The sequence below is a fragment of the Tetrao urogallus genome (assembly GCF_951394365.1).
Source record: "Tetrao urogallus genome assembly, chromosome: 2".
Lineage (NCBI taxonomy): Eukaryota > Metazoa > Chordata > Aves > Galliformes > Phasianidae > Tetrao > Tetrao urogallus.
In genome coordinates, this window is record NC_136814.1 from 47,414,778 (window position 1) to 47,554,358 (window position 139,581).

The 139,581-nt window shown below is 41.2% G+C and overlaps 4 protein-coding genes across 7 annotated transcripts; 1 reads left to right on the plus strand and 3 right to left on the minus strand.

The window, feature by feature from the left end:
* Window positions 1-2,262: 2,262 nt before the first annotated feature.
* LATS1 (large tumor suppressor kinase 1) lies at window positions 2,263-17,165 on the minus strand (the record flags this gene model as incomplete). Of its 2 annotated transcripts, none has more annotated exons than XM_079550686.1 (7): window positions 2,263-2,769; window positions 3,733-3,839; window positions 4,087-4,269; window positions 5,195-5,777; window positions 10,532-12,057; window positions 12,793-12,943; window positions 16,815-17,165. In XM_079550686.1, the coding sequence occupies 7 exons, from the start codon at window positions 17,163-17,165 to the stop codon at window positions 2,263-2,265; spliced, it is 3,408 nt and encodes a 1,135-aa protein (XP_079406812.1). The 2 variants fall into 2 exon arrangements, with proteins under 2 accessions (XP_079406812.1, XP_079406811.1); XM_079550685.1 differs by having other exon boundaries at window positions 10,532-12,060.
* A 5,414-nt stretch (window positions 17,166-22,579) lies between these two features.
* NUP43 (nucleoporin 43) lies at window positions 22,580-30,767 on the minus strand (the record flags this gene model as incomplete). Its single annotated transcript, XM_079532990.1, has 8 exons — window positions 22,580-22,794; window positions 23,420-23,542; window positions 25,157-25,308; window positions 26,133-26,268; window positions 29,214-29,391; window positions 30,124-30,201; window positions 30,416-30,538; window positions 30,648-30,767. 8 exons carry the CDS (start codon window positions 30,765-30,767, stop codon window positions 22,580-22,582), a joined length of 1,125 nt encoding a protein of 374 aa, XP_079389116.1.
* Window positions 30,768-35,466: 4,699 nt separating this feature from the next.
* Window positions 35,467-64,436, plus strand: PCMT1 (protein-L-isoaspartate (D-aspartate) O-methyltransferase; the record flags this gene model as incomplete). 3 transcript variants are annotated; one of them, XM_079532960.1, is made up of 7 exons in its annotated part: window positions 35,467-35,734; window positions 49,609-49,713; window positions 50,810-50,841; window positions 53,266-53,370; window positions 57,114-57,234; window positions 63,114-63,199; window positions 64,257-64,436. In XM_079532960.1, the coding sequence occupies 7 exons, from the start codon at window positions 35,467-35,469 to the stop codon at window positions 64,434-64,436; spliced, it is 897 nt and encodes a 298-aa protein (XP_079389086.1). The 3 variants fall into 3 exon arrangements, with proteins under 3 accessions (XP_079389086.1, XP_079389087.1, XP_079389088.1); XM_079532961.1 differs by lacking the exon at window positions 53,266-53,370 and having other exon boundaries at window positions 35,599-35,734; XM_079532962.1 differs by lacking the exon at window positions 49,609-49,713 and having other exon boundaries at window positions 35,599-35,734.
* A 10,832-nt stretch (window positions 64,437-75,268) lies between these two features.
* On the minus strand, window positions 75,269-92,909 carry LRP11 (LDL receptor related protein 11; the record flags this gene model as incomplete). The annotated part of the gene is made up of 7 exons (XM_079532521.1): window positions 75,269-75,423; window positions 75,699-75,800; window positions 81,158-81,370; window positions 82,048-82,173; window positions 84,130-84,271; window positions 86,612-86,775; window positions 92,354-92,909. 7 exons carry the CDS (start codon window positions 92,907-92,909, stop codon window positions 75,269-75,271), a joined length of 1,458 nt encoding a protein of 485 aa, XP_079388647.1.
* Window positions 92,910-139,581: the final 46,672 nt, after the last annotated feature.

The following is a 139,581-nucleotide window of genomic DNA, read 5'->3' on the forward strand; positions in this document are numbered from 1 at the left end:
CAATATATTATACTTTACTCCAAGCAAAGTAGACCAGTTTTACTGGGATACTTACTATGAAAGAGGATAATCTTTTAAAGTTTATTTACATTGAAAACCATCTTTTTTACATAAAATGGAGTAGCTATACACTGCAACCATTTTATAATATTCAAACTAAATGAAATTAATCTTAAAAGCTGTTTTGTTTCAACATCTGTAGATCAGCTGGACAGAACATGAATTATTTTATCAAGCTACAGCCCATTTTCACTGTAGAAAATATCTACCTGGTTATGAAAAGCACTGCCTTTTTTTTGTTTGTTGTTTTTTTTTTTTTTTTTTTTTTTTTAAAGCATCACCTAATTCCAGACACTTCTAAGGAGAAAGGTGAATTAAAAAAACCCTCTTGTGACAAAGTCTGCTTATGAAGTTTCCACACTTTTTACTCACCACAATTCACTCCTCCCTCAGTTATGCCAACATAAGCCATTTTTTGGACCACACTGGTTCACTTCAATGAACACGCACTACAACAACCGTCCAGATGCTAAAGACCATTTTTCACACCGAGCCAATAATTAGCATTGTAAATGGTTGCACTGGCACAAAAACAGGTATTGAGCACAGAAAGGCAACAAACAGCTGAAAGTGCACAAGAATTTCTTAGACCAGTTTAGTGAGAAAACTGAATTAGTAACTGAAGTTTGCTGCAAGAATAGATACAAGGACAATGCAGAGGTACCAAATAATAACTTAAGAAAGCACTAATACTATAAAGTTAAAACATTACTACAATAAATTTGGAATTGTCTATTGGAATTCAATTCCAAGAAGGATGGATTTTAAAAGGAATGAAGTTTACTAAAAATAGTGCATTTTATTTACTGCTCTGTTGAATTCACAGAATAGAGCAAGATGGAGAGAAATAAAAGTGTAATTCTTTCCGCCTCTCACCTGAAACTCCTGGTGTTCTCTCAGGGAATTTTTTTCACAGGTTTGCCTTGCTTCCTGCTCCTGGCAACCTCAGCAGGCTCATCGCCCTCCCACCATGAGACCAAAGAATCACCTGTTCACCTGATGTGGGAAGTTGTGAAACAGGAATGCAGAATATGCAGCAGACAGACGCAGGTTACTAGTTCTGTTCTGAACTGGGCTGTGAAAGATGAACCACTGAAAATGTATGAAGGAAAACTAACAGATCAGATTGGGTGCATGACATTTCTCACACACTGTCACTAGGAGGAAACTCATTAAAAGCAAGGGAAACTAGACCCTAAAAGAAGTCTCAAAAGCCATAATTTCTGCTCTTTCTCATCATTACTTCAAACATATAATAAAGAAACTATTCTAAAATTTTGCTTTCAAACTAGAAATTCCAACTGAAGTCATATTTTTTAAAATGCACTTTACAGTTCTGTTGTAGTTGGAAAATTAAACTGGATTTCAAAAAGTACTTTTCCTTAAGCTTGCTTTCTCTCAAAAGCATAAGAGAGCTGATGACAGGAGACAATCAAGTTGTTTCTGAGCGAGGACCCCTGCTCACATACTACAGCATTACTAATGTCAAATTCAATTATGTATTTTAAAGACCATTTCTAACGCTTTATCACTTCACAATGACAGTACAGCCAAGACGCTTTCCTGTTTGAAAGCTGAGAACTATGCCATTACTGCAGCAGCTGGAAACGTTTCACCAGATAAGATGGCTCAGTTTTCCCCAACACTGAATAAATATACTAAATACAGTGAGCAGTGAGGGTATGGGGAAGGGGAGGAAGAGGCTGCCAAACTTATCACATAGCTTCATTAGTGTAAATTTAGTTTTATATTTGGTCAATGCAAAGGAAGAACTGTCATTAAAAAAATCTGAAGCAAAGACTTGTTTTTTTAAAATTATTTAGTATATGTACAAATAGAAATCAGGCATCACTTCAGGGTGAAAAAAATAAATCACTATTTCCTATTTTAAGTACTTAGAGTACAGAGATCAATGATAAAATTCAAGTGATAATTTTTTCACCTAACATCGAATCTCTTCTAAATTAAATAATTGACAATGTTGGAATAAATTAATTTTTGAAAAGGAATTTCCTGGATTTTGGAAATGTATTTTGGAAAAATGTACAGAGATGGAAAGCAAAGACAACTTAGTGTTTAAAATAACAATAAAGAACGTGCATATATTCACCCTAGCAATCTTCTCTCAATTCTGTTCAGAGAAAACACTTTTCAAAAATGTCAGCTGCAAAATAAACTGTTTATTTAGTGTTTACTCCTCTACTAAACATAAACTAGGTCACGATTCTGAACCCCTCTACCTGCTTGTTCTTCATCATCAGACTGCTGGTCTGAGTTCTGGGAACTGCTATACTCATACTCAATGGGCTTTGGGTTGTTGTATGGGTAGCCATTGTCATCAAAAAACCTTCGGAACGTGAACTCATAAAAGGCATGTTCAGGATGTTTTCCATTTTTGTACCACCCATTAAGCGTGTCATTTACGTTTCCTTCCTTATCATCATCACTCCACAATTTATCTGGATCGACCGGATCGAAGTTCGACGTGTCCGTAGGATGAGCGATTTTGGGAATGTAGAAAGCTGACTGCCGCCGCAGATCGCTTGAAAAATCAATAGTCTTAAAAAAGGGATGAGCTTTTATTTCATCTGCACCATTTTTGCCTAAACGATCTTCTGGCCCTCGGCATAGTTTAATAATAAGGTCAGAGGCCTCTGGAGTCAGCTTAGCTTGAGGTGGAATATGAAGGGAAGTCTGCCAGTTGATAACCTTTAAAGCAAGAATATATGTTATTTTATTTACAACTTCACGAAAAAGAAAATCCCCTGTGAAAATTAAGAAGATCACTCAACAGAAGTAACGTTTTCAGACTGATGAGGGCAAATATGAAGCTGTTTTTTCAAAAACAGAACACTTTCTGTGAAAATCTGTCAAAATTTAGATCAAGTTTATTCACAGCCCAGATCTAAACTAGAATCTGGCATGGAATATACCTGCCATAAACCCACAAGATATCACAAAAAACAGTGCCTAACAGGGCTCACAATCTTAAAAGAAGGTGAGATGAATGAATTTTTAATTATTTAATTTATTGGAAAGGTGAACAAATTTAAAATTAGACATCAATGCAGAAGTACATTTGGGCCTATTAATATCTTGGGAGTTGAATGCTCTTTTGTAAAAATGGTGCAGCAGAAGACTGCAGAAGCCTTGTAGTCTCTCTGAACCAGGTGAGGTCAGGGAAGGGAGAGACCAACAGCTCTGAGTTGCCAGCAACCCTAAGCAGACACACTAAACTGCTCTTCCTCCCTCCCCACATGCTGAGCACCTGCAGACACTGCAAAAAGGAATCTTCTGCAGATAAGTGAGCATGGAACCCAAGGGGTAGCAGAACACCACTCAGATTGCTGGAAAATGAGAAGAAAGTGGAATTAATAACTTCTTGCACTCACTTCTAGTTATAGAGGATGGCTAAAATCTGAACTGTGATTTGACTTGGTACAACTGCAACATAACCAGATAAAATGCATGAATGTGATTCTTAAAGTCCCCTTACAAAATGAGCAACCATCACTGTAACAATTACAATACTGTCAGTTCCTAACATCCTCCAATAGAGCAGCACTCTCAAAAAATCACCTTTGATTTTATTATAAATTAGAAAGACCATGTCCATTTCAACCCTCTTTTTTCAGCTTTTTCTACCTGTAACCATGAGATCTTTAAAATTACCTTCATTTGTGTTTCCAGAGGTGTTTGTGCCAGGAAAGGAGGCTGGCCCACTAACATTTCAAAGAGAATTACTCCAACACTCCACCAGTCACACAACTGTGTGTAACCTGGAAGAAAAAAAAAAAAAAAAAAAAAAAAAAAAAAAAAAAAAAAAAAAAAAAGAGTCAAAGCCTCAGTATATATTTAATCCTGCAAGTTCCCAAGGTATTTCTATTCGATACAGAAATCTTAAATGCATTAATAGCTGTTTTTAATCAAGATATATACCTGGGGGAAGCAGTAAGAAAGGTGAAGCTGCTACTGGAATGCCAGTTAAGTTGCAGCAAGATTACGATAAAAAAATAAATGCATTACCTGTTCGCAGCAATACTTCTGGTGCAATATAATTAGGCGTGCCAACAAGGGAATGGGCCAGACAGCGCTGGTGCTGACGTGCAGCCCTACGTTCGAGTGGCTTCAGCCGATCTCCACATCTGCAATTCGCTGGATCACCCCACTCATTGCTGAAATCCATGCTGTCCTGACGGGCATGATCACCTGCAACGGCGTGAGAAAAATGCCAAAACTGAGACGGGCCATTTCAGAGCGTAACTAGAATTAAATTCTCTTCATTTATTACATTTTCATCACAGAATAGAAACTATTTCACAACTCTAGGAAAAATAACTGAAAAGTCTTAAAACATCAGGATTTTGACTTTTTGCTTATGATACAAATTACATCTGAGAAGTTAATTTTTGGAGTAATTATGAGAAAGTTTGATTTCTCTCAAGTTTTTTCTTAACGTAACAACTATATAGTGACTATATAGTGTGTATATTGTTCATGCTGTTATTCAAAGAGAGAAAACCAAAATTTAAAGCACCAATTGATGCTAATTACCAAAATAAAAATCAATGAGTTTTTATTTATGCCTTCCAAGCAATCAGTTTCAATCTCTTATCTGGAATAACGCAAACCCTGGCTTTCTCTTGAAAGACTCCAAATTAGCCTGGTCTAACAGTAATTCAGAAATTCTTTTCTAAAATAAAAACAAGCCTCTAAGAATTAAAAAGTCATCATTTAGAGTTTTAAAAGAAATCAACAGTTACAAGGATGCTTGGTGAAAGATTTTCAAGAACGATCAATCTAAAACAGCAGTCTTATCTTCAGAGTAGAATTAAAGTTGTTATCTACATAATTATGCCACTACAGCTTTTCTCTCCAAGTTACAGAAGATACTAATGGGATAAACTTTCAGCATCATAGTTTATTTCTTCCCTCTTAAGCAATCAATGCCTACCTACACTCAGAAACGCTTCCTAAATGTTGTCTTCTGTAATTTGAATGGCGTGCAGAAACGCTGCCAGATGCTTTAATGTTCATGAAGGCAACGCTACAGTCAATCTTTTGACTCATTATTTAGTTTCTTCGAAAGAATAACATACCAATCAACAAGAAAAAAGTTTTATATTTCTCTTACCACTCTGGTAGTATTTTGAATCATGGGTCCATCGAAAACCTGTACAGAGTCCGAAGTCAGTCAATTTAATGTGACCATCGCGGTCTATCAAAATATTATCAGGTTTAATATCTCTGTGGATGAAGCCCATTTTATGAACGCTTTCAACTGCACAGGTCAGTTCTGCTGTGTAGAACCGTGCCAGATTTTCTGGAAAGACACCCATTCTAATTAGGAGACTCATCATATCACCTCCAGGAATGTAGTCCATTACAAAGTACAAATTGTCCTTATCTTGGAATGAATAGTACAGACGAACCACCCATTCGTTATCAGCTTCCGCAAGGATATCCCGCTCAGCTTTAACATGAGCAACTTGATTTCTAAGCAACACATCTTTTTTTCTTAGAGTTTTTGTTGCATATAAAGCCTTGGTATCCACTTTTCTTGCTAGGCAAACTTCTCCAAATGCGCCAACTCCCAGGGTCTTAATTTTTACAAACATGGACTTGTCCATTTTAGCTCTTCTTAACCGAATGTAATTAGACTCTTTCTGGCACAACATTTTCCTCATTTGATCTCGGGCTTCTGGTGACAATCCAACCTGTGCAGCAAAAGAGAATTCCATTTGAAGAGTGAATAGTACTCTCAGTTCTAAGTGATCTTCTTAACATTACAAAACTTAAGCAAAATAAACAAAATACTTATATATGAGAGACTAAGAAGATCCTGTTAATCTTACTTCATATCTTTGTTTCTTAGCTTCTCTTCCTAAAAAATAAGAATAGTTATTTTCTTTGTGAAATGTTTTACAAAATACTGTTGTATGGGAACTGCTGAGTCACGGCCTGAACCTCTGATTAATCACCTGAGGCGAGCCATGAGTCAGCCAGAGGAGCACAGGTGAAGGCAATTCACCTGTGCTGCCGGAAGGGGTGGAGCCAGGCTCCACCCCTCCTAGACCTATTTAAGAGCTGGCTACCAGAGGGGAAGGATCTCTTCTGGAGATCCCTTCTCTTGGTGTCTTCTGGTGAGCTCAGCCGAAGGGTAAGCTCTTCCGCTTATTCTCTTTGTGATCATTGTCTACCTTGCTTGATTCTCTCGATTATATTGTGATTACAACATCTTGATATCTGTTGATTAAACAACTATATTGCAATTATAGCATCTTGATTATACAACTGTTAACTACTACCTGCCCTGTTTTTTATTAATCAGAATAACAGTGTGCATTAACTGTCTCCCTGATGCTTCATGCAGAGCAAAAACCAGCCAAGACATGCAGAGGAGCTGCAGTGGGAAAGGCTTCTACACTACCCTAGCTGAAGCAGTGTTACTAATCGTCCTGGCCACATCAGTGTAATCTCAGTTACAAGAGGGGATACAATGCTCCCACGCTCATGTCTATCTACACCAGGCAGAACTTTAAACCTTGGCACTGTTTCCTATTGCCCGCCCAACCCCAGGGCACACCTCCACCACAAGCCCAGGCCCAGTCTTCCCTCCTACCACAAGTTCCACCTCTGCCTAACAGGGCCTCGGTCACGTTCTCTCTGCTGCTCTCCATGTACCGGTAAGCTGGACGGAGCAGCTTCTTGGAAGTGGCTCACTCCTCCACCCACTATCATTTCTCACCAAGTATCGCTATCTTGAATGAACATACCTGGCGCCTGATCAATACCACTAGCACTCTGACAGCTGAAATACTCACAAGCCACGTGAAACTCACAGCCTAAAGCACAGAAACTCTTATCTACTATAACCACGCTAAGCATTCTCATCGTATTCCAACCCCGGTTCCTCCTACTGGTTGTTTTTCTGGCTTCAATTCCTTTAAAGCATTCCAGTAGCATCTACCAAGGAGAATTTCAGGCGCTGGTACCAGGATATCCCTTCATTTTAGTTTTAACATGAGAAATTTTTTTCTTCAGAACTGTTATTTCCTTTGTGATGTTCCTACCACAGGGCTTTATGTTCATTCCTTCTTTTGTTTTCTGTAAACATTTTCAATCCTTTTCAATTGTTTTTCTGCCCATCTGGCTTGTTGAAACTGCTAGCCAACAGCACTGATTTGCCAGTGCAACCTACAGAATACTTTTTCCCTTTTTTTTTTTTTCTTTTTTCCTGGACACTCCAACCATAAAATGGAACATAAATGAATAAATGAAACCCTGTAGACATAACAACAGTTGCTCAGCACAAGTTTCCAATTTCTTATTGTCACAGTATTTTACTGATGCTTGATACCAGATGGTGCAACTTCTGTCCCCGAACACTGCAATGCTTAAGATACTATCTGCATAATACTACCCCAGGACCATCACCGGGATTAGATAATCACTAGCTGAGGTGTGTATAAACTGCCTGTTAACAGATGACTCCTACGCTTTGCCCAACTTAAAATTTAACTTGTGACAAAACATAATATGTGATTGAGAAAAAAAGGAGTGATTGAAAGACCAATTGGGTGTCACTCAGTATCTTACACATGCCTTCAGTATACCATATATCAATCACAAAAACAAAACAAAAAAACCCACACTGTTAGAGAATCAGAGAGATTTTCTTACAAGCATAAAAAAAAAAAGACTACAAAAAATTTACAATGAATAGCAATAAGATTTAAATAGAGAAAGCTGGCTCAAATCTGAGACAAATTTTTTCATCAAAGTCAGAAAAGCAGCAGTTAGGTAGAGCTAGCTTCAGATTAGATTTGGGAAATACATTCAACTCGCTACCTCAAGTACAGCCAATGTGTGCAACTGACCTCCATGTTACTGTAGGAATACCAAGGCAGTGCCCTTGAAAAGAGAGATACAGTGGAAAGCACCTTAAGTTTTCTGTGGATGAAGTGCTTAAGGTACAGTTCAATGCAGAAGAAGGCATTTCTGAAGAACTCAAAAGATCAAGAAGACATTTTTTAAACTTCAGACAACAGAGCATCTCTCAAATGCCCCCTGCACCATTAAGTCTGCTTCAGGGCAGTGCCAGTTGCACACTGACAGAATCCCACCTGTTAGATAACTAGCAAAGAAAATGGTAACAAAACACTAGGAGGGAGTTAATCACAGCAAGATATACAAAATACAGCCTCCAAAATTCCTGTTGCTTTCTCATTGTTGCATTCTAACAATTTTGTTGTAAAATCCAAATTACATAGCCTAATTTGGCATCTATTCACCCAAATGCAGTCTTCACTTTTTCCTATGCCATTCATTAAAGTAAACGTTTGTCACAAACTGACCTCTTCCCACACTGCAGTAATTTGCCACAAGTCTTCTCAGCAATGGAATTTACCAAAAATTTACTATTTTTGTCAGGTGCATAAACACGTAGGTACTCACATCTCTTATAACTTCTATTCAGCAGCAGGCACAAGTTTCCTGAATTGCTATCTACTATCGCACCATTTACCCTCATTTTACTTTCTTCTCATCTGTTCCTTTGATCATGACTACTGAAGTTTCGATTTGTGATAGAGATATCTAGCATAACACTTGGGCACGAGTGTAAAGGAAATAAATTCACACATTTAAATTAAATATTTCTGACACTTCCACTTAGTTCCCTAAAAGGCCCAAAAGAATACAAATCCATCACCTATCCAAGAAATAGCATCTGCTGACGATAGGTACTTCTGCTGGGATACATTCTGTGTTCTTTTTTGATTTTCAAAATTCCTACCAAGGAGGAGAAAAGAGGGGGATCGATACCCGTTTAATCCTCTTAACCTTCCTAACAGCATGCAGTGAACCAGTTACCCCTACTCCTTATCATGAAGGCCTCAAATATACTACACTATTGTGGGAATTCTGTCCTACAACCTGATGAAAGAGGTTTGTGGCAGTGTAATACTGCATTTCCCCTGCTTCAGTATGCAATTGAACATCCCAGCTTTTAATCTAGCATAAATATTATAAAATGTATTTCATATAAAAAAAGACATTCACTTAAGTGTTTTAAATGTACAAAGAAAACATTCAAGAAAGCTTACAATCAGTGTCTTTGCTTAAGTAAGACATGATTCTGATACTATGGAACAACACAGGAAGAAGGGAAAGTGAAGTTTGCAAATCAACATGAGTTACAATCTTACTTTTCAGTACTAAAAAATAGTCAAAATAAAATTCATGCTTAATTTTGATGCAGGATTGCATGCAAAGACCTCTAAAAAGGGATCATGCTACTCTTTAATAAAAAAATACTGTTGCTCCAAAAATCTTACTTGCCTACACAGGAATGGAGGCTACAGAGTTCAGGAAAGCTTCCCACACCTTAACAGTTTAAATCAGCTGTTAGTGGAAGTGAAAAGGAAAGAGAGAAAACTAAGAATAAAGATCTAGAAAGAATTTCAGGAAATCTTGCTAACATTTACATATCTTATGATTAACCAAACATAAAACACTATAGCTTACAGTAGGAATTTTCAAAGAGTAAAAAACATGGATTTTAAAAGCAGTGTTTCAAAGAAAGTGGCATTAGCCAAGTATATTTATAAAAGGCACATCACAGTTATGTCCAATTTTCAACTACAGCTGCTAAGAATACATAAAATGCATCTCAAATCTTCATTTCTGTAAGTCTTAATAATCTACTTCTCCTGATTTTCACTTTTGAAATTACACATAAACATATCACTTGCTTTTTTAACCTTTTAGATTGTTTCACAAACATGAAATCTCAGGAACAGACCACTGACTTGAGGTATGCACAAAGAAATTGCTTCTATATATTCTTGCAGGTGTTTGTTATCATCCCATTCAGTTACACCTTGTTTGAACAGACACCCTTAGAGTCTGGGTTATAAAATACTTTGCCAAGAAGTACATCACTCTCATTTTAGAAATATAAAATTAAACGCTGTTTTTTAAGGTATGAACTTCAAAAACCCTCTTACTAGTGAAAACAAACTGGAAAAGATACCATTGTTTAGGTGACTATATAAAAGATGCACCAACTCGTCCCTGCAGTGTTTGCTTATACACACCTACACATACCATTAAAACACTGCATAGAGCTCACTCAAAAGAAAAATCAGGATTAAATAGAATCCTGAAAATAAACTATAAGCCAAGTAGTTAAATCTCAGTTCATACAGAAATACTGCTGCTTCTGCCTTACCAATTATAAGCCATATGAGCTGTGTTTAGACACAGAAACCTTACTTCACATAACTAATTTTTAAGAAGACAATGAAGTACATAAGCAAAGTAATGGAGAAACGGCCACATCTGAAATACAAAAAACTAAGCACAGCCCTCAACACCATGCTGTACCACAGTGTTCTTTCTATGTACCTCTACTATTTGTCCTACCATTAAGGCAATTCTAGTCAAAGACTTAGGAGAAAGAGTTTACCCGCATCATTTCATTCTCCAGTTGTTTCTTCCGATGTAAACGTTGCTGATGTGACTTGAGTATATTCTCCACATGCTGCTCCATGAAGAACTTAAAAGCCTGAGGGGAATAGCTTTGAATACGAGACTCTCGCCGTTCTTCATCTTTCTTGTTTTTTCTGACAGGAACAGGCGATGTTGTAATTTGTTTCTTTTCTTTGTCTGCTGAATCAACACATTCATAATTCTTCTCGTTCTCTTCCTCCTTAGATGAAACGGGTGGTTCCTCCTTGCTAAGCTTGGGTCCAGTTTCATAAGGATGGACAGATGGACTCTGGTGTAACAAGTGTTTGGGGTAAGGTGGGGGTGGACCCTGGTAATTCGGAGCCTCTGCAACAGGTGGCATAACAGCCATGTTTGTAGATGGACCCTCGGAGAAGGGAATGGGCTGAATGGTTTGTACTGGTTGCGGCATCCAGGAAGGGTGAGATGGTGCTAAGGCAGTCTGCAGCTCTGGCTTTAACACACGCATACTTTTCACTGGCTGCTGAATAGGAGCTGGTGTTATAGCCGTTACTGTAGTGGCTGAAGGCTGAGAGCTGCTAGGGTGACTCTGTCTACTTCCGTGGTGGTTGTTGAAGGAATTTGACCGTGCTGGAAGGTTGGGTTGCCATGCAGGGATTTCGTGCCCATTGCCGGGTGATGACTGCGGCTGCACAGGTGGAGGCTGTGACCAGGATGCAGGTATTCCAGCCACGTTTGTATTATAAAGTTCCATGTTGTGACTATTTCTATTTGGCACCAACATTGTTGGAGGAAGATTCCCATTGGTGTATGCTGAAGGGGGAGCAGATCCCCCTGCCTGCATTTGTAGTGCTGTAGGACTCTGCCTATTAGTTGAGTTCATTGGATATGGAGGTGGCTGGCGAGTAACCGAGTTCCCAGACACAACATTCTGGTGAACTATGAACTCTGCCTGACAATTACCATTTTGCATTCCAGCCCTTCCTGAGGGAAAGCTAAACTTGCTGTTGGCAGAACTCTGCATGATTATTGGTTGCCTTCCAATGGGGACAGCACTCATGCCTCTCTGACCCTGAGTAGAAGAATTCATGGGTGGTGGATTCATCGGTGGAGGTGGATAACCGTCCTGCCACGCACCTGGTGGCACTGGAGAAATACGGGTGATCACATACTCCATGTTCCCAGAGTAACGCTTTGTCTGAGCATTTGGTTCCCAGGAAGGTGGCGGTGGCGTGGTTCCTCTGGGAGGGGGCGTCTGCCCTCGAGGAGGTGGAGGAGGCGGCGTGACGCTCCTTATCTGGGGGAGCGGTGGGGGATTCACTCTCTGTCCATTGCCAGGGTGAGCCTGAGCAAATGCTGCAATGCCAGATCCAGATAGTGGCCTTCCCACATCAGGCTGAGAGCTGGGACTTTCTGAGCGATAAACTACTCCATCTGCCAGGGAAGGGCCGTGCCTCTGAGGAACCAAGGATTCCTTAGAACCCTTCCAGCTCTGCTTGCGGTTAACCGACTGCTGTACAGTCCCTGCTTTTACAAAAAGATGACAGAGCATTGCTATCATTTCAGTAAAAGAGCATGCTAACTATGATAACTTTGCAAGTAATAATGAAAATTACAGCTCAATGGTAGCATTTAACTAGCTGCTTCATACAAGCTCCAACTACATACAAGTTCTGCTTCAGAGGCTAACTGAAAATAAACGCTGTATATTGCTACTCTTGACTATCATTTTTTCCTCACATCTATATTGTGGATTTAAAACAACTTTAAAGAGATGACTGTTGAGTATTCAATTTTAAGTCAAACAAAAGTTTACTGATTTCTGAATGGCACGACTGAGAAAAAATACAAGCATCACAACAACCAGGGGCAAAAATGACTGAGATCTGAGTATCATTCCTTGAATATAATACAAGGATGTTGTTTAGGTGTTGTCCTGAGGGACATGGTTCAGTGGGAAATATTGGTGATGGGTGGACTGCATTATCTTGGAAGTCTTTCCCAACCTTGGCAATTCTATGATTCTGTGATTCTTAGACAAAATGCTAACAACAAGCAGATATTAAAGTCTTAAATGGACATCAAAGATACTGATGTTTCAAAAGAATTCTACTATACACTTCACAAATAATCTTCAAAGCAAAACCCTGTATCTCAGCACCTCCACTCTTCTACTCTGAGCACATGACAGAGTATGCCATTTTGTATTTTTCACCAGTAAGAACAGTTAATGAGTTGAAGTGCCATGAATATACCTACCTGGTGGTTTCATACCTGCGTTTACAGGTCTTGCTGCAGCAGCAACCATCTGTTCCCGACGAGGATCCTGGTAGCTCATTTTACTGATAAATTCGATGGCTGCTTCTATACTACGGTTGTTAGTTTGTCTAAGGGCTTGTATAACCATATCCTAAAGGGAAAATTAAATACAAAAAGTTACTAAAAATGGCAAGAATAATAAAAATCATGAGAAATTAGCCAAATATCCTCCAGTAATTTTACCAAAGTACATAATGATTTCTCTCAATCAACTTAAAAATCAAACAAGGTCTTCTCCAGAACAGATCCTCCAAAAAATTAATAGTCTGGATCTTCCAAAAAACAACTATATTTTGATATTAACTGTGTCAGCGTGCTATTCTTACAGTTTGTCTATTCTAGGTGTTTATTAGTTGTAAGCATTACTCAGATAACAGATAGAGGTCCGATCTAACTTAACTTATTCTATAAAAGATATCCAAATGTGACATTCAGTTCTATTGCATTTGCTCATTTTTCCTCAACCTGAAATGTCAACAAATATCCGTTAGCTTCTCCTCAAGTATTTTTTTACTAGTAAACATAACAACACTAGCAGAAATTCCGTTATTTTTGTGGTGGGGATTTGCTGTGTTCTTAGAGATCCAAAGAGAAGCTTTGATCAGATGACCAATCCCAGGTTTGTCAATGAAAAATGCATTATGGATCAGTGGTGTTTCTCTGGACTTGAATGAGACTGAAGTCAAGAGGTGATTAAAAAAGTCAGGCATTCCTCTCCCATTTTTATTGAATGTTACCGTGCAGTTGACTCAGAATTTTAAAAAAATATATATACAGAGTGACTCCCTTTAATTAACCACACTGCCTTCCAGTGATCTGTTATGGCCGTACTTTGTCATATCAACGCCATCATTTCAGTTCACATTATTTTTGAACAAGTCACCAAGTTACAGCAGTATATGGCAGGAGGGCTGGAACTGGATGATCATTACGGTCCCTCCCACCCAACCCAAGCCATTCTATGATTCATCTACCAGCAAAACCAATGGGAAGTCCAAGAGGGCTCAGAAGGGAAGAGGTCAGTATCAATTCCAAATTCAAACCCACATTTATACTTTCACTACATCTGTATGTTTTTGACATTGTGAATGCATGAAATATGCACAGCCTTCAGAAACAATAATAAAATGGACAAAACAGAGCAAGTACATACATACAGAAAACAAGATAGCCTTGATGTTTACAGAGCAGGTGATGTTGCTGGATCAAAAGTTACAGCATTTGATCTCATGATTTTTTCATGAGACAGTTACACCTGCAACATTTCAACTATTACAGGCAAAGAAGTACGTTTCCAGCATCAGTATGCTACTGGATCATTGTGCAAACAGAAGGTTAGACTGTCTGTAGCATTACATTTCCAATGTGAAAATGTTTTTTTTACAGGGCTCATCATTCATTTCTACCTAACTACTCTAATTCTCTTCGTTTCAAAAACAGATTCACCAGCTTTTCAGCAAAATTAGTCTACAATATGCAAACATAAAGTAACAAGTTCACATCATCAAGCTATAAAGTTAAATATAAACTTAAAGTACAGAATGAGCAATATTTTAGATTAAATTTAAATTCCATGTCCACTGATCAGAGAACATGAGGAAGAGCCAGCCAAAAGGTCTCTCCTAATGAAGAATATTTTATGGTCACCTATGTCAGACGAAGCATTAGACATCTTGGAAAGTATCCCCTTACATAGAACACATTTGAACTGAACTTCAATCTCAATAAGACAGATTTCCTGTAAACAATTTAGGATGTCTTTTTTTAAATGAGTAGAATGAACTACATTCTTCCGTTTTGTTCTTTTTACAATATTCTATTTAATAGTATAGTGTACTATACTTTCTATATAAATGCTCTCATTTTACCACTACATATACAGACACACATACACACAAGCATATGATTTCAGCTTTAACCCTGAATACTACAGACTATTAGAAAAGGTGACTGGAGGAAATGACCAAAACTTCTGTGATACAATCAATACATACAGAATGAAAAAGGTGGGAATGAACTTACCATGTTCCCAAAGCTCAAGTGATTACTGAGCCTGCAATACAGCTAAGACCTTGCTCTGATTTAAAATAAGCTTTTATTGTTACTTCAAATCCATTTTGAACACGCTAATAAAATCCCACTAAAACTTAATATAGGTTCTGACCAGAGCTAAGCAAAACAGAAAATGAAGTTGGCATCCACTAGTTAGTTTGCTTCTACTGTAAATACAGCAGATTAGAAAATCTCTGGCAATGCACCAGAGATCAAGAAAGTAACGTCCATGTAATCTGCTAAAGCAAAAACATACCTAACATAAATTAGAAACAGCCCAATCTGGCCAAACCATAAGCAGCTAATGCACTCAACTACAATCCTGTTCAGAATACCCAGCTCAAAATACCCCCTTATTCCCTACTTGTCTCAACCCCCTCACTCTGAAAAATGCTATCAGTTGTATCTGTTCCCTGGTGGTGTCTGCAGGCCACTCCTATATGGACTATTGTGGAAACACAGCCATGGGTTATCATGTGGCACAAACTGCTCACGCTGTCTCTGTGTCTGATGAAGAGATCCATGTAATCCCAAGTGCCCTGTGAATTCTTGGTTGTGTCCAAGAACAAAGGGCAGAAGACCAAAAGGTTTCAAGACACAGAGGCCTCCAACAGAAATACCAACTTGAGATGCTTTCCTAGTTTACCATCCAGCCACAAACCATTCCACAGCTTGGGAAAGTGACTGGAAACTCGTTCTGTAAAAATGGATATGAGAGCTAAGCCATTTAAGAAAGCGAAACTACTCCAGCAGCAAACCACAGATAAGGAACAAATCATTACAAAATCATTTATCACCATAAAATCCTTCCATTCTTACTGAAAATCAAGCTTGGTCTTTGCATTCAGGCAAGCCAAAGGAAAGTGCTTTTTTTTTCCACAATCAGCACCTCATTTTGTGACATTATTGAGGAAATACCAATTTAGAGAAATTTGCTCCTCTTAACCTCCCTGTGAATACCAAAGCATCGCAGAACTTATGAGCTGGCTGCTAGGGCAGTGAGCACGCTCCTGGAAAGGGAGCCCCAGGGTGGCAGAGTGGTTTGCTAGTTTGTGTTTTGTTTTTATCTGCTTTTCAGGTTTACAGAGAAGGAATGAGAATAAGCATAACTTACGTAGATGTGCAATTTCCAATAAAGACACAGGAGCTCTAAGTATATTCATTTTATATTCCTAGAAACCGTATTTCAAACTTCTTTCACATACTGAATGAATGGAAGTAAGTTTAGTGCGTACTTGTCTAATGTTCTTGGGTTTTTGGTGGCTTTTTTTTGTTTGTTTTATAACAATGATAGCAGAATAGTGACTTATACCCATGATTTTCAAGTGCTGTGATCTTAACATTTTTGTCTTCAGAACATAACTTCAGAGAAGATAACCTGAAATTGCTTTTATAGTATACCTTGTTAAATATATTTGTCAGGGGAAAAAAAAAAGAAAAAAAAAAAAAGCTATAACATTTTTTCTTCACTGACTTTCCACTAACAACAGATGTGAAAAGATCATTAAAATTTAATCCTGAAATATGTGGTGCTGCCTTTCACTTTGGAATGGCCATACGTTATCAACACATTTTAGTTGTGCACAATCTAAAATTCCGGTGAGTATCAAAGACAAAATCCATGTTCTGAAGTGTCCAGTTCTCTCTGTCTAAAATGGTTTATAGAATTAAAACAATCCCTACCACACATACTGCAAATGGTGCAAAAAATGAAAAATAGCCAAATCTCTCTAAATCTGTTTCCCTTCTTCATTCCACCTTCACCAAGTTCTGATCAGAACTCCACCAGATTTTACAGCTATTTTGCTTATCATATGCTGTTTAAACATTCCATGACCAACACCTCCTCCAATACACTCTGATAGTTTATAGTTAGCAAAACATTAAAACTTGAATATAAAATATTTCACCTCATCAAAGCCAGCAGCTTGTAAGTCTTGCAGCATTTGTCGATTAACTTCTGATGTTCCTTTGACAGCTGAAGTAGTCTCATTTGCAAAGGGCAGCAGTGAGTTTCTTATCTCCTGCAAAACTTTATGATATGTTACGAATTTGGGGGGATTTCGACCTTGTCGAGGATCTTCAGATGACATCTTCCCCATGCTGAGATCAGCTTTAGCAGCATCTGAGGGTTTTGGTAAATTCCTGAGGCTCTCTCGTATTTCCTGTAGCATTTGCTGGCTGCTGCCAGTATAGTTACTGGCAGGAAAAGTCTTAGGCCTCATTTGTCTATAACCTTCTGGCTTCTCAGTTCTCTTCATGAAAACATGTATATATGCAACCTTCACCAAGGACTCGCGCTAATGCAAGACTCCAGAAAGGCTGGCTGGTAGTTTCAGAACACGTGAAGGCAGCGACTGTTTGCTGCTAAACTGTGATTCTTGTAGTGCTGCAAAGCAGCTCTCCTGTTAAGAAAACAAACCAAAAGTCCCATTACACATCACAAGTAAAACATTGACATGCAGCGACGCCTTCGCAGTTAGTACAGGTATGCTACCCAAATTCTTCAGGGAGTCTTTACATAACGCAAACCAGGAACTTTGCTGGGCTCCTAACACTCCTTTAAGGAATGTCATAGACGCCTCAAGTTTGAACAGACAGGAACTCAGGGTGAGGTTCAAAGCCTAAGGAGCAGACACGACTGCTAAGCGCGCTTCCCCCACACAGCCCCATCGCTGGCTCTCTGCCTTCCCTGTCTGCTGTTCCCATTCTGTCGCCCACATTCTCTCCATCACCACTCTGGAAAGCTGAAGGTGCCTGCTCCACTTGCCAGGCAGTCAGCTACAGCATGGACCAACATGCTGGCTGTTCAAAAGCCCTGGCACCAAGCTCCATGAGCAGGTGGAAGCACAAAGTATGTATATAACTACTGTGATTTACCCATTCTCCACCAGCCATAAAAAAATGGCCAATCTCATCACAAGCAACTTTATGATTTCTAGCACCATCTTCCACCTAATCTTGTTTAAGGTCTCAGTTTTCTAAGGCTATCACAGTCTCTCAGCTTGAGCCTTCTGGATCCAGTTGTATTTTGTTAGTAGTTATATATTTTTTTAATATAAAGAAAGATGGGTGCAGGAGGATAAAATAAAATCAAAACTTACTGCAATATCGTTTAACTGAGAACATAACTGTGACATTTGGTAAGGAAAACAGAAAATTCTGCCAAAAACAAATAACTTCTGCATTTTGAATGGCCTGACTCATCAGGGAAAGAACTCTGTGCTCTAAAATTTCTGCCTTTGTGCTGTGCATTAGCATGTACTGTAACCAGTATAGCAAAGCTATAGAGACTAAGGTGATACACTGAGAGGTTACAGAGCCTCCACCTCTTCAGAGCATCCTGGAATAAACCTTCTGCAGTCCACAGAGGCAGATCATACACTGAAGGCAGTACAAGACACAAAAGTTACATGTTTTAGCACTGTCTTCAGAGGCAACTAGAGAATGATAAAGCTTAACTCACACTGCTTCTTTACCACAGCTCAACACCCAACAGATTCATGCGCTCAAATTTTGCCTTCCCCGTTTTCTGAAGGATTCTTTCTGAGGATCCAGATGCTTGTAAGCATCATTTGTCTCTTGAAGTACTGCGTGTTTCTCACGACGGACATTAATTAAACACGTCTAAGGAGTTTCAAACAGCCCACATAGGAGCCACTTTTTACCTTGGTTTCACTTCCACAATATCTGCACTGCCATAAACCAATTAGTGATTCAACAACTGAGGAAGAATGTGACACGCAGCTAATAGGAAAAAGAACCTTCTGACACCCATACACATTATACAGGTGGCATACACACGCTACCCATACATGAATGAAATTGGAAAGCTTAAAGAAGACTTAACCAGGCTTGCAAGAAGGAACACAAAGGACCACCGCCCAATGCCATTCACCTTGGCAAATCACTTCATACTGTATTTCTTGAATGGAACTCCTTAAATCTTTGGTGCTGTAACTGCACCCACACTTTCCTTGCTCTGTGGTAGGTGCAGAACTTTAAACAAAGATAGTTTGCTACTGATACTAAAGCTTTTTCCTGCAGTCTGGTAGCATACAGTTTCTCAGTACTCGCTGAATAAGGAGAAGATCATCAAGCATCTAAGTGAGTTTTAATAATAAACAGCGAGGTTTTGTCCAAAGTATTAAGAAATCTTGATTCAGCAGAAAGCATGTCATGAGAGCAATTAAAAGATAATTTAGTTTTGCCCACTTTCAAGATCATTTTCAGAACACGATGTTTAAGACTGCATTCAAAAACACTTGGCTAAAAATGCTTTTTCCAAAGAAAAGGGAGAAATTCTACTAGAAAATACTTTCGCTTGGCATGTTCCTTTTTCTTCCAAGAGACCTGCTTCAGAACATAAACTGGACTCACAAGCGCAAGGACGCATGCTAACAGTGTCTGAAGGAATCCTCTCCTCCAGAAAAGCAAAATCTCTATGTGAGTTCATTCAACAGTATTTAATGACACAGCTCAGTAATTTCAGTGCAAATTCAGCCAAAATTAAGAGCGATTATTAGTTCACCATTGGCAGGGTTATCCAGCTAAAGCTCTGCCAGCATGAAGCAGCCATCCTGCTTACCTGCCACCGCTCACCTGGGCCGGTGCAACTGCATGTAAGGCTGCACAGTGCAAATCAGGCTGGGGCAACTTACCCAGATAACAGTCACTTTTTGGCAGGTCTTTTCTTTTGACAGCAGGATTGAGCAATAACTGTTAGATGCCTATGTGAAACAGCAGTCTTAATCGCTTAGAAAGCCATTTAAACCTGCCTCTCAGTTTAACAAAATCAGAGAAAGCAAGCATTACATTGGCTACAGCTAACAATGCTTTACGGCTAAACTTCAAAATTCAGGACACCTCCTCCTGAAGACATTTGTACACACTGTAAAACAAGAACATTTTAACTGCTCAGTAAGAGATCGACCAGAGTCGTTCACCTCTATCCACAAAGAGCTGACTGCACCCAAGGGAAATGACACGTACCTATAGAATCACAGAACTACAGTGGTTGGAAGGGACCTCCAGACACTGTCAAGTACAACCCCCTGCTAAAGCAGGTTCCCTACAGCAGCTATTCCCACTCACTCTCGTGTGTCCTTAAACCTAAGCGATATATCTGTTTGTCACTAGTACTTTCACTAATGAAGCTCCCCAATTCCCTAAATTAAACAAAAATTAAGAAAAAAAAAAAAATCATTTCACCCTGAAACTTTGAAATGAAAAGTATTTTCTACTCTGAGTCAAACTGTAAGAAAAACAACAAACACTTGTCTTTACACAGACAACCATGAAAGGCTGGGCTTCAGAACTGGCAGCTGCATGAAAGCACAGCACAGTTGCATGCAACCGTCAGCACCTTCCAACTTTTTTCTGAGGGAAAAGAAAAGCAACACGCGGCTTTCCAGCAAACTTGTAACATTTTATATCTAAATAACTTTGAACACATTTAAATATTCCTATTCTCCCACTGACCATTGAGCACCATGTTGTAAGCTGTCTTCGGTTCCACTTCCATACCCATTGCAGTAGTTTATTTCTGATCTCAAGACTTCATCACTAGGAAAACCAAAGCAAACCGACACAAGAATTTGGGAGCCATCAACTTAAGTTTGCAGGCGCTCGATTCAAACTAAGGAGAGGCAGAAATTCTTTCCAGCACTTACAGCCACCGAGCTGCCTGCCAAAGGACGCGCTGCCAGCGCCGACTGCCTCCAGAGGAGGACGAAAGCACGGCGCAGAAGGGCGCACTCGGCGCGGCAATGAGCGCGGCTCGGGGTGCACGGGCACACGGCGCTCTCAGCCCGCCCCGTTATCTCCCGCGGCGGGACGCGGTTCTTCCCACGGACGGACGCTCCCCGTCCGCTCCCGGCGGCGGCAGGCCCACGCGCTGGGAAGGGCGGCGGTCGCCCCGCCGCCCCCCGGGGAACGCGGGGAAAGAGCGGCCGAGCGGACCCGCGGGGCGGCAGGATCCGGACTCGGCTCGCATTCCCCGGCGGAGAGCTCGCGGCCGTCCCCGCGCCGAAGCCAGGCCTCGGCTTCCCGCTCCCTCCGTCACCGACCTACCTGCGGCGAGAGGGCGGCGGCGGCAGCGCCCCGGCCCCGCCCGCGCGGCGACGACCGCCGCGGCCCTCCGCGCTGCCCGCCGCGGCCGCTCGCTCCCTCCGCCACGGCCCGCCGCCGCCGCCACGGAGCTCTCAGTTCGGCGCCGCCATTTTGTCGGTGTCTCCGCCGCGGAGGGCTTCCCGGATATGGGCAGCTCCCGGCCGCCCTTGCGCGCCCGGCGCTCCCCCCGCTCCCTCGGCCCGGGCGGGGAAGGGAAGGCGAGGCGAGGCGGGGCCCGGCCCGGCCCGGCCCCTGCCGCGGGCTGTCCGATGGTTGGCCCCGGGCGCTGCACTTCTCGGCAGTACGCTGCGCACAACTCGGGAAGAAAAATTGAAGACCAACAGCCCTCTTGGCAACAAGCCCCGCTGTCCAACGGGGTGCACAAGAAATTCAGATCAGCACATTCTTACAACGTTACGTCGAGTGCCTCTGCAGACAACTTGAAAGTAACATAAAGCTCGTTTGATGGACAACGTCTCTTAACACCCGGTCACATCATCTGCAGCTGCCCCAATACCGGCACTGCCCTCCATAACCCAGATCCCACTCAGAATCGATCCCAGTTACTCATTTACCTTCCTGTGCAGATGGCTACAGGTACATCTATTTGAACTAATGTACAAAGTCACACCACCGTCCTTCTGTAGAATATTTATTAAAAAGAGAAACTGTTCTCTGCAACAAAAGGGAGGAATGACATTATTCATAAAATCAACCTTCCAAAGATTACAAAAGACCAGATGTGGAAGGTTGGTTGACAGGATAAGTCCAAAGTTGAGTAAGTCTCAGTCTCACACCCAAAAACACAGCCAACAAGTCTCTCACTTCTTGAATCATATAACTACATAAACAGTCTTCTGTTGAGAATAAATGACAGGTTATAATGATCAAGTTTTAACATGAGACATTTTAACATTTGGGTTTTAAGATCCATGACAAAGCTGTAAGTAACCTGAAATAATGCTCTTAAAATGTTAAGATTCTGACAGGACCTTTCATATTTCAGAGCTTTAACAGCTTTCCTCTCTAGTTCTCAAGGCCTAGGATAAAAAGTTATGTTCCCAAAACACATTAAAAAAACCCTCACATTAAAAAAAATCTTATCTGTCTCAAATAACATAAAAAGAATTCCAAAGAAACCCATAGTTTGGCCTTGAATTAATACTTGAAAAAAAAGTCTTAATGTTTAAAAAAAAAAAAAAAAAAAAAAAACAAGAAGCTTGTGTTGCCTTTACTTCACCTTGGGTGTATTACGGAAATAATTTTACAACGTGTATTTTTGCCCTAGCAACTACCATGTCTGCTTAGCAAAAGCAGGCATCAGGGAAGAAATCAGAGCAAGCTGACATGTAAATGTACTTGGCTACTCATGCTGAAGCATCAGTAATGAGTGAGAGCTTTCAGAATCTGGGATAACTTGTATTCCTTCTGCAATGGCAGGCCAACTGAAAGCCTCTCCTCCACATGCTGATAACACTCAGTGTAGTTAAGAAGTCAAATCAAACGGACAACATTTCTCTGTAGTTAAAGGTGATCAGCACTTCAAAGGGATACTGGAAGAAGTTCATGCAAAAAGTTGTCTGTTGACATAAATAGCCTCTGCATCAGTACCGTACACTAGACATGGTCCCAAAACATCTAAAGTATTCACAGACAAAGTCTGATTTGGAATTAGGTTGGTGATTTCCATTCGGTCCTTGGTTGGATCGTTGCTTAGCCAGGCACTTACTACAGACTGGTTAATGGTGCTGTGGGAAATATAGGCAGTACTTCTTCCTCCTAGAAGAAAAAGAACAGGGAAGATAGGGAAATCAGTTTATAAAAAAGGGGAACATTCTCTACTGTTTACAATTTGAAGTTACAAACAATCAAGCAGTCTTTATGATCGTGATGTGATGTAAAACCTTTCTATTAAGTCAGTATCATATGATCAATTAAAATCCTGCACAACATGAAGAGATCAAGTTTCATTCAGGAACAATCTAGTTATGACTTTGATAAGTTTACGTATGAGCAAATTCACAATTCCACTATCTTAACTTACCATTTATTTCGGTATAATAAAGTGTTGCACATCTCCCTCAGAGACTAAGGTCATTTGGCCTGCCTTCATGTCTTTTCTGTGTATGTATGAGTTTCAACTGGGCTTGAAATACCAGATGTGCCTCTTTATGTACAGGACAGAGTATGGCAAGGACAAATTAAAAACAGAAGAACCCCACTCAAGTGCTTGCTTTTAAGCAGTTTTTCTGAAGCCTATCAGTCTTTTCTTTCTAAGAACATAAAACATTTTAATTTTCTGAATTAGGACTGTATTATAATTGGATTATACAAATAAGCACAATGGCTTTAATTATGCTGTCATCTGACAAATCAAATGCAATCTAACTTCAGACATTCTTACCTTGATGAAGAAAAGATGGTTTTTCAGATACGTCTGTGGAAGTATCCCAGTGCCAAAGAGATCCATCTTCAGAACATGTAAATAAGTGATCGGGGTTGGAGGGGTGGAAGTGAACTTCCCACACTACAAATATTAAAAACCAAAAAAGAAAAAGAAAATTTACTTAAAAAGCATAATCATGCTCCTAAATATTTTACATTGCAGTGATCCTAAAAACAGTTCAGTTCCTCCATTACTGAAAACCAATTAGTGATTATGAAACCCTAAGAGCTCACTTTTGTCTTAAAATATCTGAAGTATTATTAATGAGACAGATAGCTTTGCAACTGTAAATCAGGATGGCTTCTTTCAGTAACGATAGTGCTATGGATAATAAAGTCACCACAATTTCCAGCCATTTCAAATGTAAGTATTTCACTTATCCATCCAGTCTGGAAGAGCACTACGTGCCTCAAAGGCCAGTGTGGTCCTACTGTTGCCACAGCATTGTAGGATATATCATTTAGCACAGTGTTTGCACAAATAAAAAGGAGTGTACTTAATAGTAAACATACATCAGTGGGAGCACCATTATTTAGCTTGGCCATATGCAGAATGGAGTCACTCAGCAAGAGCCTCCTACAGGTCTGCTTGTGAGAAGGGTGATAAGAAAGAGCTGTCAGCTCCAGTAAATGAAAAGAGAACTTCAACTAAACAGAGGAATGCTACTGCTTTCCAAGAAGGAAACACTTTAAAAAAAAAAAAAAAAAAAAAAAAAAAAAAAACTTTATGGACCAGTAAAGACAGCCTGGATCCTCAGGGTCTGGAAAAGAACAAAACCATTTCAAAAGTATCAGATACAAAGCTCAATGTCTTCTTGTTAAATACGACATGGACATGCACTCAGGCTTCCACCAAAAGCTTCCATTCTCAACTGGTGTGGTGAGTAGGTGGGAAGAAAGCCTCCAAACCCCACCTTTAGTTATTACTACAGTTTTCCCTTCACAGGAGAGAAAAAAAAAAGAAATCAAATGCCCCATATTCAATACTGTGCATGCCACTAGAGGTTACAATCTTCTCTAAATTCAGGCATTCTGAATAATTTCTTATGCCACCTTCTCTACTATCAGTTTAAATCTGCACACAACACACACACTCCTTCCCAGCATGCACGTTATTCAACTGTGTCTAAATACCACAACTGAGAAAAATATTTGATAGTAAAACTTAACTCAAAGCTTATTTCTTAATCCTTAAATAAAATTACAGCAGTCAAGATGTTCAGCACAAATGTTCAGCACAAAATGAATTACTATTATTCATATAAAATAAAAGTGAGCCATTTCAGCACTGTGAAATCACCAAATGCATGTGTACTATCTTCATTTCTCCCTCCTTTGTTTTTAAGTTTATTCCCACCTTACTGCTTTATGCTGTATACTGCAGCATCGGTTTCTATAAGTAGAAACTATTAATATACCCACTTCATAAGAAATTATTTTCTGCTTAAATGTCTCTAATGGCTAACAAAGAACTGCTTACTAATTCTAGTTTTAATTTAAACAGAGTTGTCTTTTAGATGAGAACAATTTCATATGCAGAGAGGAAACACAACAAAACCAATTGGATAAAGGCACTTTATGTAGCAAATACGATTGATCGCTTTCTACTCCTGCTAAACATATCCAAGTTTTTTATCCAGGATTTACAGAACCTTTTTCTAAAACACCTTCTGTCTTCCTTAACTTGGATACTCACTTTCTGCTTCATGAGCATTTAGCAGGGACACTGGCATAGTACCCTGCCTGATGTCCCAGATACTCAGCATCCCATCCTGGCCCCCTGTGGCCACAATGTGTTGCTGACTGGGGTGTCTGTCCACACAGTGCAGTGGAACTCTGTCACCCGTCCTGTAAAAGAGAAGAAAAATAAATATATACATCAATCCTTCATTCAATTTACATTTTCTCTTACACTGGATGAATGTTGACCGACAGGGCAACTGTATCAACTGTAGCCACATGACACCTAATGGAGTTAAGACCTATAGTAGTAACAGGCTGCTAGGGCTGGAGAGGCAGGAAGTTCTGGCCCTTGGGCATACAGGCACCTACACAACATGCAACAGCTTTACAAGAGTGTACAAAAATTTCAAATATACCTACAAGAAGGTTACTCTGATATTCAAGTTATAATTACAGTTGCAACATATACAGCCAGTTACAGAGGGAGATCTGAGTTACAGGGAAGATGAGGCGCTAACCAGGTACCAAACCCTAAGCCTATTAATGGCAACAGGAACTATTCCACAAACAACAGGGTATGAATCTAGCTCTGTGGTTGTTTTCTCACAATATCTTAAAAGGCATAAAGTTATCATTCAGAAACATTTCAAATGTCAGCAATTTTTTTACAGACCTTTTGGGAAAAAAACATGTATAATTAATCAGCTAAATAGGAAGAAGTGCTTTGCTTTTCTCTTAAAGAACAAATGTGCAGATACAATAGTCTTTCAGAGTTAGATCACAAAACAGACCATTACAGTGCTGACTCACAACAGTAATTAAGCAGACTCTGCTTCTGGTACTGAAATACCAAAGCAGTAGAAATATTTTGGGGAAAAAAAGGTTATTTATCATCCCATTGCCAAGAATGCAGTGGCATCAGGAAAGACTAAAATCAGACATAAAGTAGCACGTGCTTCTCAGGAAGTAGACAAAAATTAAGGTCTTACAAAGAAAATATTTGAGCTGGCTCATTTCTTTGCTGTCTCAAGTCCCATATTTTCAACTGTCCAATTGAATTTACCGTCAAGATCTCAGTTGTGCGAAGGAAAGTCACAGCATGGAGTGTACTGCTATCCGCATTGTCTGCAAGAGAGGTTAGCAAAGCATTAAACTACAAATTCAGGTAAACCTACTGGATGTTTATCTTTATTTAATAAACACAAAACAGCTCTTCTAAAATCAGACCACATTTTCAGGGTCAGAGATGGCCCAGCGCCACGGGAAATTTTAAGTGTTGCAAGAATAACCTTGCTTCTATAGAAATATTATCTAGACAAATCTTTAAGAAACTGTATTTAATTAGATTCAGTGCTTAATGACCCACTTGCTGATGCATAAGGTTTCTTTCTGGAGTACCTAAGAAGAATCAATTTAGCCAAGCCTGTGACTTTCCTGAGAGTTTTTTTCTACAAGCTCTGCATCCGCAAATGCAAGAAGGGCCATGGAATTTTTCAGAATGTTCTTTTCCTTTCTGTTTCTCCTACAAGAAACCGAAACTCTTGCTCAGAACACAAAACAGTGGTACACAGAAGCACTTATTTCAGCAATCAGTGTTTATAACACTTTCTTTAGGCATTTTCCAAAAGCAGCCATCAGTATTATACTCATCCTTAAAGACTAACAGAGACAATGCTTTGTCTGTTAATCTTAACTAATGGAAAAGCCATTTTCCAGGTCCTTTTCCACAGTGCTCCTTCTGATCACGGTTTTCTACAAATGTCAAAAACAGCTCACAGCACTGACTTGAAGCTTTACGAGGGGCTTTAGGAGAGACTAAAACAAGCAATGCATACATTTAGAATCGCTCTGTTGTATATAAATCTTTCATCTCAATTATGATGGGGTAACATTAAGTCTACTTTGACTCCAACATTTTAAAAATGAATTAAAATCAAAGGAGATTTCTTTGGTTGCATAATAGGAATACCTTTCCTGGTGTTGAGACAAAATTTACATTACTGCCAGGTTACAGACATTTGAGTGAAGGATTTTTTTTCTGCTTAATATTTGAATGAAAGCTTCAGTACAGTTAGAAAAAATGCTAAATGACTGAACACTTAAGTTGTGGTGGATTTACAATCTCCTGGCAAAATAACAGTAAGTGATTTAGCAATGACACATACTTTAGTCCCCAAAAGATTCCTACTTCATCTCTAACTTTTGAGATTTTTTCCACAGCAGTTGAGTATAAGCCTATCAATTTTATATTATACTCTTAAATCCATTAAACGGTAGTAGAAATGTCAAGGTACCTCTGTATGAATATTTCACAGGGTGTGTGAATTCCATTAGTGTGTTTGAAAAAAAAAAAAGAGAGAGGGAGCTCAGTGCCTGGGAAACAATGAGGTGTCACTGACCTGCAAATCTACACTCAGGATTGCTTACAATACTGAACTCCATCCTAGGTAACTTTGAAGCATCTTCCAAGACGCCCTCTTCTCACCCACTCCAACTTTTAAAATTAGCTCTAATCAATGAGTTTCTGTTAGTCCTTTCCACTTAAAGTCCAAGCAAGATCCACTTACCAGGTCATACACTTGACTGAATTATTTATGGTTCATTTATATTTCATTATTTCTGTTTCCAAAAGGATATTTCTCAGTTAATTCACATACGATTTCTTTTATGCATATACTCCTGCTGAGCTCAGTCCTCAGTGCAATCTCAGTTTATGTTACCTCCACAATGCAAACCTTTTTACGTAATTCCATCAAGTGAGCACTAAGAAAATTAATGACTTGCATCCTGCACATTATTAAATCTGAATACAATCATTTGAGCAACTGCTCAAAGAAAAATAAAGATTTGTGTAGACCTCTCCTTCTTGAGTCAGCAAAACATTCTATTTCATTAAACTTGTGCCAAAACATTCTGTTACTGTTTATAAATGAAAACTTGAAATTAAAATAAACCTTTCTAGCTGATTACTTTTTTCCTCCCAACACTGAAGAATTAGTTTTTTGCGTGTTACTACTGAAACTCTGCCTTGTGCAACTTCTGTGTTTCTTCCTGTGTTCTAAAATGACTTCCTGCAGTTCTCAAGGAGCTTCAGTAAAGAACTGTATGCAATTAATAGGATTTGCCTTGTGTGCACATGTATACACATGCACACACAAGTACCCCTGTCTAGAAATCCCAGAGAGCTTCATTCCTTAATTGGCTTATCACTGTCTAAGTTCCTTCATCTGTTCAATCTGAGGCAAGATTTCACTTGAAGAGAAACACAGGCAATGTGTCAAACTGAGGTTTCAGGGAGAAAGTTCCATTATCAAGAATGCTGTTACTGTGCTTCAGATCATTTCTGCTTTTAAGTTGGATTTCCACCAGTTGCTACATACTATTCCATGAGACTAGCATGACGGAAATGCTGAGAATAAGTTTTGACACCTTCCACAGACATCTGTTTCTCTGTTAGATAAAGCTTACTCAAGGAAATATGAACCCATTTCACTAAGTGAGAGATGATGGCTGTAAGCCATGATATCTGGTAGAACAGAGGACAAATAGTAATTTCTGGCTGCTGGTGCTCCTTTCGAACATACAAATTCTTTTCCACACAAATTGATGGTTTTGAATATGGATAGCACAAGGGTTAATCTTACTACAAATAATGAATTGAAATGACAGTAGTAACTGACTCCTACTTATAAACAACGGGTGACACAATGCTTTTGGAAATGTAACCGTATTTCATGCATTCTATCACAGCATCTAGCTACGATTCCAGATCAAACAGAGCTTACTGAGAATGTTAAATCTTAAAATCTCCACCAGTTAAAACATAGCTTACAAACATTTGAACTATGAATGCATACTGAAACATATCTGAAATATACTTCAAATACTTGAAGTCTGGAGGAATATAGGAATGATCTGGAAGAAATACATTCACCTGGGAATATTTAATTCAATTCTCAATTGCTTTCCTTTCTGTCACACAACAGTGCTTTGGCAAAAATGAATATTCTGTTTTATTCACCAACCAAACTGTTCCAAACCAAAACATGCTAAGCATTTACTTGGCATACCTATAGTCCTCACCGCATCCTTTTGGTCAGCTCTGAAAAGATTAATTCTACCATCTTCTCCAACAGTGACAATTTCTGGGTTGTTGCAGATGACTCCGGTACACGCTGCTCCACCACAAGCTGTGTATTGATCTACATGATAATGGGCGTTCTCCCACCGGTGACTGGCAGATAGAGTCTAAGCAGTAACCAGACATGAAATTCTGCTGGTAAATAATGATCCTGATTGAGCAAAGCTTTCAGAGCACTCACAAATATTCATACAATTGGAAAGAAGCTTCAGGAAAGCCATATTGCCTCACTGGAATAGGAATCTTCAACATAAATAAGATCCAGAGATCTGAATTTCCCTGGACCCCTGTCAGTGAGGCACTGTCAGCTCTGAACCATCTTTTTCACACGAGACAGAACTCAGAATTAATAGTATCTATGTCTGAATGTGAAATGTCTCTCACTACACTTATGTCTCCAATCTTTCCCTAGGATAAAGAAAAAGGAGCTCAGGCCTTTACAAAATGTAAGGTCAGATTTAGATTCTGATTACAAAAAACTCAGTTTATCATAATTACCACATGAAGCTATTAACAGATATTAGTCTTTGTCATGCCGTTGCAAATAAATAAATGTGCAAGTTCCCACTCCCTGAAATTATTTATTCTCATAAATAACCGCATATAAACTCAAGTATGTTTTTAGTGAATGGACTACTTACAACATATTAACAGAACCCTATCTGTCTGGCTTTGGAATCTGATTTATGCTGTACGTGTGCAAGATGTTTTTCTCTCCTTTTCCCTTTTTCTAATATGCTTTGAACAAATTTATTCCTGAATACAGACGTCTCTTGCTTTAAATCTGAGAAATCTTATGCTGAGACCCAACTGAACAGACCACAGCTGAAGGTACCCACCTGGTTGTTCTGTTGATGACAGAATATAGTCACACTTCCTGTTGAGGAGGCAACAACAATTCTCTCTTGATCCAAAAACTGAAGAGATTAATAAGCATGTTATGAGTCGGTATCAACACTAAGATGATAATCTTCAATTCAAAGTATTCAGATGTGTCAGTAGTAGCAGTAAAACACCCACAAACCGATACCGATTGATTTTGCCATTCTTCATAATTTTCTCTTTCAAATCTCAGCTCATTATCAGCCCATTTGTCCCAGGTGACCAGCCCTTACAAAGCAGCTCCCTCACCTGCATGTCCATCACGTCGCCGTCGTGCCGAATGTCACACAGCAGCTGAGGCTCTCCTTGATATTCCCCATTGAGGCCCGCGCTTCCCGCATCTCCCACAGACCAAACGGAGACTCGGTTGTCCTGCAGGGAAACAACACACCCCTTTTACCCGGAGTTCGCGTAACGGGGCTCCCCGGCGGCTGCCCGCAGCGGCCGAGGAGACCGAGGCGGGGGAACCGCGCCGCGCTACCTCGTTGTCCCAGGAGCCGGTTGCGAAGAGGTCGGGGGGCTGCAGCGCGGCGGCGGGCAGGGGCCGCCATCGGGCCTTGCTGATCTTTTGCGACACGAACCGCGCGCACACCTCCTCCATGGCGCCGCACGGCTCCCGCGCTGCCACGCGCCGCCTGATTGGCTGCGAGGCGACGGCGAGCGCCGAGGGACAGCGCCGGGCGCGGCGGCGGAAGCGGCCGTGCGCGATGAGAGGCGCGGCGTGGCGGGCGTCTGCGCCCGCGGTCACAACGGTTTTTTTTCTTCTCCAAATACTGCACGGCCCCGCGCTTATGTGTCACGAGCGGACTCCCCAGGGCAGCAGTAACGGCCCCAATGCAGCGGGAGTTCAAGGAGCGTTGCACGACACGCACAGACATAGAGAGGGCAGGAATCTGGGTGGTGCTGGGCTCTGTGATCCCTTTGGGACCCTTCCAGTGACTATGATCGCCGGAGCCCTCAACAACTGCTGCACACAAGTTCAGAGGTCAGCTGTAAAGCGAGCTCCGGGCCGACAGGGCCGGGCTGTGGCCCCGGGATGGGACGGCGCTGCAGTTCAGCGAGGCCGTTCCCGCAGGCAACTTCTCAACCTTCCTACTCTGTCCGGCCTGATTTTTGCTGCGTTTTCTAACAGCTAGCACTGCCGGCTGCCTGGGACTCTGCCAGCTGTGTTTACCGGCAGCAGCAGCAATGTCTTGGTCAGACTTCCAACTCTGCTACTGCAGTTCTCTCTCTGCGTCCTTGGTCTCCTCTGCAGCATCAGAATTCTTTAGATGTGATACAAGATCAGTGACACTAGTCTGTGTGCTTTGTGCTTCAGCTTCCTTCGTGGCAACTTTTTTTTCATAATTACGTACAGCAGTACCAACACGGAACGTGTTCGAAAGGCAGATGCTACGGTAGTCTCCATGCTATGAACCTTGAGACACCTCTCCTGCTCCCTACAGTGACATTATTACTTTCCAGCAGCACCCTGTGCTGAGCTGCTAGCAGTGACCTTGCAAGTCACAGCCAGCTCCTCCAGTATTCCCTGCTCATTCTCCTAACACTTCTGAGAAGGGTCACTGGGGAGAGCATGGGGACTCAACATGGAAGAGATCATACTTCGACATTATTGACATGTTTTATTAGACAAATATCTTTGATGGTTACTTCATAATATTTGTGTTGGTTTTTTTTATTTCTTCTATGCTCTTGTCCTCTCTTTGCTCAGGAGTGCTTGGTTGAAAGGATTTGGGAAGTATTAAAGTGAGTAGGTGGGACACAGACTGTTTTCATTGGGAAGGAAAAAAGAATCCATTTTTCTTCCCTGTGTTGATTTTTTTTTTTTAGATTCTTTTGGCAGCATGCTCTGTGTTGGATTTAGGGCTGCTCTGTAGGCCTTTAAATATAATCTCTGCATTTGATCATTATGAAAGATGGGTACTGTGTTAGCATGTTGTTTCAGGATAATGTCAAATTTAATTAGACAAGTAAAAGAAGGAAACAAAGACCACAAGACAAAATGCCTCATCAAGTATTCCTGAGGTTGTCAAAAAGAACTTTAGTACTAGACAAAGCTGGCTCTGGGCACTGGGCCCAAACATATAGCAGAAGCAGAAATGAGTTTGTATGGGTTGGTCTCATTGTGACTAAAGTTAGGAGTGTGAGCAAGAGGGATGAGAAAGCATGTGTCTCCCTGTCAGAGGCTGCAGAACCTGGGAAGGCAGGCACCTGCCAGTCAGTGGGTGTGCAAAGGCAGGATGAAGCCAATTCTGAATTCTATTTGCCAGTAACCTGCTTTCCTCTAATTATTGCACAGCAATATTTTAAGAAAGTTATTTGAAGATTCTGTATTTATTGCTGGTCATAGCTCCTGGAGCTGTGCCCAGTTGAATCTCCTGAACAAGCACAATTGTCAGTGCAGGGCACTGCAGAGCAGATGTAAGAGCAGAGAGCTAGGGCCACAAGCACACTCATAGCCCTTGCTTGCCCTGACCTTAGATGCAAAGCTCTGAAATGGAAACATAAAATTAAAGCCGACTCGGAACAACAGGAAGAGAGAAATGATGAAGGAGAATGATTAAGTTAAAAAGAGAACAGAGGCAGAGAGAGGAGTGAGTGTAGGTGTAGAAGCCAATTAGTGTGTGGTTTGGGACATAGCTGCGGAAATGCTCAGCAGGAACATTTCATAAAGAAATTTCTGCTTGCCGTATGTATATGCAGAAGCAGATGGGTCCAGACAGTGACAAACAACTTTTCATATGCTTTTGAAATTCAAGGGCTTTCAAAATTCTAATGGGTGCATGAGGTGGGAGGAAAAGGATAAAACAGAAATAGTAGCATGGAGAGGTTTATATATAAATGTATAAGAGACTGAGATGTGGGTGAATGTGCACTAAAGGAGAGAGAACCAATGGGCTGCATGCTTAAAACTACTGGGATATCCATATCAGAGCAGTCACACGATCGCCCACTACTGGCCTTCCCTTGTCCCTTCCTTGGCAGGGCCTGGAGGGGCTGGAGAGTTGGTCGCACCTCTGGAAGGTGGAGGAGTCTGCAACTGACCGTGGACATCTGGGGACTGAGGTGCTCATGCTAGTTCAGACAAGTGAGGAGGAAGATGAAGGAGCCTTGAGTGTCAGAGCAGATGAAAATATGCTATAGACAGTAAACACTTTAAAAAATTATATATATATATATTTAATTATTATTCTGGCATAAAATGCAGGCATTCTTTCATGGGGTTTTATTGACAAGCATGCTCTTAATAGGTTTTAATAACTGACTCATGGCCTGGGGCTGTAGAGCGAAAAATGCAAATGACCTTCATGGCTGTTTGTTGCACAAAAGGGTTCATCCTGTTGCCACTGATGCACTGTAGTATCTCAGTGCCATTTGAACCCAGTTGGCTTGTCTTAAAGTTCCTGGAAATCTGCACAGCCAAACCATTTCCTTCACACATGCCTGTTACCACCCCAGATATCACTTACATTCTTGTCACTATCTGAGAAACCATGCCAAACACAGTGCCAATAAATGGCCAAGGTCAGCCTGAAAGCTGTAGTGTAGGTTTGTGTGTTTCTCTGAGATAAAGTTAGGCTCTTTCTCTATTCTCTGACAAGCATAAGCCTAATTCAAGCCTGGTGCTAGTAGGAACAGTCAGGCTGTATGAAAATGACTTCTCTGGTATTTCTGGTCTCCCAAGGGGGTAAGTATCCCTGGAATGCTTTTAAGCATGGGTCAGCTAGTTTGTTGCTAACAGTATCTGTATGTAAACGCAATGCAGTTTGCTTGCATCTGACAACAGAAAATGCCTTTTGCATTTAAAACAATGAAGTATTTTTGTTTGCGTGTTTTCACAATGTCTGTTTGTTCTTTGTACTTGCTGCCCTTTGGGAATTCTTGTAACTCCATGGCTTTTTTCCTTCCTTCCTGACCCACTGGACAGAACAAGGAGACCCTGCATGCTATGGGAGGGGCTGCAAAGCAGTTTCCAGATCGTGCCTGAGAGAAGATGGATGCAGAATACAAAATGAAGCAGCATATCCATCTCCAATATTACAAGAACCAGATGGGAAAGGTCTGGGGATTCAATGGACAGGACCCTGGTGTGCACACTGGGCAACTGCCAGCTTTGCCCTTAAGGGAATGCCAGCTAGAAAAGCAAATTTCTGCACTCACCTCACTTTCCTTACCTGAATTAATGATCATGGGATGGAGAGCAGTGTGATGTGGAGAAGGTGCTGCCTCATTGCTCCCAAGATGGATTTTTACACAAAAGGATGTTATCTGCATCTCTCGTGGTGGTATAACAGGCAGTGTGTGTCCTTCTGCCTGGACTGCTTCCAGAGAACAATATGGTATTTCAATTTATGACTGACACCTTATGTTCTCCAACGTTCATACTACACATTGCCGACAGACCTGGCAGCTCATGGTCTCACGTTTCCAAAGCAAAGAACTGCTGCCTCACTGTGCACGCACAGGGGCAGAGCAAAGCTGTATCGCAGCCTTGTGGTATTTATTACACTACAAGCCAGTGATTTTGTAAGCCGGACGCCTTCTAAAAGGAATTTTAAGCGTGCAGCCTTGCTCTGTAACACCACGGCGCGGCGGCAGACATGTGGCAAGGCTCAGCCGTCAGCGCAGCACTCGCCCCCGTCAGCCTGCAGCCGCAATGCCGCGGCCGCCTGACGCTGGCTCAGCGGATCTTCCCGCCCGGCCGCTGAGGCTCGCGCCAGCTGACCAATTGCAACCTTCGACACGTAGGCTCGGCCCTCACGGGATGGCTGCGACCAATAGGCGCACCTCATGCAAAACGCCGCGCAGCGAGGCGGTAGTCATTGGCTGACTCGTGAGGGCGGCGGGGAGCGCGGGCCAATAACGGCCGACACTGCCGGGCCGGGCGGTGTGAAGCGGGGGGCGCTTCACGAGAGTGGCCACAAAGGGTGAGGGAGGTTCAGTGAGCAGAGCTGCGCAGTTGCAGTACCTCTCTCGTTAACCCACCCCGTAGCGAGCGCTTGCCGTCTCCCCCGTGGGGCATATTGGTAATCAACCCCCGTTAACAGGGGAGGGCCGCAGCCTTCGTGTAAGGGCGCACGAGGCCGTTCCCCACACCGCAGCCGCGTCCGCCCACGCGCGCCGTGGCGGCGGGCACGTCCCGCGACCCCCCCCCGTCTTCCCCCCTTCGCACGGTGCGCAGCGCCCCACCCCGGCCGGGGGAGCTCCCCCTCCTCGAAGCCCCCGCGCAGCCCAGCGGCGGCGGGCGCGCATGCGCGGTCCGCGGCGCGGGGCGGCGGAGTGGCGGCACCGTCCGGAGCATGTCGGGCGCGCGGGGCGGTGGGCGCGTGGCCCCTCCCCCCGGCGGGCGCGCGGCAGCCGCAGCGGCGGCGGCGGGGGGAGGAGGAGGAGGAGGCGGCGAGGAGGCGGCGCCTGTGTCGGCGCTGGAGGTTGTGTCCTTCCTGGGGAAGCTGCTGTGCGCAGTCGCGGCGCTGAAGGCGGCTCTCTACCTGCTCCGCAGAGTGTGCCTCGCCATGGCCTGGAAGTCGGGCGGCGCCAGCCACTCCGAGCTCATCCACAACCTCCGCAGTGAGTCTGCGGGGAGGGCGGGGGGCCTCGGCGGCGGCGCGGCCGGGAACGGCTACGCTCGGCCGCACGCGCCCGGAGTTCCCGCGGCGCGCGCCCGGCTGCCAACTGTCAAGGAGCGGCGGCGGGGGGAGGAGGCGAGGGCGGCGCCCGGCCGGGGGGTGTGCGGCGCCGCGTCCCCGCGTTTCCCGCCCGCCGTGCCGGCCCGAGGGCGGCGGCCGCTGGAGCGGGGCGGGCCCGGGCCGTCGGTGCGGGAGGAGATGCGGCGGGGGGGTGCGGCGGTGGCGCTGGCGGCGGTCCCGGGGGGAGCGCCTCGGGGCCGCGGCTGTCGTCAGCCTCCCTCGGGTCCCCTCTCCCGCACTCTCGTGCGGAGCCGGGCGTTGTCCCGGGGCGGCGTCTCGCAGGACGCGGCGACCTCCCTTCCAGGGCCTCGGGGCGGTTCGAGGGGGAGCGGGCGCGTCCGTTGGGCGAAAGGTGCGTAACGGCGGCCCGCTGGGGAGGTTCCAAGAGCTGGCGTGGCCCCGACGCCCGGGCGGCTCTTCCCGAGGGTCAGCTGGGACCGCCGAGGGGTGCTGGGGGGGCAGAGCCGCTGCCTCGCCGTCCTGTTGCCGCTCCGTGCCTTTTGCGGTTCGTGCCGTCCCCGTGCTGAAGGCGGGCGGCGCTGTCAGGATGCTCCGCGCCGTTGGGCTCCCGTGAGCCGGGCGCTGCGGGGTCACGCGGGGAGATAACCGCGTCGTGTTGTCCTGCTCTTCGTCTTTGTTAGATACTCCTGTAGCGTCCCTCATCTTTACCCTCGCTCGTTGCCTTTCTGTCCTCAAATGCACAAATTCCAGGCGAGAAAGGATGTATCCAGACTTGGAGCCTGTGCTGTGGCAGCCGCCTTGTGTTTCAGTGCTGCCTTTATCTATCTAGCCTTCTTGTTTTGAGACAAGGGAGAACTATCCTTGATGTCTTCTCTAGCCTGCTTGTGATGGATGCTCTGATCCTGAGAGCTTTTCCAGCATTTTCTTTTGCCACTGTTGAGAAATCTTCCACTCAGCAGAGCAATACTTGCTGAAGTAATTTTTCAATTTGACATTAAAATTGCCACTTTAACAAATAGATAGCAAATCCTCTCGTTGTGAGTTTCAACGTTCTGCCCCTCATCTCTGTCTCTGAGGGACAGAAATACCGCCTTAATGAAATTCTGTCGTGAAGTCCCTTACATAGAATGTAGAATGGATGTCAGACTTCCAAATTATATCCAAAAAGTCATTGTTGCCAGAGTTGTTTACAGCTCTGAGAACCTGAAGGCAAAACTCATTTCGTTTCTGAAGAAAACAATGGCTGTTTCAACACATGGAAGCTGTTCAGGGCTTTGCAAATAATGCATTTTTTTTTTTCTTAAGTTAAAAGCCACTATGAGAATGCAACAACAGCAGCTTGTAAAGGAAGAGGAAAGTAAGCTGGAAGTTTAGCACTGCAATCTTAAAATTTTAAGTGACAGTAATTACCTGAAAAGTTGCATTCTGTCATTTTCCCTTCTGTTTTGCCTGTGTATCTCAAAATATTTTGAGTGATGTTAACACGGAGTGGAAATAAATCACTGCTGAAGCACGGGTGCTTTTGATCTTGCAGCAGGGTTGTGCTGCTGGCAGGTGCTTTGTTGGCTTCAGTGGGACTGCAGTGATGATGTAGATTCCAGGTGGCCAAGAAGGCCAGTGGCATCCTGGCTTTTATCAGGAATGGTGTGGTGAGCAGGACTAGGGAAGTCATCCTGCCCCTCTACTTGGTGCTGGTAAGGACTCACCCTGAGTGCTGTGTTCAGTTTGGGGTACAGAAAAGACATTGAGGTGCTGTAGCAGGTCCAAAGAAGGACAACAAGGCTTGTGAAGGGCTTGGAGAATATGCCCTACAAAGAGAGACCGAAAGAACTGGAGCTGTTTAGTCTGGGGAAAAGGAGGCTGAAGGGAGACCTTATTGCTCTCTTCCAGTATCTGAAAGGTGCTTGCAGCGAGAACGGGGTTGGTCTCTTCTCACTGGTGACAGGTGACAGGATGAGGGGAAATGGCCTCAAGTTACACCAGGGCAAGTTTAGGTTGGATATCAGGAAACACTTCTTTACAGAAAGGGTTGTGAAGCACTGGAATAGGCTCCCCAGGGAGGTGGTTGAGTCACCATCCCTGGATGTGTTTAAAAACCGTTTGGATGTGGTGCTCCAGGTAAGGTCATACATAACTTGTTGCTGAAAGTTGGGGAAAAGTTTAGAAGAAAATACCTTTTTGTGTGGTATGTACTTCTGTTAGGCATGTTATCAACGAGCTTAAAAATCATTGGTTACTGAAAGAGTGAAATGATCTAGAAAATTCTATTTGAATAATAGATCCCTCAGCATATTTTGCTATTTGCTCTAAAAGCAGCTGAGCAGTGTAGCATTTCTATGTAGAAATAGAAATCAGATGGTTAGCTTGATGTTCTTTAAGTGTGTGTGGTATCGTGTGTGTAAGTTAGTAACTGTGTAGTTTGCATACATTAAATAACTCCAGTTGCAGTGACACAGGATGTGTTCTTCTGCAGCAAAGGCTGAGTTGTTCTTGCTCCTGCCCTTATGCTGCTGGTTGTCTCCTACCCATGCCTATAGAGCCATGTGTGTAGGAGGATATGTACTAAGACTGGATCTTTCTTACCCTTTTGTAAGGGTGAGCTTTTGTGATGTTCTCTTCTGTGAGAGGGGAAAAAAAGAAAAAAAAAAAAAACCACCAGCAAAAACGTTTTAAACTCCTCAATGTCTGTAAGCTGCTGTACTGCTATGTTTAGAGAAGTAGTAAACTTTGCTGTGGGTGTGAGCGGGCTGGGGAAAGTGGGAAGCACTTGTTTTACTTCTGTGTAAAAGCATCAGTAATTTGTTAGTGATGGTTACTTATCTTCTATTTTGTGGCAAAAAAAAAAAAAAAAAAAAAAAAAGAGAAAAGGTCTCATTTAATGAAGATATATTAATATATATTCTTATTCCAGTGTTGCCTCAACTATGGAGTTGGATTGTTCTGTAGAGGTAACAAGAATTAAGTTAGAGCACTACTAAGTGGTTGGACTCGAGGATCCTTAAGGTCTTTTCCAACCTGAGCAGTGCTAAGTGCTTGTGGTATTTGCATGCAGATATAGGCAACTGTTCTTCACAAGCCTTATCTTTGTTTTCGTGTCTTAGAAGGAATAAACAAATGAAGAAGGCCCTGGAACTTGGAGTATTTTTTAGTGCATAGAGACAAGTGACTGAAGAATATTCCGTGGCTTTTTATTCTTTTGATTTTTTTTTTTTTTTTAGCTGCTTATTACATATTCTTGCTCTGTTGATTTGAGGCATTGGGGTGTACAATTTGTGCAATACACAAAATAAACCTGCTTAAAAAGCACTCTCCTGTCCAACAAGAGTGCTGCCCTTGAATTCGTCTCCTTGTTCTGTCAGGATGCTCAGCTACTTTGTTTTCAAGTGCTTTTTTCTTCCTGATCGTTTTGATTCTTCAAGCATTAAGAGTTGTTTGAAAAAGTGCTATTATTTAAATCCAGCTGAGAAGAAGCAAAGATATAATTGAGTGCATGTCTGCAAACGTCACCTCTAGAAATACTTAAACAAAGCGTAGGCAGCGCTTCTGGGGAGTTATCTAAAGGTAGATTGCTAGAGAGTTATAGATCATATTAAAGGTAGAAATAGTTGGCCGTCTTTAAGTTCACAGCTATAACCAAAGTTCCTTTTTGCTGTGAAGCTAGCACAAATGGATGCTGAAAATCAAGAAAAGACTCAGTAATGGATGGATGGCTAATTTACTGTTATATTACTTGGTTGAGAATCTTTGGGTTCTGAATCTCTTCTCTCTCTCTCCTCCCACACCCCCTTTATCTCCAGATAGCCACTGTTGTCTCGCCTCACTGTTATATCATTTTAATCCCCCTTTGTTTTTCATACATGGGCTCTTGCCAAGTCCTGTTACTTTGTGCACCAACATCTTAGAAACCAGCTTTTCTTTTCCACCTGCAGAACTCAAGGTTTGGTTCCTGTCCAACTCACCATCCATAAAGTTAATTAGGTTTCCTTATCACACCTTTATTTCTCTCCTCCAGACAATACGGTGTGCTGCCATATGACAGTCTTTCTCTGCTTGCTTTTCTGGTTGTGTTGTGCCAGTGGTGTTATAACAAGATATGTGTATTTTTGAATCCACATTTTTGGGCTTAAATATGAAGATGAATTAACTTGAACGTGATTAAGAGCTGCATAATGTTGTTAATCGTATTTGTGCTTGTTTCCTGCTTCATTCAGTTCTCTCTGTCATCCAACAGATCCGTAGTCTTGTTTCAGAAAAGTTAGAAGCTGTAATTTATGAGACACTGTGGATTCCACAGAGTTTGATAGCTTGTTTCAGGGAGGTGCCGTGAATGTGACAGCACTGTGTGTGGCCTTGCTGAGCCTAAGCTTGGTTCAGCGAGAACTGAGCATGGTTGTTCCTCAGGTTTGGGTTCTGTGGTTTTATTGGTTTGTTTGTTTATTTTCCCGCTGTGTCATTTCCTCTGGTTCATTCAAATCCTTTCCGCAACTGACTAATTTTGTGTACAGAAGGCTAATGTAACTGGGATGAGCACAGATCGGGAAAATAGCAAATGAAATGAAAATCAGCCAGTAAATGCAGCCCAAATTTAATACCCACGACCTACGAACAATTATGCTGCCTACTGTTTGTATTCAGCAAACAGTTTTCCCTTCAGCATGTGCACTGTGTTGAGGTTTGAGTGACTAAGCATTGTAGTTTATGGCAAGAAAATGGAATACCTGGAAAGCAGTGTGTTTTTGTTTTTTTTTTTTTTTAATGTATATTTCTCACTGCTTATTTATATCACAACACTTCAGAATCAGTCATTTTAATTTAAAAATGTTTAGTACTTCTGCTTGGTTGAAGGTGTGTTTTGGCTGTGGTTGGGTTTAAAGGCATAATGCGACTTTCGTGATAGTCTGAAACTGCCTAATAATCTGTGGCAGAATGGGAATGATTTCTGTAAATCTATCCCTTGCAGGTAATTACCATTGCTTGTGAGCATGCTAAAAAGTGAAAATCTGGTATGGTTTAGTTTCAGTGTAACTCCAAGCCTTTATTTAAATGCTGCTGTTATTCTACCTTGGTGTAGCGTGGAATGCTCCTTAAGACTTGTTAGTATGCTTGGGAATAAACCACGTAATGCTGGTTTTCTTTTTGAATGGTTGTCTATGGAATATAACACCTCCAAGCTGTGTTCGTTAGTGTTATGATGATAATGTTTAAAGTAAAGAACTCTTAAAAGTAAAAAGCTCTTTTAATGCTTTTAACTTTGATTGGCATAACCAAGTTTTGGCAAAGACACAGTGAACTTTTTCAGAGGCTAAGGCCAATAGTTTTCTGAAGTGACATCTTTACTGAGTTGTCTTGAGTTGCGTTCAGGTTCTGGAGTCTGAAAACGTGGCATTGGAATTGAGCACAAAGTGGGTTTAAATGTGGTACTGTCAAATACTGAAGAGGTGATCATACAGACGTAGCTTTAGAAGTTCTTTGTTTCTGCTAGTGTGACAGCCTTTTGTCAGTTTGTATCTTAGCATGTTGCTTTATGGTCAGTAAATATTATACTGTTACCTATAGCTCTGTCTCTTTAGCTTGGGATGGCTCCGTGGGTCAGCACAGTGGCTGGCTTACTGGTGGTTTTAGGTATGTCAGCTTGGCGGTCCTCCTTAAGGGAGTTACCATGGAGCAATAGGTGCTATGGGAACTATGTTAGCTGTTCTCACGAGACTTCTGAGGCATATTTCATCACTGGGGAGCTAGTTAGTTCAGAATGGCAAATCATGCTTGGATGCCCTACGAGTTCAGATAGCGCTTTACCGCTCTTCTAATCTTCCCTTAGCTTTCGTTTTACTTAGTGGCTGTTTTAATGAGACTGCATTGAAAGTAAACATCTATTGCAGTATAGCTGCTAGTTTTGACAGCATTACGTTTTCTGAAAACAAGTGAGCAAAGATGTTGTATGGAATCAGTTCCTTAAGGTGCAAGGTATTCAATATCTGCTATTCTTTAGAGATTTGTTAAAGCTGCTGGTGAAGCCTTGCTATGAGGAGAGCTCTATACCTGTCTGTCCTATCCAGCTAGATTTATCATAATAGTTTTTGTTATTGCTGATGGTTGCTCCCACTTTTTTTTTATTGAACTCTCTGGTGTTGACATCCCACATGAATTTTAAGTGAAGCTCAGCCTTCTGAAATGTAGAGGGATAAAATGCGCTTATAGGTGAAGTCTCCCACACTTGGACTGTCAAAATGTATTGAAAAGTGCCATTCCATGCTCTTGCAGGCTGAACCCAACTGTAAAATCATTCTTTCATGCGCTCTTAACAGCTTCTTCACTTGAATGCTGATACAGATCTAGATTAACATAGCAGTTCAACAAAGGTGGCTGTATTACAGATGTTTTTTGTAGTAAAGACACACTGTAGCACTACAAGCAAAGAAATAGCCTACCTTTCTCTGTCCCATCCCCAGAGGAGGAAATTGTTGATACTTACTTTGTGGCATTAGCTGTATTGTTCCCTCCTACTGAAAGCTATAGTTAAATATGCCTAAATTAGTTATTTGCAGACTTTCAGATCCTTGAAAATGAATAGAGAGCTGGTTATTTGTGATACCAAAATGGATAGGTTGATTTCAAAATGATAATTATTAAATAGAAATGAAGTACTCTCATAAAATAGAAGTGAAATTTTTGAAGGTATGTTTGCATTTAACGAGATCTTGAGGATATATATTTGGTGCATTGAAACTTTTGGCTCCTATGTGGATTTACCTGTACATATTCTGAGCAAAAGCATTTATTTCTGGATTCCAAGTCTAGATCTGTTTATCTCCTTCTTTCCTCAGTGTTTTTGTTATCATTCTCTCTGAACTGCAGACTCTGAATTGATTTCTTCCTGTGAGCTGTATACAATATTCTGTTTGAACAATGTGTTATCACTCTGACAAGGCTTAGAAATAGCAGGCCAGCAGCTGAACGTTTGAGGCAGATGCTCTGTAAGTTGTCAGCAAAGCACCAAGAGATTTGTATGTATGAATGGATTAAAAAATGTTTGTTTGTGAGCATGTGCTTTGTTACATTAGCATACAAAGAACTTTGTATGTTTTGGGGCCAGTGTCCTTTATTGGATCTCAAGGTGCTGATCCATCATTTCATGTTAGAATCACAGTCGTCTTGTTTGTGGCTTACAGAGAAAGCTTACAATGCTTGTTACTAACATAAAATTCTGTAACTGAATTGCTCTCTTAGCTTTTTCCTCCTTCTCCCCAACAGAACGATTCCAACCTAAAAAGCTCAGTCGACGAGCTGCTTAGAACTAACTAGCTTTACACTGTTTGAAAATCAAGATGTCATTCTCATCCAGCCTGCCTTCCGTGTGGAAGTTGCTGGACGGTTTGGCTGGTTCATGTAGTGATGTCTGAAACTGTTAGCTCTCACTTGAGTAATCTTAATCTACTTGATTTCATCTTTTGCTGTACTGCACTATCTTTGCTTTGCACCAAATTTTAAGACTTCAGTATGATTTAAGATTTCTGTACGATAATGTCACTGTTAAACAGAAAAGTTGTCCCTGCAAGTGAAATACTTTGCAGTGGCTACAGTGAAGGTAATATCCGGAAAAATTGAAGTATGTGGATACTGAGAAAAGTCCCAGTGTAACAGTTTTGGCATCTGCGTGATAATTTTGTTTATGTAAACTAGAAATAGGATGTGTTTGACCAGCTGTTACTCAGCTGTGACAGACCGTTGCAGCAGGACCAGTTAAGATTTGTGTTGTAAGCACGTATGCTAGCCTCACCTTGAGCACCGTGTGCAGCTTTGGTTGCCACAATGTAAGAAGAACATAAAGCTATCAAAGTGTGTCCGCAGGATGAAGATGGGGAAGGATCTGAAGGGCAAGGTGTATGGGGAATGGCTGAGGTCCCTGGGTTGGTTCAGTCCAGAGCAGAGGAGCTGAGGGGAGCCCTGAATGGCGGCTGCTGCTCTTTGTGAGGGGAGCGGAGGGGCAGCGCTGAGCTCTGCTCTCTGTCACTGCGACAGGGAACGGCATGGAGCTGCATCAGGGGAGGGGCAGCTGGGGGTTAGGGAAAGGGTCTGCACCAGAGGGCGGCGGGCATTGAGCAGGCTGCACAGGGCAGTGGGCACGGCCCCACATGCTGGAATTAAAGGAGCGTTTGGACAGTGCTCTCTGATGTAGCTGCAATAGGGTGATGTTGTTTGGAGCCAGGGGCCGGACTCTGTGAATCCTTGTGGGTCTTCCAGCTCAGGATAGTCTATGATTATATCATGCAGCAACAAGACATCCTTTTTGTAATCTGGAAACTAGTGTTAGTGTGAATGTTGACTGCTAGTATGTTTTGAGCATGTTGAGAACCTGACTGATCAATGGTGAGGGTTAATCATTCATGTAGGCTGTTCTTTTTAAGATAACTTTGCTGAAGCTTTATTGCTCAATAAAAGGATAAGTTGTTTGCTTATTGTATATCCATCTTATCTTGCCAAGCTTTCAGCTTTTTTTTGCTCTCCAACATTCAACTGCCTAGTTTCCAAGATTATGTTCAACAGTGGTAATATTTATACCTTCAAACCCAGGGACTGCTGCATGAGCTCTTTTCCTGTTTTCACTGTGTTATTCATGGAAAAAAAGTGGAGTAGAGCTTTCAAAACGTGCTCCAATTATGTCAAGTTGTTGGTGCCACAGCTTCTGCACAAAATAACTTTTGAACTCTGCGGGCTGTGCTTTTCTTCTTGGTTACTTTTCAGCTTTGTCCCTTTGAATCTTAAGTTGTGCTGATATCACTAATAAATAGAGCTTATGTTATATTTTAAGCTCCAGACTACTGTGTTTGCATATTTGTATTTGCTTGCAAGCAGTTAATAATTTGTGATTTAGTTTTAGTACTGATTATGAATATCTTGAAGCTGAGCAGTTTGTTCAGCTAGCAAGTCTTCAGTGCATGCTTGTTATTGGAAAGGAAAATCAGCCTCTATATACTTAACTGTAAATGATTTTTCTGTGACATATAGCTCCCTTCTAAGATTTAGAAAACATTTTGCTTTGGAATTTTAATAATAAAGAATTTAATTATTTTTTGTTTTTTTTCATTTAAAAGCAGTGTGAAATTAGAATGCTCTCCCTGCACTGGCTTTTTTTAGGTGATATGTGTTTTCTTAGCAATTTGGAATCTGAGAAGAGATTCTTCCCAGATGGAATTAAGATATTCATTGTCAATCTTCTTGGGATTGACTCTGCAGGAAGGAAGGAGCTTTCATTGGAGTTCGGTACCTTAAATATAGAGAAACGCAGCAACTTTAATCATGATTCTAGGGAAAAATCTTATTTGTTATCAATGTTGGGGAAAATACTACATAGTCAATATTAACTTTACTGGTTAGATTCTTGATTGCTTTTCTTAATTACTTCCTAAATTTTATTACTTCTACATAAGTAGAATAGCACTGCAGTAGTCCTATCCCATAGGACTGAATAGCACTTGTAAGAGTGTGTGTGTGTTGTATTCTGGTGTTCTCCAAACAAGCAAAGAAGTCCAGAAAGCAGACTTAATTTTCTTTCTATGGGGGACAATTATACCGTTATAATTGCCCTATTATATTTCTGCTGAAACAGAATGTGGGGTTTTATTTTGTACAAATATCCACGGAGCTCTTAAAATTTGATAAAAACAAGATAGAGGGAGGCGTGGATAAAATACATAGGAAAAGTAATGTAATGCAGGCGGAAGAAAAGTTGTAAATGCTGAGAAAGGAATTTAATTAGCAATGCTTTAAGTAGAAAGATGACAAGCAGATGAGAGAACATGCAGGTGTGCGGTTCTGTAAAAGGAAAAGGGAGGGTGGCAGCAGGACGGGTCATAGGATAGTGTGAAAAAAGAGGCTTGGGAAAAAATCTTGTGGTTCAGGAATTATAGAGAGGGTCCTCTGAAAATGGAGGAGGTTGTCTGCCCAATCACAGGGCCTCCCTTGAGATGTTTATCAGTTCTTTCAGGCTGGAAGCTTCATCTGTTTATACTCTGCGCATTGGTTTCCCCAAGGCGCAAAAGGAAAGAACAGATGGTTACCTTATCAATCTGTCTGCACAGTGCATCATAAAGGAGTAAATAGCTAGTTTAGGTTTTTCCTGAATGCTTTTCAGCTGCCTGTTTGTATCTCTCTCATCCCCCTGGAACATTTTACTCCTGTTATAATCAGCTTTCCCGCCTCTCTTTTCATTTTTAGGTACACTTATTTTAGAAAAGCTACTTTCTTGGTGATATCTAAAGAGATGCTAACTATATATATATATGTATGTATATATGTATATTTTTTTTCTCCCTAGTTTAGTTACCAACTGACGTATAGCTGATTCCAAGTGGTTGGGGGAGCTCTTATTTTTTTTCCTCATACTGTAGAATCAGAGAATCACCATCATAGGAAAAGATCTCTGATATCATCCAGTCCAACCATCCACCTACCACCACTATTTCCCCACTGAACCATGTTCTTTAGTACAACACCTAAATGTTTCTTGAACACCTCCAGGGTAACTCCACCACCTCCTTGGGCAGCCCATTCCAGTGCCTGACCACTCTTGGAGAAGAAATTTTTCCTAATGTCCAACCTGAATTTCACCTGTCGCAAATTAAAGCCATTCCCTTTTGTCCTTTCACTAGTTACGCAGAAGAGCTCAGCGCCCACCTCACTACAACCTCCTTTCAGGCAACTGTTGAGAGCGAGAGTGGTAAGGTCTCCCCTGAGCCTCCTCTTCTCCAGACTAAGTGATCCCAGTTCACAGAATCACAGAACTGTAGGGGTTGGAAGGGACCTCCAGAGATCATCGAGTCCAACCCCCCTGCCAAAGCAGGTTCCCTACAGCAGGTCGCACAGGTCTTGAACATCTCCAGAGAAGGAGACTCCACCACCTCCCTGGGCAGCCTGTTCCAGTGCTCCATCACCCTCACTGTAAAGAAGTTCTTGCGCACATTTGTGCGGAACTTCCTATGCTGCAGTTTCCGGCCGTTTCCCCTTGTCCTGTCTCCACTCACCACTGAAAACAGTCCGGCCTCGCCATTCTGCCTCCCATACCATAGATACTTATAGACCTGGATCAGGTTCCCTCTCAGTCTTCTTTTCTCAAGGCTGAACAGACCCAGTTCACTCAGCCTTTCTTCATAGGAGAGATGCTCCAGGCCCTTGTGGCCATCTTTGTGGCCCTCCGCTGGACTCTTTCCAAGAGATCCCTGCCTTTTTGTACTGGGGAGCCCAGAACTGGACGCAGTTCCCTCAGCCACTCCTCATAAGGCCTGTGCTCCAGACCCTTCACCAGCTTTGTTGCCCTTCTCTGCACATGCTCTAGATCCTCAATGTCTTTCTTGTAGTGAGGGGTCCAAAACTGAACACAGTGTTTGAGGTGCAGCCTCACAAGTGCTGGGTACAGGGGAATGATCACCTTCCTATTCCTGTTGGCTGCACTCTTTCTGATACAAGCCAGGATGCCATTGGTTTTTTTGGCCGCCTGGGCACACTGTTGGCTCACGTTTAGCTGAGTGTTGACTGGTACCTCCCAGTGCATTTTTACCACACAGTCTTCCAGCTGCTCTGCCCCAAGCCTGTAGTGTTGCCTGGGGTTGTTGTGGCCAAAGTGCAGGACCCAGCACTTGATCGTGTTGAACTTCATCCTGCTGACTTCAGCCCAGCGATACAGTCTGTTCCATTCCTTCTGAAGGGCTTTCCTACCCCCAGGCAGATCATTGTTTCCCCCCGAAATTGGTATCTTCTGTAGACTTATTGAGGATGTACTCAATGCCCTCATCCAGGTCATCAACAAAAATATTGATCAGGACAGGCTCCAGCACTGACTCCTGGGGAACGCCACTCGTGACCAGTCACCAGCTGCATTTAGCTCCGTTCACCACAACTCTCTGGGCCCAGCCATCTAACCAGTTCTTTACCCAGCAAAGCCTGTACCTGTCCAAGGCACGGGCTGCCACCTTCTCCATGAGAACATTGTGGGGGACAGTGTCAAAGGCTTTGCTGAAGTCTAGGCAGACTATGTCAACAGCCTTTCCCTCACCCAACAAGCGAGTCACTCAGTCAGAAAAGGAGATGAGGTTGGTTGAGCAAGACCTGACTTTCATGAACCTGTGCTGGCTGGGCCTAATTCCCTAGTTGTCCCACACATGCTGTGTGATGTCTCTCAAGACAATCTGCTCCATAACCTTTCCTGGCACTGAGGTCAGGGTGATGGGCCTGTATTTCCTTGGATTTTCCTCATGACTATCCTACCCAATAGCATGCTGGCACAATGTCTTTAAATTTTTTCTTTTACTTTGGGGTACAGTTTTGCTTAGTATAAAATCAACAAGGTTGGAAAAGATGTCAATTTATGAACTACTGCTGCAAATGCCTGTTGTCTCTCAGATTAAAAAACATAAATTGAAATGAGGAATTCTCTCTAAGACTGTAGCATGCAGTTCTGAATGGAGTCAAAACACAGGAGGTGTGTAATGTATGCAAACTGCAGGGAGCTTATGAGTTTTCTAGGGTTTATCAGGGAAAAATATTGTTAATTAGGACCATTTTTATAAAGCATTGTTATTTTCCCTAATAATTTGATGGCATATTGCTATTGCATTTCTAAGTGATACTTTGTCTTTAGAACAAAGAGCACAATGTCGTGGGGTACCAATTTGCTCTCTGTTCTATAGGCTAATGAAACGGGGCACAGGTAGTGGATATTGGGGATGGGTGTTGAGAAAAAGAAAAAAACTCAGATAACCCACAACCATGTTTGATAAGAGTAATTGATGGGAGCATGCTGTAAACAGTCAGGAAGGCCTTTGCAAAAGTTAGCTGCAGCCTGGTCACGGATGTCTTAGTGTTGGTAGCTCTCTAAAAGTGATGGGACCTCAATTAAGATAATCTTGGAAGAACTCACACATCTTACTTTTGAATTACTGCAGTTTGTATTAGATTTTGCAAGCGCTCAGATTATTATTTATTTTTTTCTTTTAAGTAAAACTTTCCAGTAAAGTTAGTTAGTTAGTAAGCTACTTAGTAAAGCTTCCATCATTGCAATAGCATTATTTGGAGTTTATCCTGAATTTTTTTTAATGAAAGTGATTGGTTAGTTTCTTCTGTTTGTTTTTTGTTGCTTTCTGTTGCTTGTAAGTATGTCTTCAGAATTTAAATCTATAAATGTTAGAAAGAAAGAAAGTAACTTCACTGCTCAGTGTTTCTGATGTTTTGTACGTACCTTCTATTTTTAAGAGGAGACAGATTCAGAATGTTTTAATACAAAAAATCTTAGGCTTCAGCCTGCCCCATTGTAAGAATTCTCATTCTGTAGGAGTTTCTTCACAAGGGACTTTTTTCTTTTGCCAACAGAAAAGAGAAACAGGACTTGAAAATAAAATACTGAGCAGGGATGCTATGGTTTCTGCTAACCTGCTTTTGTTTATTTTTCAATAATTGATCACTTAACTTAAAAAAATAAATAAACCTTGTTTATTGTATAGAGTAGTATGAATTTCTTATTTTATATGTTTTCAGGAATATCAAAGCTGTGCATGGAACTGAGTGTTTCTAGGAGTTACATCTTTGCATCGGTAGCTTCTGGGAGAGTCTTGCTTATGATTCGCTGTCTTAAGCAGTGTTTGACCAATGGATCATAGCTTAACTTCTAAGGTGATGAGGGTTAGAGTACTAGGGAGAGTAAGGTAGTCTGTTTTCTCACAATGGTAGGAGTATATTAATGTATTTTGCATGTTCTTGCATTGAGGAACAGAATGCCTTCAATGTGATTTGTTTTATTTATAGAAAATGGAATAATCAAATCAGACAAGGTATTTGAAGTAATGCTGGCCACAGACCGTTGCCATTATGCAAAATACAACCCTTATATGGATTCTCCTCAATCTATAGGTAAGTCAGTTTCTATGAAATGCTCTGTCCTAATTTTTGTAATGGTGACTGCCTTTGTAATAGATGTGCAAACTTATCTTAGTTCCTTATCAATTTATTCAATCTCTTTTAACTATGCGTTTTGAATTTATGGGACACAATTGGCATACTTAAATACATCCATAGATTGTTATTGGCCAGTATTAATGTGTAAGTATATATTTTTTTAATGCTACAACAATCTGTAGTGATGGAGCTGATATTATTTAAATATTTATAAACCACTTATATCCAATTTACTTCAGGAACAGTGTCTCTCTTTACAGAAATGGTTCATGAGAGATCAGTACAATGCTCTTCAGATTTTTACATGAGATGTTTTTTTATACAAAAATAGGCTTTAAATGGGAGAGTCTGTTGATGGTTGTAGGACACTAACTTCTCCTCCAGATCTTAGTTTTCTCATTCCAAGGCAGGAGAATTAATTAAACTTATGTGCTTCCTTTTTTCTTTTCTTGATTATTATTTTTTTTCCTCTCCTTTCCCTTCCATGCTGGATGGTGAGCATTATGAATAGTAATTGGATTTGATTTGTGTAGGGACATTAAAGAAATAAAATGTTCTAAAGTATGTACTCAAAAATTTATATATTTCTAAAGGAACAAATATAACTCTGTATTCCTAGGTTTATGTGCTGTCTGGGGGAAAAAAGACGTCAGTCTTCAGGGAGTCCCCATCACGTAAACTCACTAACAAATCTGGGTTCTTATGTATGGTCCATGAAGGAGGGGGAAAAAAAAAAAAAGAAATTAGGTTATTCTGGGAAACACAGCTCATCTGAATTCAACATATGTGATAAAGCCAAGGAGATAGAGTCACAAAATAGAAATCATAACTGAGGTCGAGTATAGAACTGTGTTTTTTCCTGTTCAGAGTTAAGGAGGCATAGCTTACAGATGATGTACTTAACTCACTTCTGAAGTAGAGTACTTACATAACCATTAGTGTGTGACTGATGTCCTGAATGAGGCTAACAGTGAAGATATTGTATTTTACAGTCAAGATCAATAACAATGGTCTGAAGAACAATCAAATCTTCTGCTTTCTTGTTTTACAGGCTTCCAAGCAACAATCAGTGCTCCACATATGGTAAGCTTTAAACTTGTGTAGATGATTTTATGATGATACAAACGTTCCCAAAATAAAAATATTTATCACAACAAATTTAACCAGGAATTGATGGCAGTAATGTGGTTGTGAATTACCTAATAGGAGGGTGCAGAGAAGGCTGAGCCAGACTTTTTCTGCAGATGCACAGTGATAGGATGTGGGGCAGTGGACAAACAATGCAACGTAGGAAATTGCGATTAAATTCTATTGTGAGGAAATCATACTGGATGTAGTCAAGCACTGGAACGTTTCCGTTCTGTGGTGGAATGACTGCATCTGTTGACAAGGGAAGACTTAATGATGTAATCTACCTGGACTGCTGCAAGGCCTTTGGCATGGTCCCATACCGTGTGATTATCTCCAAATTGAAGAGAGATGGATTTGAATTGTGGACTTCACAGTGGATAAAGAATTGATTGGATGGTTGCAGCCAGAAAGCAGTGACTCCAGGTGGAGTCCAAGTGGAGACAAGTGATGAGTAGTGTCCATCAGGGGAATAAGCTGTAAAAGTGTGATAATGACTATCTGTAAAACATTAAAAAAACTAGAATTAGAATGATTCAGTGAGGAGGGCCTTACAAAGATCATCTATTCCGACTGCCCAAAAGCAGTTAAACTTTTGGCTATAATCTAAATAGTATCTCTTGAATACTGACAGACAAGGGGTATCAACCACCTCTCTAGGAAGCCTGTTCTAGTGTTTGACTACCTTCATGGTGCAGAAATTTTTTTGGAACCTCTCCTGGTGCAATTTTGTGCTCTTTCTATGGGTTCTATCGCTAATTACCAGGAAGAGAAAAGACTAGCACTTCCCTCTCACCTTCTCTGCAAGAACCTGCAGAGCGTAATGAGGTCGCCTCTTGACCTCCTTTTCTCCAGATTGGACAACTCAAATGTCCTTCTTTAGCCTCTCCCCACAGGACATGCTTTCCGGCCCTGTTACCAGCTTTGTTCCCCTCTTGTGGATGATTTCAGGTATCTTAACTTCCTTTTTATATTGTGGAGGCCAGAACTGCACACAATATTCAAGAGGAGGCAGCACTACCTCTTTTAGCAGTTTGGCTATCCTGTGTGTTTAATGCACCCCAAATTGAGGTTTGCTGTCTTGTCTGCCAGAGCTCTCTGCTGGCTCATTCTGAGCCTGTTGTCACCAGTATCCTCAGGTCCCTTTCTGCTGAGCTCCTCTCCAGCCACTCGTCTCCCAGTCTACACCTTTATTTGACATTACCCCATTGCAACTGTAGCACTTGTCATTTTCGTTTAATGAAATTCATGCTGTTACTGATCACCCAGTGCTCCATCTACCTAGATCCTTTTGCAAGGCCTCTCATCCCCTTGAGAGAATCAGCAGCAGTGCCCAATTCAATGTCACCAAACAAGAGGATGCGCACCATTCCTGCATCCAGACCATTTATATATTGAACAGAACCAGGTTCAGAATTGATCCCTGGGGAATGCTGCTAGTGACAGACTACTAGCTAGATGTCGCCCTGAACACTACAACCCTTTGAGCTCTACTGTTAAGCCAGATCATCAACCAGCATAGCATGAACTTGTTTATCTCACAGCTGGACATTTTGTCCAGAAAGATGCTGTGAGGAGTGGTATCAAAATCCAAAAAGACTGTCCACTGTCTTGCCATCATCCACCAGGCAGGTGACCTTATCAAAGAAAGATCAGATTACTAAGGGAGGACTTTTCTCTGCATGAACCCATGTTGACTTTGCCTGATAACTGCATTGTTCTTTAACTGCATTTCAGTATTTCCCAGGGTCATTTTTTCCATAACTATTCCAGAGGATGAGGTTAAACTAACAACCCTGTTAGTCTCAATAATGAATTGATTGGCATATGACAAGTTTAGTTTGTGTACTGGTCAACTGTGTAAGGAAACAAAGCAGCTCATGATGTAGACTACTGAATTTTCATATGTGAATGTTTTGGATATCAGACTTTGTAAAAGCCACCTTCTTTTTTCCTTGAATAATTGTGTGCAGGCAGTATTAACTACAATATAACTTTTCTTTGATCCTATGAAACTAGCTTCTGTCTCAGCGTATTCCAGTGTATATAGCATAATGATAAGACATTCTCTTAGGCTAATATTCACCAGCAAACTGAGAACCATCAGACCTGAAGAGAATTGAATTTATTCCATTGTCTCTCTCCACAAACAAGAAAAGAAAAGTTTTCTTGAAGTAAAAGAAGCAACAGTGATTATATCATATAGCTAACTCCACTCACTACCTGTGGAGTTCGTATGCTGTTTTTATGTAATGAAAACATGATTCTGAAATTTTTTAGGCTAATCTTCTGTGCATTGCCTCAAAACACTGAAGCAATGAAGATGTGTAGGATCAAATAAGATTGATAATACTTTGAAATTTTGTCTCCTCCTTCTAGCATGCATATGCTCTCGAACTTCTGTCCGATCAATTACATGAAGGAGCCAAAGCTCTTGATGTGGGATCTGGAAGTGGAATCCTTACAGCATGCTTTTCACGGATGGTGAGAAATCTAGTTTAATTGTTGGTTCATCAAAACTGTTTGAACTGCAGCATAACTGAATTAAAGACAAGGGTAAAAGTGGGCTTCTTACAGTGGGCTGAAGTAGATTACACAGAAAATGAACTACTCTCCTGAGTGTGGCTAGTATGCACTTCTAATCGTATTGATACTTGAGGCTTGGGTCCAGTAAATCCTTTGGTGATGAAGAAACTGCCTCAATGGGAAGTTTTTTCTTGACTTAATGGTTGCTGTATAACTTGAAGGAAGGTGGTATTTGTTATTTTTTATCTTTTTTATCTTAACTTGTGTGGCTGTGAATGTGCTCATTGTGATAATCATATTTCTTTTTCTACTGTGATGAGAGCTTAATGAGACCTAAAAGAATCCTATTTCCACAGGTTAATTATATATCCATGTGTATAAATAGTTTTTGAAATTAGTTTCATTTTTTTTCCATTTATTTTATTGTGGAAGTACAAGAATCTATTTAATCACTTTTAAAATTAGTACTGATTTATATTCTTTTTACATCTTTTCCTAGTAACTTCATATCAGATTATTCAGCCTATGCTTAAGAAATTTTCAGCGAGTCTATCCTATTTTGCAGCAAGAGAAAAAAAAGATGAGAAACTTTGTTTTATGATGACTGTAACTACAGTTTTTCCTGACTGATTTTTCTGGTGGAATATGATCAATTCTTCCTTCTCTGTTATAGGACTTAGCTTTGCAACTAGCAGAGGACTTCACTAAACTGCCCAGCTGGAGCTTTTTTTCTTTTTCTGAAGTTAATTTGGAATACGGTGATGCAGATGACAAATGCTCATTTGTTCTTTCACTACTTAAATTTTACTATTTTCAAGCATTGATCTGTTGAATCTTCATGTCCCGTATTAAGAGCTAGATAAGAATATTTAGGATTCAATAATACATTAGTGAAAGTCTGTGTGCAGTTTTTCAAGAATGCTAACTGCCACGTTAAAAAAGTAAATTAAAAAAAGTGAAATAAGTTCATCAAACTGCTGTCTGCAGGAAATATTAAATGCCATTTCTTTAACTTACTGTTTTTAGTCCAACTCTATAGTCGGTCTAGCTTAGATAATCAAATGCAACAAGTGCTAGTAGCATGCATAAGGAATTTGAGTCCTACAAGTGTTAAAGTTTTCATCAAAGATGTGTGTTTATTCATTAGAAATGTTGAATGTATAAAACGCCATGTTAGGTAAGATGTTTGTGACACGTGGTTGTGCGCTTTTTTTCTTTTAAAACGATTGCATGAGAAAAGCTGAGGAAAACGTGCAAGGGGAAAAAAAAAGTCAGAATTATCACAAAAAGGAAATCTCTTCAATTCTGCTAAGGTTAACCACACTGTTTATCACCGTGTGACTGTCATGTTCCTCTTCGGAATTCCGCCAGAATTTCTTTCTTGGTGGTGTTGTGGAATGCCTTACAAACACACGTTTTGTGGAGCACATTGAACAAATGCTTTTTTCCATTCGATAGCATTATTACTGTGTAATACAGATCTCACTTCAACCACTTGAATGGACGTAGATAAGAATACATAGTACATACTGCTCCGACTCAGTTTTCTTCTTGTATAAAAATTCTTTCTAACACACTACCATCGTTCCAGGTGATGTACTTTCAAGCTTCAGTTAGCCTTTTCCTATCAGAATTCAGTTGGAGGTATGCTTACTGGCCATACTTCTCAGTCTGCTTGAGATCTAGAAGGAACATCTGGTATTTGTGGCATAAGCTGCTGAGTGCACATTGATGTCATGGTGGCTTTACTCCTGCGAGAGTAGTCTCGCTTGTAGCATTCCTAGAGGGCATTTTATTTACTTTAGTGTGGTTAAGATGTTTGTTTTTTATGTTAAACTGCTGCCACAAACTTAGTAAGCTGTATGCCTTGCAGATAAATTTCTACACTTTTAAAGGCTGATGGCAAGTTAAATGAACTCTGTGTACTGGAATTACTTAAAACAAACAAAAAAAAAGTGGGATGCATTTTTGTTTTAAAAAATAATAATAACAAAAACCCCAAATGTTTTGCCACTTTACTACTGCCTTGATAATGTATGCTTTGAGGTTCCAGGAGTAGAGCAGCGTAGACAGGAGAAATCTAGACTGATGAATATTCAGAAATTAGCATAATGGGGTATGGCATGCTGCTGAAGACACTGTTACTTTAAATCAGGCTATTTCATACTGTGAACATTTTGCTGAATCTTGATTTCTGTGACATTACCCTGAAGGGCCTGTATTGTATATTTCGCCGGCTTTTGGCACGTTCCTGCAAACAGTAGCCTCTAGCTGTTATAGTGAAAACTTGCCATGTGTCTTGTTCTGTTTCACATGCTAGGCCAGTCTTGTTCCAACTGAAATAGAAGAGGTAGTACCGCTCTTTCTTTGTTTTTAAAGTAGGACTTGCTCATGAGGGAACATAAAAGCTGATTATTACTGTGGTGGGAGTTTTCTTAAATTTTCATGTCTTAGAAAGAGTAAAATAAAAGATACAGAAGCATTACTGACATATTCAAATGTGGCATTATAAGGCAGAGTTGTGTGACAACATGGACTTCCAGAACGTATTTTGCTATTGAGTTCTTGGAAATGGATCCTGCAAAAGATTTTCTTATTCTATGGTTTGGATTATTTTTCTCCTCTCTCCAAGACTGAAATATTTTTTCTGGAATAAAGGCACAATTCCAGAACGGAGACTATTTTTTTTTTATTTTTTTTTTTTTTTAGGATGATACTCTTTAAAAGTATGTTGATTTTGGAGACCTGCTTCCCCTGAAAATACACAGATCTCTTATGACCACCTGTGAGTTACAAACTCTCAAAAGTTCTGCTCTCCTAGTGGAAGAGAGCTGTAAATATGAAATCACAGAATGTCCTGGGTTGAAAAGGACCACAATGATCATTGAGTTTCAACCCCCTGCTACGTGCAGGGTCACCAACCACCAGACCAGGCTGCCCAGAGCCACATCCAGCCTGGCCTTGAATGCCTCCAGGGATGGGGCATCCACAACCTCCTTGGGCAACCTGTTCCACTGCATCACCACCCTCTGAGTGAAAAACTTCTTCCTAATATCTAACCTAAACCTCCCCGTCTCAGTTTAAAACCATTCCCCCTTGTCCTGTCACTATCCACCCTCGTAAATTCATGAATGTTCGCGTATGCAAGAGGTTAGATGGAAGTTGTCCCTGTTAACTGTTAAATTTGACTCTAAAAGATTAGAACCCTTGAGATAACTTAAAACAAAATGTGTGACTTAACTATTTTCTCTGAAATAAGGTTTTTCTCTTTAGAAAAAAAGCAAATAAACAATTCACAATGTAATTTTTAAGGAAGTTTACTTGGAATGGAAGGACACTAGTTCCAGTCTTTGTCCTTGAAGTCCTTGCCTCTTATTGGATGTAATACATATATTCAATGTATAGTTTGACTTCCAAAAATTCAGAGGAGAAATCCCCACTAATATTTTAAATTGACTGAATTGATTCTTAAAAAGTTTACTGTAACAAACATAAGTGTTAGCTGGCGAGCTTTAGTTAGTGGTTGCTTGTAGCAGTCAGAATGTGTAATTCTAAGCAGTGTTACTAATAGCATTGGTAAGGTACTACCACTTTGCTGATTTGTTTTTGTACTAGAGAAATGGGCTGAAGAGATGGAAATTCTGATTCTATAAGTAAACCGTAATTAGCAGAATTTATTCAACTGTGTGTTTTTATTTCAGGTTGGTCCCAAAGGACAAGTTGTAGGAATTGATCATATCAAAGAACTAGTAGATGACTCAATAAATAATGTCAAAAAAGACGATCCCACATTGCTGTCTTCAGGAAGAGTGAAACTGATTGGTGAGCATCAGACTCTGATATACTTATTACTTAAACTGGTATTCTTTCTAACAGCGGGTTGAAAGTGACTAGAATTTGAATGTGAGTAAAAATTCTGATATAAGAAGTTAAACCAAAGGAAGAAGGGCCAATTAACTAAAGAAGGAAGAGCCAATTCTTTTGGCCTTTGAAAAACACCATCTTTGCACCCTTTTGAGAATATGGCTTCTGGCAATCTTAAGGAATATGTACTCATTTTATTATGAAAGCTGAACATGCAAGCGTTTTCTGATGAAAATACTTTTCATGCTAAAGCACTGTCATGTTAGTTTGCTTTTTAAAATTGGGCTTCAATGCACAGCTTTAAATGTGCTGTCATCTAAATTTGAACACTTTAACAGAGCATTCATACTTCTGATATAGTAATTGAGAAAGCTGCAAGCAGAGGGTTGAGTGGAAAAAATACTAGATTGGTAATATGCATCACTGAAGCTTCTCCGTTGTTTTTAAAATTAACAGTGTTTCTGTTTGAGGGAAGTGATTAATGGATGCAAACTAGTTTAAATGAGAGTTGCTAGTTGAAATAATGCTGAAATTATGCAAGGAGAGAATTGTTATTTGTGTTATGTGACTAAAGGGGAAAAGATACCTGTTTTTCTCAGTAGAGTCGAAGCTGGCAGGAGGAAAGCATTTCCTTTGCTATCATCATTCCCTTTGTTAAGTTTAAAAAAAGTTGAAGATCTGGGTTATTTTGGGGCCATTCTTTTGAAAGTGCTTGGAAATATTATTATGGCTTGTGATGTTTAGCTCTTACCTTAGTTTCTTCCAGTTTGGTTCCTGGATTTCTTTTTTTTAATTTTTCTTAAATGATGATCTTCTAAGTCTTTCTGGAATAAGCACATCAACACATGTACTTGGACACTATCTTATACAATTTTACATCACTGAGAACACTTATGACTTCTTTTTGAAGAAATTTAAGGTGTAACTGAGACTGAGAATTGAGAGAGGAGGTAAGGGGATAACTTCTATTGGTGCTGTACAAGAGCAAATTGACTCCAGTTTCCAGTTATACCTGAGACAAACTTTGATGCTCTCCGGAATCTGGAGTTCTAAGTAAATGTCATCACCAATGTTATGTTTGACTGTGTAGCAGCATAACTAAGAGACTTCTGACTAGTTCTGTTGTGAGATGCATTAAATACAGGGGGAGGAGTAGCAGGAATGTGAACTAGATGGAGAATAATAATGCTTCCGTTGTGGTGGACTCCTGGGAATATTATGATGTGGAGCTAGACTCAAGGTAGAGCTGTTTAAAACCAACAAACAAAAAAACTTGAAAAGGCAGAGTTATTTGGTGGTAGGAACTGCATGAATTAAACCAAATGAAGCCAGTGGTTAGTCTTTGACGGGTATGTCTGAAACATTCTCCATTGTTTTGTTGCACCACAGACTTAATGCAGTGACATTTCAGAAGCACCAGTGTTATTTTTCAGTGCAACTGCACTGCAAACTGGGGAATAGGTATCCTTAGGCTATGTCTGTGTTAGTTTGTGGAGTGTAGTTTGGGTTTTGTTTTGGTTCAGGAGATTGCCTTTTGAGGTGAATCTCTCAACCATTCCCATGAAAGCATACATGGAGAGCACAGACTTTGATTCATTGTGGATGAAACTACACTGGATGATGTGCTCTGAGAATATGGTCACATAAAGATAACAAGTAAGACTAGGACTGGACCAAAGCAGTCATTCTGAAATGCATATGTTGCACAGACATTAAGTACAAGTAAGTACTGAGCACAAATTGTCTTGCTGTATGGATTTACTGCTCTTGTGCTTCACTGTTTGCTGATGCAGAAGTGAAATTCCTCTAAGCACAGTGAAGTAATTTTCTTCTGTTTTGTACTCATGCTGCAGTTCTCTGTGAAGCAGGTTTGTGTAGAGACACTGAAGGCTCGAGTACCGTTACAAGCAGATCAGATCTAGGTTCAGAAAGAAGGTATAAAACCCTTTCATGGGAGAAATAATGATTTCCCCTCCGTCCTGTCCCAGTGATTATTTAGTTCATTGACACGCTGCATATTAAGGGGAATTTGAGTAGGATTTTTCAAGCTGTGAATGCAAGCTCATAATTTGAACCATTTCCTCTTGGAAATTGAATAAAGTAACAATTTGGGTCACAATGAATATATGAATGCTGGCTTGGAAAAAAAAAAGGTTAGTTGTCCTTTGAATATCTGAAAGTGTGTTCACGTAGGAGTTGGACTTGATGATCCTTATGCATCCCTTCGTTCCCTTGGGGTATTCTATGATTGCGAGTAGTGATGTGCCTGGACATGGTAATTTTGGTTTGGGCTATTGATTTTAAGAAGAAATTCTGTGGATGTTTTACTTCTTTCTACTGCTGTCAGTGATACAGCGTGCAGAGATCATTTTCACAGACTTTTCTAGGCAGGACACAAAGTGTGTTTAAGTCTCAGAGTATGTACATTCTTCTTCAGAAGGCAATTTAGCCAGTGATGACTTTAATTGCTGGTAGTACCAGGGCTTCTACGTGGCACCTGCTGATGAATCTAAGGGAACGCAGGTCTCCCTGCTTCTCTAGCATCCTTCAAACCAGTATCTGCTTGTCTGAGCTGAAAAAGTCTTTCTCCCTTGCATTCTCTGATTGGAACAGAGTCAACACAGTAACATGTCACTACTCGTTAGAGGAGGTGTACTGTGCTACTAGGATGTAAGTGAATGTAATTGGTACTGTTAGCTGCACTGAGGCTGTTGTTTTTGTTATAAGCCACTTTGGCAGGATCAGAGAGATTAGGTCCTGAAATTACTGGAGCTTTCATCTTCTTTACAAGTAACAGTAATGGAAGATGGTGAAATCACAGAATCACAGAATGGCCAGGGTTGGAAGGGACCTCAAGGATGATGAATCTTCAACCCCCCTGCCACATGCAGGGCCACCAACCTTACATTTAATATTAGACCAGGCTGCCCAGGGCCCCATCCAATCTGGCCTTGATCACCTCTAGGGATGGGGCATCAACAACCTCTCTGGGCAGCTGTTCCAGCAGCTCACCACTGTTTTTGTAGAGAACTTCCTGACATCCAACCTAAATCTTCCCTCCCTCAACTTAAAACTATTTCCCCTTATTCTGCAGTTGTCAACCCTTTCAAAGAGTTGATTCCCCTCCTGTTTGTAGGCTCCCTTTAGGTACTGAAAGACTGCAATGAGGTCACAGTGAGGTCACCCCACAGCCTTCTTTTCTCCAGGCTGAACAAGCCCAGCTTGTGTTCCTAGTGAAAAGGGTGATAGCCATGAGTTCTCTTGAATCGGTGGTGGTTTCTGCTTGGAAGCCTCCAAACTGTGAAGAAAGGGACTTGTGCTGCTCAGAATTTGTGATATGTGGAAAGAAAGCACTTTAAAGGGCACCTCAGCAACCGGGGAAACGTGCAGTATTATTGTCTGTAAGCTTTGGACGTAAAGCATACATGCAGGGTCTTGCTTCAGGACCTAATATGAAAGACAACAAATCTCTGGTTTTAACTATTACAAAATGCTGTCCAGATCTTCCTGCCATGGTCACCATGTAATTATTCTCTTGTGATTTGATGGAAGGCAAAAAGTCAAGTTTCCAGCTCCTGGCCAGAGGTGCAGAACTTCCTTTGATTCATTCAGCCTTTTTATTAATCTCTGATGATAGTAGCTGCCTTTCAGAAGTCAAAGCTCAGTACTAAGACAGCAAACCCCAAGCTACTTGTGCTGAGCATAGAAGTATCTTTATTATCCTTCTTGCTTTTTCTTCTTGAACTGATAACTAAAACTTTTGCACTCACTGAATATGAATTTATGAATGGTTTAGTATCACTTGCTTATTTTTTTTCCTGAAGAACTCCAGAGATAACATTGTGTAAAGCCTAACATGAACTGAACTTACTTTTGGTTGGATCTAAATACCATGGATACAGTATTCACTTAATTTTTCAAACCTTAATTCAGATTCCGGGCTGTCTTGTAACACACAGTCAGTGATTAAAGACATTCCTGTTAACTTCATTTTCCTTTGAATTCTGTGCTAGTTTGGGATATCCCATTGTAGTGACTGACTATCAGACTTGGCTGGCTGTGCCACTCACCTGCTCTTTCATTCCCTCCTCACAACAGGAAAAAAATAAGATGACAAATCTCACAGATCAAGCTAAAGATAGAGATCAGTGACTGATTGCTGTGACTGGCAAAGCAAACTACTTGGGGAAAAGTATTGTATTGCCAATTAAAAATAGAATAGGACAGTGAAAAGTAAGCTATAACACCTTTCCCTTCCCAGCATTTGCTACCAAAATGTTGGCATGTAAACCCAACACAGAGATTTATGTCAGATTAACATAACTAAGGTCTTTGGAAGTTTTATTGGCTGTATTTCAAAGGAACCTACAGTTTCAGCATTTGAAAGTTCATAGATGAAGAATCAAAGTGACTTCTTTTGCCTGATACTGTCTGTTCCAGGCTTATTTCTGACAAGTAGATTTCTGTAGAACTTGCCAGAGGTTACAGTTATTTTATACAGTCTTGGGCTCTGATTTTTTTTCTCCTAAATAATCGCTTCCATTCTGCTCTTTTGAGAATAGTGAGAGTATGGCAAGCTGCTTTATCTGTATAGGTACTAACATTTGTCTCACACATGAGTAACTGTGAATAATTTATATTTATTTTTTGAATTTTGAATGCAATCATTAGTTTTGTTCCACTGATTTTAATGTTTTATCCAATCCATCACAGGCCTGTTGGTCTCTCTGGTGTGGGCCTTCTGTGATGGCATGCTAAAAGGAGGAATAGGCTTACTGTGAGAATTAGTACATACAGCGCATGAGCAGATTTTGTGTGGCTTTATATATTTATGGCAGGTACTTAATGTGACCAAAGCAGAGATCATTGAACTTTGAACAATGAGTTTACTTTTTCAGTTTGAGCTCAGATGTAACTCTGGCCTAGGTGATCTAAAAACTTGTATCTTTCAACCTTCAGAATGGCTATTTACATATAGGTCTTTAGATGATTATACATCTTTACTTTAAATGAGGTTGTCAGCTGAAGCAGTAGAAAGTGGGTGAAGAGGTTTCACTGTTTCCATATTTGGTTTACAGACTAATGAAGAGATTGAGACTAACTCGTTTGGTCCGTACAAACCACTTGTTTTATGGCACTGTGAAGACAAATTCTGTAATGATGCTTACAAACATGACTTTGTCCTGTGCATGTATGTCTTCAGAAGTGAGATACCCATCTGTTGTAGTGTGTGTGCCTGTCCAGCACAAAGTGCTGCTCTTCTGTGTCCCATTTCCTTCTAGATTAATTATTGCAGAATGCTCAGTGGGGTGGTATGAAACATCTGTACTGGGATGCTTCTCCATGAGCTGAAACTGCTTCTGTATCCTTTTGAGTAACGTAGTCTTCCAACTGGCAGAGCAGTTATAGGTGTATAGTCCATGTGAATACCTAGTTTGTCCTTTCCTTGTCTTAGGAGCCTTATACATACTTCTGAGATTTAATGGCTGAAGCTTGTGATCTGTTTTATACTTAAGGACAGCATTAGCAAAAATAAGGCGAAGCATATTTTCTCCGAGGGTAAATGAAGGGAAAGTCACATCTGTTGGAATGATAGGATACAGATCTGCTTAGGTATCTTTTCTGGATGGACAACGTGTCTCCAACAGCTTTCAGAATAATTCAGTGCTTTCTGATTTCTTGTGTTATGCTACTTATTGTGTGTGTATGTGGTTTTTGTTGCATTTACTTTATAGCTATGTTAATATTTTTATATTGACTTCATATTACTTTGACTAAGCAGATTTTGAGTTGGAAAACCTTTGAGAAGGTTAAAAAAAAAAAGTGTTTTCTTGCAGTGGGAGATGGAAGAATGGGATATGCAGAAGAAGCTCCCTATGATGCAATTCATGTAGGAGCTGCAGCACCAGTTGTGCCCCAAGCAGTAAGCCATTTATGTTTTTGTGTGTGTTATTCATTAATCTCTTAGCTGTAAAAACCATTTTATATACTTAAATATGTAAAATACTTCAGAGAGTTGCACTGCTGGGCAGTATCAGTGGGTAGGATGCTGTTAGAGCATGGTCTGTATCGGATTTCTGATTGGTTTGCTAAAGGCTGCGTGTTCTAATAACTTTCCTGTAGATGTTTTAAATTTCAGGTGTAGAAATCAGTGCTACAGCAATGGAATATTTTCCTTAATAAATTGTTTTTGTCATAATTGAATGACAAAATTTAAGTATTTGTTTCCCAGGTTCTGAGACATTGGGCCTGTTGGAAAAATAATGTGCTCAGCTGGAAATATAGAGCGCATATATTTTTATTTACCAGCTTCTGGGAACTACTGATCAGCTGTAATTAACCACCTTCTTAATTATAAAAACAAAAAGAGGTTTCCAGGCAATTCTCTCACGTTCTGTGTTTCTTATCACTTATCTTAACATTCATATAGAATAGTTTCATTAAGTGTTGTTCCATTAACAGAATAAAAGAAAAGCTTTTAGGTAACCCATGTGTTTGACAATTTGAAATTATTCAAGAAAGACAATGTCACAGATGTCAAATTGTATTCTAAGGGCACGAGAGTCATTTATCCCACAAAATGTTAGACAGTGGGCCTGTACCAATAAGTATCAAACTTTTATATCTGGCAGTTTAAAAAGAATTTACTGTTTTTAAAAAAATAATATATATGTATAATAACAATTAATGGTCTTGATGTGTTTCCCATCTTGTATAGAAACTAAAACTGCATCTGACACAACCCAATTTTTTTTACCTTATTTTGGAATTACATGAAATTACTGTGAATGTGTTTTGCAATGTTGATTTTTGCCATGTTGTCATGTTTCTCATTTTCAGTGTTTTATTGTTAATTGAAGTAGTTATCTACTGCATAATAGCAGATAAACAATATGGCAAAGCTGCTCATGTAATGTTATCAATGTTGGATCCAGCTTCTCTAAGTGGCTGGTTACATTCTAATTTCTGTTGTGTTCTAGCTTATAGATCAGTTAAAACCTGGCGGAAGATTGATATTACCAGTTGGTCCTGCAGGGGGAAACCAGATGCTTGAACAGTATGACAAACTAGAAGATGGCAGTGTCAAAATGAAGCCTCTGATGGGAGTGATATATGTGCCTTTAACAGATAAAGAGAAGCAGTGGTCCAGGTGGAAGTGATTTTCTGTTCCACTTACTTCTTCCACATACACGCAAGGTGAAAGGGTGTGATTTTAAGCAGATAGACTGCAAGGCCTGCGTTTGCTGCTGTCATTGCTTTCTGCTGCTCCATACCATGAAAAGTGACTCAGTTTGCATTACTACGTCAGCAAGAGGAGGTTATGCAAATTTTAAGTTAAATTAAAAGCAGAAAAAAATATTGCATGAGTTGCACTTTGTCTCTTTTGGACTCATGTTTTCTTCAGTTTTGGTGTGTTGAAGTTACTTTTTTCTTTTTAGTTTTTTAAAATAGAATATTCTCTACGTTAAAACTTCTTTTAATGAACTCTTTATAAGCAACTTGCCAAATAGGGTAAAGCGTGAAATACTACTGAAAAATAAATATAGTGTAAGTTAGTGGTAATTAGCTGTTCATTTTTTTATTTTCCTGAAATGTCACAAGTTAAGAGAAAGCTCTATAAAATCCTTAGGGGGCAACATAGATTATCTTCTTAACTCCTTTTTCTCAGCCTCTAAGCAGCAGAAAGTGAAGAAGCTAATCCCCTCTTTTGTGTAGGGTAAGTGTATTTGAGTAGCGTTCAGAACACTTTCTCAGACTTGTTAATAAGTCTGTCACCTGTCTCTGGGGATATGTTTGAGTTCTACAATGCAGCAAGCTCTCAAGGCCTTTCTAGAAATAGTAGACCTTCCAATGAGTTGAGCTGAATGAGCAGAAACACAGCATAGCACAGCTGCCAGCTTAAACTACGCTATTTGTATGACACTGAACAAAGCAGCAGTCCTGTTTTGCTTCCTGCCAGAAAACATTTGTGAATGTGTTATCTGTTTTAATGAAGTGCACAGATCTGTACTGAGCTCTGGAAACAGCTTTTGAGCTTTATATTTCTTGCATATTATTTTTTTCTAGATATTCTGTGGTATAGCTTATGATTTGGATACACAAACACTTCAACTTTAAGATATCAAGATGTCCATGAGAAAGTACAAATAAAGCAGTTAGTATTACTGCTGCCTGCTGAAACTTCACTGTAGTGTTTGTTGGACGGCTGTATAGTGGCTGTGTACAAATTAGTGTTAGAACATGAGTTCTAAATGAGCTTAGATCAGATATTGCAAAACATACTTACTATTCAGATTTTCTGTATGTTATGCAAATTAATACTTTATCCTTGAACCTTAGCAGTGTTCTGTCAGCATGATACTTGAGGATTTCTTGCCACTGTGTAAGGATTTGAAAGTCTCATTTTGTGATTACTTTCCTTCTCTGACAAATGTGACCGACTTTATTCAAATATGGAGTTTAGGCTTTGAAAAAGAATATTCTTCTTGAGCTATCTTTTTTTCCAGAGAGTTTTAAAGCACATTTTTCTGCTTTTCCATCTGACTTTATGATAGTAGCAGTTGTTTTTCCTAGCACCAATGAGTATTTTTATAAATAGTGTTTCTTGAAGGATTTCTGGAAGCATGGCTATCCCACGCTGCTAATGAGGGTGTAGTATATTTAGGATCTTAGAATTCTAAAGTCTTCATATCTCAAGTGCACAGTTCTGTACTCTGCTTTCTCTATTAGTGCAGGAAGAGGTAATGAGTTCTTTTGGATTTCATTCAGTCCTGTGTACTGGTTGTTTTGTTGTTCGTTTGTTTGATTTCAATCTTTTCCCCGCAGATTTTTTTTTAAAAGTCTTTGATCTGTTCTGAAATACTTCATGATTTATTTTATTGTGTTAAAAACATATTGGTGTTATCAGAACAGATGAGCTTAGCCTGAAGTATGACCTTACAGTGGCATAAAGGCTTTTCTTCTGATGTATGTTTAATCTGCTTCAGACTTGGAAATAACTGGACTTCAGAGATGTCTTTTCACAGATATTACAATATCTCCTTTCTTAAATTGTCCTTTGATCTGAAGAAAACTGCCATTCCCTTCCTGAGGAGCTGCCGTATTGTAGACTTTAAAGGAGGTGGTTACCTGTCTTTTTTTTTTTTTTTTTTTTGATACTTTTCCTGATTGGTTAGACCAAAGTGCTGGTCAGCCAACTGCTGCTAAGGAATCTCCTAATAATAATTCAGTATTTGCTATCTATGCTACCATCAAAGAAAAAAGAGGTGTGGTGTTTTGTTTTGTTTTTTTTTTCCTGGGCTTCTTAGATTTCAGATTTCTTAGATTTATCTTTCCTAAATTGTTGAAGACCTGTGAGTGGAGGTCAGTGAAAGACTCATTTACTCTTCTGAAAGAGCTTAATTAGATCTCTCTGTAATAAAGAACTGTAGTATAAGAGAGGCTCCTGCGGCTGTAGGTCCCAAATTAATTGGATTTGAATGGTGTGTGTGTATTTATTTATTTATTTATTTATTTTTGTTAAGAGGTCTTCAAGAATCCTTTATCCTTAGCTCAGTTCTCTTAGTTAACATCACATCAAGTGCTTTCATTCCTAAAGCAGGGAACTGCTTCATCATGTTCAGAATTGGTGTTCTTTCACAAAACAGTCGTAGCATGATAGCTTCTGATTCATACAGTTGAGGCCAAGATCAATTGATGCTGTTTTGCAATGTATATTTCAGTCTGCTAGCTAATTGCATTAGGTGAAAAGCTGTAAATGTTTTTCTTTAACATTTATGTACACACACATAATAATGCACACATGAGCTCAGTTTCTCATAACTGTAAAAAATAAGCACTGCATGATTTTAACACACAGATGATGGATTGTTTTGGGCTGGCATGCTGTTGTTGGATTCAGAAGTAATGAAGCCTGGGTGAAAAGTCCTTTGAGGGAGGCCAATCCCCTTACTACCAGTTTATGTTTGAACAAACAGAGTATGAAAATCTGTATTTTGAAAGTGACATCTAAGATGTGCTACTTCTTTTTTGTTGGGAACACTTAAAGCAATGGGAGATTGGTTAACACACTGGCATGGCAATATAGCTCATTTGAATTCTAAGTACAAATACCATTTTGTAAAAGAGAAAACCCTCAAATACATTAAGTTAGCTGGCAAAAACTTTGCCAAAATTTGTATATGAGTAATGTGCCATCTTTTAATACTTCCAGAGCAAGTATAGGGTTTCTCTTTGGCTTTCAATTTTCTGAGGGTCTAGCTTGGGTGTCAAGGATCCAGAAGTGTTTGGCACAGTAAAAGACCTGGCTTTTGCAAAGCTGTGAGAGTATGTGGTAGGATTCAGGATGCAAATCACATCAGCTATGAGGCATGTTGAGATTAAACCAGCAGTAACAGTAGTCATTATTTACATATTTTTTGATGTAAATATCAACAGGTGGCACAGCTCCTGGAAGCATTAGGGAAGAATGGAGTAATTGGCTGAGAGTTACCTGCACTGCGTTTTAATCTCTGTATCAGAGGTTCATTTATTTCATCTGTTTAAAGCAAATACCTACTCTGTGAAACATGCAAATACAGAGACCTTCCAAACATTTGGCTGTAAACAGATTTTTATCTTGCTGCTGCCAAGATTTGTCCTCCCTTTTGCTTTTTTCTGCTTTTTAATTCTTGTGACACTCTGAAGCTGTATTATCAGTACCTGTGCTATAGAAGGCAGTGCAAAGTGCAAAGAATGCAAATATTTTTCTAACAAATCATAAGATTTGTATTCCAGCTGCATTAGATAGAACTGGTTGCAGAAGCCTTATCAGTTGCTTTTAAAATGATGTGCATGTTGCCATTCCACGCTCTATGGTTTGTGAACAGTAACGCCTTTGTAACTTCAAAGCTTTTGCTTGTGTGCACGTAGCACTATATTTTTTGTGGGTTAGTTTGCATGATATATGGAAATACTGGTGTGTACTGAGCCGGCAATCACATTAGTGAGGTTTTTGTTAACTCAAACATTAACTATGGCTAATGAGATCAATGCACTTACTAAAAGAAAGTGCAGTAAGCCCAGTTTATAGATTGCTTGTGCCTTGTGGATGGAAGAGGGGAAAAGCAAACACTTCTGATTAAGTTTTCCAGTGTTCGTAGTGCCAATGCACTGCTTTCAGATTTGATGAGCATCTGGTATTAATGTTAATGCTTTGGAAATATTTAAACAAATCACCAATATAAGATAATTTCACTGCTGGAATATAGGTTCTATGGATTCCCTGTTTCAGTGTGTTTTGCAGGATGTGTAGAAATGAAAGCCTGCATTTTCCTGTGTCATCACAGTGATTTAGAGACTTCTTGAAGCATCCTTTCTCCTCCTTGAATTTACTTCTGATGTAACAACTCCCTTTCTAAATCACACACACTGTGATTTAGTGTTTCAGGAGCTAATACAGTTCCTCTGAGAAAGAAATAAAATAGTTGATGTAGACTTTATGATGTTGATGTGAGGTTGATGGACTGGATCTTTTGAGGTCCTTTCCAATCCCTGACATTCTGAATTCCCAGCTTTCTTAAGAGACTGTAACTGCAGTTAAGCTTGTCTCTTTGGTAGCTACAATGAATGATTTTTGCCACTATTGTCTAGTAATCTGGCTCTGTTTCTTGCCAGTATGGAGCGAGTGGAGGTTGGATGACAGCCAGCTATGTAACTTCAAAAAAAATTACTGATTTTGGTGGTGTGGCAGACATTCACTTGAGTAAACGATCAATTTGAAGTAGAGAAGGGACTTGTATTTCACAATAGGTCACACAATTGAGACAGTATGAGATTGCTGTTGCCTTTCCTTTTTGACTAAATGCTTGAAGAGATTTCTGAAATTTTGCCAATTTGTTTGAGCCTTTAAATGTGTTCTGATACAGGAACAAGACTTTTCAAATCTAATTTCCAGAGAGATTAGAAGTATAACTACTGTGTGTGTTTTCTTTCTGCAGGGATGAATTGTAAAAGCTACATCATCTTGACCCAAACATAGTGTTACAGTGGACTGCTCATCTCCAGTTCTAAAAGCTTTTTGAAAACCAACAGCATTGCAGCTTGTTTTGGACTTCGTTATACTGTTGTTATCAGCATGGAAAAGCGTGGTGTTTGTTTTATTTTTTTAGATGCTCGAGGCAAATCTGATAAAGACATGGTAAAAAGTTTTATGTGGGCACTGTTTTATTTAACATGCCTTTATTTTACTCTCATCTGTTTGAAGTGAATTTCTGCAGATGAACTGTGGATGAAGATCTATAGCTTGTGAACTCTAATTTTGATGGGGGTACTTGAACACTCTCACTTCTCTTGGCTCCCGTGTCCCTTGGTAAAACTGCTTCTGTGCACCTTATGACACTACATAGGCAATACCAGGTTTTCTGTGTTCCAATGTCTGCTAGATGCTACTAAAAGGAAATGAATTTTTTTTTAAGCTTTTGACATGGTGTCATAGACTAGCATGTAGTAGATACAATCAGCTGCTTTATTACCTTAAAATCAGGCATTTGTATATATTGAATTTAAAAACATCGAAGTTGGCTGCTCTTACTAAACATTGCTGTTTGAGTTGGATATAAAAGACGTGGTTTTCCCTTTCTTTCTAAAATTAGTTAATGAAAACCTGAAACTCTGTTTTGGTTTACAGCTCACTGCTGTTACAGTAAACATAGATTTACCTCCAAAAATACATGAGAGCTGCATCCCAGTCACTGGGATAATAAGGCTAAAAACAAGAGGGAGTTTGTGCTTGTGTGGAGGACTACGGTCAGTATGTGGCAGACATACAGATCTTTGCATTATTTAAAAATAGGAAACAGATCAATATCTAGTCTGGTTCAAAGCGAAAGTTGCTTTTGACAAGGCTACGTAGTGAATTAATGTGCTCTTTTTTTTCTGACTCTGGAAAAATTCCATTCTTTTGAAAAGCAAACTGTTGTTATGCAAGGAAAATGTGTGACACATGTAGAATGGGTAGAGAATCCCGGACTCTTACCTACAGTTGTTCAACTTTCATGTAGAAGAATCATTGGAAGGCTATAAATTTTTTTTTTCTGCCCCAAGTTTTCTGTTTTAGTATAGGAAAATGCAAAGCAGTACAGCACATTGAGCTGCTTTGGAAAAGTGGAGAAGCATGTCTGATTCTTCTTGCTCAGATTGGAGCAACTGGGAAATATTGTAGGCAGCATGTTGTTGTTTTCTTTTTAATGATAAAAAGGATTATAGAATAAAATAACCAGTATAAACACAGCCATCGTGATCACTGTAAAATGCATTTGGATGTCTGTGGCGGAACAGCTATGTTTTGTGATAGGATTAATCACTGAAAGCACGAAGGCTAAAAAATTCAAAGGCCTCTGGATCTGAAAGAGGTAACATTTGAAATAACCTTCCCTGCGAAGGTCGGCACAGTCCCATTCCTGTGTGAAAGTGATGTATCAATTCACATAGATGTTTGGAAGTCAGTGTACCACCTCCCGATCTGGCCACAGTCTGGTAGCACACAGACTGATCTTATAAAGGAATTACTACAGCGTGTATTCTAGAAAACACAGTTCAGAAAAAACCCATCTGCGTCTGATGAATTTGTACTAACCCACAATCAACTGTGAATCTAGTTGTTGGTGTTGAAGTGAACTATCTTAAATGATGCATGCTCATGTTCAGCCTTTTGGTCACTGTATCATTCAGTTTGAGTTCAGCTTTATTTACATCATCTCACTAATTAGTCAAAGGAAAGATAAGAATTCAACTGTCTCCAAATTTTTGTCTCTGGACACAGTAACAAGCTAGCCTAAGGCAGGAGAGGTGACGGAGCTGAGACCTGGCAACAGCTCTGTGAGGAGAACACTTCAGGGACCAAGGCTGCGACAAGGCACCCGTTCTGCAGAAGGAATTGATGGCAGTCGGGTGCTTGGGCAGGGTGGAGCATGCAGGGGCAGCGTTTAGGAACTGGGGAATGAAGACCCCTCCGTGGTGGAGCAATGGTTCTGAAGTACAAGCTTCTTGGAGAAGAGGACAAGTTGATGTGCAGAAGAGTTGAAGAGCTTGAATAAATGCTGTGTGAAATGTCTGAATTGCTACTTTGCCAAATAAATTGAGAGGAAGCTGTATTTAGATGTCTGGGTTTATTTCTTTATTTCTAAAATCTTTGCCTTCACAAGACTTCGCATATCCAATAAGAAAGCAAGCCTGTATAAGGAATGCTAAATGACCAGAATTGTGTCCATTTTTAGTTAGTTAATGTGCTGCAGCACATGGCAGCAGTTACCAAGTCTGATATATAAATGCAGTTATATGGTGCTTATTGGAGTTTCTTACAGTGGACACCAGTGTGTTCGGGGAGCACATGAATAGGTTTTCACCAAGCCTGTGAGTTCTGTATGCGTGCAGTGTTGTTCCTCTATGGCTGAGGGCAGCTGCCTGGTCTAGTTGTAGGGTTCTGGGCTTTCCTTTCTAACTACAGGGCTGCTGTGTAGTTATGGACATCGCTGATCCATTGCAGTTGTGGGGAACAGCATGGCTGAAGAAAGTTGTTCTGAATTTAATGTCAGTGCCATCTCCTTTGTGCATTAGGAACTGGAAGGTATGAAGAACAATGTTAAAATTTCCTGCTCTATCATCTTTAAAATGGGTTTACATGCTTTGAAGCCTGTAAAAGGTTATTTCTGCCATGGCTTTCTGTGGTGGCTCAGTGCTTCAGGCTTCTCTGTGCTCCAGAGGTCCAGAGCAGCATTTGGTGCCCTGAGGGTGTTTCTGCTGTATTGCATGTGTACTCATAGCTCTATGTTCTTGTGTCCTACCTGAGCTAACTAGCAGCTGAAAAATACATGGTAAAGGTAATTCTACACATTTCCCCCTCCCCCAAATATTCCCTGTTTACAAATACTTTTGCCTTTTCTTACTCTGACCAAACTGTTTCGTGGGCTCTATTTTTCTTTCAGAGTAATCCCAATGTATTAATTGCCTCTGTGATCTGTCAGCTCTCTTTGAATCTTTTCTAGTTTTTTCCCATTGCTTGTACTATTTCAGCTTTTGCCACTAGAAAGCGAAACAATCAGTTCCCAACATGGGGAGGCCATCCTGTTGTGCTGTGTTTGTGCTGCCCTGTTCCCTGCCAGCCACCCACCAGTTTGCAGTTTGGACTGGAACTTTATGCTTTATTTAGGGTTTTAAAAACAAGTGGAGCATCATGCTGACCTGTTTCAGCCCTCTTGTTTTGCAAATGTGCTTCTGGAACTGCTCTTCCCTAATGTTGCAAGACCATGGAACGTGTGGGGCCTTCAGGCCAAGACTGTTCAGAATGGGACTGCGTAGAAAAATGGGATTCCGAATTGCAGATACAGTTCAGGTAGGCACTGCCTGATACCTGGAAACAGATTGTACACTTATGTGTATGTAAGTGTCTGAAAGGCAAAACAATTCAAAATAAAGCAATCTAACCAAAATGTGTACCTTGCTCAGCATTAAAACTCCAATGAAACATTTTGATGACCTCTCCTAATACTCAGAGAAGTAGCATCCGTTGGTGTATGCTGTCAGAACAGTCTGTGCTCTCTGTTTCTCTGGCGACGGGACACTGGTGCTGGAAGGCAGCTGGGCTGGGCGGTCTGCAGTCAGCCCTGGGAGCTGCAAGGAGGGCTGCAGGAGCCAGTGGACGGGGCTCCTTGCATGCTCCAGAGCACGGCTTCCTGATGTGCTCAGGTGTGCTTCTGCTCAGTGATTTCATGTCACTCATTTTAAGGCAAATAACTTGTAGAAAATGAACATTACTGAGTTTTGTACAAATTGCAGGAGTTGAGCTGGCTTTGTCTTGCTCTTCATCTGGCTGAGGATGCCCATGCTTTCTGGTGAAGCGCAAGTTTTTTACTTAATTTCAGACTAGCTGGGGAGTTTCCAGTTACCTTAGTGCATTGGTCTGCAGAGCAGCAAATCCCACCACCGCCTCTTAGAAGTCTCTGGGCAGACAACTGCAACACATTGGTAGCTGCTGCCAAGTGCTACACTGCTTTTCTTGCTGCTGTGGAGAGATGGTGAAGAAGGATTTGCTGTTTCACTAAACTGCAAACAAAGCCAAACAATGAATTTTTTTCAGTGATGGGAAATGCACCCTAAGCAGGTGGGTAGCGCATCTTTTCTGGGTGGCTGTATTTATAATGTGATCTTCTGGGTCTTGCACAATTTGCCATGCCTGCTGTAGAAAGAGAAGCTGTGCTCCCAGGTTAGAAATGGATGATAGCATCAGAGACTCCTGGATGCCATCAATTGCTGCAGTCTGAACAATCAGACTCTTCCTCACTCAGCAGGAAGGCCCTGGGAAGCAGTGCTGGCAGCCCAACCTCCACAGCTGCTGTGCTGCATGGCTCAAGTCTTGCTCTTGATGCCAACAATGGATAAAGAGGGGAGGTCTGTCTCTCTCCTCAGCCTTCCTGTAACAAAATGTCCCTACGTTCTCCCCACCGCATATCCCAGCTTCTAAGGTCATTTCATAGAGGCTGTTCTACATGCTTCTGTCTGCTCACTTTGAGCTCTCCTTCCAGTGAGAGGAAGTTAAGAACATTCAGCTGGTATCTGAAGATAAATGCAGTGCGAGAAATGTATGAATAAAATAGGTTTATTAGAGCTATTTTCCATAAAGTAATCAGGACTGAGCAACTCAAAGAACTATTTGTGTACATGGTAATATTCTTGTATTCTTGTAGACTTGAAGATGCTGAAGTAAAAAGACGACATACAAAAAGATGCATGCCTCGTCTTGCCTCCATTTCTATTGGGACCCATGATGAATGCAACATCCTTGGACAGTCAAACAAAGTAGACAGCACGGTGTCTATATTTATATATATGTATATATAACATGTACTGTACACAATTTACTGTTAACACGTCTGAAATTCACTCACACATATCGATTACTTGCTCTAATTCTATGAGAATTTTGCTGGGATGGGGACACATTGCTGAAGCCTTCAAGCTTTGGAGGGAGCTAAGAATTAACCAGCACGAATCCCTTGCTGTGGGGGAAGCACGGCCGGGTTTTAATCGCTCTGCCAGAAGCGTCAATCTCACTGACTGTGCCCATCTGCCTAGAATTAACTTTGGTTTTTACCCACCAGAGTACCAACACTGCTAACCAGTCTGTGTAGCAAGGCTGGGGCTGGTGCCCTGAAGAACAACCACTGGCAAGTGCTCTTTCACAGGGTGGAGCACATTGAGCTGTGGGTACAAAAGGCTGAAGCCTGCTGTATGAGGAGAGATGTAGCTCTGGGATCACATACCACAGCTGTCAGGCACTGGTAAGTCCCAACTTTGAGTACTTGCTTTTTTCATTTTAGCATTTAGTAAGCGTGACTTTGTTAGCTGCTCAGAGGTTTAAACTATGAATGAAAAATGTGTTCCGTTCCTTAAATCCCAAATATCAATATAAATGCTGGTGCTTAGATGGCAATTGCTTTTTGTTAACAAAGCAAAACAAATTTTTTTTTTAATTATAACATTCCAAGTGTCCGAGGTGGGAAAGTGCATGGATCCATCTCTGCTGGATGGTACACTCATGTTGGTCTACAGCATCCCTGTAACTACTGCAGAGCACACTGGTGGCAGCAGGGTGGTGACAAGCTGCTCTCTGTTCCTGCCAATGCTACAGGGACCTGGTGGCCTTGGCTGCCTCAGCACTCTGCCCTAGGGCCCTGGTAGCCACGGGGAGGACAAGGGCATCCCAAGTCCCCTGGGGAATTCTCCACCTCGTGGCATCTTCTACAGCCAGCTGGAGCTACCCTCTGGAGCCTGAACGCTTCTGAATACAGGCACCCACCCACATCTGTATTCATCACTGAAGGGGGAGAACATGTTTCCTTATCATGGAAGCTTCTTCTACATTTGAAACTTAACTAAAGATTTTGGTCCTTTTTTAGAGGCAGAGGTTCATGGACACAAAAGAAAGGGAAGAAAACAACAGACCTAAATCTGATTTTTAGAGATACATCCCATTGATGAGGTAATCAGATTCTTCGGATGTAATGGGTCGAGCTTTTTTCAGCTTCTGTCTCACTAAACGTAGTCTGCAAGCAACCATAAGCAGCAGTAGAGCAGTGATGGCCAAACCTAAGGCCAAAGGTAGTACAGCACCTACAGAAAGGGTAAAAGAGATTATGCTTAATACAGTGAAGAAACAGTAGAGGAAGAACTCAAATTTTTCCATAAAAATACAGCTAGCCTATCAGCTTGGTGATAATATTTGGGGCAGCTCACAGTGAGAAACTAAAACGTGTGACCATGTGTGCTGAGAATGGTTCAGAGCGTGGGAGCACACTGTTCAGCTCTTGACTGTAATGTCTGGGTCTGTGTCACTTGACTGAAAAATTCTAATGTAATTCAAAATGACTTCATGTGATCAGAGTTACCTGTTTCTGGGACTGGACGACCATCTCCGAGCTGATCTCTCTTTGGCACAATTACGCCATTTCCATTTTTATCATCTGTTTTTTTCCCTGAGGAACTGTTATCTGCATAAAGCCAAGCAAGACAAGTGAATATTGATTTGACTTTTTGAAAGAATGTGAAACTGATGCTAAAATGTAAATTCATTTTTAGCATTGCAAACTGCAGTGCATTTCAACCAAACCTAAGTAGGGTCACTTTCCACTGAAAAAAAGGATGTAAATTCTCCTTTTTAAATATTTTCATAACAGGGTATGGACCAATCAATGTGAGCTGAAGCATACTAGAAGCATTTGCATTCCACTGAAAAAAAGCTATTCCAAGTTATGTTACCTTCATCCTTCTTGCTTATAAAGCAGGAAATATAAAAGCTGCCCAAACTTCCTTAATTTTGCCACGCAGAGAAGCAGAACTTAAGTTCTTGGAAGACACAAAAGTATGTTGGGAAAACATTTCAAAGATGATGACTTAGTCACAGCTGTGCATGGAAGAGAGGGTGCAATAGAACATCTTTTGTAACAATGCAGGACGAGAGCAGACATTTTGCTGCCAATAAGTGTTCACTCTGGGAGCAGAGACAACTGCAGTTTTGCTTGATGAGAGTAAAAATGTAATGCAGCCAGAATTTATTTTTACTCCAACACTGGAAGCCTGAGCTGATAGCTATGGGGCTGTTTAATGCAAGAGTGACAGCTTAATTCAATGCCTTCACAAAAATCAGAAATGTGCCTTTTTTTTTTTTTTTTTTTAATGTGATGATTGTGTTTGGGCACTTTGGTTGCAACGTGAATATTTCTTGGAAGTGTGTTTCCTCTGCAGTGATAAAAATGGAAACATTATGCTGCGTTGTCAGAAAAATATGAAGTATTATAACTGGTGTTCCATTTAAAGGTGGGTGTTAAAAAGGAAGTGTTTAGTCAATTAGCTTGAACATGTAACTCATCTACCTCCTACCCAACAAGAAAGCAGAAAGCTGTCTCATCAGGGTAAGGAGAAAATACAAAACCCTTTCAACTCGAGCCAAAGTTATTCCATCACTGCAGGTGTGATGTTAGTGCTCACGTCCCCACTCTAAGACACAATGCATCCTTCCAGGCTCTGGGTTTGCTGGGCTGTCATTAAGGCTAAGCATGTATGAACACCAACATCAGATGCCGGGAAATGCCTCAGAAATAAGTTACAGTCCTCCTCTTTCTCCTCACATGAAGGTTTCTTTGAGTTCTTCAGGCATATAAAAGGATCTAAGAGAATGCTAAGTGTAAATTGTGCTGGCTTTAAGGTGCCAGAGCTGTGTAAAGTAACTCAAATGTAACTGAAACCAAAACCAGCAGCTGTTTTGTTTCCCTAAATGAATTACTTGAATATTTTTCTTTATCTTGGAAATTCCCAGAGGGTATCAGCTCCTTTTTAGAGCTGCTCGTCTGTATAACAAGGCCACATCTGAATGCCTGTTTTATAAATTTATTTCCCTTCCATTTGAGCAAGGAGGGAATATTTAAGTCAACTGCTGGTAAGGACTTTCGGCAAATATACCTAAATGGAAAAGAAGTGGGAAAAAATTGAAAGAGCAGAAAAATAATAGAATCCTTTCAGCAAATCTTGCAGCAGTAAGTTTTGTTAAGATTTAGGGCTTTTCCTACAGGACCAGAGGCTGTTGAGGGCAATAACATTCAACATCTGTTAATCAACTAGAAAATGATTTCCCCAAACAGTTTTGGGAGCCTGACACAGTGTGTGCCTGCACCCATTGGGAAACAGGTGGAAAGGAAGAAGTATGAAACTAACTTGTTGAGATTTTGCCTTGGGAGTTGGAGAAAAGAGAAATAAGTGATAAAAGGTGATATAACTTTTACATATTTGGGCTTCTTGCCTGCCTGCTAAAACATGTTATGTGAGTTTCTTTTTATTCTTACATTATTTTCTATTCTGTGCCTAGGAAATTGCAGTTTATAGTCCATTACGGGTGCCCTAATTTCAGCTATTGCTGTTCATGCCTCTACAGTGAAAACATGACTAATGCTTGGGCACTCAGTCAAATTTTGTAATCCCACCCCTGAACAGTACTGCAGAACAGCTGGTGTGGGCAGCCTGGAGAGATGCACAGACCCTGTGCCGGGGGTATGCAAAGCTGTTACAGTGATTTTTATACACTTGAGTTTGCTATGCTGGGAAGTGAAAATCTTCAAGCTTCTTATGAATTCAACCTGTCTGCATGAGCATGCTTGCTAGAATGGCTGTTGATGCTTAGAACCTGGTCTATTGCTGCAACTGAATTTTTACTGAATTCATTTACAAGTGCAGTAGTGCCAAACACTCGTTTTAGCTTGAGAGCTTCCCTGGAAATCAATGCCAGGGCACTTTGGAGGCAGCCATGCAGAACTGCTGAGCTGGCCTTTGGAGGAGATGCAGTCAGGGTTACCTCACTCTGGAGGCATGTCTGCAAAGGGAAAGGACTCCTCTATTGACACCAAATTCCTCTTCCTGCATTCACTCCAACTAAGGAATAAAATACTTGGTCTTCTAGCTTGGATGAAAGTAAATCACGAGTCTGCTACTTGTAAAAGACTCCGTGCACTTGGCTTTCAAGGTAGGCTCTATGTTGGACTTGGCATTCCCCTGGAGTTGCACTGCTTTACAGGCAGTTGCACTTGCTGGAAATGCAGGCGTGCAGAATAGGGATCATCCATTGTCAGCAGTGAATGACTTTTTATTTTTATAACTCTATTGTTACTAAATCCCTTGTTAGGTCAGGTAGAAGTTTTAGATAGTCCTTACCTTGCACTTGCACATTGATATGAAAATGTGAAAAAGTGTAAATCTTTACCAAAAAATTGTACCGAATCAGAGCCAAATTTGAGGGTCCACTAGAGTAAAGAAAGCAGGTTAAGGGAAATTGGGAACAGTGAAATTACTAGGAGGATAAGGCGTTCTGGAATAAATTTCCCTTGATACTATTCTCCCAGGCACAAACACTTAATTTAGGGATTTGAAATGTCCTCTGGAGATCATCCAATCCACCCCCCTGATAAAGCAGGTTCCTAACTTTCAGTAATCGCTGGCTAAAACACACAGACATGACTAGAGAAAGGACAAGCAGTCAGGATGCCCAGGGCGGGTGTGCTCGCCACTAAGGAAGAGTTTTGACCTCCACTTTCTACTCTTGTTACTCTAAACCAAATCAAACATCCTTGCAGGGAGCTGGCAAGTCTCACTGACAACAGCATGGACACTTCTCTGAGAGGTAGGAAGTGAGACATGATGCACCTTTGGGAACCAAATTCAGTTCTCCCTCTGTCTAGACCAGTTACCTAACATAAAACACACGTTCACATGTATACAGAGTGTCATTGCATTTTTGTAGCAAATGTAGCATAATTGTAGTTATTAAATTTGGTCTGTCATCTCAAGGAGATGAGAGTGGTGGGAAGAAACTGCACTCAGTGGATCTGCGTGTATTTTTAGGAATGTGTTAGATGTCTGTCAGCCCAAGTTCATAACAACTGTGATGCTTTCTCATGGGGCAGGACTTGAACTTCTGTGGACCCCGGGGAATCATTAATGTACAGTGTATGACTCCTATCAAGTTTAAATGTCTGCAGGAGAGTACAGGAATTCAGAGGAGATTTTGTCAGTTGCCCTTAGAAGCTGGGTACCTTCACGTCCTACCTCATGCAACCCCTTTGCCACTGAGCCATAGCTATTTAAAAGCTCCCTGCTGCTTTTTTGGTTAAAAGTATTGGGCTACTGGCTCACTGAGCATTGGGTCTTTCTCTTCTACAAGGAAATCCCTACATAAAATTCTGACTGATGTCAAAAGAATTAAAGACAGACAAGGTCAGCTGGAAATCTTGCCCATTTAAAATATTAGATTACAGCAGTTTCTGGTACTACAATAACCACTGAAAACCCATCACATTATTTTTAGTTTTATAATATTTTTTTTAATTGCTTACTGCTGTGTACAAAGCTATCTTCAGAACAAGAACAAGTTACTGTGCAAAGGTCAGACACTGAAATGACAGCATTGAGGTGTCACTCTTACATAAACTTTTGATTATAATGTTTGATTGTAATATTCGATTATCAGTTGCTAAGCTTAGTGATGTCAATTTGGTTTTACTTCCGGATTCATGAGCCAGTAGCTTTTAAGACAGTTAGCAGCTGGCTTTCCATTAGAGTTTGCAATGCCCTTTGGCAGCTTGACCTCTATTTTAGGTAGGCTCGTATCAGGTGTCACTCAGAACTGTGAGAGCCAAACAGGTTTGGGGCCTACTACAGTTTTAATTCATTCTGATAAGGAACAATGAGGTTGTTTTACACTGACAAAAAAGGTGGAAGCATTTGAAAGAATGTATTGCCCTAAGTTTCTAAATATTCTCTGGAGCAATTGAGTTCTTGTTGATCGTTATTTTCACTCCCTTTGCAGACTCCACAGATGAAATTCAAGAATGTGAAGATACAAGTGTGAACCAGGGAAGTGCCCTTTGTGAGAGCCAGCAGCAGAGGGCACTAAGCACTGCTCTGTTGTAAGAAGAAAATAATTAGCTGCATCCTGAGGAGCAAGGATCTGTCCGAACTCTGAAGAAATAAAAGCGGGAGGTCTTGCACTCATTTAAGGCTCTGTGCACAGATCTGCTTTCATTCAATTGCCATTTCAGGCCATTTTAATTTACCAGCAGGAACCACCTGTATTTTGGCTGCCTTAAAAGGCACACCAATTTCATTGCAGCTTCTGGAGCTTTAACAAGGCAATGTTTGATGACTGGTGCCTATAATATCACTACACAGTGATTCACAATGGGCTTGCAGCCAGTATGGAGAATACTACTAGAGACATGAGATTGTTTGTTACCAAAGACCAAGCCTACTCTGTAGTGATGGAAGATTTCTCCTGCCCCAGAGGTACAATTCAGAAAAAAAAGTGCCCATAATAATCAAGATACCACTTCAATAAAAAAATCAAACAAACATAATAAGAAAACAACCATCAATTAGCACTAGAAGAGACACAATTACTTTCACTCAAATTGAACAGTACTTTGTTACATTCTGCTGAAGGTACCATGCTGCAAATAAAAACATCAGCTTACACAGGTGAACCTGTGGAAGACAGAGCTTGTATTCAGCTCTCTGCATGTTTTCCTCCTTAGACTGTGGGTTTTTTTTGTAGCGTTTCTACATTTTAACTTTTTTTCTGCATTTTGCATCTAGTAAGAAGCAGACTTGAAAATTATAAAGCAATACTCACAGTAATTTCCCTATTGCAAGCTGCTTTTGTTGGTTTTTTGTTTGTTTGTTTAACATTTGTAAAAGTTTTCTCTCAACCAGACACCTGGAGCCAGCTTAATTTAGATTAGGGTAAAAGATATTTTCTTCCTCAAGATAGGGTGATTTACTGAAATTGATGCTTTTCAGTTCTTACCTGGCACAAATCCACTATTTTGTTTTTTCGGTCCCTGAGAAAGCGATTGGTTAGATGTGTCTGCATCCAGTGAAAGAAGCAGTTGATTTCTGACAGTGGCTTTCAGGGTGTTTTCTGCAGATAAGTTCTCGTCTGTTTTTTCTGTCAGTCCTACAGTCCTTTGCTGAGCAGTACTGAGGGCTGAATGAGTCACTGTCTTCCGTCCTGGGCTGACTATGTAAATAGAATCAAGAATCAAAATTTTTGTATTCTGATGGAGAACTAAACAACTTCATCAGATTCAGACAAATGATGAAACATGAGTTCCATGTACTTAGCAGGTTACCAGTTGCTCAAAGTCACTATAGAGCAAGAATATAGTCATGAACTCTAAAGTGAAATCCAGCAACTGTAGTATCAATGAAAGTGGTTAGCCATCATGGCAGTTCACCCTCTGATGATTTTTGTTCACTCTGCTGAGCACAGGCAAATATTGAAGGCAAATAATGAAAACTAACAGAATGACACTGATGGTTCACGTGCATGCTCAAATATCCAGCATTTCACATTCTGGTCAGGTACTTAGCTGCACTTTGAAGTGTACCTCTGAGGTGCTCATTGATTAAGACAGAAAGAACCGATCTTTTCAGTTTTGAAAACTAACTCAAAATCTGTTCTTTGGAGATCTCTAATCATTTTTATATACACTGAAAAAAAATGGAATTGATTTCTGAGCATCTGCTCTATGTGGACCTAAATCTTTCTCACATATTATATCCAATAAGTGGTTCCATGCTGGTAGCAAGCTGCTTGTTCAAGAGAGGGGATACCATGAAAGGGGATATCAATTCCCTTTGGTTGTACAATCTGCAGTGACTTCCACAGTCAGTGTTACCCCCTGTGGCACTTACGGTTCTGGCAGAAAGTTTCATCGGAGCCATCGGGGCACTGTTTCACTCCATCGCAGGCAAATGTGATGTCAATGCAGCAACCATCATCACAGATAAACTGGTAGCGAGAGCAAACCCCGACACAGGCTGTTGAGAAACAATTTTCAAATTACCAAAAGACAAATCCAAACAGTAAGTACTGAGTCAATGACTACAATCCACAGCACCCAGGAAAACCCTAAACCACACTACAGCAAGAACCACCGAAAAGGCTGAAGACCAGGCTCAGCTGCATGATATTATATTGATAGAAAAGGTAATACAGCTGATAGCTGTTCCTGGCACCCTCATCGCTCTTCTGGAAATGTATTACTACAAACTCACTTAATCTGGAGGCTGTAGCACCCTACAGTCCATGCAGGAGACCTACTGCAATTTAAATTCTGCCAGCTTATGCTGAAAGGAGATCTTTCCAGGCTTAGAGGACTAAGAACAGTCCTGAAGATAAATGAAATCTTGGTGGCTGGAATTGCATTTCTCCAACATGTAATTCCTACCACATCCCCATTCTGTATCACTGATAGTAAGTTATCTTACAGGCACACCTATGGACTACATGGGGTGGAATGTTTTCTTTAAGTAATTAGGATGCTAAAAGAGTGTTCATCATTTATCCACATAAACAATTCACTGACTCCTATGAAGCATCTGCCAGAACAGGTCTGAGCACAAGGTCTTACAAGTGACCTTTACCAAGAGAACTGCCTGCTTTAGTATTTAGATTTCTCAGGAAACTGAGAATGTCCCTTGACATTTCATAATTGCAGCTGCACACTAAAAGTTTTCTTGAAACCCATCCTGACCCTTGTAATTATCAGCTGTTTTATATATGTGTTTTTGTCCTTCTAACAGCAGTGCATCTCATCGCTTTGTAAAGCACTGTCAAATTCAGTGTTGGATTATGGTTCTAACAGCAAACCAGTCTGCATAAGCAATTGACAGCCTTTGGTTGTCATACTGCTATGCACCACAGCAACAACATTAAACCTCTGCACTGCAAATGAAAGTATGGCAGGAACACATGAATATTTTTTAAATCCCCAAATCATACTCTGGAAATGCATCTCGTTAACTTCAGTCCTAATAACAGTGCAGGTCCTGTGTGCACTGAGGCACTGTGCACTGGTTTAACTATGGCAGTAGTGCTTGAAGTGCAAACATAACTGGGGGGGAAAAAAAGAAAAAAAAGCAAATCCACTCAAGAGATGCCACAGATTCTCAAAGCAAAAAAATAAAGGAATCAGCAAACTTCTCTGGCTGCTTTTGCTGAATCAAGCATTAATTAATAGGATTCTATTACCCATTACTGGAGCATAGATATTATTAAACAGATTCATAAGCAGTTTTTCATGATACCTATTTATTGCCACTGGGACAACCCCCTCACGTAGTGATATTGCAGTGGTGCAGGGCTTTCACTGGGTCAGTAAACACATTAATGATGCTAGTTTACCCTTTACTTTGTGCCATAGCAGCAGATCTGTATTAGCATCCTGCAAATTACAACGTAATTAGAAGTTATTACATTAAAGAGCCCCAAACTGACAGCCACTGAAACATCTTTTTTTTCTACCTTTTAAGCTTTTATATGCTTCTCAAGCTCAGAGTTTAAAAAATGATGGGTCAGTTCTAGTTTCGGTTTTCACAATAACATAAAGCTTCACTGTTTAACAAAATTACACAGTAAAGCTGAAGTGCATAGGGTCTTCCCTGCAGCACAAACCCTGTCCTGTTCCATACCCCTCTTGACCACACAGTGAACAGTTACAGTGTGTCTGATGCATATGGCAGTATTTCCAACCCTACTTGCTTATTAGCAGTATAGGTATGAATATTTAAAAGCTTGAAGTATTCTTGCACTAACAAACATGATGTTTGCTTCTCAAACATTGACTCAAAATGGAAAGAGATGTTATTATAAACAAATAGGGGTGAAATAATATGATAGAAATGGAGAATAAGATTTCTGCCTCCATCAAGACCCTCGCTCTGAGCAGCATACCCTGGGTGTCATATGGGCAATAGCTGCAGTTAGTTTCTCACCTACTGCAGAATGAGCCATGGGAAGAACAGTCACAGAGACATTATCCATGCTCCGCTGACCAGCAGTGTCTGTCACGGTGAGCTGGAAAATGAATGTGCCTTCCTGAAGATGAGACAGCTTCAGTGTTCCTGGCTGTGGTACCTGGCAAAAGAAATTGTGAAAAAAAAAAAAAAAGGGATTGGAGTAGAGCAGAGCAGAGCAAAGTGGAGTTAAACACAATGCAGTACAACACAATACAATGGAATAGCTCAGTTGGAAGGGATGTTCAGAGATTTGTTCCAGCTGCCTGACCACTTCAGGGCCAACCTGAAGTTAAAGTATATTACTGAGGACACTGTCCAGATGCCTTTTGAAGACTAGCAGCCATGGGTCATCAGTCACCCCACTAGGAAGCCTGTTCCAGTGTTTGACCACACAGTAAATACATTGTTCTCAATGTGCAGTCTGAACCTACCTTGGTGCAATTTTATGCAGTTGCCTCATGTTTTACTATTGGTGACCAGGGAGAACAGACCAGCACCTCTCTCTCTCCTTCTCCTCCTCAGGAAGTTGTAGGCAGCAATGTCTTCATTGCTTTCTACAATAAGGGATCTGTCTGTAACTTCTAGGACTAAGTACATTATTTCTGTGCAATGCTTTTCACACACAGAGAATTGGAATTTCCAAAAATATGTTAAAAGAATAAGAGGCCTACCTTTATAAAGACATATATTGGTAAATTCATTTTTTTCTTCCAGGAAGTTAATTTTCTAACATGAAATTTCTTTCCATTTGCGTTTACCGAAATGTACTTTTATCTCAGCCTTCTACTAATTACCTTCTTAGGATGGATATGACACTGCAGAATGTTATTGTTTATTGTATTACAAAACTAAATATGCTCAAAAAGGCACCTGCTGTCCTTCACTATGACTGCTGGGAGTGCAAGTGTGGTATTTAAAGCTCATGAACCACACAGTACAGCTCTCTTCTCAGTGCAATTCCAAAGAAGCACAGCTGACTTCAGAACACGCCATCCCTGTGCTTTCCTTTTTATTTCCATTCTGCCCTGAAGGATGCCTGACTGTACCTGTTCTGTTCCAAACTTTGGCTCAAACTGGAGAACTTTCCAAATAATCAGCATTAAAAAAAACAACAATCACCCACAACTGTCACAGAGTTTCTCAGCTACAGCATGTGGATAGCAATCTGAGAAGCACAATATCCTTAGGCTAAGCAGTCACAATACCAAAAAAAACAAACCGAAACAAAAAAACACTGTCTTTTCTCTACAGTACAATAAGAACTCTTTATAGCAGTCTTTCCACATCTGGTACTTTTTATTTACTTTTGGTATCTAACTACAAAGCAACAGGTGCCAGCTATCATAAATAAACACAATCCCATTTTCCCTGGCAGCTGTGGTTTCATGCACAGTTTACGAAGAATCGATCACAAGAAATCCACTGGCATCAAGATGACAACAAAAGCACTGAAGATAGCAAGCTGAATGTGTATGAATGATCACAACTATCAACTCATCTCTACAAATTAAACTGTGAAGGAAACTATCAGGGTATGTACTTGTGGGAGAAATCCCTGCTCATTTGAACACAGCAGTTCGAACACAACAAAAAAGCATCTGTTTAAGCAGAAGCCTCTCAAAGTTGTTTTTATTTATTAAATACGAAGAAATCACCAAGATGAATGTGAGAATTTTGCAGGTTTAAATAAATAAAAACTGGTCTCTATTTAAAGACCTTACAAACAGGAAGGAGGCTCATGGTGGCTCTTGAAAATGGGACTGTTCCTGTTGCTGGTTCTGTCCTGTTTAATGTCTTCCTATCCATCATCAGCATCTCAGCAACAATGATGTCTATGGTACACACACCTTTTAACAGTGTGCTCTGCTGAACACCATGGCCTGCGTACAGGCTGTGAGTTGGCACTTTGGATTTGAAGCACTTTTCCTTTCCTTTTCTGCTGCTCCTAAGAAGCTATAAACAAGGGCAGAATGGAGAATCCCTCTCCTGATTGTTAATTTTAAGCTGAAACCCAATTACAGGTACAATAAAATAGGATCTCATGATATCTTACAAGGTCTACATCAGACATTTCCTTGCAGTTTCTCCACAAACACTGACAGAAAGACTGCTGGTGAAATACCTTATGACTTTCAGTAACTGAATTATTGAAGTGTCTCTAACCTGGATCACATAGGCTGAAAACCAAGTTCAGTGAGAACAAACAACAAGAAAGAAAGCAGAGCTGAAACACATGAGACCCTAAACATTTGCTGCTGACTGTTACATGCCTCACTGGATATAGATGAACTACAAAACCCACAAGACATGAAAGCTCAGGCTGTGCAGTCTTGCAGTCTTTCTAATTATGGTGCTTGTTAACCATACTCATTCAAACACATTTAATATTTTTAGCCCTACATTTAAACCTGAGCTACAACCTACAAATAACTGGCTACATGTGCAGTTCCATGTGTACCTTCATTTCAACAGATGAATCACCTTGCAGCAACGTCCATTCATACTGCACAATTCCGTGGTCGTCTGAACTTTCGCGACCATCCAAAATCACCCAGTCGACAGGTGACTGCAGCACAAGATCTTGTCCTGCCTTGCACATTGGAGGCTCATCAAATTCTTCTTCTTCAAATTAAAAGAAAAAAAAAAAAAAAAAGAGAGAGGCTTGGTCATTCATCAAAGGGAATTCAGCAATTATTTATATAAAACATATTTTTCTTGGTTGTTATTGATTCACCACTGTGCAACTTCCTGAAAAAGAGGACAAACACTACTCAGCACTCAGCAGCAATCTTCCCAAGTCTCATAGGAAGACCATGCACTTAAACTGCCTCAGCATGTCTGCATCTGTCAGCTGAGTATGCTGCCCTCCAAACTTACTGCAGGGTGAAAAAGAAAAGCTCTTCAAAAGTTAAGCTTTAACTAAGGAAACAAACTTGTGTTTTCTCACTGAAACGTGCATATACATTCTGGTTCACATCTTCAGGAAATAGCTGTTACCTTGCAAGCATGTGGCATGAAAATCCTCCCTATGTGAATGTTTCACTAATACAAGGGGACTGCCAGCATCAATGCATTTTTGATCTGAAGTACAGAAAATTTATCTCAATGTAAACCACCTAGATATTCAAATGTCAGTTGCTGCACATCTTTTACAGTATTCTGCATAGCAACACTCTTTTAGTCTCTTTTTATGATATGTCCTCACAGGATTGATACTTATTCAACGTCAACTGACATCCTAGTAAAACAGTGCACAACCTAATGATAACAGTGATCAGAAATGAGCACCATTTTTAACTGTCTGATGTATGATACTTGATTTTCATACCATTTGACTGTGGCATTTTATACTCTAAATATGATACTCACTGATTAAAACTGTGAGTATTAAATAATTTTGCCAATCACAGCACAAGCTTTTCAGGTTAGGCTAAGAAAGCTTGCAGCCTGGAAGGCCAAGGGTATCCTGGGTTCCATCAAAAGAGGTGTGGCCAGCAGAGACAGAGAGGTAATTGTCCCCCTCCTTTCTACTCTTGTGATGCCCCATCTGGAGTACTGTGTCCAGGTCTGGGGCCCCCAGTACAGGACTCTTTTGGAGAGGGTCCAGAGGAAGGCCACGAAGATGGTCCAAGGGCTGGAGTACCTCTCCTATGAAGACAGAGTGAAGGAACTGGGCTTGTTCAGCCTGGAAAAGAGAAGGCTGTGGGCAGACTTCATTGCAGCCTTCCGGTATTTAAAGGGAGTCTATAAACACGAGGGAAATCAACTTTTCACAAGGGTAGATAGTGATAGGACAAGGGGGAATGGTTTCAAACTAAAGGAAGGGAGATTTAGATTAGATGTCAAGGGAAAGCGGTGAGGTGCTGGAACAGGCTGCCCAGAGAGGCTGTGGATGCCCCATCCTTGGAGGAATTCAAGGCCAGGTTGGATGGGGCCTTGTGCAATCTGATCTAGTACATCATCTAGTGGCTGGCAATGCTGCCTGTGGCATGGGAGTTGGAAATTAATGATCCCTGAGGTCCCTTCCAACCCAAGCCATTCTATGATTCTAAGAAAGCAGATGGTAACTTAAGGGAAACAGCCTGTGAGATGTGGCTAAAGTAATTTGTCCATAGCATTCACAAGGTGCGGGAAAGACAGGGATGTGATCTAGTTCTACACATCAGCATTCAACTACTCTAGCCACAAGATCTTATCTTTTTGTAGTTCCCTGACCAGCTTTCATTCATCTTCTGAGCACAGTGCATTCCTGGCACTCTGACGTGGCACAGTGCTTTCTGTTCTTTGCTCTCTGCTTTCTCCCTGACCCCATTCAAGCAATCTACAACAGCTTGCTTCTTCAAACTGCACCAGATTTACTGAACTTTCAGGCCTAATTATCTGCAGGAGACATCTTCCTTCCATTTCTGAGAGGATGAACACACAACAGTCAGGGTATACAGCAAGTTGAATGAAGAAGGTAGATGCAAAGAACATTGACGTTCAGCTCTGAAAAGCACCTCCTAAGCCTATGCCTGTAAATCCTCTCTTTGGGTAGAGCATGAGGAAAGACAAGGTGCTTGCTACCAGTGTGGGGATCTGCCTGGCATGTGCCCTGACCAGTAGCAAGAATCTGCCTGAAGGCACAGAGCTCACAAAGCAGTGGCACACATTACTGCCACTAACAGAAGAGGAGTCCCTCTCTCTGTTGCTTTTCTCTAAGACATTCTAATGAAGCCTTCAAAGAAAAACAGGTGAAACCAAAGACAGAAAATGCCAATGCAAGTCCCTTAACATAGGAAAATGTACAAATAACTTAAAATAGAATCTGATATAAGGAAATATGAAACAGTTCTTAGTGATCCAGCTGGCACAGGAAGGTTTGCCTAATGTTTACAAACACAGTTTTCAGAACCAAGGAAGTTTAAAAAGCACCAAAAAAACCCAAAACTATTACTAAACACCAACAGCATGGTGCCAGGGTAACTCTTATTTGGTATCTATGAATTATGTGCCGTTTTTAACAAATTATTCACTTTACTCATCATTGTCAAAAGAGGACAATGAACCTCACTGACCTGGGTCTGAAATAGCACAGCTCATTCCTCTGCTTCCTACTTGGGAAGTATTTGTGTGCCACCCGTCTGCTTTACAGGACTTGATGGTTTCCCTGCTAACTCTGAGACAGAGGCAAGCCCCAGCTCCCTCGGACCATAAGCAATAAGGATCATAGAATCATAAAAGCTGGAAGAGATTTCTAAGGTTACTCAGCCTAACCACCAGCCCATCTCCACCATGCCCAACAACCACGTCCCTCAGTGCCACATCCACACAGTTTACTATCTCTCTAGGGACAGTGACTCTACCACCTCCCTCGGCATCCTGTGCCACTGCCTCATTACTCTTTCAAGGAAGAAATATTCCTAATATCCAACCTGATATATTTCCCCTTTCCAGATGAATGCTACCCTGAAAGAGTTCGAGCTATACTGCTGGCAGGAGCTGTGCTGGGCTACTTCATGCTGAGGCATGGCACAGAGATTCCTTCCTGTCAAAACGCAGAACGAAAGCACAACACCTGCTTGTACACTGCCAGAATATTTTCAGAAAGGTTAATCGACATCAAATCAACTCATCTCTTGCTCTTCTAAAGAAAAAGCACAACACCTGCTTGTACACTGCCAGAATATTTTCAGAAAGGTTAATCGACATCAAATCAACTCATCTCTTGCTCTTCTAAAGAAAAAACTGACCTAAGAGAGACTGTAGCATGGGATAGGGCAGACCTGTGAACTGAAAGGAGCCGTAACTTTATAAGCAACTTCTTTTCCATAAGCAGGGGAACACAACAGGCTTGATTTGTTCTCCTTCCTCCTTCACACAGACGTGGCCCACCAGTAACAGAGCTGCCAGCTGAATGAGGGCTTTGCAGTAAAGGGCTATTTCACTACTGAATTCCCATATCGTTTTACCCTAATGCTGCCATCTCCCACTGTGCAGCAGTGCTGAGTATCAGATGGAAGCTGCACATCTCTGTTGAAGCATTCAAGCGCTCTTTCTTTGGAATTAAAGAATTTCTTTAACAAAGACAAAAAGGTTTTCCTCTTCTTTCAGTGGGTTTTCAATGTTAACACAGCACAAACTGCCCGAATGTGCTAAATAAATCTGCCACTTAAACCTGCAATAAATTGGGTGTAAACTCAGGGAAAATTCAAGGCTGATTTAAACTGGGAAGTTCAGCCTACAAAGCTGACCCCACCACTGGCCCTTCTGGAAGTACACAGAAGTGCACGTGATCTGAAGAATACATATCCATCACTGCAATTGGTTTCAGATTACTGAAGGTCCTTAACACAAACAAAATCAAACTGCCATAGTGACTGCTGTACACTACTGCTCAGAAATACTTTCGAATTACAAGAACACCATATTCATGGACAGGTGTTTGTTTGGGATTATCAAAGAGAAACAGAAGACCCAACAACACAGTATCCTGAAAGGAAAGAACAGGTAAAGCATGATTCCCCGACGACATAAAATCTTGAAACCAAAGAGATTTCCCCAATTTCCCAAATTCAACCATGTGGTGACATAAGGGAAAAGAGATCCATCCTCATCACATTGTCCAGATTAATTTTCAATGTAATTCAAGAATGCAGTGGTAACACAATATCAGACAGCAAAATAATTTCATTTTAATTTTATTTATCTTTCCTGGTTTATGTCACGGCTGGCAGATGTTTGAATAAAAGTTCATTTTCCTTTGCAGCTCTGCTTTAGCTCTGACTTAATTGCATGGAGGAGTCATAATCTCCAGCTTCTGATACCACCTGCAGGGCAGACTCCTAAATAAACCCAACAGGACATGGAGCAATTTGCAGATTAGGAGCAGAAATGGCTTTGCTAGCCCAGTGCCGATAGTCAGAAAAGCAGCCAAAGAAGCAAGGCTTCGGAATTCAAGATTTCTAATAGGCAGATTATGCTTCAACAGTGGTATTATTTACAACGTGACAGAACTGCACTCTACACTAGGGCCGCATTTTGGTGAAATTAAGGCAGTTCAAAATGACAAAGGACATCTGAAGATATTTTTGAAGGTTTTCAAAGCTGCTAAATTCTCTCTGACTTAAACTCCAGTGTTAAGCCTTCTATCTCCCAAGTGCAGGGTTATAAAATGCAATTACCAGAAACTGCTACATTAACAATAGCGTGGGTGTAGAACTCGCCCAGCTGTAAATGTCAAAGCCATACCTTGGGTCCCTCCAGCGTCTTATCCTTGTCTCAATTCCACAGATACCTCCCTATAGTTTTCTAGCTTACCTATCTAGGCCCTTCAGAAAACTTCCAGCCAGCCAGCCCCCGCTCTCCCCCACCTCCAGGAGCTTCCACTAGCGTTCTCATAACATGGGCAGAACTGCTAGTCAATTTTGAGGTCGCCCCCAGCCAATGGAGCAATATCAGAGGCCTCCAGAGCACAGCGTCTTTGTTCCCAGCACCACCAGGTTTCCTTCCTTCAGGCTGCATGCAGCGATTGGTTACTTGGGTAGGGAGATGGATGCAGCGATCTGTTTACCTGGGTCTGCACCCAAGGTGAACGCTGAAGAGGGTATTTATGAAGGAAGACGTTTAGGAAAACATTTAGGAAATATCGTCAACTTGAAGGTAATTAAATTAAGGCAGGAGTTCAGATGCAACCATTCAACAACGGAAGGTGTTTGCAGGAGGTGGGAGAAAGTGCAGGCTCTATTGATCAGGTGTTAGGAAATTGACTACGCTTCCAGATACAGAGCTGTTTTCACTGACAGGATTTTGCTCTGGATAGCATTGCGTTTAAATACCCTTCAGGGCTGATCAAACCGCTGCTTTTCACGTGGCCTGGACTCTGGCGGTTACACAGAGCTTCCACGCTACCTCCGGTCTATCTGCGAAACGCCCTCCCCTCTATCAGCCTGACCCCGGCGCTCTTAAGAAGGCTTTATCGGGCGCACGGGAAACCTGCGCAGGGCGGTACCTTTCGGGCGGCACGCAGGCAGACGGGCAGTCCTCTCTCCGAGCGCCCTGCCGAGCTGCCCTAGTCCCGCGGCCGCTCCCCTCCCCCTGCCCGCACCTCCGGGCGGCCGCCGCCATTTCCGCGCGCGGGGCGCCGCTCTCCCCGCACGAAGCCATCTTGGCGAGGCCCCCGCCCGCGCTCCCCGCGTCCCCTCCGCGCGGCGGCCCTTACCCGGCGGTAGAACGGACGGGACGAGGGCCGCCCCGCGGGACGAAGCGGCGGCGGCGGCGGCGGGCGGCTGCGGGGCGAGGCGGCTGTAGGTGCTGTAACCGCGGTGCGGGGCGAAGCGGCAGACGGGACGGCCGCGGTGCGTGCAGTTGAAGAGGAAGCAGCCCAGCTCCGCCGCCGCCCGCGGCCGCCCGGGCCCCTGCACCACGGCCAGCGTGCAGCGCGGCTCGGCGCAGCAGGCGTCCAAGCACTGCCGCCAGCCCGCCGCTCCGCCCGGGGCGCGCAGGAACGTGGCGCCGGCCGCGATGGAGTCCTTGGTGCGGATGATGGAGTCGGGCCTGGCCGAGAAGCCGCCGCTGCCGCCGCACCGCCCTCCGCCGCCCCCCGCCGCCTCCGGTCCCGGGTCCTCCTGCTTCAGCTGCCGGCGGAACTCCTCCAGCAGCGACTCCACGCCCGAGATCTGCGAGCGCAGTTCGGCCAGCGGCGCCGCGCTCCGCGCGCCCGGCAGCACGGCCCGCCCGCCCAGCGCCGCCAGCAGTACCAGTACCAGCGCCGCCATGGCCCCAGGCGGCGGCGGCGGCGGCGGCGGGCCCGGCTCCCCCCGCCGGCACCCTCGAGCGCGGCGCGGGGAGGCGCCGGCCCCGCCCGGCTGCCTGGCACGGCGGTGCTCAGCACCCGCCGCCCTGAACAGCTCCGCCGGGCGGGGCCAAGGCGGGCACCGCCCCGCTGCCTCGGCCTCGGACGTGGACGGTTCCGAGCCCGTCGGGCTGCGGGCGGGCTTGGAGAGCGAGTTAGCGCCGCAGGGGAATGAGAGCGGCGGCTGGGTGCTGTCGGGATGTATGAACACGGAGAAACTGCCGCAGGCAAAGTGCTGATTGCCCTGTCCCGTACTTAGTTAACTGCAAAGAGCGTAATCGACACATCTGGGATTTGTTCAGCTTTACCATCAAACCTCAGAGGTGGTGGCTGTGGCAGACCATCTTGAGGATGCAAGGTTTTGAACGGTGGAATGAATTTTAGAGAAGTGCTTCAAAACACAGAATCATTAAGGTTAGAAAAGACTTCTAAGATTACTCAGTCCAACCACCAACCCACCCTCACCATTCCCACTGACCATGTCCTTTAGTGCCATATCCACACGGTTCTTGTTCACCTCCAGGGACGATGACTCCATCCCCTCCCCAGGTGCCCTGTGCCAGCATCTCACCACTCTTTCTGTGTGAGAAAATAAGGGAGAATAATTTTTTCCTAATGTCCAACCTGACCCTCCCCTGGCACAGCTTGAGGCCATTCCCTCTAGTCCTATCACTCATTACGCAGGAGAAGAGGCCTATCCTCATCTCACCACAGCCTCCTTTCAGGCAGTTGTAGAGGGCAATAAGGTCTTGCTTGAGCCTCCTCTTCTCTAGACTGAACAATCCCAGTTCCTTCAGCCACTTCTCATAAGCTCTGCGCTTCAAACCCTTCTCCAGCTTTGTTGCCCCTCTTTGGACACAAAATCAAAAATCATCAACTTTAAACCTTCAACTTTTATCATTAAATTAATGCTTCTTTCATTCTGTTCAGAAAATGAATAACAGTAAGACCTCCCTGAGAACTAGCAATGTCCCAAACAGTGGCCTCTTCGTTTTTTTCCATCTTTTTTACTCCTCCATATTTTCAGGCTGCACTAGGGCATGTTCCCAGCATAGCTCGAAATTTCCTCCAAATCAAATCCACTTTAGTATTCTGCTATCATGGGTCCATAGATGTTGCCCAGGAAACTCACATGCAGTTTATGATTTGGATTAGGATTTTTCATAGAACCACAGAATATCCCTAATTGGAAGGAACCCACAAGGACTGTTGAATCCAACTCCTAGCTTCACACAGCACCCCCCAAAATCCTTCACTCTCCCTTTAAGCTCAGCTTCACCCCTCATACTTCATCCCATTCTTTCATTCTTTACCCTGCAACATTCATCCCATCCCTGCCACCATGTCCTGCACAGCAAGGTGACATCCATGACTTTTCAATGGGATGTGCATGGGGACGTCCTTGTCTGGGTGAGCCAAGCCCAAAGGTTTTGGGGTAGCTGTCAGAGCCCTTGGGTAGTCCTAATTATGCCTGGCTGCACTAACAAAGCAACAACCCTCAGGAGCTGTGGGTCTTGGAGCTGTCTGAGCACAGCTGCGCCTTGTTGTGGGCCCAGGGCAGGGTCTGACCCAAAGCCTCTTAAATCCTGCTAGTAGCCTTTAGGGGTATTGCTGGGAGCTATTGGAAGTGCCTGTGCCGTGAGCAGTTCTGGCAGCAATGGGACCATGGAGGCTCTGAGTGCTAGGGATCCAGGGGTGTGCACTCCTTCCCCCACTATGGGGGATACTTCTGTGTGTCATGCACTGGGGGGGAGTCCAAGATAGCAAGGATGCAGCAGATACATGAGAAAACTTTCACAAGCCTTGGGACTACTTCACATTCAGGTTTGTAGTACTTTTCAGATAACAGGTTTAGCAAAACCCTAAGGTTTTAGCCTTCCTGTTTTGACAAAGGCACAAGAATGCCTTCTCTGATCAGGCCAATACTATGTCAACTTGGTCAGTCAGGATTAAGTATTTTATGTGGTAAGACTATCTTTCCTTCTAAGGTTTTGATAAGGAAGTGACTTCCAGATGAGGGACAGGCAACAGGACAGAGCAACAAGTGGAAGAGAATAGCAGGGAGTGGGACCAACATAAATCCTTGATAGGAAGGTGGGCAGGGAAATCAGAAGAACGAGACTAGAACGGAAACAGGAGCTAGAACAGTGGGCTGTTTGAAAGAAAAAGCATCAACAAAACAGGACAGAGAGAGGACAGAAAGCATAAAAAGGAGAGAAGGGGGGGGGAAAGGGAGGATTGAAAGAGAGGCTGAGTAGGATAAAGGGAGAAATAGAGAGGTGTGGAGCTGGACAGAAATGGAAATGCGAAGTAAAGCTGTGCCAGGTAGAAAGAGATGCAGGTGGAACAAGAGTATGTAGATACATATGGAGGGGAAGGTTGGGAAAGACAAACAAGCAGAAGGATAAGGGGTTAGACATACTAAGAAGGAGGAGTTAAAATACAGGGTCAGGGAATGGAACACAGTTGTAGTTCAGAGTTTCTTTGAAGCAGGCTGGTCAGACAAGAGTGCAGCTTCTCAGTATTGCTTTCCACTTCGTGCTTTGTGGACTCTCTAAGTTTCTGGAGAGTGCATCTTTGAGGCTCAGTTTTTTATCAAATTTAGTTGAACTGGTCAGTGCATACAGAATTTATAGGGGAAGAATCAGCTAGGCAGCAAGATAACTTGCTTTTCATTTCATCTGAAAAATCAGGCTAAAATGACATGATTTTTATTGAGTGGGAGGATTTTAGGGAAATGGTTATTAATGACAGATACTGTGACACATTGGTTTGCCAGATGTGGCACTGACTTTTCTGCTGCTCTGCCTTTATACTCTCACATTACTGCTTGTGCTCGCAGAAGGTAAAGCATAAGTAAGGCTTGTGCCATGGTTATGATGCCTGAAGTTGGCATACATGAAATTGTAATATATAATATAGCTATACTCCAAAAGTAATGCCTCCTATGCTATAACATTGCCTCATGATATCAGAGGCAGGTGTTGGCAGTAGTAAAGATTGAATCTTCTCACCAATTTCCTTATATTTTGTTGCCGTGCAACAGGTGGTAGCAGAGGAGCAGTCTGCCAAATGGTGTCTGACATGGAGGTATGGATGAAGCAAAGGGGTAGAATTGAATTCCTGCATGTGGATTAAATGGCACCCACTTGCATTCGTTGATGCTTGCTGAATGTTGGTGAAGACCAAACAGCGGATGTGCAAACAATGAGGTGATGAATGGTGCATTTCAGCAGTGGTGACAGTTTGTTGCAAGTATGGCATGAAGGTTCTTGTTTATCACTTGTGAAAATGTTGAGAAATACTGTTTTGAAGTTGAGAATTTGCTCTATCAAATAGTATTGTGCTCTTTGTAGCTGTTGTAGTTTTCATGGAAATAAATGGGAGGAATTACATTCAAAGCAACTTGTGCAGCTTATTGAGTGTCTGTCTCATAAGGAATTTCTCAGCCTCAAGGAGTAGCCTTGAGAGATGCTGCTGCTCAAGGTGAAGATTCTGGCATGTAGCCTGATGTATTCCTGCACAGAGCTTGCTAGGCTCTGTGCTGCCCTCTCTATACAGGGCAAGAGAACTGACTACTGGTCATATTTGCATATCATCCATATTTGGTTGGTGCTTGCATCTTCCCTAAATTATCCACCCTGAACCTTGTTCAGCTATCACGACCAGATGTGTCTATCACAGCTGCTGCTGAGCAGGATTATGAGTGAATGGTCCATGTAGGAAGCCAGGAGGAGTAAACCACCAGTGTTCTAGAGCAGGACTTACTTTGTTACTTAATATTTCTGGATCTGTATGTGCAGCTCATCTTCTGCTTTGTAATATGATATTTGTAGTTATTCTGAGTTTTTTTCAGAAGGTGGCAGCAGCTTATTACTTAAGTGAAATAGATAGCTTCTGGGTGTTAATATCTGCCTAAGAGTAAATAAATACTTATATTAAATGCCATTTCTTTACTGATTCACTGTTATTAGTGACTTAGATTTGCATTAGGCTGTGGGTTGCAAATCTAAATTATTATGTGGTGCATTTAGTAATACTTAAGTATTTTATTCCTGCCTACCACAGAAGTGAAATTTTAGAATGGTTTAATTTTTTTTTTTTTTTCAAGTGGAGAGCATTAGATACTTATGAGGATATTTGTCAGCTTTTGGCTCTTCTTTTCAAAGAATACATGCATGTTTCTGTTTACTGTGCAAGACATGCACACAACTAGAACATGAGATAATTAGAGGAAATGCTAGCTTTCTTTTCCAATAAAGAGTGATTAGGCAACACATTCTTTATATCTGAACAATACCTGTCAAGAATACAGGATTTCAGGATTCATGAATATTCATGCTTCCAACCATATGTTGATTTCTTTTAATCTCTATTTATGTTCAAATCCATAAATCACTGGAAGTATAGGAATAGGATATGAGTGTATCTGTTTTTCTTTCTTCACGTGTATCTTTTCCAAAGTGAGAGAACAGGGAGAAAGAAAAGCTGGGGGATGAAAGGGAAATGGAGTAAGATGGAACAAAATAGAGAAGGTAGAAAGGGACCAGAAGGAAAAGGAAAACTGGTTACAGGCTTTTCTATCTGAAGTGCTTTCCTACAACCAGCATTTTCATTTTTGATGGAATATGTGCTTAAAACCTGAAATGCAGTCTCTTCCATTTGATGTCTTCCTGGTACTCTGTAAACAGTAAACACATAATGCAAATGTTATCTGCAGAAAATATGTCATCAGCATGATGCTGCCATTAAGCATATTTTCTCTGCTCCAGCTTGCTTGTGAGAATCTGTCAGGTAAACACCTGTGATAGATACAAATCTGCTTGGATGCTTGAGTGGACTGCTGATTGACAGCTGAGTTTGAACAATTTGCCCATGAATGAATTGGAGTGATAACCTTTTCTTTGCAGCAAGGAGATTCACATTTCTGTCTGTGAGAGTGAGAGCTGAGGCATTCAGCAGAATTTACAGAGGGTAGGGTGGCAGATGTTAGCGGTGGGAGCAGAGGAATTACAGGTATATAATTTATCTTTTGTGCTTTGTCATTTTTTTTTTTTTTTTTAATACTTCCCATTCCTTCTAAGCTACATTTTTTGATGCTGCAGAATTGGTGTTATGAAAACAACAGGAGGGATCTAAATGAAGAAAAAAAAAAAAATAGTGTAATCGACATGGTATGGAGCATTTTTGTGATTATATGTATATCCCACAGTGATGCAAGTTAAAGAGATAAGTCCAGTTCCAATTAAGATGGTTTTAGTCTGGGTATGGTAAGTAGTTTTCCTTTCCTTCTTCAGAAACAGAAAAATACTCACCACAATCCTGGCCTTGTGGGTGGGTATAATTTTTCTTGTCCTTTTACTGGTATGTTAAATATCAGTGCACAAGAAGTAGAGCTCTCTTGTTGACAGATTGGGATAGTACTAACAAAAACCTCTGCTTTCTGTATGCCTGACTATAATTGTACCTAAAAAAAGGTGAGTATTTCCCTAAAACAGGGAAGGAGGCAGAGAAAGAAAGAAGGCTTGAATTATCTTAGAGACCCTTTCCCACTAGCAGAAGTGGTAAGGATTGGGCTAAGAAAGGCACCAGGTGATTTGTTTAACATTACATTCTTATGTGCTGTGCTTACTTCTCTGCCCAGATACTGCATAATTGACTGCACAGCATTAGCCAGGCATCACGTGGTATGGCAACACGTACTCTAACAAAAAAAAAAAAAAAAAAAAAAAAAAACACACAAAAAAAAGCCACTCAGGATCTGGTACCGAGTTTGAGAGCTTGAGACTGTGTAGTTGTTTTCTGAACAACCTTTTGAAGAAAGATGGGGAATGGAGAGAGGAAGGAGTCTGCGTTTCTGTAAAGGAATTTCTTAACTGTTCTTTCTAACCTGGTTTAAGCTGAAATTTGTTGTGGGAGGAGAGGTCACATAATGGCTGTTATTATCGCTGCTAAGGTATGGATGCTACTGGAGTGAACAGATGGCTTAATTAAAATGAAGCATGAAAGTAATCAGGGAAAAGAGAGGGGTGGAGTGGAGCCCAGCAAAGAAATCCTAATATTGCTGACAGAATAACACCCTAGAATCAGTGACAGTCCTGAGTTGTCCCACAAGGATCAAGTCCAATATCTCAGTCTGCACAGCACCACTCAAAATCAAACCCTGTGTCTGAAGGTGACAGTACAGAGAAGGATAACCACTTCCTTTGCCCTGTGGCAGCACTGGGCCTGACATGCTCCAGGGTACAGTTGGCCCTTCTCACTTCCAGGGCTCACTGCTTGCTCATGTTCAACTCTCCTTCAGCCACAACCCCCAGATCCCTTTCCACGGCGCTGCTCTCTAGCCTCTTGTCCCCTAGCCTAAACAGAGATACAGGGCTGCTCTGTTCCAGGGTGAGAATCTGACACTTGCCCTTGTTAAATTTCATGCAATTGGTGATTGCCCGCCCTTTTATTTTGCCAAGATCTCTCTGCAAAGCCTTCCACTCTTAAAGGAATCAACTGTTCCTCCCAATTTAGTGTCCTCTGCAGACACAGGAGACTGTCGAGTCCTTTATCTGAGTAATTTATGAAAACACTGAAGAGAACTGGTCCTAAAATGGAGCCCTGCAGAACCCTGCTAGTGACTGGCTGTCAGCTTGATGTAACCCCCCTAACTACAACCCTTTGAGCTGGACCTGCAAGCCAATCACATTATGTATTTGTCTATCTGTAACCTGGATGTTTTGTCATCCAAAAGGATACCATGAGAAGCAGTATCAAAAGCTCTGCTAAAATTAAAAAAAAAAAAAACAAAAACAAAAACAAAAAAAAAAAAAAAAAAAAAAAAACACACATTAACAGACTTTCCTTGGGTAAGCTTGTCATAGAAGGAACTTAAGTTTGTTAAACAGAGCTTTCCCCTCATGAACCCATCTTGTCTGTGACCAATGACTTCATTGTCTTTCAGGTGTTTTTCAATACTTCTCAGAGGTATTTTCTCTGTAATTTTGCCAAGAGCCAAAGTGAGACTGACAGCTCTGTAACTATTAGGGTCTTCTGGCCCTTCTTTAAAACTGGGACAAAATATGCCAGCTTCCAGTTGACTGGAAACTGCTCTTGCCACATTTCTTGGTTGTATCCTGAAAAAATGCAGGATACCTTTCAATTTGAAATCCACCAAACACTCCTTCAGTAACCTTCTGGTTAGTGCAGCAGTACTGTCAACTGCTTCTTTGGAAGGAGGTCTGTAAAATTACAATCTGAGAGGTGAAGGACAGCTGTGATCCTATTTAAAAAAGAGATACAATGAAAATTTTTCTCTTGGAAAGGAGAGATGAGAGCAAAATTTCAGCTAGCTCTGCAGAGATTAGTTAAAACTTATTAACAGGCAGTAAAAGCCTAATTTAATATCCAGAGCCCAGCTTAATCTAAGAGTAGAAAAATTCATTTTGTTTGTAAACAGCACTATCAGCATGGGAGTGGTTGAAAGAAAGAAGACAGGTCAATGAAATGCATTTTTGCAGTTAGCATATTTTAACCTTTGAAAACACAGCCTCTGCCTTTATTTGTGCTGGAGAACAACTTGTGCTCCAAGCTGTTAGTTAAGCAAATATTTGTATAATGTGTCCAACAGTCAATAAAAAAATATCCCACTGTGCATTGAAAACTCATAAAACTATTTCATGTACTGTCTGAAAGTCCAAAACTGGCAGCCTGGATTTTTTTTCAAATACACGAAGCTTTTATATTTGCGCAGAACTACAAAGGATCATTTCTCAGAAGGAAAATACGTACTTGAAAAAAAAACTACTGATTGCTATTTCAGCCATGTATTCTTGTGCTGTATTGTATGTTGATAAAAATCAGTTGGGTTATAAGATCATGAAAAGTGAGTCAATGAAGTAGACCTTCACATCTTTACTTATACTACTGAAAAATAGCAATACGATTATGCTAGTATTTGACTTTCTAGCTGCAGTAGAAGTACTGGCAGGGCATCTTGATCTGCTGTGGAATATGGTGTTGTTCTTTACTCCAGTAAGGCTTCTTTCTAACCTCCATCACAAAATGCAAAAGCCATTTTAAAATCAAATGTACTTGAGGTTTTTTTCCCAGACAATTTTGTTTGTTGCTGCTTTTTTTTTCCCCTATGGATATTAAACAACAGGGGGATGAATATAGCAACCAAATTTATCATTTTAACCCATTGTGTTACAGCTGATTGCTCTCCAAGTGATTTTCCTACAGCAGTTTCTTGGAAAGGTCTTTTAGTGCTGGAAATACATCAGCTAGGATTTCATAAGTTATCTGGCTTAGTGAAAATGTGAACGGCTCTGCTCAGCAGCCAGAGTTTCTGCTTTCATGTTCTCCTACTGTCTTAAGGGAGTACAACAATAGGGTCCATCTAATTAGATGGAAAGACTGTCAATTTCAGGTAAATAATTGCTTTAATTTTGAACATTTTGCAGTTCAAGTATAGCCAAAAGCTGTCCTTAGGTCTTCTCCTGTTGTTGTTTTTTTTTTTAATAAAAAGTGGTAGCTTTTGGCCTTATCATGCTTGGTTTCCTGGCCATTATTTTGTTGAAGAAATATGGCCTGATGTATTTTCCTGTTACTGACATAAAAAGTGAGCTCATGAGATCTGGAAGGACAACATGTTTTTCTTAGTCTGAAGCTGTTTGAACAAAAGCAGGAGATCCTCTCTGGCTGTTGCAGGGCAAATCACACAGCTTGCCCTTACAGCTCTCAGGAAAGACTTCTGCTGACTTCAGGAGGCTCTGGGCTGGATTAATGATCTGCATCTCTTGTTTACAAATTGGAAATATTAGTAGGTATCTACATAAGGAGAGCTGCAGTAGTAAAAGTAATTAATGCTAATAACACACTCTGAGGTCATTGCATTTAATAATTGAACAATGTAATTAAAAATATTCTTGTCTGTTTTTTGCTTGTTACAATCAAATTCCTCTTTTGCATGTTGGGTTGAATGTGTTTGTCCTCAATTACTTTATTTGCATTTGATTTTTTTTTTTAAGCTCTCTGTGCAATTTTAGCAATTTCCTTGTATTTCAGTCCACTGTCATGTCAGAACTGCTGTCTCTATTGCATTGCAGGTTTACACACACAAATCTCTCCAGGTGAAGTCAGTGTAATGCCTGAATGATGTTCCTACTTTGGTAATGGTAGAAAATTGGATTTTTAGGTGTGTTGTAACTGGCCTCTTAATTGGAGCTCTTATATGAGTTTTTTTTTTTTCCCAGGCATTTAACTTCTGTCTTCTTAGACTTCAAAGCAGGAGGGTTGTTAAATTAACTTGGTGAATGAGAGCGGGATTTTCTTTAAATTGGATTGCAAATCACATGGTTTATAATGAAGCATGAGACAAAACATCTTGAATGCAGTTAATCTTCAAACTTTCTTCTCAGTGCTCTTCCCCATGAGCTAAAATTTCCTCACAGGTGACAAACCTGGCTAAGAAAATACTATAGAGGTTATCAACATAAAAAAAAAAAAAAAAAAAAAAACCAGCCAAAAACAGTCATGTCTCGTTCACCTATAAATACTGTATTGGAGAATATTTGTGTTTTGATTAGATTCCAGTACAGATACCAAAGGGTAGCTGCGCAATGAAGATGTACTGCTTACATCAGCAGAAAAAAAAATCATAAATACAGTACAGACACAGTTTGAGAGAATGTGAGTTTTCAACATTTCCCAATGCTCTGTGTTTTTTGTTATTTAGTAAGCATCCAGAGCTTGAATACATATCTGTACTAATTGTCCATTATGAATTTTCAGAATATGAAGATTTCCTTTGAAGTGATAATTACTGCTTTCTTGATTCAAATGTGGCTTGGACATACTATGACAATGACCATTTTCCTCATGTTTTTGTGCTTCTTATCTGCAAACTAGCGGTGTGGAAAACTATTTCGGATCCTCAGAAGAAACTGGAATTTGGTCCTCAAAAGAGGTGAAAATTCCATCAAGTTCATATTTTGACCAATCTGGTTTGTCCCTTCAAATTTATTTAGAGAAAAAGGAAATGCTTACACTTGAGCAGCACTGACTTTCTTTATATACTGGATTAAGGCTCTATATTCCTACTTAACCAGACTGCTTCTGCCAGTATATGCATTGTGAATCAGTGCTGTTTATATGCGTTGTATAATATACGTTTCATTCAGGAGGTTTTCTTCTTGTTAATAGTGCATAAAGGTTATTTATGTGTGAAATTTGGAAACTGTGATTAAAAGAAATGCAATTCACACTGTGAATGTGCATTTTATTTGCTTCATGAAGCCATTTTAAAAGGCTTTTCCTGAATGATCAGGATTGAGTGTAGTACATGCTTGGCAACTCTGGAGAATTCAGCCTGTGTTTTTATACAACTCCAACAAAAAGACTAATCCCAAGACTGTATCAGTGCAATAATCTGAGTAAAATGTGTGTGGCTGGTCATTTCATAGCTCATTTTGATAAAAGTTCATTTATTTTTCTGATGTAATTAGATCTTTAGAAAATGTCTTGCTGGGTCTGTCTGAGAGAGCCAGAGAGCCTCTTGCTCTTTGTTGATATGCAGTCTACAGGTATTCAGCTTCCCTACACATGAGTAAGTACTTGAATAGATATGTTTTTTTCATCTCTATTCTCTCAATAGAAACTGAATATCTTATTCAAGAAGATTTGGCTGTGCTTGGGACAAGTGTCTAAACGTATTGCTTAGTCAGGTCAGCCTCACAAGTCATAATGTTATGTCTGTCCAGGCTGGAATCAGAGGAATTTTCTCAGGTTTTGTGTAAACTTCCTGCCAGATGCTATGAAAAGTTTGGCTAGTGTATGGTATTGACAGCTGAGAGGTAGATTCAAGAGATAATGCTACCAGCTATAGGGTTTTCTGGTGCCTTTGAGCAGCTCTCAGCAATGCTCGTGCTTTGTTTAATGTTAAAAAAAAAAAGTCTATCCTCTCATTCCTCAGGTTTTTGATAATCTAATTTAATATTTTTTTGAGAACCATGCCATTAGCTGTTTCATGTGTTACAGCATGCATGTGCCCCAATTACACCATAAAATGACAAAGAGTGAAGAAGCTTGCTGTTGTTTTATTAGCTGTGATATTAATAGGGCATTTCTGCTTTGCTCATTCACTCTTCTTGATCTGTAGCTGAAATTCCAAGTCTGAGGATAATTTGACGATATTATTTGCTATTCATAATGTCTTGAAGAGGAATATCATTTCAAGGTAATACTTTTTAAAATTTGGTATTTGATTCCATGATATCTGGGTCCTTCACAGTCTCCTGTGAGGCTCTTGGTATTTACTCTTTTGTGCCTCCCATGGCTTGACACAGAAGGAATGGCAAGTGTATTATAAGTTTAAATATTGCTTAGGCATCTGTAGGCTGTTCAGTGAAAATAACACGACTATTCATAGGCTGGCATTGCATTTGGTCAAGTTACCACTTTGTTACACACCTATTCTTAATCGAGTTTGGGATCCTGCCATGGCTTGCATAATTTGTTACTTGGTTACAACAAATTTACATTCCTTTATGCTAATTTTAATTATTTGTTAATCTGCGCATTGCTCTGTTCAATTTAGCAACAGCCTGCATATTGCCAATATAATTCTCTTCTGTAATTAAGCCACCAAATACTTGCAACAGATTGCCCCACCCAGTAGGGTCCATACAGTGGAGCCTAGTTAATCCAAAAAGTCTGACCCTGCTCTTACAAATGTGGCTTTTCATTTGCACTTGAAATAACTTTGCAGTCCTCATGCCCCAAATCTGCATATTGCACAGTCCTTATGCCCTTTCCCCCTCCCTAGCTGTACACCCTCTGTTACGACACAACCTTTCTGCATCTTCTCTTCTTTAATGCCCCAGGCAACATCATGTCACCTCTCCCAAACTGTACGGTGCCACTGTGTCCCCTTTCTTCCACCATTCCCTGCATATTCGCACCACCTCTCCCAAACAGACTACCATATTTATGTGCCTCTGCTCCTACTTTCAAGTCTGTACCTTTCTCCTAGGTAAATGTCATCTGGGTTTAATTTCAATTAAAACGCACAAACATAATTGTTACTGCAGTGCATAGGTCACGTCACACTTCCAGGCATTCTGGAAGTCTCACTGAAAGTTTTGCCAACCTCATCCTTCATACAAGGATGTCCTCTTCCACAGTCAGTGGTTCTGGCACACAGAGAGTGCTCCATCATGCTCAGCGTGGCTTTTCATTGCACTTCCTATGCAGTAATATCTGAGTGCAAGCCAAGTATAGGAAGTGATGGACCTGCTGCCTGCCACTAACAGCTCATCCTCATCACTCTCTTGGGAAACGTTGTGTTTGGAGTAATGCTTTGTTTTAATAGGGTTTAGTTTTTTCTTTAATTGGGTCTTGTTTGTTTTGTATTTACGTAAAATATATGTAAGTATACATATTCTTTTTTTAGAGAAGAAAAAGCTCAAGAGGAACATTTTTTTGAGAGGTGGAGAATGATGAGGTAGTTCTTGGTGGCTGCAGGAGTTTGTCCTTTAGCCTTAGGCTCTGAAAATGACGCTTATCAACGGGCTTTATCCTTGCAGTGGAAACTGTCACCTTGTCTCAGGAATGGGACTGTTAACTACAGTGCTCATGTGATGCATAAGAAATAATGGCTTCCCTTCTCAGTGCTATTAAAGCACTACAAAATAATTGTTAAAAGTTAGTGTTAGTGGGCCCTTGGTAACCATCATCAGCTGGGTGCTTGAAGTAGTCACAAAGATGTCAGCTAGTTCCACTGCTAGTCTGACTTCTGACTTCAACACTGCTTGAACAAAGATCCTAAAAAAAATAAAGCTTGTTTGCCTGTGAGATATAGACTACCTGATAGATGCAATATGGTAAAAGCTGTTCCCTATCTGCTCTCAGACATTCTAATTATCCTGTATGAAGCCAGAACTGTGTATTAGAAATGAGTGGAAAGCATCCAACCTCTCCGTGGATTGGACAACTTACCTATTTTATAAGCAGTCAGATAGCACCTGGTGTAACATTTCCAGGATCTTAGAGCCCTTCATTTTAAACAATAGCTGAGTGATCTGTATTTGTAATATGCTGCTGTAAATTATCTTTACTGTGCTCTGTATTACCTTTGTGACTGTTCATTCCTAGTGGTCTCTGAAAGAACAATTTGAAGCAGCTTTGTTTACTGTTGCTTCACACTCTACTGCAGGAACCTGCCTTGCTACCAGGCTAACAAGCACATCCAGCTCCCTGTCTTCCTTTAGAAAGTACTGCACAGATCCTAGAGAGCACCTTCCATGATGTGTCATAGGCCCCAGCTTTGCAGTGTTGTTAATGTGCCTTATTCATGCCTTATTCATTTCCCTCCCCCTCCATTTTTTTCTCTGTCAGTCTCCAGCTTTACGCTTACGCTGAGAGACCTTTTCACAACTCCTGACTTGGGTACTGCTTCCCATCCACTCTCTTTGAGAGCTACATATTGTTTGCATATGGCTATGTGATACAAATATGTATACGTAAAACTTGGTCTTTTCTCTTTTATGCTGAAGAAATATGCTTTAGAAATATATTTTTAGGTAAGCTATTATCTCTACCATGTTTTGGACAAATGTATGAAAATTAAAAGGGAGCATTTGTGCATCTCTGAAGTTCTAGAGAGAAATGATATGCAGAAAGCTCTGATAGCCTGGTGAAGTTTCACCATTGCCTAGATACTCAGTCTTGATAGGAACTGAGATACAATCTGCAGCATAAAAAGCACACAGTGTGCCTTTGTCTCCAGTTATTTAACCTTCTGTAGAATCCTTTTTCTAAAATGATGTCTTTGAAATCCCAACCTGCACTCATGAACTCCATGTGAATGTGTTATCAAAATAAGCACTCCTCCATTTCTGGTATGTTTCAGGCAAGGGAGGTTGCACCCAGAGCTCCCAGATAACCCCTAAGATGACAAAGCCATCATTTTGTAAAACAAACAAACAAACAATTATGTTGTTTTCTCTGGCTCTACCTATCCAGTCCTGTATGCTGGTAAACAAAAAAAAAGGCTAAAGCACTCATACAGAACAGGTAGCATAAGAGGGCAGATGAGATCTAAAGCCCTTTGGCACAGCTGGATGAATCTCTATCCAAAGTTAGGACTATGCTTTAGCATTCCATGCTGGGCAGTGGTGCACTAGGGTCTTGAGGTGGCTTCAGCTTCCTGTTGTATCACAGAACCACAGACTGGCTGAGTTTGGCAGGGACCTCAGGATCCATCTGGGCCAACCCCTGCTCAAGCAGGGACACCCAGAGCAGCGTGCCCAGGGCCGTGTCCAGGCAGGGTTTGGAGATTTCCAAGGAGGAGACCCCACAGCCTCTCTGGGCAGCATGTCCAGTGCTCCGTCACTCTCACAGTAGAGAAATGCTGCTTGGTGTTCAGCGGAATCCTTGTGTTGTATTTATATATGTGGCTGTGCCTTTGTGGGACAGCTTAGGTGTCACTGCTGCACCAGGCAAGAGTCTGTATAGAAGATCAGATCCAGAGTGTGCAGAGGATTTTTTTTTGGCTATGTGCAGGTGGCAAGGAACCCTGATGGCTTGGGGAATGCTTGTGGGGAGAGGCAGTAGCTGTGCAGCCATATCTGCATCGGCAGGAAAAGGGGCTTCCTTGAGGTGTGCTGTGGATGTGAGGCACAAGGATCTTATGGGCATGAATCCTCCAGTGTGCCCAGAAAAGAGGCAGAAAGCCTGCTGTTAGGGGCTGGCAGTACTGCTGTGAGGCAGGGAGGAGCAGAGCTTGTGATAAGTGCTTAACATCTTTACAGGGAGTGTCTGATTTTTAACAAATGTTCTTGCCCCTGGCACAGCCCCACTGCATGCAGCTGTGCACTCATGTGCTGGCCCATAGCAAGATGCACCCGATTTGTAAGCTGCTCTTGAGTTATCTAGTCTTAAGAATCCCAAATGTATTTCTGAAGAGGCCACAGACTTCCTGGAGACCTGGGGTAAGGAAATATCACAATGATGCCTCAGCCACAGAATTTTCATAACTGCAAAACACTTGGGTGTGGATCAAAGGTAGTGATGGAGAGGCATGGACATGTGCCAGTGTTAAAACAGAGGAAAAAAACTACTGACTGAAGTAGATAAACACTTTGTCAGTGCACCTCCAGTTGTATCTGTCACCAGGAGCTGGGCAGGTCCTGTTGTGCAACTCCCCCAGGTGCTTTGTGACTGGCTTTGAGGTGACACAAGAGGAAGTAGGTGCTGAGGGAAAGAGCTCTCTCCTGCCCTCTAAGAGGAGAGCACCTACACGTGGGGGCTTGTATGCTTGGAATGGATGTTTACAAGGAAGCTGCAGAAGTTAGCATCTCCTGCTAGTGGGTTTCAAAGAGAAAGAGCTAAGCCAATGTTAAATGCCTGGTGCAGATATGTTTGCTCACATCTGCTTCGTAAACGATGTCTTGGATGCAAAGGATGAAGTCAGAGACCCCTCAGTTTTTCTCCCTCTGCTTTGTGAAAGTGAGGAGTTCATCACAGCGTATCAAATGGCTGAGTCATAAATCAGCAGACCTCAGCAGCAATTAAAAAAATAAAATAAAATAAGGACTTCAAGACTGCTGCCATCTCTGAAACAAGGTCTTTCCAAAATGGTTGGGAGCTGTCTTTATTTATGCTGCAGAATTAAATATTCAATATTTCCTGCTATATTTAGTATTATTGATGTAAACAATGATGCATAGGAGCAGAGCTGGACAATTCCATTTTTAGGTATTAATAATTCAGAACCATATTTGAAAACAACAGAGGGATATGTACAATACATCACAGAAGCTTTTATTATACCCACCCACTGCCGATCCACCCACACAGAGATCTGGATGCTGTTTCTACTTGGAAACAATATTGCATCCTCATATTTTAGACTTGTTTAAGTCCTCAGATATACAAAATACATTTGCAAGAATTCAGTGTTCTATGTGCAGTCAGATGAGTCATTCCTTTTTTTTTTTTTTCCTGCAATCAAATCACCCTCTCATTATTTAAAGTTGGTATTGACAAACATTCATGCTTACGATAACAAAAACTATATTTAACAGATTTCACAAAACTATAGAAAACTGAATTCCGCAGTGTGGAAAACATTAGAATAAAGCTCTGTCACCAAGCTCTCCATTACAGTATTATGTTTAAAACCTAAATATTTTTGCTTAGCACGTCATTATTTATCTTGATATCATTTTAGGACATGTAAAAAGCCTTTTGCTTTGGGGGCCATGTGATACACTTTTTGGGCAATACTAGCAGTTACTTGTGCGCTGTGTCACTGTCCTGCAGGAGGGACGTATCCCTGACACCAACGTGGCCACAGCAGTTCTGGAGTAGGTGGACAGGGCCAGAGAAGAAGAAGAGAGACGGTGGATGCAGCTGTAAGTTTTATATTTCTATTGCAGTCTAGGGTTGTAGATTTCCAAGACTCTTAGAACCTAAGTGAAAGGGATTTCAGGGTGTTTCTGCATGCACCACTGTGCTGAGCAATGGAGTTGTTGCCCATGGGCCTTGGGAATTGAGAAGAGGTGCATGTAAGACTGACTGCACCTTCCAGAGATCAGACTACATGCTACTCCATAGACACCATGTAAAAGATTCAACAACGCAGAGTTAATAACATAAGTATCCAAATTCAGCCTGGTGGAAGGAGATGAATTTCCAGCAAGTACATTCCAGGAAGAGGTCAAAATAAGCAAAGAGCTAAGATAGACCTTGGGTAGAACAGGTAAACAGCTTGGTCCCTTCAATGAAATTGCTACAGGTTCATCCCGGTGAAATGAAGTTCAGAACTTGCCTGGGGGGAGCTTTCTTTTGTAGCTATCTAGTTATTTTTTTCTGCTGCCCAGACCATCTGTTCCATTGGTGGGTATGTCATCATTCGCACACCCACTGAATGCCAAATTAATCCAAGTCACACCGCTTACACCTCCCTTCTGATTTTGACCAAACTGTACTTCATTTCAGCATAAAATAGACATCAGAGCTAAGTTTGCCTTTTCACTTCTGAGAAGAAAGCATGAGCTTTGGCATTGACTGATCTCTAGAGGAGACAACCTAAAAACATGGGAACTGTTGTAGTGAGTCCCACCATAGCTTATCAGCAGATGCCTAAATGGAAATGGGATGCAGGAAGGGAACAGGGACATCTCCCACAGTTCTGAGATCTGCATCTTAGGGAAACTGGGATTTTCTATCCAGAAATCCTCAAATGGGTCCAAGTTCCATGAACTTCCAAGCCTACAGAGACTTTTTCTTGAGGGCAATGAGTTACAACGCTGAATTGCAGCTGACTGAAGAATTATCTCCTTTTGTGTTCTCTGAACATCTCACTATAGATTTCTTTTTATATTCTTGTATTAGAAGATGGTGAGTAGTTATTCACTGTTTGCATCCATCTAGTCACCTAAGACAGTTCAGATTTGATCATGTCTCTTTGCTGTATTCTGTTCTCAAAGAAAAGGGCTCCTGCTCTGATTATTCAGTTCTCACATGGAAACCGTTCCAGACTTCTGAGCATATTTCTTTCTTTTTTTTTTCTTCTCTCTCAGATTTGAGCTGGGAGAACAGGGACAGAATAGCACACATTTTTCAGATAAAGTCACTTTATGATGATATGATACTTTCTGGTTTGGTCTTCGTTTTTTTTCCTAATATTTCATTTGTTTTGTTAAATGCTGCTGAACACTGTGCTGACATTTTCATAGATCTATCTATGATAACCTCAAGATTGCTTTCCACAGAGGAAGCATCTATTTTGGACGCTATCACTGCATATGCTTAGTTGGGCATTTTCTTTCCCGTGCATTACTTTACATTTATCAATACTGAATATAGCTGCCTTTTTTTTTTTTTTTTTTTTTGCAAGTCATTGTGTATTATGATATCCTCTTGCAGCTCTTAGCAGTACTTCAAAATACTTTGAATAACTTCTTATTGTCAGCAAACTGTTACTCCTTGTCTGATTTTCCAGGTCACTTACAGCAAGATCCATCAGTAAGTCTTCCTGTGGGACTTCCCTGGTGATCTTCCTCCACTGAGCAATGGGACTTCTGTGCTTTGTGTCCTGTCTTTTAATCATTTTTAAAAATCATTTATTACTCCATGACAGTATCTTATTTTTATTTCATCACAGCTTAACTTCTTTAGCTTCAGTTGAGCTTCAGCCCACTGAAAATGCAGCTTGATGGCTCTGAGATAGTTGTGGTCACTAACTCTCTTTTGCTGCAATTCAAAATATGCTATCTCTCCCAGTGAACATGAGAGAATGCCTGAGACAAACAGGTGTTGCATGAGCACACCCCAAGGATGGCTGTACTCAAATTGAAGATGCACAAAGACACCTACAGTAGAGTGTAATTATTTGCTAAGACTTATGTTTATTCTACATTTAATTTGAGAGTCAACAGGATATGCCAGAGCTACTTGACAGTAGAGAAGTGTAATTGGGGAGTGGATCCATTGATCTCAGTTGATGTTAAGTGTGAGAAAGACCATGGTCCCCAGAGAGGAGGTCACTGCAAAGTGATGCTGAGAGACAGCTGTGTGCACTACTGGCTTCTTTGTGGACCTGTGAGGAAAGCAGGGACAGCCACCCTGGGAAGGAAGGCCAATGAGACAACAACAGAGTGACACAAAGCACAAGGCAACTCTGCACTGAGTGCCAGAGAAGCAGAGATTTAATGTAGGGGTGGTCAAACTAATAGCAGAGGTGAGCATTGAAATGGCCCCTTGGGTTCAACTTTGAGAGTCAGAGAAGTAACTCAGACTAGGAAAAGGGGCTCTGGTGTCAGGGGCTTTAGTCAGAGGAAGCTTGGAAATCCATGTGAGAAGGGGGTAGGGAATCCCCATGACTCCCATGGCTGCAGCAGGGCTGGGAGGCAGCTCCCCACAACCCTGACCCACTGCAGGAGGTGTTGCTCACACTGCAGCCTGGCCTCTGCCCACTCCTGTGCCCTGAAAATACCTTCCTCTCCAGCAGCAGAGCAGCCAGGGTGTGAATGACACTCAAGGGCTTGGTGCACTGAGGTGGAGTGCAGCTGTGAACTCCAGTTGTTTTCCCCAGGAGGAAAGCTTACTAAGGGTGGCTAGAGCTATGGCAATCCTGAGACAGAGGTGGAGGGGGATTGGTGTTTATTGCACATAAAGAATGTACCTAGGACAACACACTGAACACCTAAAGTCCAGCAGAGAGGGCCATCCATCTTCCCTGTGGAGTATGTGTGGTGTGGCAGGCTCTTCAAGTATGCACTGCATTTCTCCTTCAAGAGCACTCCAAGTCTTCCTACACCACTTGTTCTCTGCCCTCTGCGTGTGTCAGCATCTTTCATCCTCTAATCTTCAGCCTTCTGGCTCTGCTTTAGAGGGAAACTAATGTTCATTCCTCTGCCTCTTCTGTGTTTTTCAGCTCCAGCTGGAGTAATGCTATCCGGGAAATACTTCTGCTGCCTTCTAGCAGCCAGACCTTTTGGGCCTTAATCCTGTGCCATGGGCATTTAAGACCTCTGTTCAGCCTCATATTTTCCAGCAATCTCTCCGTAGGAGCCGGCAAGATGCCTCTTCCTAATTTCAATTGGTACAGTAGCTAACTATGTCATCTTATGAATTATCTCAATTTGGATGGAGGTAACCTACACAGGAGAGCAGAAGCTACTGTGCCAGAAAGGCGCTTCACCCTCAGTGGAAAACTGTGCTTTTACAGCCTGCTTTTAAGTACTGACAAAGGATGCAGCACACAGGAGTTTGCTGAAGCAGGGTTAAGTCTTGGTCTAGTGAGTTATTCAGCATAGTCCCGTCAGGGATGAGAGATTGATTTTGCAGTGTCGGGTTATTGCGATTATGGTAATGCTGATTCTCTGCCTGTATCACATTTCTCAAATGGGAGATCAAAGAGGTTTTGCAGCCATTCCTGGTATCAGTATGTTGTGCAGATAAAGCATTGGAGACTGTGCTTTGGGCACGGTGCTCCAGCCTAGGGAGCTTTACGGGAGGTACTGAAGTACACTTACAGGACTACATTTCAAGAGAAATTTGTGTAAGCCAGCAGGCAGAGAAGTTTCTTGGGGTAGACTTTTTGAGTAAAACTCATTGTGAAAGATCTCCCCATTTCAAAATGGCCCTAAGCACTTTTTGTCTGCTTTGTCTGTTTCTGCTTGGGTATCAGTAATGTTCCTTGCTGTTTGAAAAAATTTCAGAAGCAGATTGACACAGTGGAAATTCAGCCAAGGCAGATGTATGCACCTGTGAGACAGGTGATGAATCCTGTGCTGCAGGGAGAAATGAGGTCAGGAGTCACAGAAGAGAACAGAGTACTGCTGCACCATGGGCATGCTGTTCTTGTCAACCTCTGCTTTAGCCTGGAGTTGGGCCTAGGATCTGCCAGTACTGCTTGTACTAGCCTGTACTGACTGCCACTGAATCACAGAATCACAGAATTGTAGGGGTTGGAAGGGACCTCCAGAGATCATCGAGTCCAACCCCCACTGCTGTTGCTAGGGAAGAAGTAGGGGGGACCTTTATGCTAGATTTTGCTACAGGTACTTTTTCTTGGAAGTCTGTTCAAATTTTCTCATATTTTTCATTTCACTGAATTTGTATGTCTCTTAGAGTTAATAATCTCTATTGCGCTTTTGAAAGCTGGACTTTTTTGTTGAATAACACCTTCAGTTCCTATACAAGAAAACAGTGTGGATGGTGAATATCTCTCTAGCATGTGCTGCGTGATTTGAGAGAGAAATTTTGTTGGAGAACTATATGTAAAAAGGGATCAAGGCTGCTTTATCTTCAGTGTTGTAACATGAGCAGTAGGCAGCTGTTTCAGGGAGTTGACATATAACAACTGCGATAATGATGACATGGAGTATTACATAGCAATTTAAAATCATACAGTTCAAATTATTGTCTGTTCTCAGCCAGCATCAAATCCTCCTGAGGTACACAATGGACAGCCTCATCCTTCCACGCTACCCACCATGTGCACTCAGGTCCTTTGCCCAAAGCAGGAATAATCCAGACTGGATCCTGTCAATCCTAGGACTCCATACAAAGCAATATTCCATCTCTGATGCTTTCCCACAGTGCAACAGGACCCACCAGCAAACAGAGCATACTTTTTTTCTCATTTTCTGGCAATTTATTATATAGTGGAGGCTTTTTAGCGTGTGTCATCCCCTCTTCTGCCAATATTCTGAAATTTTTGCCTTCAGACCAGTCCATAATCATGTCTAAGATTCCTGGATGTCTGTGATTCTGTGTTCAAGCCTGATCTGTGGAGGGGACCCTCCCCTTGAATATGCAGCCCAGCACAGGCAGTTGGGGTGCCAGTAGGAGCTGGGTTTCAGGACCAACCACTTCCAAAGCAGTTTGAATGCTGTTATATGCTGCCAACATCTCTTTTTCAGTTGGAGTACAGTGGGCCCCAGATCCTCTGTGTCCTTGACTCCCAAACTCTAGGGGTTGACCTCAAGTCTCCCCTGGGGCTTTCTGCCAGAGACTCCAAATAGGATAATGGCTGCAGTGTAGGATGTGCTTCTTACTTCTTGTCCTGTTCAAAGTGGCCCAAGGGCTACTGCTTGAACTGCCTTCTGTTTCATTTGCTCATTTGTTTCCAAGTAGTGCATAAGGCTTGGTAGCTCACTAAAGCCACACAGTACTTGTCATAACAAAAGCTTTCTGCACATCAGTGTTCAAATGACGACTAACTCTCCATCTACCCTCCTGCAAATAATGTATTTTGCAAGTGAGTGAAGTGCACAAAAGCAGCTGATTTCCAACAGGAAACTTGGTCACCACCCATTTCCCTCTTCTAGGAGGAGAAAAGGAGTGTCCAAGTCTTACTGCACCTGCAGATTTTGGTTGCTTTTTGTTGGTGCAAAGTACTGGCAGCTAGGTCCAGGCTCTTCCCCCAGTCTGACCCTGTGTCCTATGTAAAGCATGCCTAGATGCAGGCTCTGTCAGTAGGATGGAATGTCCCTGCTGGCAGGATTGCTTGTCCTAATATCTGCTCCCATTATGTTTTTACAGACATGTTAGCCAAGTGGTGGACCTTTGGATCTATGGAATGTACAGGGAGTGCTCACGGATGTGTCAGTGCCTGATCCCCACAAACTATAAGTGGGGCTGTATCTGCTGGTGATGTATCCTGCCTATTCCTATTATGAGCTTGATCCTAATGCACTTTCTGAGGAGATGTTGCTGTGATTAGTGTGTCTGGTGATTTTGTTCTCAGAAGTGTTGTGGTTTAACCTGGCAGATAGCTAAGCACTGTGCAGTTGTTTGCTTGCTTCCTCCCCTGTTCCCAATGGGAGGGGGTGAGAATAGGAAAAAAACGATGTAGAACTTCTAGGTTGAGATAAAGACTACTTACTAAGGTAGAAAAAAGGAAGAGAGAAAAAAAGGGTAATAGTTATGACAATTATATATAATGTATGTATGTATATAAGAACGAGTGATGCACAAGCAATTGCTAACCTCCACTGTGACTGAAGCACAGTTACTTCCTGAGCAGTGGAAGAAAACCCCCAGATTTTGCCCTGTTTTTCAAACTTTCCTTCTTTATGATGTTATATGATATGGAATATTCCCTTGGCCAGTATAGGTCAGCTGTCCTGATTCTGTCCTCTCTCAGCTCCTTGTGCCTCCCCGGCTGGGCAACAGAAATTGAGGGGCTGAAATATCCTTGGCTCTTACAGAACTACTCAGCAACAATTAGAAACAGCAGTTTGTTATCAGCATTGATTTTCTCCTAAAACCAAAACATAGCATGAAAGCAGATGTTCTGAAGAAAAACAATTGTGTTCCAGCTGAACCTGACAGGTCTTCAGAGTTTCATTAAAAAAAAGGCCAATGCACCTAGCAGCTGGCCTCAGACAGAGTAAGTATGTATGCAATGTGCTACACTTATGTTCATTAGATGTAGCACTGAAAATGGGATCTGGGGAAGTTTGCATGTAAAAACTCCCAGGAGTGTATGGTCACAAGGCCTCTTTATTGTCTAGTAACATTTACGTGCTTCAAAATGAGTAACTGCGTTTTATCCTAAATGATACCGGAACACAAATCATACCAAAAGAAAGATGCTCCTTTGAAAGTCTTATGCTATCAGCACTCTACTGCTTTTGGATAGACCAAAATTGGAAAGAGAGTAGAATATGTATATATATATATTTGTGATAAAAGTATCAGGGAAGCTGGTTTTTGATGGGTGAAAGCAGGTAGCAGTGCAGAAAATAATCTCTTGCTGGTAAACTGAATGAGCATAGATGTGGTACATAAAGTGCTTCTGGCAAATATATACCTGGTACCTCTGATAGATACAGTGGAACAGCAGGACAAAGCTGAACTCTGTCAATGCAGGTGTTCTTTCTCTGACAGAAGCCCAGTATCAGCAAATTTGTCCACAGAAGGCAAACAGAATCACTTTCTGCCCCTGCTTCGTCTGTGTGTGGGCTAGTAAGACTCAAGGGGGAATTGTGCAATTCAGGCACAACGTGGAGCTGCCTGACAGATTGCAGACAGATGTAAGCTTGCTTTACCAGTGTTCTGCACTGACTGAAGCTCAGTTAATGTATTCTACTTCTCCGTCAGGCTTATTGCATCAAGCTTAGCATTGTGCTGATAATGCAGTCACGTGCCTTCTGCTTTCAAACTGGCTCACTTCCTACCACCTTGAAGCAAACTTGCATCTACCTTCAAAATACTGTGTGGTCGTATAGTAGGGCAGAACTTAGTCTTCATGACATGGGGCTGGGGTGTGCTGAAAATGGGGGCTGGGGGGAAAGGATCAGAAGTTGTCTCAAACACTTTGAGGTAGGGATTTGTTTGAAGATATGTGGTAGTGAATAGACAGCCTGGAAGGGGTTACAGTGAATGAGAGCAGATGGTGGCTTGACTGACAAGCAGAGATGCTGAACATCTTTGTACACTGAACTAACTGGGTCCCCAGAAGCTGAAAATTGAACCATGTGTATAGGCTTGTTACCATGGCTGTTCCCTGGCTGGAGGATTACAATCGTGTGTTACCATCCCTCTTTTATTCTGCTGTGTTCTCTACGTGTGATATAGAGCAGCAATTTGATTACTGCCATGCTAATACAGATGCTTTGAGAGGTCTCATTTGGACACAAGATGTTATTTTGGCATAAAAATGGCAGTATTGATTGCTCCATAAATTTTACTGATTATAAGTCAGAGCATAGCAGGGACCAGTGTGATGGCTAGAGGGTGTCAGAAGGAATACACCTACTTACTTCTGAGCAGAAGATTTAACTCTTTCAGTATTGCTACATGCATCCACCTACATGACCTCTTAAGTGATTTTTGCTTTAAATTTGAAATTTCAGCTAGAGATTCTTTATCTTATATAGATATATATATAAGATCTTGTATATATATATAATATTTGAATAATATTTGAATAACATTTAAAAAAATATATTATACATATATATATATTTATTTGAAATAGAGGACAAGATTCTAATGTTCTTTCATGCTCTAAGTGCCCTGTTCCAGTAGAGGCCCAATTTGTTTTTATTCTAGGAAGAAAATATCTATGGTGCAGTTACCACAAAGATGAAAATATTGGGCAGAGCCAAACTTCCTCTTTTTCCTAAACAATACACACCGCATAAAATGCAAATGGATTTCTCCATATTAGTCATTCCTAATGTGCAAATGATTACTGTTTCCTATACAGTGGAGATGCCTTGCTAAGCATAAGCAGATTTCATTTAGTGTCAAAATGTTTTTGTCTGTCACATCCAGCTAATTTTCTGGAGAAAAGAATGCTGTAAATGCAGACATTCATAATCCCATAAATTGATGGAAACAAACCCAGCAATTCTCATTAGAATGAAGGTGGGTGTGGGGGCTCCTCAGCACCCGTGCTGGTATTGAGTTGTTCCCTGAAACCTGTGCAGTTAACAAAAATGAACATAATTTAGTAATATTATTATTGATACTGCGTTTTAAAAAAAAGATTGCAAATGTAGTTATTTATGAAATCTCATATTTAACTTCGTATTTAGTTTGTCATTTGCTGTTTAAAATGAGTATCTCCCATGCTTCATAAAGTGTGTACATGATAAAGCTTTCCCCTAGACCTTCACTCATCGATTAAAACATTGCCCCAGGTTGGAATGGGGTTGGGGCACGTGCCTTTGCTATTCTGAGATTTATCACGTAGAGAAACTGAATGTTTTTACCTCCAGGCAACACCTGCGACCTAATATGTGACTTAAATTAAAGGACCTTTTCAGTGAATAAAAGGCCATAGTGTATAACACTCCAGTTTCCTATGAAGTTAACGCAGATGGGAGTACCCATAGGAGAGTTCTTGGGTAAGTTCACCGTGATGCTCTGTCCTTCATTACATTAAATATTTTTCTAACTTCACTTCTTATGAAACACTTGAAAACAAATATCTAGCTAGAGATAACTCCTCCAAAAACCCAAAGGAGTTTCTGAAGGCTCTAATGATTTTGCGTACGATTTACAAAGCAAAATCTTGCTTTTCATTTTTGCTTTACTTTCCTCAAACTTCTGTTGTGGTGTCTCAAATGTAGTAGTGTTAAAACCCCACTCTAATTGGCAGTGTATGCTAATCAGCTGAACAAGTCACTTACCACCTGAACACTGGACTGATTTAATCACTTAAAAGAAGGTGCCAAGGGTCCACGGACTTGTTGCGCAGGATGTATCTACAATCAGTAAATGGCAGCGAAAGCCAACAAAGCAGTAGTGTTGTTACAAAGCAGACTGCAACAGCAACAATTTGCCACACTGAAGGTATTCTCCTGCTTCTGTTTAGAAAGTTGCCATCTACAGCCACTTGTCTTTTGAGTGGCAAGAGCCGGATGTTCTGGAGAGACACTTTTGAACCTGTAATCATTTTATGTCAAGAGCAACCAGTGGGCTTATCCCTTATTATTTCATTTGGAAACCCCACTCCCCCTCCAGCGGATACTGCAGTGTTTAACTGCCACTGACCATTAGAAAGGTTTTCCTAAGGGCCATCTTAAATCTCTCCTGCTGCAGCCCCCTGCCCCCATCCCCAGTCACATAGAAATTAATTCATTTGGGTTATTCTGCAATAACTTATTTAGATATTGAAACCTTCCTGCATACTACCTTTCTAAACTAACCAACAGCATAAATAATTAAATCCTTTACTCTTACTCTAAACAAAACTAAGCCAGATATCAGTGCATTGGTTTTGTTTTTAGTCACTTCTTCAAAACAGGAGTACCTACAGACTCATGAACGCAACCTTGATTGCTGGAGAATAGCAGAGATTAAGTGTGGAGAATAAACCTTACAATGCCTTCCAACAACTATACACTACTTGGCTCCTTTATTTAGAAGAAATGAAGACCACTGTGGGATCAAATGGCTTTTGCACTTCACTTGGATGTGTGCTATGAGGTCCAGACAGTACTCAAGCTTTCCTGAGTCCAAGTCAGGAGGGCAAATTCCTGTTTCTGTCACTGGATACTTGGAAAGAACCAGTGCATTACAGGTATTTCTCCTCTCAGTCAAGGAACTGAAACTTGAGGAATGAAAAACTGACCAGAGAATGAAAGCAATGACTGCACTCAGAGAAGGAAAATCTGTTAAAAGCAAGACGTAGTCATTTTGCTTTACTGGATTTCTTTAAAGCAAACCTACTTATGAGACAAAAAAAAAAATATAGTCTACAGGGATCCACTTTGCCGCAGCAGTAGTTGCAAGGCTGAAAGGAACTCACTGCTTGCTTTCCCCCATTCCCATCACTCATGCTTTCCTGACGGTTCGCAGATCAGCTCACTGCCACAAGAAATGGGTCAGCACAGTAGCACAGCAGCACATGCCCTAGATCAGGGTGGACTTGGATGCCTATCTGAGCCTTCTCGACATACTCTGGACACCAGCAGGCAGCCAGCTTTTTACCCAACATACTGCTACTTATCTGTGCTTAGGGCACAGTGATGGTTTAGGTGGCTACTGCTGAAGAGGGTAATCCCTCTCTGTATTTAAACAGATTGCAGATCTGGAATCCTGTCTGATTCACCTCCAGCTCATTGTGAGACATTTTAGAGCAATTAGACCTTTTCACCTTTTCAGAATGCAAGTTTTCATTGTCCTTGTGTTACATCTCATTATGATTACCATACACGTAGGCAGATGACCTCAGGCAAAAAGGGAGTCTTACAATAAATTGGGATATTTTCTGACAGCCAGAATGCTAACTTGCTGCTCCCAATTTCTCCCATATAGTCCTAAATCTGAGCAATGATCTAAATGGTTTTGTATTTTAAGGTTATGCCAAAGAAGTTTGTGCAGACTTCTATCTGCTGGGCAATAATGTTTGCCTTTATTGCACAGATCCAGTAGACATGTTGTTCAGCAGCCATCAAATGTAATGTTCAATACATATGGCCAAAGGAGGTGTGTTTAGAAAGCATGGCTAATAATGTAGGGACAAATTCCATTTTGTTTCCCAGAGATATTAAGGCTGACAGACTGTTAGTTGCATGATCATTAGTTAAAGTGAGGTCCACAGCAATGCTTGAGGCAAAATAGCAATATTATGGTGGCAGATGCAGCAGGAACAGCATGAGTCTGCAGCACCAGCTAGCAGCTCTTTTGATTACCAGCAGAATATTCTGATTCCAGCTAGAAACCTTAGGTTTCTGTTGTTTTTTCTCTTCTTCTAAATCCTTCCTATCTTCAGACCTCCACCTCTACTGACATCAATTTTTCAAAGCAGTACCTAGGGACTGTAAATTCTGTTTTCTTTCAACAAGCATATGGGTAAGAGAAGTTATTTTTTATGGCCAAGGGCAGGCTGTTTGTTTTCTAACGTCATGCAGTGTTTAGGTTCTCAATTACTATTGCGTTTTAAAAATAATTTATACTTGTTTATTAGCAGTACTCCAAATTTAAGACATTTAAATCTATGTTCTGATGCCTGTCTTTGAGATAGAAACACAAAATTACACCAAACACATGCCTATAAATGCCCTGATAGCCTGAAAAAAGAAGGGGACAATAAGGATTCTAATACACTCTTCATTCTCTGTATTGCTTAAACTGACTATGAGAACAGTAATAGATTTTATAGGTTTGCTCAAAGTCAACCAAATGTGAAACAATCTATGCTGTTTGGACCCAGAGGGACATATCCATGAAGAACCATGAATCATATTTCATAATGGCATATCTGAGTGGCATGGCTCAGCCTTGCCAGTTCACAGAAATGCGAGTAATTAGAACATGATTCTATTTTTACTTCAGTTCCTGGCTGAAATCAGTCACTTTCCTCAGACACTGGCTGCTTTCCTTCTGCTCTCACAAAAGTGACTGGATGATACCTGTCCAGCAGCACTATTATGACAAGCTCAGGGTTGTGCTGCACAGGCAGGGACTCTAAGACACCTTTCCATAACATGATTGAAATAGTACTATGGAGCCCATAGAAATATTCCAAGAGTTGAGTACATGCATTTAAATCAGACTCTTCCCTTTGATAATTTAAATTCCAGAAAAGCTGTGGATGTCCCATCCCTAGAGATATTCAGGTTGGATATTAGGAAAAATTTCTTCTCTGAAAGAGTAGTCAGGCACTGAAATTGGCTGCCCAGGGAGGTGGTGGAGTCACTGTCCCTGAAGATGTACAAGATTTAGATTAGATTTAGATGTTCTAAGAGATGTGGTTTAGTGGGGAAGTACTGGCAGTTGGACTGAATGATCTTGGAGATCTTTTCCAACCTTGGTGGTTTTATGATTCTTTGATTTTAAGGCCAGACAGGACAGGCCGTGGGCAGTCTGATCTGGTGGGTAGCAGCCGTGCTTTTTGCAGGAGTTTGGAGCTGGATGGGCTTTAAGGTGCCTTCCAACCCAAGCCATTCCATGTTTCTATGTTGATTGAATAACTAGCCGAAGCATTAGGAGTTACTCCTAGTTAGCATTAGGAGTTAGCTTTGTTCTATTAAATAGAGCTCATGGATCTTGAGGAATTTTCTCTACTTTTCTCTTTAAGGACATGTAAGAATTCCTTTATCTACTGTTATTAACCAGTGTTCCTGTATTCTGCTTTGAAAGAACTCAATCACATGAAAAGAAATAAACAAACACAAGTGCTAGACTTGTCTGATTTTAAAATGATGTTTGACAGAAATGACTAATTGACATTCCTTAATTACAGGACATTTATAAGTTGTTGTGATTTCTCTCAAGTTGTATTATTAGAAAATTGGTGTTTTTTTAAAAAGTTTTTGAACAACAGCAAGGTGTCAGCTGTTCAAGCTCAGTGCTTGGTAAATCATACAGTTCCCAGCCTCCACCTCCCTCAGTCTCTTTGCAGCTTCACTTCTTGGGTCTGCATGGCAATAGATGAATTTAGAACTGCACCTGCAGGAAGTCTTTGGGAGGTAAGTACAATTTCTATACTGCCCAGAATAGGGACAGATCTCAGCAGACACCTACCTGCTCTTCTAAACTCAGGAGTGTGCAAGTGTTTCTAGCAAGATTGCTAATGCTAATGAAAAACCCATTTACTGTGAATACTTGCATATGCAGCTTTGTAAGAAATGAAGTGTAAACACTGTTGTCATTCAAGATTTAATTTGCCCAAATGTTTGTGAAAAGCCAACTCAAGATAACATGAATATGTTAGAGTGAATTCATACTGAAACTCTGGCACTTCATTGTGAAAGCGTTTGTATTTGCAGTGCTGCCCCATCTCCACCTGGATTCTTTTAAGATGCCCTTAGCTTTATCACCACTAGGGTTTATATATATATATATTTCTGATTCTAAAATTGGTCTTTGTAATATCAGAAACGTGAAATTTGCTGACAGATTCCCCAGCGAGCAAAGCTGGGCTGAAGCTGCTATTTTAAGAACTCTTGTGAGAAAAATGATTGGTAGTGTATGCACTGAGCCCTGATTCAGCAGGAATTGCTGTGGGATCCCTACTTCCTGCTCAAGATACACAAAACACTGAAGAGGACCTCTACTTAAATGAATAGACAGAAACTTGCAAGGCACTTTGGAAAGCTCATTTGTTATGTATAGAGAGGAGAAATTGCTCAGAAGAGTCCTGGTGTAGTCAGTGCCTCAGCTGATGAAAATGGGCAGGAATTCAATGAATTCCATGAGATTAAAATGATATTACACTTACGATTTGATTTGATTGGACATCTGAATGCAAATTTATTTTAATCTCAATTTCATCACAACTATGTGAATTTAGTTTAATCGTAATTTAATTGTAACTACTGTGAGTTGACCTTCTCTCTATATAACTATTATGCAATAATCATATGACAGTTTTCCATCTCTATGTGATCTATTTGAACAAATCAGGAGAACAATGGAACGGGCAGCTGAGCCCAAGGTAGTAATGTTTAGACAACATAAAACTGTGGCAGATGAGAGATCTCTGAAAAAAAGTATGTACTTTTTGAAACAGCACATGGAAGATGAGTTTTTGAGGGTTGTCATCCAATTTAGCTTCCTACGATATCATGGGAATGAGGGTATTTAAAAAGAGTGGTTGATTGTAGCTACTGCTCTGCAGATATCTGAAATACACCAAGCTGAATTAGTTCCATGTTTCCTTTCAACTGAGGGTGGATTTAACTGGAGATAATCTCCTGGCATGACTGTGATTCAGAGAGATGTTCTCTACAATACTTTCAGTGTTTTTGTGCTTAATCTTCTTTTGTTAAGATCAAATCAAGCCAGTTCTAGTCCATTGGGAAGGTGTGCCATGATGAGCCTAGGGATGCAGAAAGGAGAAATAGCTTTCAGATTGTGTGGATGCTAGCCCTGACAGCTTCCCTGCTCTTTTCCTGGGCAGATGGAAAGAATGATGCAGCACAACTGATTTTATCTGCATATGATACTTAATGTCGTTATTGGGGAATTTTAGGGTGTGGAGTTAACCCTCAAACCCTCATTCCATGTTCCCTAGTGAGACTCCTTTAATTGCCTTGATCCACCAATGTTCTCCCCAGAGCTATAGCAAATGAGAGAGGGATAAGCCCAATCCACTCCCCAGCTGGCCTTTGAGAAGCTGTGACCAACAGGAATCCCAGCTGTCCTGCAGCATCTTCCTGCCACTCTTGTCCTGTAATATACTGGGCTACATGCTAGCTCTTCCCAAAATGCCAGCTTACACAGCACTTGTATACTGCTTACTCCAAGGAGTGCTTTTTGGCCCTTGGGTTCACAGGAAACAAGGCCAATTTAGGATGGAAGAGTTCAAAATGAAAATATCCAGTCCATATCCATGCAACTTATCTTTTTTTTTTTTTAACAAAAAATGGTGTCTTTTATACCTTGCATTACTTCCCACGAGTGAAGTCTCCTGAGGTTAAAAAAACAAAACCAAGAAGCAATATGTGGCTAACATCCTGCAGCTTTAGGATAAAATAAATGAACTTAGCATGAAAGGATGGTGAGAGAGAAGAGGCAGAGGCAGAGTGCTCTATCTCACTAAGTTTTTCTTGCAGTAAAACTGCCAAGCCCATACTCTCCTGCAAATTTATCACATGCCCATTATTTGCTTCAGAGTAACGAAAACAGCGTTTCCTTCCTTCCTTCCTTCCTTCCTTCCTTCCTTCCTTCCTTCCTTCCTTCCTTCCTTCCTTCCTTCCTTCCTTCCTTCCTTCCTTCCTTCCTTCCTTCCTTCCTTCCTTCCTTCCTTCCTTCCTTCCTTCCTTCCTTCCTTCCTTCCTTCCTTCCTTCCTTCCTTCCTTCCTTCCTTCCTTCCTTCCTTCCTTCCTTCCTTCCTTCCTTCCTTCCTTCCTTTCGTGTCAAAAACAAAGCTCTAATCTGCCTTTCCAAGCCTGCCTCCTATTCTGGCAGCCTGCCTGAGATTCCCTCAGCTTCCCAGGTACCAGAGGCCAGGCTGTCAGTGCAGCTGCAGGCAAAAGAAATCACACCAAGAACAGAGAAAGTGAGGAGCAGAACCCACCACCTCAGTAAAACAGCCCCAATGGGGAAATACGTGTTGTGTCCTCCCTTTGGCTCATCATTACCTCCAGGCTTATCCTTCTCTGGTCTTTGCTGGGCAGTCTGAGTCCACGCAACCGCTTCCTGAAGGCTGTGGTTACCATCTGAGCTATCCCCTAAGTACATGGTTGGCTCAACTTGTTGCCTTGTCTGACAGAACTTGAAAATCAGACTTCCATTTCTTTGTGGATTATTCCCTGTTTTGATCTCAGGAATCTATAGTTCTGAACATTGCTTTCAGTAATTGCAAGATTCATTTTTTGTGATGCTGAACATGAATTGCAGTGGAATGGGAGGAAAGCAAAAATAGAGAGGTAAGTGCATAATTATTGAACAGGAAGAGAAAAATCAAAACATCCATTTCTAATTTTCTAAGACTCTTGAAAATAACATTACAGTTTGGGAAAGGAAAAAAACAGTAGAAAGGGAAAGCTGCCAAAAAAAGTCCATAAAAACAAGTCAAAACTACACAAAAAGGCATGGCGTTCCTTTACAGAGCTACATGTAATCAGCAGGGTACCTGACTAACTAGTGCACAACATGTTTGTCTGAGCACAGTAACTCTCCCTCCAAGAGGAACACTGTGAGCTGAGCAGGCACGTACATATTTTGGAAATGCCTTTCAGATTCACAGTGCTGATTCTATTAGTCAATCCAGTGCACATTGGACTGTCAGAATTGTGTCGCAAAGGAAACAGTCACACAGAAAATATGGAAAGGGAGCTTCATTTCAGAAAATTAAACTTTTGCAGAGAAGGTAAGTCCCTGAGCAGGGCTGGCTCCTCTCCAAATCCACAAAAGGGGCACAATTTCAATTTTGTTTCAGAACAAAATTGAATGCGTTGTTGATAGGGCCTGAAATACTGATGAACCACCAAGATTTTAGTCTCTCTTGCTCTGATTGATTTCTCATGCCCTCTAAATGTAAGAAAATACCTGCATATATGCAACAGCTCCAAAACAAGTAAGTGGAGAAAGGAATCTCAAAACACCCATTTATAAAGATCTGCTACATCCCTCTGGCACAGAGAGAAGGACCTAGCTGGCTGTAACATCTAAATTTGCTCCTAAATTTGATCTGGAGAGATGAAGAAATATTATGAAAATTTGAATATCTGTTTCTGCTAGCTGTTAGACATTGTGATGTGAATGACTGAAGGCTTTACCAAGAGACCATGCTGCCACAAATGGAGAAGTTGTGCTGAGCTTTCCAGCGGGAAAAAAGCTGCTAATTTGTATCTACCTTACAAAGCTGTCCCTGAACTGGAATCTGAGTTATAGATTTTGGTTCTTTCTGAATGTTTGGGAGCATGAAGCAAAATGATTTAAAGAATTTTCCTGGTTCTTGAACTGGGTAGATGTTTTCATTACATGGTGATCATTGCTGGTGAAACCAAATACATGGGATGTCTCCAGTGAAACAGTGAGACAAAGCTGTAGCTATCTGATGAACAAATAGATGGTTTTGAGGCTTTCTTTGGTTGAGATGTATGTTGATATGTTTGGATGCATTTGGGCTTTGAAACTTTTTTAGGCTACCTTGGCAATGTTTTTTCTCCTGTGGAATCACAGAAATGTGAGTAACGGAAGGCTGCAGGGTGGCACTTGCTCTGTGTTTGTCCCATTCTTTAAGTAGACACCAAGTGAGATGCTCCACTTGGGGCAATCTAAGTGCCTCATTGCTCTTATGAATTTCATAGTGAATCTCATCTGTGAGTGCTGGAATTGATTCTGTGCTGGCTAATGATACATCACAGTCTGATCTATACCTGCATTTTTGTGAGATCCAGCATTATGCTCTGAAAGCACAAGGGGTGCCCACATTTCTTTACCTATGTACACAAGTTAGCCATCAGTTTAATTTGACTTAAGCAATGGCTGCTTCCACAATGGACTATCCCACCTTCTCCTTCCCCCTGTCCAAACATTTCTACTTTGCTACATGCTGGTTATTCGTGCAGCCAGGTTGGTTGTACTGTGGTCACATCCTTCTCTCTGTTCCTTCCTTACACAAAGAACAGATGTGTTATGGTGTTATAGTTATCCCTGGTCTGGATAACTATGCAGCTGTAGGAGTGCTGCATGTTCACAATAGTAGCAGTGAGAATATGCAGCCAAAGGCAGTGAGGTTTGGGGTGGTTGTACTGTTAGAACAGTGTGGACTTAGTTTGGCTTCAACCAATTATGAAAGTGGACCTTACGTACTGTCAGGCGTTCAGATCCATCCATCTAGACCCATTCTCCCTTAAGATGCATCACATCGAAGTGAAAAATGTTTTTCTCATTTGCCTTCTGATCTTAAGGCTTCATGCTGCTCAAATATTTGCATTTAATTTTACCACCGACCTCATGGTTGGAATGGGGCTTTAAGAAAGGGGAGACCCACAGTGTGGCACCAGACTACAGGTGAACTTCATTTTTCTAAACTGGATGGGTACATCACCTCAGTGTGACAACTAATGACAGTTAAGGGTGAACTGGGAATTAACAATTGCCATCTTGATATGATGTAAGCTAGCATACGTTTTAGGCAGGTTCCTATGGAAATCAGTATTTTTCATTTTTATCATGTCAGCTTTGTCAGCCAGTGTATAACCTGTGTATGCTGTTTTTCAAATTAAAGAAAACCTTGGCATTATATCAGGGAAGAAACGTGGCATCCGCAATAGAAATGCCAAAATCCTGGAAGCTGCCCCAAAAGCATGAGTGCAGCATGCAAAGCAGATGGTAAGAAACTAAGCTCAGAAAATACAAAAGAGGCACATTTTGTGTAACTATTGCTATATTTTATTCAAGGTTGCTTTTTTTTTTCTTTTTCTTTTTACGAATGCAACATACTGTGGTGCATTCCAAAGCACTGTAAAGCTTGGTAAAAGAGGTGCTGCTCTTAGCATTTGTGTCATAATACAAAGCCAGCTTCAGAAAAAGAGAGAAGATAGTTGTGAAACATAAGGACAGTCTGGAAAGAATGTGAAAAATGCTGCCTGTTCAGCAACCAAGTAAAGCTCAAACGGGATGCAGTTTTCAACCTTTATCCTGTGTGATGAACAGAGTCCAGTTATGTATGTGACCAAACACTTATTAAATAAGTGCCAGAGCAGATTTTCCAAGTGCATTATTAATCCAATAAAATAATTCCTTTGTCTCAATTAGATATGTGTGTTTTCTAATCAGAAAAGCTGAATTACATCAGATGGGGCCATCATGCCTCCTTGGGCACAGACTGGTGGTTGAGAGATATCAGCACTTGCTTTGCTCGGTAGGCAGCAGGCATTCCCACTGCAGGCAGAGGATTATAACCTGTCAAAACAAAGTCTTAATCTCTCAGTCGTGAGTCAGTGTTGAAACAGCCATCAGAGCAGGCACGGGCTTCAAGGGAAAGATTTGTCGCAGCTAATACCACCACTAATGGAGATAGCACTTCAGCTGACTTTACTGGTAGACCCCAGAATGAGATACAAAATTTAATGGCAGCACTTAAAGAAAAAATAGAAATAAGCAACTTAGCTGTACTATGCGAGGGTCCTATTTAATGTTTTCTATTAATTTTGAATAAAATACTAAATATGCTTTCATATAAAAAGAAACTAGTGTTCTGTCACATCTACAAACTTTGAGGATTCACACATCTCAAAACTGTAGCAGAAATGCCAAGTTGCAGACCTGAAGCAGTGATTGAACACCTGGTGGAAAGGCAGGGCCAATCCAGGGGAGCTCAGGTGCATGCAGTGTACCTGAATGACCAGAAGAGGTGGAGCCAGGATCCATCCAAGACCTCATTTAAGGGCTGGCAGTGGCAACAAAGTTACCTTGCTGGAGATTCTTGTCTACCTGAGGTTTTCTAGGGGTAGGCAGATTTACTTACTTACTTACTTACTTACTTACTTACTTACTTACTTACTTACTTACTTACTTACTTACTTACTTACTTACTTACCTGCTGTTTCTGTATCTGCAGGTGCTGCATTTGGACATATCCTCACTTGCTGCAGCCTAGGGCTTTGTTATTCTATTATTATTGCAGTACTTTTCATCACATTATAGCATTACGTGTAGGAAGATGGAGGTCAGCTGAATAGAACACTATTAAACAAATTGCTGGTTATTGCTGAGTTACTTAATGGTAAAGCAGTTACTGCCTAATAGTTAACATTCTATCTGTTATGGTATTAATATCATCCATTCTAATATTTTCATTGCAATATTGCATATCATCAGTTTAGAATAAATTCAGTACCAATTTCTCCTTGTCTCTCTGGGATTCTCTGGCTTTGGTGGTATTATTTTTTTTTTACTATTATTATTTTATTTATTTATGTTTTCAGGAACATCTTCTTAAAAAAATAACTCAGATGAGTTATGAGATAACTCACTTTGCTGCTTTCTCCAGCAGGATGCAGGGATGTGCTTTTGCTTGCTGATGTGTCACATGGGAGGCAAAGTCATCCTGTGAGAAGCAGCGTATACAAATCCAAACCAAGTGCTGCAGTAATTTCACTATACTGCTTTGTGCTCTTGCTCAAACTCAGCCAAGGCAGTGGTGTGGCACTACCATATTGCAAAATGGCTGAGGTAGGAAGGGACCTTTGGAGGTCACCAGGTCCAACCTCTGCTCAGCAGCAGGTTATGCCATAAAGGCTCGCCAAATCAGACTTGCATCTGCCACTTTCTGCAAAAGTGTGAGTTTCTTTTTTGATTGCTTTTCTGAGGCTCCTACCATGCTTTGTCAAAACTGTGCTGTCTTAATGATGGGCTTGGGATGCAGCTCTGAAAGGAGAAGGCAGTCAAAGTGGCTTTTTAAACTTTACCTATAATTGCCTCATTTCCTTGTGCTATGGAAGTGTATTTTGTTTCTTTTTGGGAATAATTAAGTCAGATGAGTATAAATGTACTGTTGCTAGGAAAAATTCAAGTGCAGAGTGCATCTATAGAGTAAAAAAAACAGGGATAGATAGTATGCCTGATTTTTAAGGGCTGTTTCACATAGCACCAAACATAGAGCCAATCTTTTTTTGTTGGCACTCTGTTTTGTGTTGTTTTTTTTTTCAACACCATATTATGGTGTTGAAAATACTTCTTAGAAGAGCTGCTTTAGATCCAGCCTCATCATCAAAAAGCATGTAATTTAGTAGCTGTATCCTGCCACATTCAATTTCTATGTAGCATTTCTTTGATTCATTAAGCTCCTTCTCCCATTCTCAAGAAGATCCATGGCTGATTACAGTCTTCTCTTTACAGTATAGTGGGGACTTTTCATTATCTGTTTCTTAAAGATGAGTTACTAATGTACTTACATAAATTGATGTACATCTAGATCTGATTTCTTCCAATGCCAGGGGTTCTTTTTGAGTTTAGTGAGATTTTTGAGGTTTGGTACAGAGAGGATTAGGATTATATGGTAGGAATCATTAGAAGTGTCCTGAAACCCAAACAGAATGGCTAAACTAGTGTTAGACTGGATAACATATTTGAAGTTAGTAGCTACCCTTTTTTAACTGTGAAATCTTACACCTCAATATCACAACTTTTACACTGTGTAGGACTAATATATAAAAGAATTAATGATTATTTTTACCCCATAACTCACCTTTTTATATAGTAGTGTGTGACAGATGTGCATTTGTGTTCTATGGGACAAATGGGGTTAGGCTATGTAATAAAACTTGCACATAGATTACTAATGGTACCATATCTAAAGCTAATATATTCATTAACCCTCTTGTGAACAGCAAACAGGTCAGTGCACTAAGAGATTACTCACTAGCTTATGTCCATGCCTATGGTGCTTTTTTTTTTTTTTTTTTTTTTTATGGTGGTTCAAAAGGAAAAGAAAATAACCCTGATATACATGATATTGTCTTTACCAAAGGAAACATATGGACCAAATTTGTAACATTTCTTTGAATTTCTCCTAAGGGAAGAGTTTTGTGAAGGGCTGATACTCAAAGTCTCAGTGGTACTTAGAGATGTGCAAGGCCGGAAGACCAGATGCACTTTGAACTTTTCTACAGCTTGAAAAAGAATGAGTTGTATTTGTTGGATCAGACCATGTTTCACTCTCCCATTACAGTGAGAAATCTAAATATAGGTCAGTATCTGTAGGTAAAAGCTCCTAACTCATCTTCTTACTACCCAACCCTTTGAAGCTTCATCAATGGAAACAACTTAGACAAGCATGTTACAGATTAACTGATAAATTTATTTGAACAAGACTGAATTTTGAAGCAGTTGTACCGTTGCATAAACCTTACTGAGCTGAACCTCCTGAAAACTGACTTAAGCCTCGGTGAAGGAGGAAATGATAAATAATTGTGTCTTATACTGAAAATAGCTACAGACAATCTCATTTCTGCTCTTTTTTTAAAAAAAAAAAAAAAAAAACTTTCTGGAATCAGATGGCTTACATAATCATGTCATCTTACCCTCTGCTCTTGTCTCAGACCATGCTGCACAGTGTTTGGGACAGGGAGTGCCTCTTGCTACTGATTTGTAGAAGTATTTAGAATAATGGGACTTTCTTCTTGGTGACATTGCAATGAAGTATTATAACTATTTTGAATTTATGAGTATATGCATGGAATATTTCCTTTCACATGTTATTTATTCATGGCTGCTAAGGGCCACAAAACTGCATGAATGCCCCAGGGCTGGATGGCTGTGGTATACAAAAAAGCTTATTCATTTAAATTGTACATATTTTGAGAGGGCTTTTGGATTCTTCTTGTTTAAAAACAGCTTGGTAAAGAAATGCCCACAGAAATTAGGACCAGAGGGCACTTTTAATCTCCACCTATACAAGCAACAGGGCCATGGCCTCTGCTTTGGCCCCGATGCTAGTGTAGGTGAATACATTTCCCCCTGGATGCAAAGGCCTTGTCCATAGTGACTGCTAAGACAGATCTTTGGAGTTTCAATCCCCAGGACAGTGCCCAGAACAGGACTCAGTCCTGCTGAGATCACCTATGGCACCTTAAGGGGTATCTGGGTACGAGAGCTTGAGCCTGCCCCTGGCTCTGCAGAGCTTATGATGATAGGAGTATCTTGAATGGCTCCTGGTTTATTTCCTTGCTTTCAGGCTGGATAAATCCTCCCCATTGTGAAATAAATAAACAATACTTGCCTTTTTCTTTCTAAAAAATCTCTGAAGATGTTCTGCACTCTCTTTAGACAGTGTTGTTGTTTTTCTATCACCACTGTTGGAAAACTGTTGATCATGTTAAATCAAAATCTTCTTTGCTTCAATTTAAACTCGTTATTCCCTGTGCTCACCCCATGAGATTGAGAGCACGTTTCCTTCATCTTTATTGACACTTGCATTTTTTTAACTAAATATTTTTAGTTTCATTAGTCTTTACCTGTAGGTTATTAAAGGACATATCTTTTAGGTATCTTATTGTTCCAGCTGTGTTTCCCCAATTTCTGCCAAATTGGTTCAATCTCTTCTGAAGTCCAGCACTTAACAGAGATCTTACTGACAGAATCTAGCAGAGTAAAGTTACTTCATGTCTCATCTAACAGTCATTTTTCTTTATACACCCTTCTGTGATGCAGCTTTTTTTCACCGCAGCATGGTTCTGACTCGTGCAGTCTGTGATTCAGATCCCCTTGGCCCTTGGTTGGTAGAAGGCCTGCTGTCAAACTTGCCTTTCCAAACATATATTGATCACACCAGCCAAATGCAGAATGTTTGCATTTCTTCTATTGAGTTATATCCTACTGTATGCTACATGCAAAACAATTAATTAGCTTTGTTGCTAACCTACATTCTGCTGATCTCCTCTCTTTAATGCCTATATCCTCTACGTTCTTCACTTACTGGATTTTGAGTGGCAACTTTAAAGACCCTCAAAGTTAGAAAGCTGTCTTCGATTAGAAAAGAATGTTTCTTGTATAAATAAACAAATAAAATATATAAAAATAAATAAAATCAAAAAATCTACTGTAGCTGAGCAGTAGAGCTTCAGCTCTTCATTTTGCTTTCTGCTGATGTCTCTTTATAGCCAGAGAGACTGCACATAAGTATTGTTCCTGCTTTCCCAAATGAAGTAATCAAGGACTTTGGAAGTTCATCATATAATTCTTGTACAATGATCAAAAACATTGCCTGGTTTCAGCTGCATGTCCATCCTGTTTTTTGGACAGACTAGTGGCTTGCTCTGATGCATTCTTCTACGGAATGCTTTGGAGTGACAATAGGCAAAGCAGGACTGTTGGCACCTGCATTTCTAGGTGATTGTTTTCTGGTCAACTTGCAGATCCAAGAACTGGTGCCATCATCTGTTATTAATCCCTGAAACCGTAAAGCACATTACATCACTCTCCTACAGGCTGGCCAAGCTATGTGAAATGACCTATTGTCATTCTTCAATTTTTCTCCAGCGTGAGCAGTATGGATGGGAGTACAGATGACGTGTCAATCTGGGAGACTTCTGATCCAGAATATCATTAACCTAGACATTGTGTTTCACTCTCTAACCCATACTTTCTTTCATTATTTTTGTTTGTTTCTTTTCATGGACTGATAGAAACACTTGATCTGTGTCACTCATTTTCCCTCTTTGTGTTTTACCATAGGGCTAATACTTCCATGCAGGCAGAGTGGGACTTGAGGGCAGAACAATAATCAATATTACTAGATGCTATGGGATGTTAGTTGTTCAGTACTACTTCATGGTTTGTTTTACTGTTGTTTTCTTTTTGTTGTTTGTTTGTTTGTTTTTCAAATCCTTTCCTTTATTGATTCCCTATCACCCTGTTAATCCTTTCCACGAAAGAGGAAAGCTGTCCACATCTTTCTAAATGAAAGTGACAGCTTGGGTGGTAGCGTTCAGAGGATCAATCATAGATTATTTGTACCAGGAATTGCAGATGTTATTGAGGGCAAGTGAAAGTAAACAGGTTACCTACTTCTCATTTAGTTGCCACCCATCCTCAGCATGAAATACTTCTTTTTACTGACCATGACAGTACAGCCTGCATACCCAAATGTGACCTAACAGCACACACACAGATGCTCAGAGTTGTTGTGCTTGGTATTCAGGAGTGCCCCCAATTTCTGGCTGCTTCTTGAGAAACAAAGGCAGGCAGCCAGACCTCGGCTAACTGGAGATCTCTTGCCCTAGATGGTATTCTCTCTCCTCACAGTCACTGCAAAAGCAGCTTGGGCAGCAGGAGCCAGATGGGGTGTGGGCCCATGCAACCTGCTGAGATGGGCACTGCTGGTGTTGGAAAGAAAGGAGGCTCTGCTCACACACCCTGCTCAGCTCTCACCTCTCAAATGGAAAGAGGTTGTTACTGTTCCCACCTACTTTCTAGGAAATAATGTGCGTATAGGTACAGATAGGTGTCTCCTTCTCCATCCTCATACAGCATTTACCTTCGTACCTGCGTGTAGTAACTCTTGAGTACCCAAGAGTCTCCCCTTGAAATGCAATGGTCTTCTCAAATTTTGTTATCAGATTGTGGGCTATAAACATATCATAACCAAGGGGAACTAGAACAAACACTTCAGTGTAAAAAAATGTTTATGTCATTAGTTTGTCAACAATATTAGAATTACTGCTTTGGCCCACAGGTATTACATCTGGGGGCTGAGCAGTGAGACAATGAGCTTGACTTTAAAAGGAAGGTTGAAGAAGAAAACTCAGCCCTTCATGATGGCATTTGTAAGAAACAGAATGCGGAGTTTTTAGTAAAGGTAAAATAAACTAAGAATGCAGGTGGTTTTATTTATTTATTTATTTTTAGTGAGGAGTAAAAATATGGCTGCAAGAACGAAAAGGTCTACAGTGCTGGGAGGGATAGTTTAACACAGTTAAACACAGTATCTTTGGAGTATTCAACATCACAGGCTCATGAACGGTGGCTGAAAATGAAAACAGCATCATAGTGTGCCGGGGAAGTTGCCAATCAGAGGGAGGGACATTAATTAGGACACGGAAAGTAAAAAAACCACTTAGAGACACAGAGCCCATTAACAGCACATAGCCCCAAGCTAAATTCAAGTGGGAGACACAGAAATGGCAGTTATAAGCTGACTGACACACATAGGCTACCGCTGTGCTAACATCAAAGCCCAGTTCTGCAATTGTTTGTGAGCAATGCAGCATTCCCAAACCACTTCTGCTTATTGATGGGGAGGATCTGGGAAAGGCAATGTGTGTGTGTGACCCTGTACCAGATTTGAGGGGTGAAAACTCCTTTGAGATGGACAGGGTGTCACCGCTCATCATTGATGAAACATTTTTCTTGCTTGGGAATAACATTAAATAATTTTGTCCAGTGTCTTCGTACTTCTCAGAGGCAGCCAGTGTGGACAGGGCTGACTATCTGTCTGATGGAAATTTACAATAATTATGAAAAAGAGAAGCCATGGGACAGTGCTAGCGTGCCTGGAGCAAAGTGTCAGAGCTCACCGACAAGAATGGAATGTGGAGTTCTTACATGGCAGGGTAGTCCATAGACAATGACAGTCTGGCATTACAAAAATAATGGAGTCAAACATTACATACTCAGGAGATTCCCCAGCAACTCCTAACTCAAATATTTTTTTAGCAAGCCAAAGAATACAAGCATGAAAAAATTCCAGTATTCTAAGAATGTAGAAAAGCTAATGTGCGTATCAAGAAGGAAATAAGATCACCAACTGATGTGTGTTTTGCATCTGAAAGAGTTCTGTGTTGCTAAAAATCTCCAACAAATGGTCAGCCTAAGAGTCTTACGCTCAATTCTAATTTCTTCCTAACCACATCGTGTAAAGCAGAAACCACCAAAGCTGCATACACATGAATCCTGTAAGAGGCAAATGATTCAGAAAGATAACAGCTATTAAACAGAATGAAATTTCATTATAAGGATAACTTGTGGAGGGTGGCACAAGAAAGACGGAATCTTGGTTTTGTCCAGAGTAGTATTTGACAGCATAGAAAAAAATTGGATTTAGACTGACTGTCACTGAAGATAATAAAAAGTCACTGTTTCCTAAAAAGTTTGCCTAGGGAAGAACATATTAACCACAGAAACAGGTCAACAGATACATTTGCTGTCCAGCACTGACAGAAGTGTCAATTGTTTGGGAAGGTAACACACCTGCTCTCCATCTGAGTTATTGTAGTGAACAGCCAGCTAGCAGAGCCCTGCATGAGCCTCCTGAAGAATTAGTCTGACTAATCCTGAATATTTTCTTTGACTACACACAAGGAAGGACCATGTATCGAGTGCATAGAAAGCAGATGCAACTCCGTCTTGCTTATGTTCACAGAGATTCCCACATCCACTCTCCAGGAGGAAAACATGGAAGTGCAGGTGATGCAAGTGTTCCTCTGCCCCGATGTTTCCTAATTCATGCGGTCTGCTTGCTACTGACCACAAGCCTCTGACTCTTCATTTCACCCAACATAATGCTTGTGTGAAAGACCTGCACATGATCACATGGAGAAAGCACAATATTTCAGTGGCACCGTGTTTTAGCTTCCCTTCAGTTTTACTGATCAGCTACTGGCTTCAAATGGAGTGCAGTACCAGGATGCTGATCTAGCTGCCGGAAGGTAAATCCTGATCTCTTATGCCCTGAATTCATTTCTCAAAGTAGGTCTGACACAGAGGCTAAAGGGTTGGGAAGGATTCCTTCTTCTGCCAAATTAACACATATCTTTCTTATTGGTCCATCCATGTACAGTCCCATCAGGGTACTGAGAAGTATTTGGTAGGAGACTGCCATAGCGTCTCACTCCAAGAAGTGTTCTCATAATGCCTCCAGACACTCAGGAGTAAAACAGATTGTGCCCACTCAGGGTTGCATTGCTCATTCCCAGGATGTTAGCAGATCTAAACGTTTTTGCTCAACTTTGACTTTTAAACAACCAGATCTTTCTTTTAAATGAAGCAAGATTGTTTCAGGAAACATTCTTGGCAGTGCTTTTTGCCCTGGCTTCCTGAGGAATGCACTTTCTTTACAAACTGAATGAAAAACCAGTGGTACATAAAGCTGCCTTGTGACAATGCTGGCAGTTCTACCCATTTCTCATCCACCCACATTTACAAAGCACTATGCATTATGTTAGAACTGTAATTTCTAAATGATAAACCCTAAGGACTTGCTTTCCCATCCCCAGCAACTCATTTTCTACTTTAAGTGCACTGTAGAAGTGCTGTTTGAAGAATGGGTGCCGGCTTTCACACATCTGCAGTGATTATAATATCTTATTAATTATAGCACTGAAAGAGTGCTTCCACCAAGGCTTTCTGGAATCTCGCACTGAGAGTCAACAAGAGCATGCCACCCATCTGTATGCCTGGTATTAGCAACACTACTGATTGCATGCTCCATACTGGTTATACCAGGTAACATAAATCTCAGTATTTCCTATCCAGATCTAATGCCTCAAGCTACAGGTCCAGTGTGGAACACCTGCAGTGCTTTTGGCTCCAGAAAAGATTCTATTATGGCAACACATTGGCTCCTCTTGCTTTATACCTCACAGAAAAACAAGTATGATCCTTATTGTCTTTAAACTGTCTCATTTTACCTTCTTTCATGTGAATCAATTTTTTTTCAGACCTTTGAACTGTAGTAGATTCCAGCAACTGGAAAAAAATCAGTCTATAAGGAGGGAAGTGTTTCTGCTCTAAATGGAAAAGTGTCAAGTTTTGTGGTGGAGAACCTCAGGATCAGGCTTCCAAGATGACACGCAGAGCCAAAGCCCCAAATTACAGGCTACTCCAAACAAAAAGGCACCCACTGCCCCCTTTCAAAAGCTCTTCTGCATCTTTTTGGTTTCTCTAAGAACAAACTGTAGAAAATGGTACTTTCTTACTGTATTTACCCAAGTCCAGATTTATAAGCTGGGCAGTCCTGTGCAGTTGCAGCTGCTGTCTGGGATTGCTTGTGTCACGGCTGAGCCAGTGGCCAGAACTACTGGCACCGGGTCAGAGCTGTGGGATGGGGCTCACTCAGCTCTGCCTGCTGCCCAAGCTCCCAGCACGGCCTCTTCTAATGCCCAGCTGTGGTTGCCCATCTCTGAAAATCATGTGGTCTCTAAATACACACAAGGAGCTTAACTTTGCGTGCTCTGTTTTGAAGAACAGGCTTTATTTTAGATGATAATTCTAAAAAGCTATCACAGCATTTAAGACCAATAATGAGATTTTATCTCCCACCCATATTAGATTATGATCTCTTTAGCAGCGCAAGCTGGGTTCCACGTAAGTACCATGATGAGGCTGGGATGCCTCATGCTGGCTGGCTCAGTGGTGGTGTCAAATAAAGAGAGCAGCAGAGGCTGAAAGGCTTCCGCTACCACACAGCCTGCCACGCAGCAAATGCATTTGCCTAGGGCAGGCTGGGGGCCCCAGGGCTAGATGCAGTACTCAAGGTTGCATCAGGAGTACTGCACTCAGGCCCAGGTCCTCCAGAACAAGAAAGTCATGTTGCAGGTTCAGAGGAGGGCCACTAAGGTGATCAGAGGGCTGGAGATCCTCTACCTATGAAAAAAGGCTGAGGGAGCTGACCTTACTTGCCTTGGAGAAGAAAAGGCTCTGGGAAGACCTCACTGTGGCCTTCTTGTTCTTGAGGGAAGCTTGCAAACAGGAGAAGAACTGACTTTTTACATGGTCTGATAGTGATGGGACAGGGAGGAATGGCTTTAAACCAAAAGAGGGGAGATTTAAGTAAGCTGCTAAGTGGAAATTCTTTACTCAGAGGGTGGTGACGCTCTAGCACAGGTTGCCCAGAGAAGCTGTGTGTGTGTGCCCCATCCCTAGAGATGTTCAGGGTTAGATTGGATGGGGCCCTGGGCAGCCTGATCTGGTAGGTGGCAGCCCTGCCTATGACAGGGGGGATGGAAGTGCATGAGCTTTAAGGTTCCTTCCAGCCCAGGGCATTCTGTGATTCTGTGATTCTATGATTCTGTGACATGCCTAGGTGTTACAGCTGACTTTCTGCCCTGTGCTGCCTTCACACTCTCACCAGAACGTGCTCTGAGAGTGCTGGACACGCTCCCCCACAGCCATATAGGGTTATGGGACACTGGATGATTTCAATCTCATGTCTGAACACGTGGGAAGCTAACTCCTGTCCCTTGTTGCAGCTGTTTGCTGTCAGGTCCAGCCTGGGGCCCCTAAGCAGAGCCTGCCTTAGGTCAGCTGCTTACTTGCAAACTTGCAAAATATGCTCACAGGTGTCTTTCAGCGTGTGCTGGGCCATCGTGGCTCCACTCGGTGCCTCCTGAGAGGTGCCTTGCCATGCTAAATAAAAACACTGCTGCTAAATGGTGCCGTCACGCTGATGCTAAATGGTGGCTTTTAGAACGACAGCCATCTTCCGATGGCTAATCCTTATAGGAACTGCTGAGAGCTCGCAATATTTGCTTTCTATTTGGATCCACTGTCCTGGAATCACTGACCCCCCCTCCCCAATCCCCAATTCCCCCCAATCCCCTAGCCTCGAAGAGCAGAAAACGATCGCGTGCAGATAGGCGACACCGACAACCGCAGTGCACACGGCAGGGCAGCGCGAGCATTTTCTCTGAACAAAACGCCCGAAAGCCCACAGCTCCCGCTCCGGGGCCAGCAAC